We start from the raw sequence: 144,179 nt of genomic DNA, 5'->3' as shown, positions 1-144,179 counted from the left end.
CTGACTAGAACCAAGAAAATTTGATCATATTATCTCCAGTGCTAGCCTCCCTACACTGGCTTCCTGTTAAGGCCAAGGCCTGATTTCAAGGTTTTACTGCTAACCTACAAAGCATTACATGGGCTTGCTCCTACCTATCTTTCCGATTTGGTCCTGCCGTACATACCTACACGTACGCTACGGTCACAAGACGCAGGCCTCCTAATTGTCCCTAGAATTTCTAACTAAGCAAACAGCTGGAGGCAGGGCTTTCTCCTATAGATCTCCCATTTTTATGGAATGGTCTGCCCTACCCATGTGAGAGACGCAGACTCGGTATCAACTTTTAAGTCATTTACTGAAGACTCATCTCTTCAGTGGGTCATATGATTGAGTGTAGTCTGGCCCAGGAGTGTGAAGGTGAACGGAAAGGCCCTGGAGCAAGAACGCGCCCTTGCTGTCTCTGCCTGGCCGGTTCCCCTCTTTCCACTGGGATTCTCTGCCTCTAACCCTATTACAGGGGCTGAGTCACTGGCTTACTGGTGCTCTTTCATGCCGTCCTAGGAGGGGTGCGTCACTTGAGTGGGTTGAGTCACTGATGTGATCTTCCTGTCTGGGTTGGCGCCCCCCCTTGGGTTATGCAATGGCGAAGATCTTTGTGGGCTATACTCGGCCTTGTCTCAGGATGGTAAGTTGGTGGTTGAACATATCCCTCTAGTGGTGCGGGGGCTGTGCTTTGGCAAAGTGGGTGGGGTTATATCCTTCCTGTTTGGCCCTGTCCGGGGGTATCATCGGATGGGGACACAGTGTCTCCTGACCCCTCCTGTCTCAGCCTCACTCTACATATTGAGTTGTCTATTACGGTCAACAACTACACTGAACAAAAATATAAACGTTACATTTTACTGAGCCACAGTTCATAGAAGGAAATAAGCAAATCTAAATCAATTCATTAGGCCCTAATCTATGGATTTCACATGACTGGAAATACAGATATGTATTTGTTGGTCACAGATACCTTTTTTAAAAAGATAGGGGTGTGGATCAGAAAACCAGTCAGTATCTGGTGTGACCAGCACTTGCCTCATGCAGCAAGACACATCTTCCCATAGAGTTGATCAGGCTGTTGATTGTGACCTGTGGAATGTTATCCCACTCCTCTTCAATGTCTGTGCGAAGTTGCTTGATATTGGCGAAAACCGGAACACGCTGTTATACACGTTGATCTAAAGCATCCCAAACATGCTCAGTGGGTGACATGTCTGGTGAGTATGCAGGCCATGGAAGAAATGGGACATTTTCAGCTTCCAGGAATTGTGTACAGATCCTTGCGACATGGGACCTTACATTATATGCTAAAACATGAGGTGATGGCGGCGGATGAATGGCACAACAATGGGCCTCAAGATCTAATCACGGTATCTCTGTGCATTCAAATTGTCATCGATAAAATGCAATGGTGTTTGTTGTCAGTTTCTTATGTCAGCCCGTAACATAACCCCACTGCCACCATGGAGCACTCTATTCACAACGTTGACGTCAGCAAACAGCTCGCCCACACAACGTCTGCCATCTGCCCCTTACAGTTGAAACCGGGATTCATCCATGAAGAGCACACTTTTCCAGCATGCCAGTGGCAAACAAAGGTGAGCATTTGCCCATAGAAGTTGGTTACAATGCCAAACTGCAGTCCGGTCAAGACCCTGGTGAGGACGAAAGAGCACAAAGATGAGCTTCCCTGAAACGGTTTCTGACAGATTGTGCAGAAAGTATTCGATTGTACAAACCAACAGTTTCAGCAGCTGTCCGGGTGGCTGGTCTCAGACCATCCCACAYGTGAATAAGCCAGATGTGGAGGTGGCGTAGTTACACGTGGTCTGCGGTTATGAGACCCGGTTGGACGTACTACCAAATTCTCTAAAACAACGTTGGAGGTGGCTTATGGTAGAAACATTTTCATTCAATTATCTGGCAACAGCTGTTGTGGACATTCCTGCAGTCAGCATGCCAATTGCATGCTCCCTCAAAATTTGAGACATCTGTGGCATTGTGTTGTGTGACGAAACACATTTTGGAGCTGCCTTTTAATGTCCCTAGCACAAGGTTTACCTGTGTAATGATCATGCTGTTTAATCAGCTTCTTGATATGCCACACCTGTCAGGTGGATGGATTATCTTGGCAAAGGAGAAATGCTCACTAACAGGGATGTAAACAAATTTGTGCACAACATTTGAGAGAAATTAGCTTTTTGTGAGTATGGAACATTTCTGCGATCTTTTATTTCAGGTAATGAAACATGGGACCAACACTTTACATGTTGCATTTATACTTTTGTTCAGTATACTTTCCATGCTGAGTAACGAAGATGTGGATAAAATGTTTGTCCTGTTGTCCACTATGCGGTGCTAAACATGCTGACACACGGTCTGGTAGAGTACTTCAAGCGATGGTATTCTGGTCATGGCCATCCACCCTGGCTGGGTGAAAACTGGCATGGGAGGCCCACATATGAGTAACGGGGGTGGGGAGAAAATTACCTGGTTTCATGGATTATATCGAGTGCTATTTGCATGTTTATGTAAAATAAAACTATTGCTTAAAAGCCCACAATTCCGTTCTGCACAATGCACTCTACATTACTCTGAAGTAGCAAAACTCATATGATAATTACATATTTGTTTATAAGTGTAGATTAAGGTAGGACTAGATTCATAGGAGATTGGCATAGATCTGGTAACTGTCTGTCTGTCTGTAGTGTGTTTCTGTTCGACAGGTGCCGATGAGGACTGAGGACAGTGCCAAAGTCATGCTGAATGTGATGTCAACCCTCACAGAGAAGCACAATGGCAGCCTTCTGGACTGGGAAGGGAATGGTATCCCATGGTGATGATGTTCCAGGCCAACGGTTCAGTCTCTGGGACCAATAGACTTCTGAGATCAGGGTTCTATGAAAGACTCTCTTAGTACAACAGTACTGAATACTGTTTTGTCTTCTTAAAAGGGAAATCTGGGATTCGAAAAACAACAAAGCGGCACCCCGCTACTTGTTTTGGTAAATAGCTGAAGGATGGGGCTGGAGAAATGAAACCACTCTCAAATTCAGGCTCAAATCTCAAATCTCTTGACAAGGTCACTAGTTGTTGTACTCTCTACCGCACCTACTGACTCTAACTCCGAATGCTCGACTATGAAAAGCCAACTGACATTTACTCCTGAGGTGCTGACCTGTTGCAACCTCTACAACCACTGTGATTATTATTATTATTTGACCCTGCTGGTCATCTATGAACATTTGAACATCTTGGCCATGTACTGTTATAATCTCAACCTGGCACAGCCAGAAGAGGACTGGCCACCCCTCAGAGCCTGGTTCCTCTCTAGGTTTCTTCCTAGGTTCCTGCCTTTCTAGGGAGTTTCTTAGCCACCGTGCTTCTACATCTGCATTGCTTGCTGTTTGGGGTTTTAGGCTGGGTTTCTGTATAGCACTTTGTGACATCGGCTGATGTAAAAAGGGCTTTATAAATACATTTGATTCATTGACTTAGGTCGCTATAGTATTTTTACAAGGGGGTAAATAATTTTTATTCGCTCACCTGCCTCACTTTTCCAAAAATGAAATCCATTAAACTTTAAATAGAATGTGGATGGCATAATGGAAACAATCTGCATAATATTTTCACTGTAGGATGTCATCAAATGTTTCATTCTGATTAAATTGCTGGTAATTTCTTAACTTAATAATCTGGCAGCAACTCTCATGGATAATTTATCATCATCTAATAACAGCTTATCATTATTATGGACACAAAACAAAATGTGTCAACAGCATATATTGTATTATCTGGTCACACAATAACTTATGCCTTTACTTTGTCCGACTTCCCCAAAAGACAGCTCTAGTTATGACTATATAAGAAAGGTTAAACCAATGGGCAAAATGAGCCATCCTAAAGTTGAACATAATGGAAATAGATGTGTGTTTTCATGCAGCTGTCCCTGTGATGGGCCTCATGCTATCACAGCAGATTAGTGGCAGAATGGAATGGAAAACAGAGTAAAATACGGAAGGATGAGTGAAAGACAGATGATGGGAACATAAAAAGGATAATGCAGATGGATTCTTATTATAGCTTGTGTAAATTAATCTGGTGTAGATATGTATAGATTGCATTTAGATTACTGTTACAGTGCTGTCTGGGTTGTTAATTGGATTCTTTCTTTATTTCTTTATTTCTTTCTTTTAAATTTTTGGTTTATGTGTGTATTGTTTTGTTTTACTGCATTGTTGGAGCTAGAAATACAAGCATTTCTCTGCACTTGCAATAACTTCTGCAAATCTGTGTACGTGACCACTTTTAACTTTTTGTATTATGTGTGTATTGTTTTGRATTGCTAGGTATTACTGCATTGTTGGAGCTAGAAACACAAGCATTTTACTGCACCTGTGATAACACCTACAAATCTGTGTACGTGGCCAAAAAACTTTGATTTGGATCACAGGTTTCCGATTTTACACCCCTCTATCTCCCCACTCTTACTGAAGGCCAACCTGATCTCCGGGGGCCAGGCGGATGTGCGTGCTGGGGGTCATGACAGGGGAGAAAGCGCTAGTGTTAGAGCAAACAGGAAGTGTGGACTGGTAAAACTGCTGACTAAAGCTTAAAGGCAGATCAAATCCAAGGGGTAGGGGCTGATGGCTTATAAGCACTAACGTTTTAAGGGCTTTGCAATATTGCACTCAATAGCAAACATTAAGAAACCACAACATTAAATCAGTTTCTTCCACATCACCACTATAGTCATAACCAAGTTGTCATAACCTAGTAATTACAGTGTAATTACAGTGTCTGTAGGGTGAGATCAAGTAATGTGTAAGATTACCCTTCCTTGGTGACACAGAACATTTTAGAAATGCTGAATGTTACACTAAAGGGACATTTGTTGCCAATATGGAAATGTTGTTCCTTGTGTTGGTACAAGTTTAGGCATAGCGCTTTTTGGTGTGTGTACCAATTGTAGTGCAGTCACTCACTGTCCATACAGAAAGGTGCGACAGTCTTCTTGTTTGACGATGAATAAAGCTATGGGACATCTACTAGGCAGTTGGAGACAACAGAATCGTGTGCATAAGTGAAGTGCGTTTCAATGTCCAGCTGTTAACCCTTAATCACCTTATCGGATTGCAGAGATCATGCATTCACATAGGGTTTAGTATAAATGGTATAGGATTAGAAGAAGGGTTAACTGTCCATCACATGTTGAAATTAACAAAGACAAAAAGGGCAGTTGCATTTATCGGGGCAGGTCACTCCTCAACTGTCTGTAAAACAAGCGCGAGAAGGGTAGCCAATGCAATTTACGCGGCTCATCAAAAGCGCAAAAAAGGTGGGACATTCGAGGGGAGTTCTGCTGTACCACTTGCATGGGAGTTTGAACTTGAAAGCCTTATCTTGTCTCTACTGTGTTGGTGCTCCTCATTATTGTTCTTCCGCTTACATTTCGGACTATAATAAAGGTAAGACCTTAATATTTTMGGGGGTTTGATCAGTATCTGTAACCAGGTTTCCCTCCAACCTTTTTATGCGAGTAAAGTACCCCTATGGGCACAGACATCAGTTCAATGTCTAGTTTTGATTTGCGTGGTTGAGTTGTCAACTAACGTGAATTCAAGGTGAAATCAACAAAAAATGTCACGATGTCATTGAATTTTGTTTAAAGCTGRAATATGTAACTTTTTGGGTGACTCGATCAAATTCACACAGACATGTTTGTTATAGAGCTATCATTCTCATTGAAAGCAAGTCTAAGAAGCAGTAGATATGTTCTATGTGTTTTATTTCTATGCTTCCCGTTCTTAAGTTTCATTTTTACGTCTTTTAATTTCGTTTTTATACGTCAGCTTCAAACAGCTGAATCTTTAAAAAAAAAAACATTATATTAACATTTTTTAACCAATCGGGAGGACACATATTTTTGTTTATGGAAAATAGATTTCACAGAGGTTTAGATGGTACAATGACTCTCTACACCCCACATACTCAGTGGACTGATGACCAGATCCGGACCCAGATCAGGGTCAAGATGGACAGCAGGTCCTGAAWWWWWTTWAAATATATAATATATATATACAAAGACKWGGGAGGTTTGCCATTGCCTCGCAAAGAAGGGCACCTTCTGGTAAATTGGTAAAAAATGTAAAAGCWTACATTGAATATCCCWTTGAGCATGGCGAAGTTATTAATTACATTTTGGATGGTGTATCAGTACACAGAGTCGCTACAGAGATACAGGCGTCCTCCCTAACTCAGTTGCCTGAAAGGAAGGAAACCGATCAGCGATTTCACCATGAGGCGAATGGTGACTTTAAAACAGTACAGAGTTTAATAATAGATGCAATAGGAGAAAATTTAGGATGGATCAACAACATTGTAGTTACTCCACAATTCTAACCTAATTGAAAGTAGGAAGCCTGAAAAAAAAAAATATATATATATATTCCAAAACATGCATCCTGTTTGCAACAAGGCACTAAAGTAATACTGCAAAATTTTTGGCAAAACAAATAAACTTTTTCTCATGAATTCAATACAACACAATGATATTTTCAAGCATAGTGGTGGATGCAGCATGTATTTCTTGAAATTGATCATGACTGGGGAGTTGAAAATGGTTGTCTAGCAATGATTAACAACTAATTTGACAAAGCTTGAAGAACTTTGAAAAGAATATTGGACAAATATTGCACAAAGCCCTTAGTGACTCTAAAAGACTCACAGCTGTAATCACTGCCATAGGTGCTTCTACAAAGTATTGGCTCAGGGGTGTGAATACTTACAGTGGGGCAAAAAAGTATTTAGTCAGCCACCAATTGTGCAAGTTCTCCCACTTAAAAAGATGAGAGAGGCCTGTAATTTTCATCATAGGTACACTTCAACTATGACAGACAAAATGAGGGGGAAAAAATCCAGAAAATCACATTGTAGGATTTTTAATGAATTTATTTGCAAATTATGGTGGAAAATAAGTATTTGGTCAATAACAAAAGTTTATCTCAATACTTTGTTATATACCCTTTGTTGGCAATGACAGAGGTCAAACGTTTTCTGTAAGTCTTCACAAGGTTTTCACACACTGTTGCTGTATTTTGGCCCATTCCTCCATGCAGATCTCCTCTAGAGCAGTGATGTTTTGGGGCTGTTGCTGGCAACACGGACTTTCAACTCCCTCCAAAGATTTTCTATGGCGTTGAGATCTGGAGACTGGCTAGGCCCACTCCAGGACCTTGAAATGCTTCTTACGAAGCCACTCCTTCGTTGCCCGGCGGTGTGTTTTGGGATCATTGTCATGCTGAAAGACCCAGCCACGTTTCATCTTCAATGCCCTTGCGATGGAAGGAGGTTTTCACTCAAAATCTCACGATACATGGCCCATTCATTCTTTCCTTTACACGGATCAGTCGTCCTGGTCCTTTGCAGAAAAACAGCCCCAAAGCATGATGTTTCCACCCCCATGCTTCACAGAGGTATGGTGTTCTTTGGATGCAATCAGCATTCTTTGTCCTCCAAACACGACGAGTTGAGTTTTTCCAAAAAGTTCTATTTTGGTTTCATCTGACCATATGACATTCTCCCAATCTTCTTCTGGATAATCCAAATGCTCTCTAGCAAACTTCAGACGGGCCTGGACATGTACTGGCTTAAGCAGGGGACACGTCTGGCACTGCAGGATTTGAGTCCCTGGCGGCGTAGTGTGTTACTGATGGTAGGCTTTGTTACTTTGGTCCCAGCTCTCTGCAGGTCATTCACTAGGTCCCCCCGTGTGTTCTGGGATTTTTGCGTGAGCCCCAGATCGAGGGAGATATCAGTGGTCTTGTATGTCTTCCATTTCCTAAATAATTGCTCCCACAGTTGTTTTCTTCAAACCAAGCTGCTTACCTATTGCAGATTCAGTCTTCCCAGCCTGGTGCAGGACTACAATTTTGTTTCTGGTGTCCTTTGACAGCTCTTTGGTCTTGGCCATAGTGGAGTTTGGAGTGTGACTGTTTGAGGTTGTGGACAGGTGTCTTTTATACTGATAACAAGTTTCAAACAGGTGCCATTAATACAGGTAACGAGTGGAGGACAGAGGAGACTCTTAAATAAGAAGTTACAGGTCTGTGAGAGCCAGAAATCTTGCTTGTTTGTAGTGCCAAAATACTTATTTTCCACCATAATTTGAAAATAAATTCATTAAAAATCCTACAATGTGATTTTCTGGAATATTTTTTCTCATTTTGTCTGTCATAGTTGAAGTGTACCTATGATGAAAATTACAGGCCTCTCTCATCTTTTTAAGTGGGAGAACTTGCACAATTGGTGGCTGACTAAATACTTTTTTGCCCCACTGTATGTAAATGAAATATTTCTGTATTTCATTTTTAATACATTTGCAAACATTTCTAAGATCATGTTTTCACTTTGTCAATATGGGGTATTGAGAGTAGATGGGTGATAATTATTATTTCTTAATCCATTTTGAAATCACGCTGTAACACAACAAAATGTGGAATAAGTCAAGTGGTATGGATATTTTCTGAAGCACTGAAGGTGTAGGCTGTACCCGCACTGTATCGGCAAGTGTGAGCTGTTGGCTACAGCACACATGCCAAGCACATTCGCTATATAACGCAACATTTTTTTGTGAGAAAACCATCAGTAGAATTGAAAATGCGATGGAAACCCATTTAACTTGTATTTTGTATTTGGTACATGGGAATTTCACAGCAAAATAAGTAAATTTTATGTGCACGACGTCATCACGCACAGACTTTTATCTACAACAAATCAATTTGATGGAAACACATCTGGTGGGAAAATCCATATATTGTTTTTATGTGGATTTTAGAATATTTGCATTAAAATCTAGCGCCAATTGGATGGAAACCTAGCTTGTGATGTGCTCCTAAACTTAAGCGCACCATGCATGGGTTGTGTCTAGTGCCATACGATATCTCTGTGTTGGTTGACAGCTGCTGATTCACAGACAGTTGTACTCTCGTCTAGATACAAGGACTGTCACTCTACATTGTTTGTTTGATGTTTGTAAACAATTAAACCATTCATTTAGGAAGAATACAACAAATAAATTCCCCATGAGTTTTTTTCCTATCATAACCCCAAAATTAATGGGTAGGCCTAAATATCAACAATCAAAAATACCATTGAACAGATWCCCAGATCCCAGATATAAAGGTATTCTTTGCTATTCAGACCTCAAACTCCACAACCTAAACACAGTAGCCTACACTTTTCAATTGGCTTTCCATCTTTTGGTATTTGTTTCATTAATCCATTGTTGATACAGTTCCAAAATGTTTTGCATGTCTGCAATCAAGGTTTCAAGATATAGAAATGTACAAATACATAAAGTGTCACAGTATGATGCATTTTGGTATTGAAACAAATACCAAAACATATTTGTTTGTGGAATTTTCCTTTGACTAACTATGTGGTAACTGAGAAATTGGACTGTTTTTCTGTCCCACAGTCCTGTTGTTTAATCATTAGCTCATTGGTATTGGGTGGTTCTGAGCCAGCCTGGGACATTCCGAGTGGAAGAAACTGGACTGACAGTGCCCACCTCACCCCTCCCCAGACTTTCGTTGTTGTACACAAGCACTCTCGTTTCCCAGACAACGGATAGCTTTTTGGGGAGGGTTTCTCAATATCAGGAGGGCTTTCATGGAGGAGGAAGGGTGACAGCCTGTCTTCCAGCCTCCCACATGAATAAAATAACATTCAGAAAGTTACTTTCATCCAGGGAATCTGTGCTGTGTCTAAGGGAATAAATGTTGTATCCATGAAAACTGTATCTTACAGTTTTTTTTTTATTGCTTTGGTGCAATTTTCACAATTATGTGGTCAGTTTTCACAACTCTTAGTACAAAAGTCAAAACGGACTCTAAGCACATTTTCAATTGACTGAGTACATCACACATAGTCACTTTTTCACCAAACGTAATCATTGTTTCATCTAGAAATACGTTTCACATTGCAATAAATGTTCATAGAGTACTTGCTTTTCACAATGTAATGCTCACATTACTTTTGATATGATTGTCTTCTCATTTGTTAATACATTTCACTATTATTTAATCCAACTTCTCTTAATTGATAATCACTTAACCGTTTGGTAAACCTATACATTTTAAACTGGTTTGTTTACTATAGATATTTTGAGACCTGCACAATGAAAATGTATGTTCGTAAAGTATAAAGATATAAAGCATGATTTATACCGCAATGTTCTATTATGATGATGACTATTATGATTTTACTTTAGAGTAAAAACAAATCAAATCTGATGTTGACAGTAAGAGAAATGTACTGCATGTAACAAACGCATCCCTTATACAGTAAGTATGTATCCAAAATGAAGTTGCTGGGGTCTTTTGGCAGCTAGGTTTTCACACTGCTTTACTCATTGCATTGGCCAATTATTCCGTAAATTATTCCATTTACATAGCAGACACTTTAATCCAAAGCAGTCTAAGGCACTGCAGTGGCCGGGGGTCCTATTGGACGGCGCACAATTGGRSKAGCGTTATCCGGGTTAGGGAAGGGTTTGGCCGGTGGGGCTTTACTTGGCTCATCGCGATCTCTAGCGACTCCTTGTGGCGGGCCGGGTGCCTGCGGGCTGATCACGGTTGCCAGTTGAACAGTGTTTCCTCTGATGCGTTAGTGCGGCTGGCTTCCTGGTTAAGCTGGCGGGTGTTAAGGAGCGTGTTTAGGCGGGTCATATTTCGTAGGACACATGACTCCACCTTCACCTCTCCCGAGCCCGTTTGGGAGTTGCAGCGATGAGACAAGATCGAAAATTGGGAAGAAAAATAGGGTAAAAAAAAGACGAGGGAAGATTATAATTTGTTTATGAACATGGCCTTATTTCTATTACATCATATTAGTTTACTGTCATTCATATTCCATTCACCCAGTTCAATGTAACGTCGATAGGTTTAGGCTACTACATGATACTCTAATTTTCCCTGTACCCATTATGAGGTTGCTACAACCTAGCCTATGGATGAAAGTTTACAACGTAGGTTCATAGGTCAGGAGAAGTTTGAGTAATCAAGGTTGACAGACAGTCACACATTCGATAGCGCATTGCACACAATTTTCTGCATCTAGTTGATCTAGTGTGCAATCATTAGTCCAACAGTTGCAAACGAGTGTTTATCTCTGTTTTGTTCCGTTTGCTTCCGTTTAAGAAACATTTTTCAACAGAATCAGTGCAATGAATACACCCCCGATCACACACAAACAGTTCACTTTCCTAGCAGCCACATACAAACAGCTCATTGTACATATAATTCCTTCTCGCATCCATCTACGCACTCTCTTCCACTCACCTTTTCCATTCGTTTTGTGGACTTCAGTGCACAACACATCGGCTGTCTGTGAACAGGCAAAACATTTTTATCCAAGCCAAACCAAGCTAACACACAGCCTACATCGTTGCCACGTCATAGTCAACATAGCTACTAAAACTAACGCAAGCTAACACACAGCCTACATCGTTGCCACGTCATAGTCAACATAGCTACWAAAACTAACGCGTTAGAAAACCCACTACAATCATCAATCATGCAGTACAGCAGCAAGTAGTTTAGCAGTTACACCGGTGGGCCCTGGTGGCAGTAAATTAATTCAACCAAAAGCTTACCTTGATTTGGAAGAGTTCCAGTGTTGCATAGCAATAATCAGCTACCTAACCTTCCCCTTCCTCTCTGTTTGAGCCGGGTGTTTGAGTAGGCTAAACTAGGTAGCTGCATTTGATGCTAGCTAAGTAAGTGAAAATGAATGTGAAATAAATATATACTACGAAATATAGCTAACTCTCTCTCCTCTCTCTCTCTCTCTCTTGCTTCTCATTKATTTTGGAAGAAATTAATTTGTTCAAAACTGTTCAACTATTGTTTTTCTCTCTCTTTGAGTCAACTGTTCAGGGGTGTGTCCGCAGCCCTCTGCTGTAGTCCCTGTTCACCCACGACTGCATGGCTTTGCACAACACCAACTCCATCATCAAATTTGCTGATGACACTAGTTGTAGGCCTGATAACCACCAACAACGAGTTAGCCTATAGGAAGAAGGTAAGTGGGGTGGCAGGTAGCCCAGTGGTTAGAGCGTTGGGCCAGTAACCGAAAGGTTGCTGGATCGAATCCCGAGCTGACGGACAGCCTACCGGGGAACAGTTAGCCCACTGTTCCCTGGTAGGCCGTCATTGTAAATAAGAATTTGTTCTTAACTGACTTGCCAAGTTAAATAAWGGTAAAAGAGAAAATGAACTGGCATTGTGATAACAATATCAACAAAACAATAGAGTTGATTGTTGACTTCAAGAAGCAGAGGAGAAAACATGCCCTGATCCACATCAACAGGACTGCAGTAAAGAGTCAGCAGTTTTAAGTTCCTCGATGTACACATCACTGAGGACTTGAGCTGGAGCAGCAACACCATCGCTCTTGTCAAGAGTGCGCAAAAGCATCTCTACTTCCTAAGTCACCTGAAGATATTTGGCATGCCACCCCGGGTCCTCTCCAAATACTACCGCTGCACCATATGGAATGGAAAGCCACTGGAGTGGTTGGGTTTCCAAAAAAAGTGGGGAAAAAGAGCTTCTCATCTATGGTAGGCTAAGTGTATAATGTGATACGCCTCTGCCTGTAATATTTGATTTTGATGTATAAGGACGGGGTCAAGTTTACTGTTGAAGCTGCTTCACTCAACTCTGCCTCACGCCCCACCACTACACAGATTAGTTCGCTTCTTAGCGAGCTGTAAAGAGCGTAGTGTTATTAGCCTTTGCCTATTTAGCTGGCTTGAACCAGCTAATCTGCCACTGCCATGGTGGATATCAGAAATTGGCTTTGCCAAGGTACCCAAACAAAGCCAAAGGAGAATGATTCAACTAGCAGCAGCAGCATCAAACCACAGAGGCTGCCACCAAGCCCAGCATCGATGATGCTGCCGAGCTTCAGCTAGCTTTGCCTGCAGAGCCTACCCACCCTTCCATAAGTGCCGCCAGGATAATGGCTCCACAGCCCCCTACACCTCCGACTGTTCCTGACGATCTTGGAACAGAGGAGCCAGCTCTGGTTAGCCTAGAATCCTACCCTAGCTGCAGGTTTTCTGTCCATTTTTTTAAAAATTTAATAGCACCTGGTTCATAGGAAGAGAGTAGCTGGAATACTCGGTTACTGCAGATGCGGCATTTTGTTTCCCATGTTGAAAGTTCTGAGTTGGGTCCAATGCTAACGCAGACAAGGCCTTCACCCAAGCTGGGTATTCTAACTGTAAGAATTGTATTGATCGTACCAAAGGATTCGCTAGGCATGCATCAGGCAAAGAGCATTTGAAATGCACTGCACTGTGGAAAGAAAAACAAGTTTGAAGTCCTATGGGAACATCGGTGTCAACACTTGTTAATGATGGGTGCTGGCAAGAAATCACATGTGTTTGTCGGCGATTGTGGACATCACTGAATTCCTTGTTTCAAACCAGTAACCACCGAGGGGGACATTGTACACGATAGAGTCAAGAGGGGAGGGAGGCAGTGGATTTTTTCTGTCAATTATGAAATATACTCTCTGAAAAGTCAAGGAACTTTCCAAGGTGCTTAGCACCATACCCCACAAGGCCACATACATGTCACACGATATTGAAAATGAAATCATAGGGCTCATGAGTGGGGTGTCCACAGCTAAATGCGAGAACTTATTTTCTACTTTGACAAACGTGTTCAGTCAGCACAAAATAAGCATTCTACACCCGAYGAAAGCTCAGCTAATCCAACTGGCATTTGAGATGTTATTTTACAAGAAGATTTCAGGAAGAATGGATTACTCAGGAAGTTCCACAGAGCATCAAGGAGGCTGCAACTCTTCTGAAGAGGTAAGAAAAATCTAGCTGGTTGGTTTTTATCACTTATTGGTCAAAAGCACTCAATGGCYTCGGCATTTGAACTTTTATGTTTATTGTGGTATAGCGTAAAATAAGCATAATTCAATATAATTCCAATGCAAGAACCCAAATGATGCCCCTGGGTAAAGTTACATATCGGTATGTTTCATCATAGAAATAGATATTATGGTTTTCTTGGTAGGCTATTGGTATTTGTGGTTGTAAATGGAACTGTACGTATTGGAAAAATGTTTATGGTAGGCTGGCATTGCTTAATTGTTTACGAATTTGATTAATAACACACAAATTATTGTATTTTTCTTGTCTATATTGAATACATAATTTAAACATTTACAGTGTAGGTTGGAAAAAGTATGTGAACCCCTAAGCTAATGACTTTTCCAAAAGTTATTTGGAGTCAGGAGTCAGCTAACCTGGAGTCCAATCAATGAGACGAGAGTGGAGATGTTGGTTAAAGCTGCCCTGTCCTATAAAACACACTTACAAAATTTGAGTTTGCTATTCACAAGAAGCATTGCCTGATGTGAACAATGCCTCGGACAAAAGCAATCTCAGAAGACCTAAGATTAAGAATTGTTGACTTGCATAAAGCTGGAAAGGGTTACAAAAGTATCTCTAAAAGCCTTGATGTTCATCAGTCCACGGTAAGACAAATTGTCTATAAATGGAAAAAGTTCAGCACTGTTGCTACTCTACGTAGGACTGACCGTCCTGCAAAGATGACTGCAAGAGCACAGTGCAGAATGCTCAATGAGGTTAAAAAGACTCCTAGAGTGTCAGCTAAAGACTTACAGAAATCTCTGGAACATGCTAACATCTCTGTTGACGAGTCTAGATACGTGAAACACTTAACAAGAKTGGTGTTCATGGGAGGACACCACAGAAGAAGCCACTGCTGTCCAAAAAAAACATTGCTTCAAGTCTGAAGTTCGCAAAAGAGCACCTGGATGTTCCACAGCGCTTCTGGCAAAGTATTCTGTGGACAGATTAAACTAAAGTTCAGTTATTTGGAAGGAACACACAACGCTATGTGTGGAGAAAAAAAGGCACGGCACACCAAGATCAAAACCTCATCCCAACTGTAAAGTATGGTAGAGGGAGCTTCATGGTTTGGGGCTGCTTTGCTGCCTCAGGGCCTGGACAGCTTGCTATCATCGACGGAAAAATGAATTCCCAAGTTTATCCTGACCTTAAGCTGATTTAAAATGCTGTGTCATGACCTCGAGAGCGGTTCACAAAAGACATCCTAAGAATTTTGTTGAACTGAAACAGTTCTGTAAAGAGGAATGGTCCATAATTCCTCCTGGCTGTCGTGCAAGTCTGATCCGCAACTACAGAAAACGTTTGGTTGAGATTGTTGCCAAAGGAGGGTCAACCAGTTATTAAATCCAAGGGTTCACATACTTTTCCCACCCTACACTGGGAATGTCTACACGGTGTGTTCAATAAAGACATGAAAACGTATAATTGTTTGTGTGTTATTAGTTTAAGCAGACTGTGTTTGTCTATTGTTGTCACGTTCGTCGTATGAATCGGACCAAGGCGCAGCGTGGTATGCGTACATTCCAATTTATTAAAAGAATGAACACTGAACAAACTAACAAAACGAACCATGAAGCTAATATGAATAGTGCAGACAGGCAACTAAACATAGAACAAGATTCCACAAACACCAAAAGGGAAATGGCTACCTAAATATGATCTCCAATCAGAGACAACGATAAACAGCTGCCTCTGATTGGGAACCATATCAGGCCACCATAAACATACAAATACTTAGACCTACAAAACCCTAGACATACAAAAACCCTAGACAATACAAAACCCCTAGACAATACAAAAACTAGCGTATCCACCCCAGTATACATGCAGAAGAAATTGTTGTTACCTGCAGAAATCCAGGTAATTCCAAAGGGTTCACATACTTTTTCTTGCCACTGTATCTATCCCTACCACTTCTGTATCCTTGCACATTGTAAATATGGTAATGGCACTGACCCTGGACCTGACCCTGTATATAGCTTACTTACTTTCTCGTGTTCTTCTTATTTCTATTTCTCGTGTGTTTTTGTTCTACTTGACTTTTATTTATTTTAATTTTATAGTACTACTGATAATGATTACTGCATTGTTGGGAAAGAGCAAGCAAAAAAGGCATTTCACTGTACTAGTGCACGTGAGTAAAGACCTTGAACTTTTGTTGTTTTGCAGGTGAAATAGCCTATTGATTCCTAGATCGAATGATAACTGTGTGTGTTTGTGGCCATGCAGCCTTGGACGATGAATAACTTGCCTGAGACTGAGAAAGTCAATTGTCTCAAATCAAATCAAATCAAATTTTATTTGTCACATACACATGGTTAGCAGATGTTAATGCGAGTGTAGCAAAATGCTTGTGCTTCTAGTTCCGACAATGCAGTAATAACCAACAAGTAATCTAACCTAACAATTCCACAACTACTACCTTATACACACAAGTGTAAAGGGATAAAGAATATGTACATAAAGATATATGAATGAGTGATGGTACAGAACGGCATAGGCAAGATGCAGTAGATGGTATAGAGTACAGTATATACATATGAGATGAGTAATGTAGGGTATGTAAACATAAAGTGGCATAGTTTAAAGTGGCTAGTGGTACATGTATTACATAAAGATGGCAAGATGCAGTAGATGATATAGAGTACAGTATATACATATACATATGAGATGAGTAATGTAGGGTATGTAAACATTATATTAAGTGGCATTGTTTAAAGTGGCTAGTGGTACATTTTTACATAATTTCCATCAATTCCCATTATTAAAGTGGCTGGAGTTGAGTCAGTATGTTGGCAGCGGCCACTAAATGTTAGTGGTGGCTGTTTAACAGTCTGATGGCCTTGAGATAGAAGCTGTTTTTCAGTCTCTCGGTCCCTGCTTTGATGCAGCTGTACTGACCTCGCCTTCTGGATGATAGCGGGGTGAACAGGCAGTGGCTTGGGTGGTTGTTGTCCTTGATGATCTTTATGGCCTTCCTGTGACATCGGGTGGTGTAGGTGTCCTGGAGGGCAGGTAGTTTGCCCCCGGTGATGCGTTGTGCAGACCTCACTACCCTCTGGAGAGCCTTACGGTTGTGGGCGGAGCAGTTGCCGTACCAGGCGGTGATACAGCCCGACAGGATGCTCTCGATTGTGCATCTCGAAAAGTTTATCAGGGTTTTGGGTGACAAGCCAAATTTCTTCAGCCTCCTGAGGTTGAAGAGGCGCTGCTGCGCCTTCTTCACKACGCTGTCTGTGTGGGTGGACCAATTCAGTTTGTCCGTGATGTGTACACCGAGGAACTTAAAACTTTCCACCTCCTCCACTACTGTCCCGTCGATGTGGATAGGGGGGTGCTCCCTCTGCTGTTTCCTGAAGTCCACAATCATCTCCTTTGTTTTGTTGACGTTGAGTGTGAGGTTATTTTCCTGACACCACACTCCGAGGGCCCTCACCTCCTCCCTGTAGGCCATCTCGTTGTTGTTGGTAATCAAGCCTACCACTGTAGTGTCTCCCCTGAATAGGAAGCTAGCTTTTCAGAGAAGTGATATGTATGGTTGGCTTTATAGAGTGAAGAGTTGGTAACCAGTGTTTGACGTCAGTCAGTTAGTTACTCACTGGTTGTTGATTGGTTTGCTTAGCCTCTGTGTCCTGCGTGCATTGACGGCTGACGACATGCCAACCTTAGGATGGAGGAGTGTTTATGTTTACCACCTCCCCCCACTGTAGTGTTTGTCCTGGGCCTCTGGGCCCTACAAGGCTCCAATGAGTTAAACATATAGGAAAAGGTAATTCATTCAGAATCAGTGCTTTCAAAGGCCATACAAACACTGAAATTACAGAATATGTTTTCATGGGTATTGAATTGAAAACCCTAGACCTTTGCTCATCTGGTACAAAACTCCTAAGAGAACCAGTGGACTGGGACCCAGTGCACCAGTTTAACTATTAAGTACTCTGGTCAGAAGAGTAGTTTTTGCTGCCAGCGGCATTGATTATGTAACAAAGTATTCACCCATCCTGTTAAAAACATTGTTTTGAACCTGCCATCTCTGCGTGGCCTCTGTCTCTCAGTCCCAACCTTTCTCTGTTTTCTGACACATAGTTACTCTGCCCTCTTCTTTCCTCACTCACTCACTCACATCAGCTCTATTCTCCTCTCTCCCTCGATCTGGGCACAAACACACATACACAAAATAGGAATGTCTCAAGGAAAGTTGGCAGAAAAACCTCCATTGTCTGTAAGAGATACAAATATGCCTATCTATGGGGAAAGGGGAAGTGTTTATTGGTACAGATGTACTTGGTCTGTAATGGAGAGAGAACGTTGTGTTAGGGATGCTGCTTTTCCCATCTGAGAGGTTGCCAAATGGCAAGAATGAGGCATAGGGCATTGAATGTGTCTCATACTCACAAATGTCAGAATGTGTGTTTGTGTGTGTGTGCGTGCACTCACTTGTACGTTAAGCAATTCAAATTCTTTATCTTGGGATCATATTATGCAATACTGAGTTGAGTTGAATGTTGAGTGCTGCATGCGAAGCCATAGAAACCATGTAGACTACAGGAAGACTATGAATCATGCATTCCACTGAGGTTTCTGGGTGGGTTTAAAGTAAAATCATTTATTGGGTAAGGTGCCTTTCCATGGTCATAAATACAACCCATCGGACACTCAACACATTAACACACACCCTCCTTTATGTTAAATAAGTCCTTTCTGGTGTTTAGTCTTTACGTGTGGTCCTCTCTAATGTTTTCTGCTCAATTCATAGTAAATGTGGACACCAAGGAACTTGAAGCTCTCAACCTGCTCCACTACAGCCCCGTCGATGAGAATGGGAGCGTGCTCGGTCCTCTTTTTCCTGTAGTCCACAATCATCTCCTTTGTCTTGATCACGTTGAGGGAGAGGTTGTTGTCCTGGCACCACACGGCCAGGTCTCTGACCTCCTCCCTATAGGCTGTCTTGTTGTTGTCGGTGATCAGGCCTACCACTATTGTGTCATCGGCAAATTTAATGATGGTGTTGGAGTCATGCCTGGCCGTGCGGTCATGAGTGAACAGGGAGTACAGGAGGGGGCTGAGCACGCACCCGTGAGGGGCCCCTGTGTTGAGGATCAGCTTGGCGGATGTGTTGTTACCAACCCTTACCACCTGGGGGCGGCCCGTCAGGAAGTCCAGGATCCAGTTGCAGAGGGAGGAGTTTAGTCCCAGGGTCCTTAGCTTATTGATGAGTTTGAGGGCACTATGGTGTTTAACACTGAGCTGTAGTCAATGAATAGCATTCTCACATAGATGTTCCTTTTGTCCAGGTGGGAAAGGGCAGTGTGGAGTGCAATAGAGATTGCATCATCTGTGATTATTATTATTTGACCATGCTGGTCATTTATGAACATTTGAACATCTTGGCCATGTTCTGTTATAATCTCCACCCGGCACAGCCAGAAGAGGACTGGCCACCCCTCATAGCCTGGTTCCTCTCTAGGTTTCTTCCTAGGTTTTGGCCTTTCTAGGGAGTTTTTCCTAGCCACCGTGCTTCTACACCTGCATTGCTTGCTGTTTGGGGTTTTAGGCTGTGTTTCTGTACAGCACTTTGAGATATCAGCTGATGTAAGAAGGGCTATATAAATACATTTGATTTGATCTGTGGATATGTTGGGGCGGTGTGCAAATTGGAGTGGGTCTAGGGTTTCTGGGATGATGGTGTTGATGTGCCTTTCAAAGCACTTCATGGCTACAGACATGAGTGCTATGGGTCGGTAGTCATTTAGGCAGGTTACCTTAGTGTTCTTGGGCACAGGGAACATGTACTGCATCCCATGCACTGCTTATCTAAATCATGTCGCTAAATCTTAAAAATGAAATCTTACTCATTGACTTGACTGTCAATATTAGAGGCTGTTGTATTCGAACCTGTTGGTAGTTCTACTTACCTCACACATCTATTCAGATGGGGCTTTGGGTTACAATATGATCTCACAATCACAGGAAAAGATAGGGGAGGTTATATTGTACACATGAGGACAAATGTTGCCCTTTATATTCATTTTGACGCCTACATTTTTTAGGAGAAAWGCAAATATACATTTACATTTTACATTTAAGTCATTTAGCAGACGCTCTTATCCAGAGCGACTTACAAATTGGTGCATTCACCTTATGACATCCAGTGGAACAGCCACTTTACAATAGTGCATCTAAATCTTTTAAGGGGGGGGGGGGTCAGAAGGATTACTTTATCCATAATATAATCATGTTATCGATGCTCCAGCAAAAACAGGCATTTCGGGTTAATTTTACATACGCGTATTGTATTTGATAATCTAGCCATTTGAGTTCCTTTACAGTATGATGTTGATAGAGGGTAGGGTTGAAGGGCTGTGATGACAATACAATCACAGGAAACGAATGGCCAGTGTTTCCGCTTAGAACTGCTCTTGGATGTCTGTGTGGGTCTGGCTGGCACTTCCTGGTGAAAAGGCCATTCAGAGCTAGTGTTTCAGAGCTGCCCTCTCCATTTAGGGGTGTTGCAGAATTGAAGAGATTTGCCCCAGGGAACTGTCTGGTCTCCGTCCCTGTAAAAATGTGTGATGACCTCTGATAAAATATTAATCAGAGTAGGGACATCTTGTCTGGAGGACTCTCCACGCACTAACATAAATCTCATCATCTGTCTCCAAGCAGAGTAGCTGGTCCTGTCACTAGATGCTTGAAATATAGGGAGAACAAGGATCTTATCTCAAAATATTTTACCTTTATTTAACTAGGCAAGTCTGTTAAGAACAAATTCTTATTTTCAATGACGGCCTAGGAACAGTGGGGTAACTGCCTTGTTCAGGAGCAGAACGACAGATTTTTACCTTGTCAGCTCAGGGATTCGATTTTGCAACCTTACGGTTACTAATCCAACGCTCTTACCAGTAGGCTACCTTCCACCCCTATCTGCAAAAGTAGAATCCCTGGATTCTCTGGCTGAACTGATGTGTGGTTGGGGGGGAAATGAAATGGTCCTGATGGGCGATTTAAACTGGGATTGGTTATCTCCAAACTCTGAGGCCATAAGAGGACTGCGCAATATATTACATTTTACTCAAATTATAAATGCGGTTACAAGACTCAATCCCKAAAATATCTCTAAGTCAACACTTATTGATGTTAATCTAACAAAGAATCTGCATAAATACTCGGCCATTGGGATTTTCGCTAATGATTTAAGTGATCATTGTGCAGTTGCTTGCATTAGAGACACCAAAATCCCCAAAGTGCCATCTCGGTTCATTGTCAAACAAAGTTTTAGGCAGTTCTGTGAGCAGGCATTCCTGCATGAACTTTATGCATGCAAATGGGATAGGATCACACTTATTCCAGATATCGAAGAGGCATTCTCCTATTTTCATTCAATGTTTTCTACTATCTGTGATAAACACGCCCCTCTCAAAAAGTAACTGGTAAGAGTTAGAGACAAGCCCTGGTTTACAGGGGAATTATCTGATTGGATCCATAAACGAAATACACAATGGGCCAAAGCTAGAAAGGGTAATTCCCAGACTGAATGCCAGTTACAGTATTCAGGGCACTGAGAAATAAGTGCACCTTGTTAATACGGAAATACAAATCTAGCTTCTATTATGTATCTACAAACGCAAACCTCAATAACCCAACGAGATTATGGAAAACCATTAACTCCATGAATGCTAACACAAACTCCTCTGGTCTTCCGTAGAAATTGACCTCAAATTCAATGGATGTGACTGACAAGAATAAACTGCTTGACATGTTTAATGAGCATTTTGCTAAAGCTGAGCATTTATTTGATAATGAACTCCCTCCTAACATCTCAAATGAGGCTGTGAATGAAACTTCCACATGGCGGCCTACGGTTCATTTATTTAATTTTACAGAAATTGAACTCTCAGAAGTTGTAAAGAAATTCAACTCTATTGATATTAAGAAAGCAGCTGGCCTGGATGAATTAAACCCACATTTTCAAAACATTGGTGCAGAGATCATTGCTGCCCCTCTCACTCATATATAACATCTTTCATTGGCGAGTAATACCATTCCAAAAGTCTGGAAAGCACCCTATGTTACGTCTTTACATAAAGGTGGAGATCCGTCCCTGTTGGATAATTATCATCCCATATCTAAACGGTCTGCACTGGCAAAAGTTTTGGAAAAGCTGGTGAACTCACATGTCAAAGACTTTCTTTATAATAACTCAGTTTTATCTCAATTCCAGTCGGGTTTTAGAGCCAAGCATAGTACAATTACTGCTGTAAGTAAGGTTGTCGGTGATATTCTAGATGCTCAGGACAAGAAAAATTACTGTTTCACATTTTTATTGACTTATCAAAGGCCTTCGACACTGTTGACCATGCCCTGCTGTTGTATAGACTAAAAAAGGTTTGTTTAAGTGTTGATGCATTGGATTGGATTGGTTCCAAAATGACCGTTCTGACAGAACACAGTGTGCAGCTCAGGAGGGTATGAAATCTGAGTTTCGAAGGCTTACAACAGTAGTTCCCCAGGGCTCAATTTTAGGTCCGATCCTTTTAACACTGTATATGAATGATATAGGGAAGCCTGTTGACTCTGCAAATCTCCATCTGTATGCTGATGACACAAGTATTTATTCTAGCGTGTCTAATATTGAGAAGGCTTTTCAGGACTTACAGTTGGCCTTTGATGTTATTCAAAGGCAGCTTTTCCAATTGAAACTTGTGCTTAATGAAAGGAAAACAAAGTGTATGGTTTTCTCTTCCCTGAAAGTTAACAGATGGAGTCACTTTCAGATTTTAACTATAAAAGGCCAGCAAATTGATAGGTTCACCTCCTATAAGTATCTTGGGATTTGGTTAGATGAAGTCGAATTTTAAACAGCACATTGATACGTTGACCAAGAAACTGAAGTTGAAATTGGGTTTCTATTACAGGAATATAATCTTGCTTTTCAATGTTAGTCAGAAAAGATCTTGTTCAAAGCATTTCTTTTAATCAGTGCTGGATTATCGTGATATTGTCCATATGCAGGCCTCAGCAAGTACCTTGAAAACTCTGGACACAGTGTATCATGGTGCTTTAAGATTCATTACCAATGCTAGATCACTCACCCATCACTGTGATTTGTATGCTATAGTGTAATGGACCTCTCTCTCCACCAGGAGGCTAAAGCACTGGTACACTTTTATGTACAAAGCATTGATGGGACAAATCCCTTTGTATCACTGTTCTTTACTGACCAGATCAGTCACTCAATACAGTCTTCGTTCACAGTCGCTGCTGTCCTTGTCTGTTCCCAAGGCTAGAACTGAGATGGGAAAACATATTTTTCACATAATGCCCATTGATCCTGGAACATGCTTCAGAAGATTTTAAAATTAGGGGAGTTAGTGTCTTTGCCTGTTTTTAAGACTCTGATCAACAACACCGTTTGTGAAAACTGCAGTTGGTTCTATTCTTCAATTGTAACTTTAACTTGTGACACTTTGTCTTTTGTGTGTATTCTGTATTTTTCTGTAATGCTTTATGGACAAGCTGCTATTTCCATGTTTTGCCTTCTTGCCAGGTCACCCTCGCAAAATAGGTTTTTAACCTCAATGGGGTTTACCTTGTTTAAATAAAGGTTAAATAAAAAAATAAAAATACCACCTGGGGTATTCAGAAAGTCCAGGATCCAGTTGTAAGAGGGAGGTGTTTAGTCCCAGGGTCCTTATCTTAGTGATGAGCTTTGAGGGCACTATGGTGTTGAATGCTGAGCTGTAGTCAATGAACAGCATTCTCACATAGGTGTTCCTTTTGTCCAGGTGGGAAAGGGCAGTGTGGATTGCAATAGAGATTGCATCATCAAATTGGAGTGGGTCAAGGGTTTCTGGGATAATGGTGTTGATGTGAGCCATGACCAGCCTTTCAAAGCACTTCATGGCTATAGACGTGAGTGCTACGGGTCGGTAGTCATTTGGGCAGATTACCTTAGTGTTCTTGGGTACAGGGACTATGGGGGTCTGCTTGAAACATGTTGGTATTACAGACTCAGTCAGGGACAGGTTGAAAATGTCAGTGAAGACACTTGCCAGTTCTTCAGTGCATGCTCGGAGTACACGTCCTGGTAATCCGTCTTGTGAATGTTGACCTGTTTAAAGGTCTTACTCACTTCGGCTACGGAGAGCGTGATCACACAGTCGTCCGTTTGATGGTTCGTCGGAGGGCATGGCGGTATTTCTTATAAGCGTCCGGGTTAGAGTCCCGCTCCTTGAAAGTGGCAGCTGTACCCTTTAGCTCAGTGCCGATGTTGCCTGTAATCCATGGCTTCTGGTTGGGGTATGTACGTACAGTCACTGTGGGGACGACGTCATCGATGCACTTATTGATGAAGCCAGTGACTGATGTGGTGTACTCCTCAAGGCCATCGGGAAGAATCCCGGAACATATTCCAGTCTGCTTGTAAGCAGGAATCAGGAGGATAGAATTATGGTCAGATTTGCCAAATGTAGGGCGTGGGAGAGCTTTTTATGTGTCTCTGTGTGTGGAGTAAAGGTGGTCTAGAGTTTTTTTCCTCTGGTTGTACATTTAACATGCTGGTAGAAATGAGGTAAAACGGATTTAAGTTTCCCTGCATTAAAGTCCCCGGCCACAAGGAGTGCCGCCTCTGGATGAGAATTTTCTTGTTTGTTTATGGCCTTATACAGCTCATTGTGCCAGTTTTAGTGCTAGCATTGGTTTGTGGTGGTAAATAGACAGCTATGAAAAATATAGATGAAAACTCTCTTGGTAAATAGTGTGGTCTACAGCTCATCATAAGATACTCTACCTCAGGCGAGCAAAACCTTGAGACTTCCTTAATATTAGATTTTGTGCACCAGCTGTTGTTTACAAATATACACAAACCACCACCCCCTGATTTGATTTGACTTACCGGAAGCAGCTGTTCTATTTTGCAGATGCAGCGTAAACTCCGCCATCTGTATGTTATTCATGTCGTCGTTCAGGCACGACGAGGTGAAACATAAGATACTACAGTTTTTAATGTCCCGTTGGTAGGATATTCGTGATCATAGCTTGTCTATTTTGTTATCCAATGATTGTATGTTAGCTAATAGGACTGATGGTAGAGGCAGATTACTCACTCGCCGTCGGCTCCTTACAAGGCACCCCAACCTACGTCCCCGATATCTCTGTCTCTTTGTCATGCGAATCACAAGGATGTGGGCCTTGTCGGGTGTCTGAAGTAAATCCTTTGCGTCCGACTCGTTAAATAAAAAATCTTTGTCCAGTACGAGGTGAGTAATCGCTGTCCTGATATCTAGAAGCTCTTTTTGGTCATAAGAGACGGTGGCAGAAACATTATGTACAAAATTATGTACAAAATGTACAAATTAAGCAAAAAAACACACACAACAGCACAATTGGTTAGGAGTCCATAAAACAGCAGCGATCTCCTCCGGCACCATTCTGACATTCTCACAGGTTCAGGAATGGTTAAAAAATCATAACATTCTCTTAAAATTAACCTTATAAATAGAAATGTCGGGCGACTTGGAAAGCCATTGTAACGGCTTTCCTCCTCCTCATCCGAAGAGGAGGAGCAGGGATTGAACCAAAATGCAGCGTTGTGTGATGACATAATTTATTTAAACAAGACGAAAAAACGAACTATACTTGAATAATTAACAAAACAAATAAACGATGTAGACAGACCTGGACGATGAACTTACATGAAACACGAAGAACGCAATAACAGGAAAACTGACTACATAAAACGAACGAACAAACAAAACCGAAAACAGTCCCGTGTGGCGTAACATACAGACACTGACACAGGAGACAACCACCCACAAACAAACAGTGTGAAAACACCTACCTTAATATGGCTCTCAATCAGAGGAAATGAAAACCACCTGCCTCTAATTGAGAGCCATATCAGGTCACCCTTTAAACCAACATAGAAACAGAAAACATAGACTGCCCACCCAAACTCACGTCCTGACCAACTAACACATACAAAACTAACAGAAAACAGGTCAGGAACGTGACAGCCATAGTCAGTCAATAAATAATATCAAATCAAATCAAATTGTATTWGTCACATACACATGGTTAGCAGATGTTAATGCCAGTGAAGTGAAATGCTTGTGCTTCTAGTTCCGACAGGGCAGTAATATCTAACAAGTAATCTAGCAATTCCCCAACAACAACCTAATAAAACATCAAATCTAATGGGGTGAATGAGAATATGCACCTGTACTGACCTGAACAGGCAGTGGCTCGGGTGGTTGATGTCCTTGATGATCTTTTTGGCCTTCCTGTGACATCGAGTGGTGTAGGTGTCTTGGAGGGCAGGTAGTTTGCCCCCGGTGATGCGTTGTGCAGATCGCACCACCCTCTGGAGAGCCTTGCGGTTGAGGGCGGTGCAGTTGCCGTACCAGGTGGCGATACAGCCTGACAGGATGCTCTCGATTGTGCATCTCGAAAAGTTTATCAGGGTTTTGGGTGACAAGCCACATTTCTTCAGCCTCCTGAGGTTGCAGAGGTTCTGTTGTGCCTTCTTCACCACACTGTCTGTGTGAGTGGATCATTTCAGTTTGTCTGTGATGTGTACGCCGAGGAACTTAAAACGTTCTACCTTCTCCACTGCTGTCCCTTCGATGTGGATAGGGGGTGCTCCCTCTGCTGTTTCCTGAAGTCCACAATCATCTCCTTTGTTTTGTTGACGTTGAGTGAGAGTTGTTTTCCTGACACCACACTCCGAGTGCCCTCATCTCCTCCCTGTAGGCTGTCTCGTTGTTGTTGGTAATCAAGCATTATATAATAATACTCGTAGGAAAGGTTTTCATCTTTAGTTCACTATCTGTGGATATATATATGATTAGAAAGGTTCAAAATGTATGTAAAACATCACAGCACAATTGAAAAATATATGGCACATGGTAACCTAGTGAGGGTGGGTTATGGTGSTATGTGGGATGGGCTGAGAGTGGCTGAGGGGTGGGATTAAAGAGTTTATGTTTGGTAATTAATAATTTTTTTGTAATTGCTTTTTATAAAAGTACCATGTATGTAAAATGTGTATGCAAAATATGTATGTAAAATGTCTATGTAAAATGTATGTATATGTCGCAGAAAAGCTGTAAAAAAACAACAATGGGTTAATAATGAATAATATTTTTTTAAATACATTGGAACCCTAACCCTAGATTCGGATTACATGGCACTTACAGCATGAAACCCTAATCCTGTAACCCTAATCCCCCCAGCCTCAGACACGTCCACTTCCACTATGAATGCTAGAGAGGGGTCCGGGCGCATCCGTGAACAGCGCCTTCAACCTGTTAAAAGCTCCGTCCGCTTCTGCTGACCACTGCAAACGCACCGGACCCCCCTTCAGCAGTGAGGTAATGGGAGCTGCTACCTGGCCAAAACCCCGGATAAACCTCCGGTAGTAGTTGGCAAAACCCAAAAACCGCTGCACTTCTTTTACCGTGGTCGGAGTCGGCCAATTACGCACGGCTTTAATGCGTTCACCCTCCATCACCACCCCCGAGGTGGAAATGCGATAACCCAGAAAGGAGACGGCTCGTTTGGAGAACACACACTTCTCAGCCTTGACATATAGGTCATGCTCCAGCAGTCTACCAAGCACTTTGCGAACTAGAGACACATGCGCGGCYTGAGTGGCTGAGTAGATCAGAATGTCATCGATATTAACAACCACTCCCTGCCCGTGCAGGTCCCTGAGAATATCGTCTACAAAAGATTGGAAAACGGCGGGAGCATTCTTTAACCCATATGGCATGACGCAGTACTCATAATGGCCCGATGTGGTACTAAATGCGGTTTTCCACTCGTCTCCCTTCCGAATACGTACCAGACTGTACGCGCTCCTGAGATCCAGTTTTGTGAAGAACTGCGCTCCGTGAAATGATTCCATTGCTGTAGCAATGAGAGGTAGTGGGTAACTAAAACCCACTGTGACGGAATTTAGACCTCTATAATCAATACACGGACGCAAACCTCCCTCCTTTTTCTTCACAAAAAAGAAACTCGAGGAGACGGGTGAGATGGAGGACCGAATGTACCCCTGTCCCAGAGACTCAGTGACATATGTCTCCATAGCCACCGTTTCCTCTTGGGACAAAGGGTACACGTGACTCTTGGGAAGCGCAGCGTTTACCTGGAGATCTATCGCACAATCCCTACCCGGTCGATAAGGTGGTAATTTAGTCGCTTTCTTTTTACTAAAAGCGATTGCCATATCGGCATACTCGGGGGAATGCGAACCGTGGACACSTGGTCTGGACTCTCCACCGACGTGGCACCGATGGAAACTCCCAGACACCTTCCKGAACACTCCTCTGACCACCCGTGGAGAACCCCCTGTTTCCACGAAATAGTAGGATTGTGACTAGCCAGCCAGGGAATCCCCAGTACCACTGGAAACGCAGGCGAATCTATAATGTAAAAACMTATACGTTCCTTATGATCCCCCTGCGTCACCATGTCCAGTGGAACCGTGGCCTCCCGGACCAAACCTGACCCTAATGGCCGGCTATCTAGGGAGTGCACGGGAAAAGGAGAATCTATCGGCACAAGCGGAACACCTAGCTTGATGGCGAGTCCGCGATCCATAAAGTTCCCAGCCGCACCTGAATCGACTAGTGCCTTATGCTGGGAAGAGGGAAAAAACTTACGAAAAAAAATTATGACTAACAGGGGGTTCTGGGTGAGTCCGATGTCCGAGTGACCGAGAAATGTTCCGCCTGCCATCTCGACCCCCAGATGGACCCCCCCCAGCACCGATCGGCCGTGTGTCCTCTCCGACCACAGCTGGTGCAGGGGGAGCCTCCTCCTCCGGCACCCCTCGGCACGGCCCCTCCCAACTCCATGGGAATGGGTGCAGGGGTGCTGGGTGGTGGAACGCACAGGACCCTCTCCGAACGGCCGCGGGAAGCCAGCAGATTGTCCAGCCGGATGGACATATCAATAAGCTCATCCAGGGAGAGAGCTTCATCCCGGCACGCTAGCTCCCTGCGGACATCCTCCCGGAGACTACATCTGTAGTGATCTATAAGGGCCCTGTCGTTCCACCCAGACCCCGCGGCCAAGGTCCGAAACTCCAACGCGTAATCCTGGGCGCTCCTCTTCTCCTGCCTGAGATGAACCAGTCGCTCTCCCGCCGCTCGGCCCTCAGGTGGATGGTCGAACACGGCACGAAAACGTCGGGAAAATTCGGGGTAGTGCTCCTTCGCTGAATCTGGGCCATTCCAGACAGCGTTAGCCCACTCCAGAGCACGACCCGTTAGGCAGGAGATGAGGACACTCACCCTCTCCGCTCCCGAGGGAGTGTGTCTCACGGTTGCCAGGTACAATTCTAATTGTAACAAGAACCCCTGACATCCCGATGCCGCTCCATCATAATCCCTCGGGAGCGCAAGACGGAGAGCGCTGGAGCCGGAGGATGGTGAGAGAGGAGAGGAGGAATCCTGAGCTGGAGAGACTGCAYGTGGAGAGAGGAGACCACTCCTCTCCCATCGGTCCATTCTCTCCATCATTTGATCCATGGCGGAACCGATGCGATGGAGTACGGTAGTGTGATGTAGCACCCGCTCCTCCATAGATGGGAGTGGGTTTGCCGCTGCTCCTGCTGACTCCATTCTTGCTTTACTGGTGCGGGATTCTGTAATGCCCGAGGTGTAGTGGATGAACAGGAGTCAAACGCAGGAGACAGAGAGTTCAGAGTAGCGTTACAAATTTAATTCCCCACACGGGTGCAAACACGACGCTACTCAAAAAACAAATGCTTCACCACAAACAAAGTGAGAAACACGAAAATCACCAACGTACCCTGACACAACAAGAATGTACAGAGTGTACACACAACAATCCCGCACACCCAGCAGGCCGGGCTGCTGGGTAATAAAGCCCCACAAATCACCCTAACCACAAACAGGTGTACCTACTCAACAAAAAGGGAGGGGGAAGAAAAGTCAGTAGCAGCTAGTAGGCCGGTGACGACGACCGCCGAGCACCACCCGAACAGGAAGGGGAGCCACCTTCGGTGGGAGTCGTTACAAATCCTAACTCGGTAGTRTCTCTAGACAGACGGTTTGCCTCCCACAATGTTACCAATGTTTCCGAGACTACTAGATTAGTAATACAGTACACTTAGAGATGAAACTCTGACCCTGGTTTATAGTGTGATGGCATATTTCTGCTTTACCAAATGAGGAGAGTTACAAACTTCACACACGTCAGAGTTATACTTAAACTACATATTTTTTAACAAGAGCTTTGCAATAGCCTTTTTTGACTTTCAATGATGCGCTATCTCTAATGAACCATTGAAAAGTGACTACAGAAAATTACAAAGATCTTTTATAGTCAAGATACACCCCTCTCAACTTACACTGACGAACCACAGATCTTAGGAACAGTTCACAAAGGTTAAGATTTGTATGAAAGATATCTATAAAACATAGCAGACAGTTACTGCTGTGTCAACAGTTTTCATTGTAAAGACCAGTGTCTGGCCCTCCTACTCCAAACTAGAACAGTCTCTCCCTGGTACGGCATAGAACAGAACCATTAGCTCATGTTCTCTGGAATGCTCTTTAGGTTTTATCACCCAAAGACATCGTAAATCTTCTCTGTCAGTGCTATCTCATAGAGGCCCGTCCTCAGTGGAACACACACGCACAATAGTTGACAGAATATTCTATTCTGTCGAATAAAACAACCATTATAATGCAATACAAGCATTATAACATAATCTTACAATTTTCCACGACAATAGTACTTTTATCCCACTTTTTATCCTACTTTCATCATTGGACCTGTAAGAGGTGGGTTTGCCTGTCTCTATCATTAACCCAAGGTGCAAGAGCCTGGCTCCGTGTAGCTCCAGCTCAATTTAACCACTGATTATAACATTGATACAATTCTATCCCCGGGTAACATTTATAGTTTAGGAGGCCTTTAAAAAAAATGTCTTTAAAGCACTCTGAGTCTACTCAGACAGAGACTCAGGCAGACAAGGAACCCTTTTAACATCTCTTTATTCATTTACAGTGGATATGCTCTTCTCCAGGCTCACAGTTGATTTAATGGATGTACAGTATTTTTCTCAGTAACAGGGTTGTATGCTAGTTTATTATATGAACCAATCATTGCACACCATAACATCTGCCTCTGCACAGGATACCAACTGATGTATGTGTCAATGCTTTGTTAAAGAAGCAAAACAACTGACTAAGAATGTTAATATACGTAACTAACATATTTTTATATATTATSAAAATGATTTCAGTACCCTGTTTGCTTATATATCAGGGTTGCACAAGATGAACTCCGCTAACCTAACTAATAGTGTGTAATGTCAGAGTTAATTATTGTGCATACATCTACAGTGGATGAATAGTGAATGACTGGTGATTGGCGCTGTTGTGAATATAGGTTAGTCATCAACCTATGGGAATCCAGTTTAGTAGCCTGTGTGTCTCTCTTACCCTCAGTATGATCGTTTGTATTATTTTATTTCCACAGTTTGTGTCAACATGCAGTGAAGCCGCAGCCCAGTGTCGTTGTTCTACTCTGGGACTGAGGGTCAGAGAACAGCCTAAACCAACCTTCCATTATTGCTATGGATCCATTTTACAGGCTGCAGTGAACTCTGTGGTGACTATTGATGTTTTGTGTTGACTATTGACTATCAACATTTACTGTAACACAGAGCAAGTGAWGCTCATTGGCATGACATAATCATATACATTAGATCAATGATAAAGGGTCAGCAAAAGTTGGAAAATTACATATTCATAGCTTCCATTCTATCTGTGCCCAAAGAGAGACCCCTGGTGACCTGTAAATCCAGTGAAACCAGAAAATCACCATCACGGCGTTCTCTGAATAGTGTCACAGTGCCACTCTCCATCCATAGGAGGGCAGTGTTTAACAAGGATAGAGTTTCTGTTAACTGCGTTGACCTGTCTCTGAGTTTTGGTGAGAATGATTAACAGATACATTCCTTTTCTGGAACAATCAAGAAGCTGTTGAGTACATGATTACTACCGATAATGTGGACGTTGTTTAAGGCCGCCCTCCGCACCTCTGATTCAGAGGGTTTGGGTTAAATGCGCAAAACACATTTCAGGTTGAATCCATTCCGTTGTGCAACTGACTAGGTATCCCCCGTTCCCTTTCCGACTGTTTTTTTCTCCATCAACATACAAATATAATAACATAGCATGTTTACATACATCATGTTTAATCATGTACATCGCTTCACCCAATTCTTAATTATACAGTAGCCTAAATCACATTCAAAGGAGTATAWAGTCTTTTTTTGAATGTCTGTGCTCCAGCTGTAGTTGATGTTAGCTGTCTGTCTCTTTTCCTACTTGTCCTCTTTCCCCCATCCTGGTCCTGCGTCAGAGAGTATGGAGGTAATTATCAGGCCTCATCATCAGCGAGCTGTGTGTGGGCGCCACTCCAGCCCTGTCAGCAGAGCAAAGATCACACACATTATATGTATAAGAGGCGAGAGAGGAGAGGGCCGTTCTGTTTGTACATACAGTAGAACAAATACACATGACTCACATTAAAGAACACATTAACAGCAACAAATTAGACACGGACAGATGGTTGACAGAAGATAAACCTTATATACTGAGTGTACAAAACATTAGGTACACCTGCTCTTTCCGCAGTATAGACTGACTAGGTGAATCCAGGTGAAAGCTGTTAACCCTTATTCGTGTCACTTGTTAACTCCACTTCAATCAGTGTAYATGAAGGGGAGGAGACAAGTTAAAGAAGGATCTTTAAGCCTTGAGACAATTGAGACATGGATTGTGTATGTGTGCCATTCAGAGGGTGAATGGGCAAGACAAAAGATTGAAGTGCCTTTGAACGGGGTATGGTAGTAGGTGCCAGGCGCACAGGTTTGTGTGTGTCAAGAACTGCAAAATTGTTGGGTTTTTCACACTCAACAGCTTCCCATGTCTATAGTATGAAGAATGGTTCACCACCCAAAGGACATCCAGCCAACTTGACACAACTATGTGAAGCATTGGATCCAACTTTCCAATAGGCCAGCATCCCTGTGGAAAGGTTTCGACACCTTAGAGTCGAGTCCATGCCCTGAAGAATTGAGGCTGTTCTGAGGGCAAAAGGGGGAACAACTCATATTAGGAAAATGTTCCTAATGTTTTGTACACTCAGTGCGAATAACATATGGCTACATTTGCATTAATTGTATCCCTGAAGAGTATCCCAACCATGCATGGTATATTTGAGTAATGTGGAAGTGGTAACTCTGTTCAGTCAGGAATGACTCTATGTGCCTTTGTGACAAAAGAAACACTCTGTCACGTTCCTGACCTGTTTTCCTTTGTTTTGTATTTGTTTTAGTTGGTCAGGGCGTGAGTTGGGTGGGTTGGTCTAGGTTTGATTTTCTATGTTGGGATTTTGTMTTCGGCCTGGTATGATTCTCAATCAGAGACAGCTGTCAATCGTTGTCCCTGATTGAGAATCATACTTAGGCAGCCTGGGTTTCACCTGTGTTTTGTGGGTGTTTGTTCCTGTGTCAGTGTTTTGGCCACACAGGACTGTTTCAGGTTAGTCACGTTTGTTGGTTGTTGTATTTTGTAGTGTTTGTTGTTTTCCCATTAAAATATGAATACTTACCAATCCGCATCTTGGTCCGATCCATGCTCCTCCTCGTCTGAGGAGGAGAACGACTACGACAGCCGTTACACACACTGTATCTATAACTTGCTTGMACAGTTTCCTTCCTTACTGGTGCAGTCCACCAACATTATAAACATTGTCYTATGAGTCTGAATAAGTGCTCTAGATGGGTCAGAATGAGCAGGAAACGACAGCTCCAGGAAACGAGCAAAAACACCAATAGCCTCTTTGTGCAGTCTTCCTTATTTACAGTTGTTTACTGGCCACAACTACATTATCAGCAGTTATTTCTGAATCTTTCACAGGGCCATGTGCTGCAGAATTTTTTTTATATATCACAGCCTCTGTGCAGATGAACTAGCCAGACAGACACAGGATGAGTCTCTAAAGGGAGGGAGGTGGAATTAAATTTGATGCTTTTCTACAAATGCATGAAGGTTTCTTTGTCTCCACTGAATGGTTTGTGTTTTGATTAGATGGTCAGCTGAGGTAAAAGAAACTCTGAGCAATGATCTCATCGCTGGTTGTGTTTGCTGGAATGGAAACCAGGAGCATGTTTAGGCCACAGGAGGTTGGTGGCACCTTAATTGGGGAGGACAGGCACATGGTAATGGCTGGAGTGGAATTAGTGGAATGGTATCAAATACATCAAAACACATGGGTTGATGCCATTCCATTTGCTCCATTCCAGCCTTTATTATGAGCCGTCCTCCCCTCAGAAGCCTCCATTGGTTTAGGCATCTTTGACGCCATCTTTTCTCTCTGTCTACTTCTCTCTTCTTTCTCTCTTTCTTTCTCTCCCCTCAGTGTAACTGGCACTCTTCAGTGGCTTGAATGGGATCTTTAAATTGCTTCAGGGAGAGGCCCTTAGCTGGCATTTAATTACCTCAGGGCTCTGGAGCAGCTCCATGCTTCTCTTCTCAGGCCCAGCACCATTGAGGTCAGACTGGACAGGACCCAGGCCCAGCACCACTGACCAGGCCCCTCAGTGGTGGAACACTGACAAAAACTCCCTCAGAAAGATAGGTCCACACAGGAATACATCATTAGCATTTTACCCACAATTACATAAGAGGTGGATTGAGGTGACCATATGCTCAGAGAGTGAATACATGCGCCTACCCCTTCATCAAGGCCAGCGTAGATGAGATGCCATCTATTCCACCTCCTACCGCAGAGATGCATGGCTTGGGGATAGTGGTAATCGGGAGATCGCTCCTGAGCCGACGTGGTCCCACCCTACTCTAATGAGTTCAGGTCAGGAGAGCGGAGGAATTTGGGGATAGGAAATAGATTTGCCAGGGTTGTGGGGCAGGAGGATTCTGTACCCCAAGCATGAGTTGGAAGTGTAAAGGGCAACTAGGGTCATCGTGTGGAGATCCTCCAGGCTGCTACTAGCCACTGTCAGCCAGCTGCCCTAGAGCAACTGTCAAAATCGGGGACAAAGCCCCCTGCTGTATCTCAATGTAAAGCGACAGATTGTTACAAATGACCTTCAGTCAAYTGGTCCTCCATTATGAGTCAGCCCAAGGTACTGTATACATGTCGAGCAGTTGGCCTCAGGAGGATCAAGAGGGAAAATAAAGGAAAAGGGAGTGTTGATGTGCTGGGTTTGGAGAAGATCCATTCCTTCCTATCTACCAATCATACTGCTTTCCTTTTGCCAAAGTGTTTATCAAATTCAGTAAAACTAAATAGTTTTCAAGTCATTGACAATGCACATGTTTTAGATGCCTGCTGACAGGAAGTGATCTGCAGCTCCAGGCTTTTAGTGAGGTCTTTCTGTCGTAAAATATGGCCCTCCTGAAGAGCAAACTAAATTTTACACAGTAAACAAACATGTAAATACTGTCTCTGTTTCTTTAAATGTTTTGCAATTCCTGCATTCTACCCCCCTGTTATACAAAGTGTCATAGAGAGCCTTTGATTTTCTGTTCTTATAAGTGGATAAACATGTCTTTAGGCTGTACAGCTCAGGGACAGCTAATTCTCTCCATATGTGTGTTTATCTGTGTTTGTGTGCTGCTTTAGGAGATGGTAAACCCATTGGCTTATACTCCTAAATGATTACCATGAAAGACCAGTTTATTGGATCTGCTGATTATCAGTTTTAGTTCTTTCAATTACGTTGTTTATTTATGTATAGTACCATTCATACGTTTTGACACACCTCCTCATTCAAGGGTTTTTCTTTAGTTTTACTATTTCCTACATTGTAGAATGACAGTGAAGATATCAAAACTATGAAATAACATGTAAAATCATGTAGTAACCAAAAAAGTGTTAAACGAATCAAAATATATTATTCAAAGTAGCCACTTTGATGACAGCTTTGCACACTCTTGGCATTCTCTCAACCAGCTTCACCTGGAATGGTTTTCCAACATTCTTGAGGGAGTTCCCACATATGCTGAGCACTTGTTGGCTGTTTTTCCTTCACTCTACGATCCAACTCATCCCAAACCATCTCAATTGGGTTGAGGTTGGGTGATTGTGGAGGCCAGGTCATCTGATGCAGCACTCCATCACTCTCCTTCTTGGTCAAATAGCCCTTACATAGCCTGGAGGTGTGTTGTGTCATTGTCCTGTTGAAAAACAAATGATAGTCCCAATAGGCGCAAATCAGATGGGATGGCGTATCGCTGCAGAATACTGTGGTAGTCATGCTGGTTAAGTGTGCCTTGAATTCTAAAAAAATCACAGACAGTGTCACCACGCAAGCACCCCCCACTATCCACCTCCTCTTCTGCTTCATGGTGGGAACCACACATGCGGAGATCACCTACTCTGCGTCTCACAAAGACACGGCAGTTGGAACCAAAAATCTCAAATTTGGACTCATCAGACCAAAGGACATATTTCCACCAGTCTAGTGTCCATTGCTCGTGTTTCTTGGCCAATCAAGTCTCTTCTACTTATTGGTGTCCACTTTAGTAGTGGTTTCTTTGCAGCAATTTGACCATGAAGGCATGATTCACACAGTCTCCTCTGAATAGTTGATGTTGATATGTGTATGTTACTTGAATCAATCAAGTTATTTTTATATAGCCCTTCGTACATCAGCTAATATCTCGAAGTGCTGTACAGAAACCCAGCCTAAAACCCCAAACAGCAAGCAATGCAGGTGTAGAAGCACGGTGGCTAGGAAAAACCCCATAGAAAGGCCAAAACCTAGGAAGAAACCTAGAGAGGAACCAGGCTATGAGGGTGGCCAGTCCTCTTCTGCTGTGCCGGGTGGAGATTATAACAGAACATGGCCAAGATGTTCAAAATGTTCATAAATGACAAGCATGGTCAATAATAATCAGGAATAAATGTCAGTTGGCTTTTCATAGCCGATCATTAGAGTTGAAAACAGCAGGTCTGGGACAGGTAGGGGTTCCATACCGCAGGCAGAACAGTTGAAACTGGAGCAGCAGCAAGGCCAGGTGGACTGGGGATAGCAAGGAGTCATCATGCCCGGTAGTCCTGACGTATGGTCCTAGGGCTCAGGTCCTCCGAGAGAGAGAAAGAAAGAGAGAAGGAAGAATTAGAGAGAGCATACTTAAATTCACACAGGACACTGGATAAGACAGGAGAAGTACTCCGATTAACAACTGACCCTAGCCCCCGACACAAACTACTGCAGCATAAATACTGGAGGCTGAGACAGGAGGGGTCAGGAGACACTGTGGCCCCATCCGATGAACCCCCCGGACAGGGCCAAACAGGAAGGATATAACCCCACCCACTTTGCCAAAGCACAGCCCCCGCACCACTAGAGGGATATCTTCAACCACCAACTTACAATCCTGAGACAAGGCCGAGTATAGCCCACAAAGATCTCCACCACAGCACAAACCAAGGGGGGGCGCCAACCCAGACAGGAAGATCACGTCAGTAACTCAACCCACTCAAGTGACGCACCCCTCCTAGGGACGGCATGAAAAGAGCACCAGTAAGCCAGTGACTCAGCCCCTGTAATAGGGTTAGAGGTAGAGAATCCCAGTGGAGCACTGTGAATCCCTTGAATCCCTTGAACACTGTGAAGCATTTATTTGGGCTGCAATTTCTGAGGCTGGTAACTGTGACAATATTGCTTGTACGAACTCGAACCCAGGCGCAGAGAAACACAGCAGCAGAGGTAGGGGTAAATCCAGAACAAGGCAACAGCACAAGAGCACACTAACAAAACATGAGACCAAAGCAACGATACAGGCCAACTGAGAAACCTAAATAACCAGGCATTCAGGTGAACAGAGAAGGTAATTAAACACAAGTGAAACCAATAAGAAATAAATCAGGGTAACCTGGAAACTAGAAAACAAAGTAAGGGTGCCTTCCAGCGGTAACCAAAGGAAACAACACTCAAATAAAACAGAACCTGTGACAGTAACTCTAATGAACTTATCCTCTGCAGCAGAGGTATCTCTGGATCTTCCTTTCCTGTGGCGGTCCTCATGAGAGACAGTTTCATCATAGCGCTTGATGGTTTTTGCGACTGCACTTTAAGAAACTTTGAAAGTACTTGAAATGTTCCATATTGACTGACCTTCATGTCTTAAAGTAATGACGGACTGTCGTTTCTCTTTGTTTATTTGAGCTGTTCTTGCCATAATACGGACTTGGTCTCAAATAGGGCTATCTTCTGTATACCCCTCCTACCTTGTCACAACACAACTGATTGGCTCAAACGCATTAAGAAGGAAAGAAATTCCACAAATTAACTTTTAACAAGGCACTCCTCATGAAGCTGACTGAGAGAATGCCGGGAGTGTGCAGAGCTGTTATCAAGGCGTGGCTACTTTGAAAAATCTCAAATATATTTTGATTGTTTATCACTTTTTTGGTTACTACATGATTCCATATGTGTTATTTCATAGTTTTGATGTCTTCACTATTATTCTACAATGTAGAAAATAGTAAAATAAAGAAAAACCTTGGAATGAGTAGGTGTGTCCAAACTTTTGACTTGTACTATGTGTACAAACTGAGTTCATTTGTCCGTTAATCCTATTAGTGTGGTGATTAATAATTAAGAGAGATCCTACCTCAGCATAAAATATATGAAACACCCGTAATCTGTAACCACAGCAGCCATTTATCACAGGGTCTGTAGAGCCCTGCATGGTGTTCTGGCCGGTTTCAGTTAGGAGAGACTCCGTTATTCATTAGACATCCTGAATTATTCAGYGAGGAGAGAGTGAGAGAGTGATGAAGCCTATTCCTCCTCCTCCTCCTCCTCTTCTTTAATGTTGTTGTCCTCCTTTTCCTCCTGTCTTTCTCCTCCTCCTCTATCTGCACACCCAGTCCAGTTTAGACTCCTAGGGTCAGGACATTGCCATTGGCAGAGCAGACTCTCAGCATGGTTAATGCTCCGCAAGTCTATTCTCCTTTATATGATTACGGTACACTTATGTAACGTGTGCACTAGAGAATCACGCACAGCCAGAGCCAAACAGAAGCAGATGAGTCTCCAAGATTTTCCAGAAGGTCAAATGTTGGTTCCCACTGAGAATATGACAACGTGGGGGTAGAGTGTGCATTTTAATTCCTTCAGACACCTGTCCTCTCATGAGCGAGTATTCTCTGAGACTACATGCACATTCTCCTCCAGTCCTGGAATAAGGGCCCTAGGACTGCTTGGCCCACATAGGGAGCCCCATGCCTCAGGCAGGGTCCCTAACCCAACTGAGCCAACAAATCAGTGGGATATAGAGGGTATATAGAGAGAGGGACTTTGTGTGTGTGTGTTTTAAAATTATGAACAGATGGAGCAAACAGGTGCTCCAAACATAGTGCATGTAGCGAAGTATGCCTGTTTTCTCATGTGTATCACCGTGTTTCGGTGGGCGTTTGCGTGGACATTCTGTTATGCCAAATGGCCTTCATTTCAAAGGTCTCTGTATACAAATGGATGGCTTACATAATAACTCTGAGCTCTCTTTCTCAGAGCACTTCATGGATTTATCTTTCTGCTTGTTCTCCGCTGAGTTTTTATGTAACATATCTACAGACTTCTCTCCCAGCCATGCTAATTCCTTCTCCTCTCTCTGTTTCTCCAGGCAGGAAATGAAACAAGGAGAAACGAGGAGGGAAAATGAGAGGGAGAGAGAGACAGAAAATACACAAGTGGGATAGTAGGAGAGAGAGTGCCTTGCATGTTTATAAATACATTCAGATTCATGGCTTTTCTCTGACACGCCCAGCCAGATTAGAAAAAGGCATGTGGCCCTGTGGAATAGAAACTAGGGCATGTCTTTCACTCAGCGGCATGGGAGGCATGGCAGACCACTTAAACTGACACCCCAGAGAGAGAGAGAAGGGGGTGTGGGTGGGAGCCAGAGATGAGCAGAAAATGGTGATCAAAGAGTCCCTCTAGCCCTGGAACCTGGAGTGGGCTGCACCTCCCCAGGAACCAGAGACAGGACCCAGAGACAGGGCTGCACATAGGGTTCAGGGGTTCAGATAGCAGTAAGGGAGCCTGGAAGACCTGTCAACATGATGCCCAGACAGTCACAGTGTCTAGTTTTACAGTATTTTTTTTATAGTGAGTCTGTGGTTGCTCCCTTGTGGAGGACACAATGAACACATCATCGTGGTTTCACTCAAAAAGAGGGAGGAAGAGAGAGAGATAAAGATATTAGATATTTATGAATTAACATTTTCCTTTATGTTCCCCATCCATACTCCTGTCCTTTTACTTGAATCATTCATTCAGAAACCCATTCATTCAGTTACTCACCATGTTCAATATAAATACAATGTACTTTTATCATGTCATTCGGAACTAAAACATACCAAAGCATACGTCAAATTCACAAATCCTTATATTAAATGAATCCACATATTAAGACTGAACATACTTTCCTTGGCTTGGACTCAAAAAACTTAATATCATACTATATCTAATTTAAAAGAATTTGTAACATTTTAACACAAAATAAACCACACCTGGTTGGCTATTAAAACCAGATTAGCTCAGGCAGAATACTCCATGATCTCATTACATTGCCTGAATAATTGTCAGCACAGCACTGCATTATGTCCTCCTGTCCAATCCCTTGGACATAAAATAGGTTTGCTGGGATTGCACTGAGCTGGATTAAATGGGGGGTGATGTGAGTTGGAGGGGTCGTGGTGGTGATTGAAGGCGACAGAAGAATTCAGATAACTGGATAATGGGCTGGTGGGTTTCAATAGAGGGTGCAGGGAGTGTGGAGGGGTGGCAGGGCATTGTGGTGAATGGCAGACCTCTATTGATCTCTCTTTCCAGTCTTGGCCTATATCACACACGGAGAGGGCCATGCAGACTCACTTTCCAAATGCATGACATCACCCAGGGTTGCCAGGTTAACAACTGCCCAGGGCCTGTGAGAGGAGTCATTCATCGCTTTTGGGAGAGCGCAGTTTTTGAGGGGTCGGGGACTTTTGCCACTGTCATATACACTTAGGAGGAGGAGATGAGTAGGAGGAGATGCAGGCTCTGAGAAATCTCTTCCCTGGATGGAATAATTTCACACTCAAACTTTTCCTATGCTTTCACTGAGTGTGCTGTTAGCATCTTCGTTCAACTAGTGTTCTGTAATCAGTTTAATAAACTGATTGCAGGCTTAACTGAATGACAACAGAGACAGAATACAATATGGAATTTTATTGAATAGTTTGGGGTAGGCCTCGTCTCAGAGGAATGCTCCTCAGATGCTGGGCAGCTGGCATCGAACCCCCTCACTGGGAGGATGGAGATCCGATGACGGGCCTTCTGTTGGTGATGGTGGGAAGGTGGAAGYTCGTTGGAAGACTGTTGCTGCAAAATAGCAAGTGGGAGACACAAGGTTTGAGTTGACATACAGTTTCAGTCAAAGGTTTGGACACACGTACTCATTCAAGGATTTTTCTTTATTTTTTACTATTTTCTACATTGTAGAATGATAGTGAAGACATCAAACCTATGAAATAACATATATGGAATCATGTAGTAACAAAAAAAGTGTTAAACAGTGTATCTTCAATGCTCTTACTGAGGGAAGGAGGTTGTTGGCCAAGATCTCGCGATACATGGCCCCATCCATCCTCCCCTCAATACGGTGCAGTCGTCCTGTCCCCTTTGCAGAAAAGCATCCCCAAAGAATGATGTTTCCACCTCCATGCTTCACAGTTGGGATGGTGTTCTTGGGGTTATACTCATCCTTCTTCTTCCTCCAAACACGGCGAGTGGAGTTTAGACCAAAAAGCTCTATTTTTGTCTCATCAGACCACATGACCTTCTCCCATTCCTCCTCTGGATCATCCAGATGGTCATTGGCAAACTTCAGACGGGCCTGGACATGCGCTGGCTGACAGGAAGGACTTGCGTGCGCTGCAGGATTTTAATCCATGACGGCGTAGTGTGTTACTAATGGTTTTTTGAGACTGTGGTCCCAGCTCTCTTCAGGTCATTGACCAGGTCCTGCCGTGTAGTTCTGGGCTGATCCCTCACCTTCCTCATGATCATTGATGCCCCACGAGGTGAGATCTTGCATGGAGCCCCAGACCGAGGGTGATTGACCGTCATCTGAACTTCTTCCATTTCCTAATAATTGCGCCAACAGTTGTTGCTTCTCACACAAGCTGCTTGCCTATTGTCTGAGCCCATCCCAGCCTTGTGCAGGTCTACAATTTTATCGCTGATGTCCTTACACAGCTCTCTGGTCTTGGCCATTGTGGAGAGGTTGGAGTCTGTTTGATTGAGTGTGTGGACAGGTGTCTTTTATACAGGTAACGAGTTCAAACAGGTGCAGTTAATACAGGTAAGGAGTGGAGAACAGGAGGGCTTCTTAAAGAAAAACTAACAGGTCTGTGAGCTGGAATTCTTACTGGTTGGTAGGTGATCAAATACTTATGTCATGCAATAAAACGCAAATTAATTACTTAAAAATCATACAATGTGATTTTCTGGATTTTTGTTTTATATTCCGTCTCTCACAGTTGAAGTGTACATATGATAAAAATTACAGACCTCTACATGCTTTGTAAGTAGGAAAACCTGCAAAATCGGCAGTGTATCAAATACTTGTTCTCCCCACTGTATCTATCTGATGTGCACATGGCTGTACTGGAAACCAGGCTATTCGGTGTACAGTGCAGTATATCAAAAGGCACATGGAGCTAGTTTTCTTTGAAGTCTAGATTTGATTTGAAAATAAGTGCAAGCATCAAGGAAAAGAGAAGGCTGCTGTCATGGAAATTCTGCACAGGGACACTCAAAGTCAATCTTAAATGAATCATTCTTTACTATCAGCGTGCTGGAGAGGTTCCAACCAACTCAATGCACCAAGTTCACATGTCGATTAGGAGCTCCAACAGGGCAGTCCCGTTAGATCTCTTAAACTGACGACAATTTATATTTGCCTGATTTAGCTTATTCATCATGCATAATTAATTAATCATTAAGGTTTGTTTCATTCATTTGACCGACCAATACTGGGTCATGCATGACCAATACCTCACGAGGCTTCTTCTCTACGCTGAGACCTTGAAACTGAGATATTTTACGTTCTCAAAACAAGGGTCTGGGCGTATTGCCAAATTGCAGATACTGATAGTGAGGATTCGTTCAGTCAGTCACTTACATGAACACATAATTTGGTTATTAGAAAAGCACAAAAATAAAATGTTCCATCACACAGCCTTCACAACACTTTTCAGAGAATGGAGTGTTTGAAGAGAAATACTGTCAGCATCAGAGTAACATGATGTTCTCTTCACTGAAGCATCTGACTCTTGGGGCAATATCATCCTCAGATTGATAGAGATCTTTGTACAAAATAAGAATGTGGAATGTATGCACAAAATGTATGCACTCACTACTGTAATTCGCTCTGGATAAGAGTGTCTGCTAAATGACTAAAATGTAAAATGTCATCATGGTAGGTCTTAGCAACTGCTTTTGGTGGAGTTTAAAGTTATCATATGCCCCGGTCCATAGGAAGGATCACCCTAGTGGAGTTCTCCTCCAGATATCACATAGGCTTACTCTCGCTCCCTAGTAACGTCAACTCGGAGGACAGTGCAGCTTCATCAGTCTATAATTATTCCTGCATATGAGCAAATTATGGTGAGAAATAAACTGTCAAGAAAATGTGGGCAATAGAATACATCTACCGACCTTACCTTGTGGGTCCTGTTGTGGAGATGTGACCAGTTTAGGATATGGCATCAGTTTCTGGGACCTTAGTTTGAGCATAGACTACACATTCCCTGTCAACAACTTTATATACTGTGTGTATTTCCAAGTAGAGGTCTTCTTGGGTCCCGGACCCGAGGCCAATCAGACCCGAACCCAAATGGACCCGACGACCACCAGACCTCGAACCGACCCGTACCCTAAAGTCTAGACCAGACCTGATTGGACCTGAGTGACAAATTATGTTTATGAGCCAAGTTGCGCTTCTGGTTAACGAATAGGTCTTTATATGTTGGCTAAGTCAATAAATTCAGCTTATTAGCATAAAATAAATATGCTATAGGCTATTCCGAGCCGTGGTCGGGTCCATTCGGGTCTATCAGCTGTGGTTACATAGACCCAAGACCCGATAACAATCAAATAACAACAAACAGGACCCGACCTGGACCTGAGGGAAAATTGAATTTTGGACTGGTCCTGGACCAGCTGAAGTCTCGGGTCGGTTCTCGGGTATTGGGTGGATCCATGAAGACCTCTACTTCCAAGTGCAGTTTGCATGCCAAAGCCGATTTGGGTAAGCGCATGGGGTTTTAATGGAAGACGTTTATTTTCCAACTCACAAGACACAAGAGGCGCACACTGCTGAAAATCCCACGTGTCCTTCCCTCCTTTCTTTCACCAGCACATTGCTGCCATACCCAGAACCTCTTAGTTGAGTGAGTGTATCGGTCTGTGTTTGTGGTTACACCCACGGATAAACTATTGAGCACTCAACAGGAGTTGGTAGGCTACAAGGCGCAAAACTGTGGCGCCTTGTATGATATTGTTGTTTGTTTTCGCCATTTTTCCAAAAACCCCTTTAGTCACGGACCCAGGTCTGCTTATGGACGACTTTTTCATCCTCATTGGTTTGTCCACACCCCTTCGGAGATAAGGACGCYAGCAAGCCTTCAGCTTTGCTTGCAGGAGAGGGAGAAAGTGACAATCGAGAAATTGGAGGCCAAATGACAAGGGAGCGTCACAGCATCGCGTGAAGAAGTCTCTTTGAATTTATTTATATAATTTGCCTATTTCTGATGAAGGAACTCGCGGAATTAGTTTCCTTTTTATTGATTTGACATTTTCATTTGAAATTCGGATTCCACGATTTGGAGTGACTGACAAGGCTACCTACCCTGGCGGCAGACATGTATGTTGACTTTGTGTTTATCTTTTAGTTCAATCCTGTGTCCCAAGTATGGCATTTCGGTGTGCATTTAAGATGTGTGTATCTTTAATTCTATTTTCACACGATTTTTTGCATAGCCTTCTACATAGCCTGGCTACAAGAAGTCATGTGAAGCACKATTTTGAGACCATTTAAGCACACAACGGACTGTATATAAACTAGAGGCCTGGCTATTTACAGTCAACTGTTATTTTATAAGAAATGGTGGTCTATTTTGTGTTGGTGGAATCCTCCAGCAGATTGTCATGGGTGACGCAGCTGTGATAGACCCATGATGCGTGCAAGGGTATACGGAGAGGGTTTAGAGTTGCTCAGCGTTATGATGACAAAGAGAGCCTTGTCTGTTAACTGGGCTTTGTTTGATATTTGAAATGAATGCGAGATAAATGCCTGGTAAACACGGGTATTAACTCAAGCCGCGGGAAAATAATCCAGGCTTTTTTATGAAACAGGTTGACATACACATGTCAGTGCACAATTGTGTTTAATATGTTTGTCTATACACCAATACACAYAAATGTAAAATGCATCAGCTGTCAGTCTACAAGTGCATCGCTTCTGACGCTATACAGTGTAACATTTTGTTTCGCGAATTTTCTCTTTGCCTTTAATTCGTTGCTGCTGCTTGCAGATAGCCCTCTTATATAGTTAATCTCCTACAATCTAATCCTTCTGTCGACTTTTTTTTTAACATCCATGCAAGGGAATGTAACCTGTCTCTGTCAACGATGAAACCGCCTTACACTGGCCGCAAATTTCGACAATTTCAATAGCTATAAAAAGCATCTGGATAAAATGGGCAACCACATCCCAAGTTTGGAGTGAAGCCGTTTTATAGTATAGTAAAGGTTCTGCTTGTAAACATAGAAGTTTCCAGAACTAATATTCACTTGATAAATGGTCTCCTTCAATTCAGTGTTATAGTAGCCTAATGTAAAACCATCAGTCATGTGGAGGACATTGGACAATGATAACTAACCTTCCTGATCTAAATGGATGAAGTCATTGATGTGCTGCTGACTCACTCTTGAGAGGGTTTTAGGTCTAATTTAACAATTAAGGCCCATAGTCAAAAATGTTCTTCACCCATGTTATGATGATATTGTATAACAATGTGTTACACAATGGCCAGCCCAGGCCCACGCCACCTCTGGTAGTGGGAGTCCCAGTCGTAACAAAGTGTGGGAACGCTTCTCTGCAAACTCTGTCTTGTGGGAAGTACCCAGCCAGGGCCACACAATCTGCCCTTTGTGCAAGGGCTCGACCACCATCAGGGGGCCTAATTTAGGTGATGATTCGATCAACAAAAACAATTATGATGAAAAGGATATGCAGAAGGAAGTAGACTAGGAGGCTTTTTCTCTCAGTGGTCTGTACTCTCACACACAAGAGGCTGACTAGGCTGGTAGGGCAGTAAAAGAACCCTCAAGTGTTTTTTTTGTTTGTTGTGTGAACATGATAGCATGTAGTGGTTTTGCAGCGACAGTGGTCTGGGGAGGAATGAGAGTGGTGTTATGTTGGGATATGAGGAACGTGTCTGTGTCTCTGTCTTGTCTGTCTACACCATGTGCTCGTCAGTGTTGGTCTTGCACAGATATTGAAATGCACATAACATATATCTCTATGGCCTGTTGTAATTCACCCAGGTCATACATGTGCTTGTTGTTGTGGTAGTCTCACACCTATTGCCCTGTCCAGAGATCTCAGGATCCCTTCCCTGTCTGACCCTGCTTCCCTCTAAAGGTGTCTGCATGCTTTCCAAACAAGAGTTTGTGCATATATTATGACATTTTGTGACATTTCTGTTTGTTTTGCAAACACTACTATTGCCACTTTTTTTCTTTTTTTCTAGAGTAGGTCTTTTAAGGGAGTATGCGAGCACACTCGTACAAGACAAACAATATGTCCATCTATTTGTGAAAATAGCTATGCTTGTGGCCGGGGTAGAATAAAGACCAGCTATGCTGCTTCCCTTCAATCTGCGATGCCCACTAGGAACAGAGACCTGTTGATCATGCAACAAAACATTGCATGATTGTGTATATAGACTTCCTGTTTTGTTGGAGATTTGTATGTGGATAAATCAATCCAACTATTTCTTCAGCAATACTCCTATTATGGTATAGTATACACGTACCGTGTTTAATAGGGTCAAGTGGAAACCGTCTAACAGAGCATAGATGAATCTGAGGTTGTGTAGGAGGAAGAATGATGTTCCAATGTCATGCACCTGGTTTCTGTTTGCTGTATTAGTCAGTGATGAGGAACCAGCCAGACCACCTTAGGGTCCTTCAAATGACCATCCGCATACATAAAATAACATTCTTCTCCCAGCATGCCCTTTGCTCCTCGCCACCAGGACCTCTGCAGTTAATGACTTTCTGTGGGTGACTGTCAGGGCTCTACAGTGTGACAATTTTACTCGTATATGCGCCTAAATATGAAGGATTCTAGCTTTATTATCTCAAATATTTGTCATTGTGCTCCTAAATTTCTTTGTGTGCCAACATTTTTCAATTTAGGCGCCATGACCTTGTAAAAAAAGGTCAGCGTATAGCCCTGGCTGTGTTCCTGAAGTCGGACATGCAGCCAATTAAATGTCTTCGCTCTCTCTTGGTCATACACATACACACTTTTGTTTTACTATCCTTGTGGGGACCAAACAATTGATTCCCATTCAACATCCTATTTTTCCTTATTCTAACCTGTACGCTAACCCATCAGCCTAAAATAGCCCTTTTCCTTGTGGGGACCAGCAAAATATCCCTAATTGTCAGAATTGACCTTGTTTTACTATCCTTGTGAGGACTTCTGGTCCCCACAAGGATAGTAAAAACACACACACACTCAAACGCACTCAAGCTTGCCCACAGGATAATTGCTTGTGTGCACACAGTCATATCAACCACTTTAATTAAGGACACAATTAGTGTTTGTTGATGCGTTTGGCTCTTGTTGAGTGTTATGAGTTTGGTGGGTGTTGAGTCACTGTCAGTCATTACTTCACAATACTAATCTCTGTGTTATTATTTCATTGGCACAAACCCTTTAGTTCTGCGACATTGGGGGGAACATTGAATGCTCTGCTCAGAATGTCATGGAACCCACAGAAGCGACACAGACTGGGCTGGGCTACCCTGCACTATTTCAGAACACTGTGCGACAATAAGGCAGCCAATAGTATTATTCAGAACTCACAGAAAAAAGAGACCACAGTGTAGCTGTCAAGTTCCCTGAGCTTGTACAAACAGGAAGCTGCAGGAATTATAGTTATGTGGTAGCGATGCGGTGATGTCTATGAAGTATAACAGCTGTATAAAAGCCTGTGCAGCTAACCTGCACTCAGATACCCTAATTACTGTTCTGTGTGTAGGCGTAGTTGTTTACAGTGTTTCTCTTACTGGGCTTAATTGTTTAGATAATACAGTATGTTATATGAGCAATATCTAATTGTGGGGAGTAAAGAAATGAATGATAAATAATGAATTTACATGATCTATGCTGTGAGTGTAGTTCGAAATACTGTCTTCATTCCGGTAGTAAAACACAGTAAATAAAAAAAAATAGGAGACAGAGATCAACAATGTAATGAACATTTTTATTTTGAGATGTTTGAACTGTATGATAATGACATGATTGTGCAGAGAGGTTCAATGACAGGCTATGTCATATGGCTTAACTACAAGGTATCTACTGGATGAGTACCATTAGGTGTGTAGAGATGTTTTCTGTTTCTCTGCAGTGTATATTTTCTGTCTGATTCAGCAGTCTGTTTCATCTGTGTATTTCTCCAGTGTATCATTAATCTGTGTGGCAAGAGCATGCTATTATAGAGCAGCTGCACTAGGTGACTCACTCTGTCCGGGCACAGTTATGATGCAGGCACAAACCACAAGCAAATATACACTGAACAAAAATATAAATGTAAAGTGCTGGTCCCATGTTTAATGAGCTGAAATAAAAGATCCCAGAGATGTTCCATATGCACAAAATGCTTATTTTTCTCAAATTTTGTGCACAAATTTGTTTACATCCTTGTTAGTGAGCGTTCTATCCTTTGCCAAGATAATACATCCACCTGACAGGTGTGGCATATCAAGAAGCTGATTAAACAGTATTATCATTACATAGGTGCACCTTGTGCTGAGGACAATACAAGGCTACTCTAAAATGTGCAGTTGTCAAACAACACAATACCACAGATGTCTCAAGTTTTGAGGGAGTGTGAGGAATGTCCACCAGTGTTGTTGGAGAATTTATGTGTAATAAACCCCTTAAAGCTCATTCTGATTGGCTGGGCCTYGCTGCCAAGTGGGTAGGCCTATGCCCTCCCAGGCCCACCCACGTCTGCACCCCTGCCCAGTCATGTGAAATTCATTAGATTAGGGCCTAATTWATTTATTTCAATTGACTGATTTCCTTACATGAACTGTAACTCAGCAAAATATTTTAAATTGTTGCATTTATATTCGGTATATAAAAAAACAGATATACAAATACAGACCATCACATACAATGCTTTGTACACCCATGGTTATGCTGCACATACGAAGGCTAGATGTGTTCATGAAGTACAACAGAACAAGTGTAAGTTTAAACACAGATTAACTAGGTATTGACATCCAGAGTCCAGACAGCTTTAAGTATGCTATGTTTCTCTGATGCTAATGGGCAATTCCACAGTAACAGAATGAGACTGATTTTTCACTTTAAAATGTATGTGAAACAAATAACGATTGCAAAGTTAAACATACCATACAACTCTATGCTCAAGGACTACTTTTATCAATTTTCCAATATTTTTTGTTACGAAAACACATTTACTTGAAGAACAGTGCAGATGTAAAGTTTGGTAACAAAATTATGGTTTTCAGTGGAAATTGTTAAAGTAGTCCTTGTGCAGGGAGTTGTATAGTTTTTTGGCATACATTTTAATGTGAAAAATCTGAGTCTCAGCATCATTCTCTTAGCATAAAATTACCACTATGTAGGGCGGCAGGTAACCTAGTGGTTAGACCGTTGGGCCAGTAACCGAAAGGTCGCTAGTTCAAATCCCCAAGCCGACAAGGTGAAAAATCTGATGTGCCCTTAAGCAAGGCACTTAACGCTAATTGTTCCAGGGTTGATAATGGCTGACCCTGGCCTTGACCCCACTCTGAGGGTGTCTCAGGGGGAGTTGGGATATGCAAAGAACACATTTCCAATTCACACGTGTAAAATAAACACATCTTGACATCATGGGAAAATCAAAAGAAATCAGCCAAGACCTCATAAAAAAAATTGTAGACCTCCACAAGTAGGGAGCAATTTCCAAAGGATGAACCAAACGCCTGAAGGTACAACGTTCATCTGTACAAACAATAGTACGCAAGTATAAACACCATGGGACCACTCAGCCTCCATAACGCTCAGGAAGGAGATGCTTTCTGTCTCCTTGAGATGAACGTACTTTGATAAGAAAAGTGCAAATCAATCCCAGAACAGCAGCAAAGGACCTTGTGAAGATGCTGGAGGAAACGGGTACAAAAGTATCTATATCCACAGTAAAATGAGTCCTATATCGACAACCTGAAAGGCTGCTCAGCAAGGATGAAGCCACTGCTCCAAAACCGCCATATAAAAGCCAGACTACTGTTTTTCCAAAAAACATACTTTTTGGAGAAATGTCCTCTGGTCTGATGAAACAAAAAGAGAACTGTTTGACCATAATGACCATAGTTATGTTTGGAGGAAAAAGGGGGAAGCTTGCAAGCCGAGAACGCCATCCTAACCGTGAAGCACGGGGGTGGCAGCATCATGTTGTGGGGGTGCTTTGCTGCAGGAGGTCTGGTGCACTTCACAAAATAGATGGCATCATGAGGGAGGAAATGATGTGGATATAATGAAGCAACATCTCAAGACATCAGTCAGGAAGTTAAAGCTTGGTCGCAAATGGGTCTTCCAAATGGACAAAGACCCCAAGCATACTTCCAAAGTTGTGGCAAAATGGTTTAAGAACAACAAAGTCAAGGTATTGGAGTGGCCATCACAAAGCCCTGAGCTCAATCCTATAGAAAATATGTGGGCAGAACTGAAAAAGCATGTGTGAGCAAGGAGGCCTACAAACCTGACTCAGTTACACCAGCTCTGTCAGGAGGAATGGGCCAAAATTCATCCAACTTATTGTGGGAAGCTTGTGGAAGGCTACCTGAAACGTTTGACCCAAGTTAAACAATTTAAAGGCAATGCTACCAAATACGAATTGAGTGTATGTAAACTTCTGATCCACTGGGAATGTGATGAAAGAAATAAAAGCTGAAATAAATCATTCTCTCTACTATTATTCTGACATCTCACATTATTAAAATAAAGTGGTGATCCTAACTGACCTAAGACAGGGAATTGTTACTCTGATTAAATGTCAGGAATTGTGAAAAACTGAGTTTAAATATGTTTGGCTCTGGTGTATGTTAACTTCCGACTTTAACTGTAGATACAAATCGAGCTCCGTACTGCATCGCCATGCACCTCCCTTATTTTGTAACAATGCGGAGGGCTGTGTGGGGGTGTTACATCCTGTAGAAAACACAAACTCACTACCTTGACTACCGCTCTGCACTGCTCCGCGAATCGCAAGAAGTATGAATGCCCTGAATTCTGTTGAGTTCATATCATCATAAATGCTGCATGGTCAATGCAGAAGTCGGATTGACCATGTGCCCAGATGCACAATGCACTTCTCTCTCCAGAATGCGCTCTCTCCCTTCCAATTTGCACATTCATTGTTTCATAACTTCATTGTGTGAATTGTTTACGTTTTGATTGTTAGTGTATATCACTTCCCCATTACATATATCACCCGTAGTACATTTACTGTTAATTACTATAATTTCTAATCTACAGTATTTGTTACTTTGGTTATGGTAATTTCTGTTTATTCATTCAGTATTATTATTCCAGTTTTCCAGTTATCATTGCACTTTGCAAACAATGCTATACTTGTGAGAATCAAGTTTTGTTAATCCAGTCATTGTCTTTTGTTTGGAGCGCTCCTGCCAATGTTGAGTAAGGATGTGTACGCATAGAAGTAGGCCTATAGGCTACCAGGCCTGCGTGCAAATGTAGGCATGTAAATATGCCCATTTGGGGACCTGATAGTATTTCTGATTGGCTTAACGCACCACCACTAATGACCTGTTGAGTTTTCTTCACCTCAAACAGCAAGCAAACAGTCTGTTTTTACATCCATTGAGAATTACAATAGTTCCTCAATGTGTTTGAGAAATCTTTCCAGCTCTCTCCCTTTCGATAACTACTCAGTGTGAAAGGGAAAAATGTTATGCTCTGATCCAGTGGAAACGTCATAAAATAGGCCTACCTGATTACTTCTTATCAGTGCTCGACTTSGACTGAAATAGGTTCCGGTACTCATTTTGGGTGCTGGTACTGTTTCTTTATATTTAGGATCTCCACAATACTTTTGAACTCATATTCTATAAGAGGAACAGGAGCTCAAGCAGTAGAACATTTGAGGTGCTGGTACTCAGCTCCGGTGAGCTTCTGCCCAAATCAAGCACTGCTTCTAATTCCTTGAGCCAAAAACATACAGCAGCGTGTGCCCCGAGCTCACTGGCTTAGGTACTCTGAGGGCCCAGAATATTTTATACAATGTTGCAAGTTCGCTAGCTCAATCAAGCTTTGGGCCAGACCCAATGTTTAATGTTCGTTGCAGACAGGCCATGTGTAGCCAATTTGATTTATCAGATATTTGTTTTTATCATGATATTTTCTACCTGCAGGCTGCAATGTTTTATTTTTTGGCTTTATGTAGGCTATTTTTACATTGTTGGCAATGGCAATGGCAATAGAAGTTACTTTTTAGGTTTGTTTCATTTAGATTTGGATTAACCACATGACAATGACTTTGAGATATGAAAATGTCTATATAAAAACCATAACTGGCACACAGATCGGTAGAAATGGTAAGATAATTTGGCATTCCACATGAGGAAGGTTGCCGACTCCTCGTGTAGCCTATTACCGGCAACTTCAGGAGAATAATGGCAGAATATGCGAAAGCCAGCAGGAGCGAGATGAGAATAGTTGCTAATAGCTATGCGAGAAGACTGTAACTACCAATTGAATATCACGAAATTGGAGGGAGAGAGTGGTAAAAAATGTAATWAAAAAAATGAATAAATCATTTTTTGGGGTCAAAAACAGATGACTTTCGGTCGACCTAGTGTGTGATAGAGATATATAATATTAGTACCAGTCAAGTTTGGACACACCTACTCATTCAAGGGGTTTTCTTAATGTTTTACTATTTTCTACATTGTTGTATAATAGTGAAGACATCAAAACTATGATATAACAAATGTTATTTGTTAAACAAATTTGAGGTTCTTCAAAGTAGGTTCTTCAAAGTAGCCCTTCTTTGTTGAACTCCTTCAAGACTGTTGGAAAAGCATTCCAGGTGAAGCTGGTTGATAGAATGCCAAGAGTGTGCAAAGCTGTCATCAAGGCAAAGGGTGGCTCCTTTGAAGAATCAAAAAATATATATTTGGTTTTGTTTTAGTTTTTTTGGTTACTACATGATTCCATATGTTTTCTTTCATAGTTTTGATGTCTTCACTATTATTCCACAATGTAGAAACCAGTAAAATAAAGAAAAACCTTTGAACGAGTAACTGTATCCAAATGTTCGACTGGTACTGTACATACATACACTACCGTTCAAACGTTTGAGATCACTTAGAAATGTCCTTGTTTTTGAAAGAAAAGCACTTTTTTCTGTCCATTTAAAATAACATCAAATTAGTCAGAATTTTTTTATTTCACCTTTATTTAACCAGGTAGGCCAGTTGAGAACACGTTCTCATTTACAATTGCGACCTGGCCAAGATAAAGCAAAGCAGTTCGACACATACAACAACACATAGTTACACATGGAGTAAAACAAACATACAGTCAATAATACAGTGAAAAATAAGTCTATATACAATATGAGCAAGTGAGGTGAGATAAGGGAGGTGAAGGCAAACAAAATATATATATAAATAAATAAAAATATAAAAAGGCCATGGTGGCGAAGTAAATACAATATAGCAAGTTAAAAAAAAAGTAGAGATAGTAGAGATAGAAAAATAGAGATAGAAATAATGGGGTGCAAAGGAGCAAAATAAATAAATAAATACAGTAGGTAAAGAGGTAGTAGATACAGTGTAGACATTGTTAATATTGTAAATTACTATTGCAGCTGGAATCCGCTTATTTTTAATGTACGCCTATGTAGATATTCCAGAGGCCCATTATCAGCAACCATCACTCCCGTGTTCCAATGGCACGTTGTTAGCTAATCCAAGTTTATCATTTAAAAGGCAATTATGTTAGCACAGCTGAAAACTGTTGTCCTGGTTTTAAAAAAGCAATAAAACTGGCCTTTAGAATAGTTGAGTATCTGGAACATAAGCATTTGTGGCTTCGATTGAAAGGCTCAAAATGGCCAGAAACAAAGAACGTTCTTCTGAGACTCATCAGTCTATTCTTGTTCTGAGAAATGAAGGCTATTCCATGTGAGAAATTGCCAAGAAACTGAAGATCTGGTACAACGCTGTGTAATACTCCCTTCACGTGACAGCGCAAACTGGCTCTAACTGGTTCTAACCAGAATGGAAAGAGTGGGAGGCCCCGGTGCACAACTGAGCAAGAGGACAAGTACATTAGTGTCTAGTTTGAGTAAGACACCTCACAAGTCCTCAACTGGCAGCTTCATTAAATAGTACCCGCAAAACACCAGTCTCAACGTCAACAGTGAAGAGTCAACTCCGGGATGCTGGCCTTCTAGGCAGAGTTCCTCTGTCCAGTGTCTGTGTTCTTTTGCCCATCTTAATCTTTTTTTTCTATTTGCCAGTCTGAGATATGGCTTTTTCTTTGCAACTCTGCCTAGAAGGCCAGCATCCTGGAGTCGCCTCTTCACTTTTGACGTTGAGACTGGTCTTTTGCGGGTACTATTTAATGAAGCTGCCTTTGTTCCACAGGGATGCTGGCCCATGTTGACTCCAATGCTACAACAAAGTTGTCCTTTGTGGTGGCCCATTCTTGATGCACACGGGAACCCAGTAGCTTTGCAGTTCTTAACACAAACCGGTGCGCCTAGSACCTACTACCATACCCCATTTAAAGACACTTAAATAGTTTGTCTTGCCCATTCACCCTCTGAATGGCACAAATACATAATCCATGTCTCAATTTTCTCAAGGCTTAAACATCCTTCTTTAATTTGTCTCCCCTTCATCTACACCGTTTGAAGTGGATTTAACAGGTGACATCAATAAGAGATCATAGCTTTTACCTGYTTTCACATGGTCAGTGGCTCATGGAAAGAGCAGGTGTTCATAATGTTTTGTACACTCAGTGTTTATTTTATTATTCTATAAAACAGAAACCTGCCTGCATGTCTTGGCAGGTTCTCTCTGTCGCAGGCAGCATCAGGCAAGTTTGGGTAATCAGCTCAGCTAGTTTGACTGTTGAGTGAAGAGGAAGGTGTCCAAGTCACCCTCACTGACTGAAATCACATTTTATTGGTCACATGCAGATGTTATTGCGGGTGTAGTAAAATGCTTGTGCTACTACTGCACTGTTGGAGCTAGGATCTAACAATACACACACACATCTAAAAGTAAAATAATGGAATTATGAAATATATAAATATTAGGATGAGTAATGTTGGAGTGGCATTAACTAAAATGCAGTAGATTAGAATACCGTTTATACATATGAAATGAGTAAAGCAGTATGTAAACATTATAAAGTGACTACTGTTCCATTATTATTATTTATTTTTTATTTTTAATAAATTTTATCCCATTTTTTTCTCCCCAATTTTCGTGGTATCCAATCGCTAGTAATTACTATCTTGTCTCATCGCTACAACTCCCGTACGGGCTCGGGAGAGACGAAGGTCGAAAGCCATGCGTCCTCCGAAGCACAACCCAACCAAGCCGCACTGCTTCTTAACACAGCGCGCCTCCAACCCGGAAGCCAGCCGCACCAATGTGTCGGAGGAAACACCGGTTACTGGCCCCCTTGGTTAGCGCGCACTGTGCCCGGCCCGCCACAGGAGTCGCTGGGAGACAAGGATATCCCTACCGGCCAAACCCTCCCTAACCCGGACGACGCTATGCCAATTGTGCGTCGCCCCACGGACCTCCCGGTCGCGGCCGGCTGCGACAGAGCCTGGGCGCGAACCCAGAGACTCTGGTGGCGCAGCTAGCACTGCGATGCAGTGCCCTAGACCACTGCGCCACCCGGGAGGCCCACTGTTCCATTATTAAAGTGATCAGTCAATGTAGAGCGTGAAGGCACACAGTAGTCTGTAATTTTACCAGCCTAAGTGCAGACTTCGACCACAATATTGAGTAGTTAATTACTTTGTTTAAAAAAATGAAAAACTAGATGTTTTGACTTTTTTTTATACAAGAAAAGTAATCTGTTTTCCTCAGCCGCTAGCTTAATTCTTGCTGTGTACTCTGTACATTCTGTAGTTCATCTTGGGGTGTGTTTGGCAGCAGTGGACTAGGTCAAAACCCCTTGACCACGCCCATCCTGTAATGTTCTTATAGATTTAAGGTCAGTGTTTCAGGTCACATGTCAGGGTCAACAAAATGAGAGGTAGACAGCATTCCACATTGTTGACTATCATAACATAAGGGCATTTCCATCAAAAAGGACTGCTAAGCACCAAGGTGAAGTTCATAGGAGCATATCAAATTGGTTGTCAAATGAAAGCTAAGAGTCTATATTTTGGGGAAATGAAGGCATAAATACATTATTCAACCATTTTCCATCTAAAAAATGTGGCATAAGTAAAGGCTTAGATTTCTGGATAAACAAATGGAAAAGGGCTCTTTTGAAAACATCTACTAGAAAAAGTCTTAAAAGGTTTCAGAAACACAATCATGTTGACGTCAAGACCCCTGCCAACTAATGTCCATTATCAAAAACACACATTTTCTAACTTCTCTCCCTCATGAGGAGTAAGGATAATGACCATTCACTGAAGTAACAAGTAATGGTAGACCTAGTAATCAGTTATAGTGATTTTACTGATATAGTCACAAACCACAGTTGGGTCACCCGCTACTGTCTTCTGTTTTCTTTGTCTTTCTGTTGTCTGGTGGTCAAACAGTCTGAGTCTGGACAAACCCCTCCCTTTCTCTCTACACTTAATGTCACCTCTCCCAGCTCTTACACCTACCTGTGAGCCCCCCCTCCTTCCATTTACTGTATGTGTAACCTTTATTTAACTAGGCAAGTTCATTAAGAACAAATTCATATTGACGGCCTACCGGGGAACAGTGGGATAACTGTCAGCTCGGGGATTTGATCCAGCAACCTTTCGGTTACTGGCCCAACGCTCTAACCACTATGCTACCTGCCGCCCCTGTAACCAGCATCTACTGAGCACCTGACGTCCATAGACATTGAAAAGTGCAACCTTGCCTTGATGTTAACATCCACAGACGGACCAGACTGGACAAATCTGAATAGTACAGTAAAGTATTATGTACTATACTGAACTCTACTGGACTCTGCTCTTCTGTGCTCGCTGTGCTGTATTTTACTGCACTGTACTCTACTGTGCTGCGCTGTCCAAACTTGTAAAACATGAGGAGAATGACATTCATATCCATAATTATGCATTTCTGTGTAGTACAGATCAGGGACCCATGATGTAATTCTGTTACCGTAATTCTGTTATCAGGTGTAAATCCACTTCACTTTCTCGAGTTCAAAAACTCAAGGTGTCAAGTCATAGCTGACACCACCATTATTTTTGCAGAAATTGTTGAATCTTTATTCAAAGCAGATATTTAAGAGTTTTTGGAGAATGTGGACACAAAAAAACTGAGGGAGATTTTACTGTATTCTCGTCACCAAAGTTTGCATTTGCACAGTTCTTCCACTAAATTCGTTTTTGTAAATGTTTCTGTGGAAAAAAACTGATTCTGTTACCATGGAATTTGTCAAATTCTGCTGCCATATTTTATATTACTTATTAGATTCTTCTTGTGTTAACCTTTACTGACGTGATGAGCGGTGATGTCCAGGTTTATATGCATAGGTTGAAGCCAATTAAAGGCATAGCCAAGTAATTTTATGATAAAAAATTACAACAGAAAGGGTTGTATGGGTAAAGTGTCTCTGTCTGGGAATCATAAATAGGCAGAGTTTTCCATTTGATTTCTAATTGAGTAGTAAAGAGTTCAAGAAAAGAACGTGAACAGTTGTAGAGTTAGAGAATGGTGTGTTGATACAATTTGATTTGATTAATTAAAGTATATTTGTCACATGCCCCGATTTAGTGAAATGCGTACTTACAAGCCCTAACCAACAATGCAGTCAAAAAATATAAACAAATAAGAAATAAAAGTAACATAATTAAAAGAGCAGCAGTAAAATAACAATGGTGAGGCTATATACAGGGGGTACTGGTACAGAGTCAATGTGCAGGGTTTTGTGTGTCCAGGCTGCACATAGGGTAGCAGGACTGTAGTGCTACAGCATCGAGTGACACATAAGCCTCTTAGTGGCCCGCTCGAGATTAAACAAGTCTGGGGTTCAGGGAGGTCCAAGTCCCTCACTGTGCAACGGTCAGCTGCGCTGCTCTACCACGGTCACTGGACGATGGAAATTGTCACAGGGTTAAACTTGACATTCTACAGTCTCACTGGTCCCATACAGTCCCATCCCCCTTTCATGAGCATGTCTATAGCTCTGTTAAGGTGTCCTCATGCATCCCAGCCTAAAACAGTTCGGAAGAGTTTGTGCATATATTATGATGACATTTTTGACGTTTTGGACTTTGAGTTTTTATTTGGGCTGTTCAGGCACATTTTTTCTGGAGGCAAGCCGAAATTCAGAGCCGAAGTCTACGCCCTTTCGTCGGTGATTGGTCAACAGTAGGGGTTCTTCAATAAAGTCTTCAACAAGAGACGGCTCGTTATCATGCAAAAATTGCATGATAACTTGAAATAATATGAGAAATACTGCACAAAACATCTTAGTTAGATGTAAAATTGTGCGACTAAGATCTCCTCGGCAAAAACGTCAATGAATGACAAATTTCTAAATTATCTTAGATTAATTATAACTATTTTGAGGAAGTGTATACTGGCTATGGCGTCTCAAAATGGACAAACAGTACTATTGCCTCTTTTCTCGTTTTTCAAGCTAATGTCTTTTAAGGGAGTATGCGAGCACACTCGTTCGGTTTGGCTAGCCGAGTTCGGCTAGACACCAGCCGAACGGAAGTATGCTGARGCCTTAAGGCCAGCCATTTCAAGTATCAGCCCAATTATCACATTTTTATTTGTCACGTGCTGATTACAGCAGGTGTAGACCTTACCGTGAAATGCTTACTTACGAGCCCTTAACCAACAATGCAGAGTTTTTTGTTGTTGTTTTTTTTAAGTAAGAAAAAATTGCTAAATAAACTAAAGGAAAAATAGTAACACAATTAAAAAAAAAAAAAACAATAACGAGGCTATATGCAAAAGGTACTGGTACCGAGTCAATTAGAAAAGGGGAAGACCTGTGGCTTGTTCTGTCAGTTGGTCTGCGCCAGATTTTATTTTGCTAAAGTAACTAACAGTACCTGGAGTTGAGTGAGCTAATACGAATAAGACACTGTTATGTCATTGGATTTGAGTGGATTTTGTTGTCAACTATGAAATGCTTTTGAAGTAGTTGATCCCAACTTAGCTCAGCAGTAACAAGGGGGAAAAGACCTTAGAACATGAAATTAATACAATTACGAAGCACGGTAAGCTTTTGCCACTCAACATATTTTTAAAGGGTCAGTAAATTAGAGCAGTATTCCTGCTCCCTCTCACCCTTATCAGTCTGGGAGCAGGCTTGGGGAAAAGTATGTTCTGTTGGCAGATCGTTTATTCAGGGACTTTAATGGCCTCGTTAAGAGGGATCAGTCGAATGGCTGGATCCTACATTTCAAAGTGAGAGACCATATTGTATCTTCAACGTAATATTAAATATATTTGTATTTAGATCCATACCATAAATGCATTGGATGATACTTTTCAAGCCAAGGTTGGAGAAATGGAATTTACAACTCTTCAGCTAGCAGCCCTACCAACCTGCATCCTGCTAGTTTATTGCTGAAGATAAGCTGGGTTGGGCTTGGTCAGGGTGCCAGACCTTGGATGACCAAGGTCCTAACTCTGTAGCCATTGCACTTTTTGTCAGAAGTTGACCTCAGTGTCCTGACTAAATTCTAATCTTGGCCCTTCACAATATAATGGCTAGTGAATCATCCCCAAGGTAAATTTAGCCCAGTCACTCCCAACCTCTCCACAGTGATAGCTGTGTGACGAGTTCTCAGGGCCAAAATGGCTGCTATTCCTCAATGCCGGCTACACACATTTCTGCTGGATAGGGAGAGTAACATATACTATATTAATTATGCATTGTCCATTCACATCATATCAGCATAATGTCTGGGCAAAACAAATGAACTGAAACAGCGTTCTCTAGCCTCGTTCACCAGACAATTCCTGCCGAAATAGCCTGGAGACAAGGTTAGCCACACTCTCTAGGTGTGTGTGTGTGTTCAGGTCTACTACACATGAAGTGTTACGGCCCAGCTACACCACCCACGTGAAATCCATGTCCGTGAGACTTGCTGAAATGGAGTTGATAGAGTCCTACTGTAGGAAATGTTACCTGCTACATGGGCGCGTGTGTAAAGCGTAGATGTTGCGCGGCTGCTGTAGCAGTAACGTAAAACTAGGTTTGGAGTCTATTTTTCTCAGATCCACTCATTCATTCAAAATGCCTGAAATAATTGGTATAAATCCTTTTTTGACACTTAATCAATAAAATAGCAGTAGGCCTACCTGTATGAAACAAATATATAAAAGGAACTGTAGTCTTCCTGGTTCATAATTCAAMGTAGGTTATTATATCTATAGTATCAATGCTTGTTAAACTTTTAGCTGATGAAAGGACAGGCAGTTGCAGATGATAGTTTAGCTTGTATTAAAGTTTTTGAGGATTCTAGAGAGTAAAACCCTCCCCCTACCCTCCTTGGAAGATATTCAGATTTGACAGGACAAAGTTGGCAAAATGGATGACAACCGTTTGATCTTTGAACTAAAAAGCTCACTATGCTGTATGACCCTAGCAACCTCCAATACAAGTACGGTTTGACCAAAGAAAAAGCATGGAATGCTGTATCATCCGTCCTCAGAGACGGCTCTGTGAATGGCACCGGAGGAGATGGCTGCCGTTTTACAGGCTCCTAACCAATTGTGCTGTTGTGTGGGTTTTTTCCYCGTTGTTTGTAACTTTTTTGTAAATAATGTTTCTGCCACGGGCACAACTTTGGTTTTAGAAGTGGGGGGGTTACTTATATATATGTTCCTTTATTTTCCCCCTAACCCTACCATCCCTCCTCTAATTGGAGTAAACTAATGGACAACAACACTTGGCTTTTACTTCCACATACTATATACATTTTACGGACACAGTATATTTGCCATATATTTTTCAACTCTTCTGAGAGGTTTCAGAAAAATTCCGAACCTTTCTATTTTCATAGATTCTACATATTATAAATAATAAATGTTGCTAAGAGTATTATTATAATATTGATCCATTGTCTGTGACTTTTTTAAATCACCCAGCAGTGCTATTTGTAGAGGGGGATAGAACTTGGCAGGGGGTCTGGGGGTTCTCCCATTTTTGGGGGCATCTAAAGCACATTTCCTGCATTTGTATACAATCTAATATGACCCATGGCCCTTCTACCCGTCTCTATTTAGAACAACAAAAAGTAAGCAAAATACCTACAGTCATCAAGCTAGGTAAGAGAGTATTGCATTTGTTTAAGTGATTTCTAAGACTGAACTAGATCCATGATAATGTAATAATCAATATTGTGTTGCACCTTTAACCAATAGCCTAACAAATGAACAGCTCTTAGAGAAAAAGTACAACGACTTAACCTTTGTCTTTAAGACATTCTCTATATCAAATTTCAGCCAGACCACCCAGCTAACCCGAGCCACCTACACGCCCGACCTCGTCCAGTCTAGTCAATAACTTAACTATCTCACCATCACAACTTCCTTCCCATCTTTTTTTTGTTATGCCTCAAAGGAAAGGTTTGGAACACAAGTTGAATGTACACCCTCCATATAATTCATATCATAGGCCTAATAGTACTGTATAGCTCTTTTTACTTGCACACATGGCCGTGCCACTAGGGGTCCACGGCTCTGTGGCGCCCCAACCCAACACACCCCACTCAGATTTAGGATCTTAGTGAAACATTCATTATTGGTTTCAGGCGTGTTAGGCCAAGGCCAGAGTGACAACAGTACGGCAGACCCCCAGAGCCAGGACTGAGCTGTCCAGCAGCTAGGAATAGCCTAAATAGGTATCTCCCCTGACGTGGGCATGTTTTCAATACAGACTCCTTTTGTCATGCATTATTCCATATAAGGCATCCAGACCTTATGAAGTTGCACTGTATACCCCTAATCTTAAAACAAATCTAGTGATACTGAACATAACTTGACATTTCTTCCATACATTGTTGGAGGATAATCATCCTTCCAATTAATGACAATGCATTTATTAGCCACTATAAATGTCAGGTTACACAGTTTCTTCTGATAAGTCTCCAGTATCAACATTTCCAAGCAAACTAAAACAGGGAGAAGGGAGAACCTTTAGACATGCTGAGATAAAATAACATACTCTTTGCCAGAATTCAGCCAGCCTTCACAAGACCACAACATATGCAAATATGTCCCCTTCTGTGTTTTACACCTGCAGCAGAGGAATTACATTTCTGAGTGCATGATATTCAGTTTCACTGGCATATAGTACATTCTATGGATGGTCTTAAACTGCAGTAATTTATGTCTGAGATTATATGAACATGACTGGGCATTCTAACATATATTTATCCATTCATTATCAATAGCATCTCGCAGGACTTCCTCATGTTTGTTATACATGTTTCTGGAAAAGCCTCTATCAACCCTTGATACAGTTTGGAAWTCAACTTTGGAGGTTTATCAGACTGCCTTAAAATAGCATCTGGCTTATCCAGTGTTTGCTGGACAGAGAGAATAAAATGTATCTGAAAAGATTCCCCTCATCTCTGTCAGACTGGTTTTCCCTGGCCTGCCGGACCCTGCTGAGACCCTTGTCACCATCTGATCCTCCTAAAATGAGGCATGACAAAGAATTACTTTGGTGAATATTTATACATTTTATTACCAAACAAGACTGGTCTGTAGCAGTATAGCAGCAGTATACAAGGGGTACCGGTACAGAGTCAATGTGCGGGGGTAACGGTTAGTCGAGGAATTTAAGGTAGTATGTACATGTAGGTAGAGTTAAGGTGACTATACATAGATAATAACAGAGAGTAGAAGTGGTGTAAAAGAGGGGGGCGGGGCAATGCAAATAGTCTAGGTCGCCATTTGATTAGATGTTCAGGAGTCTTATGGCTTGGGGGTAGAAGCTGTTTTAGAAGCCTCTTGGTACCGTTTGTCGTGCGGTAGCAGAGAGACCAGTCTATGACTAGGGTGGCTGGAGTCTTTGACAATTTTTAGGGCCTTCCTCTGACATGCCCTGGTATAGAGGTCCTGGATGGCAGGAAGCTTGGCCCCAGTGATGTACTGGGCCGTACGCACTACCCTCTGTAGTGCTTTGCGGTCGGAAGCTGAGCAGTTGCCATACCAGGCAGTGATGCAACCAGTCAGGATGTTCTTGATGGTGCAGCTGAACCTTTTGAGGATCTGAGGACCCGTGCCAAATCTTTTCAGTCTCCTGAAAAGATTTGTTTTGTTGTGCCCTCTTCACGACTGTCTTTGTGTGTTTGGACCATGATAGTTTGTTGGTGATGTGGACACCAAGGAACTTGACGCTCTCAACCTGCTCCACTACAACCCTGTCAATGAGAATGGGGGTGTGCTCAGTACTCCTTTTCCTGTAGTCCACAATCATCTCCTTTGTCTTGATCACGTTGAGGGAGAGGTTGTTGTACTGGCACCACATGGCCAGGTCTCTGATCTCCTCCCTATAGGCTGTCCCGTTGTTGTTGGTGATCAGACCTACAACTGTTGTCATCGGCAAACTTAATGATGGTGTTGGAGTCGTTACTGGCCGTGCAGTCATGAGTGAACAGGGAGTACAGGAGGGGACTGAGCACGCACGCCAGCCCTCCAAGATCCCCACCACAGTCCCCCCCCCCTCAGAATTTGTTTTAAAATAATAATAATAATAATAATAATCCATTCCCTACCACCAATACCCCCCCCCCATGCACCAACAACCGACAAAAGAAAAAGACAAACAATACAACAATGCAAAAAAAAAAGACATCAAGGACAACAAAAATCATAACAGCAAGGCCAACTGGATATGTTTGAGTGCATGTATGGCACTATTTACCTATGTGTGCACGTGTGCATTTGGATGTGAGTGTGTGTGTATATGCATGTGTACAAACACCTGCACGGCATCTGCTGTAAAAACACTGCCCCTCAGTGTCATTCAAACTTACTTTTTGTTTTGTTTTGAATTACATTCATATCTATACTTTTATCTTTGACAGTTATTCTATCTGTCGCCCAGCCACTCCACTCCCACTTGTCTCCAATTCCGCTTCCCTCAGCCCCTCCCACCTATCTCTGCTGGCCACCCTCTTCGGATTTCTACGCACCATATATCTTTCAACTATGCTGTGATGTTTAATATAGATTGACATTGTATCTAATAGAATCCACAGATTGCGAGTTGAAGATATACTAATACTCTTTAGTAAAAATGTTTATTATTTGACTGACCTGGTCTCTCCAGATCTCCCAACAGTACTATTTCTAGGGTCAATTTTAGATCAATGTTCTGCATTTTCAGCCATTCCTGAATCTGAGACCAGAAACAAGCTACCTGAGGGCAATACCAAAATAAATGGTCTATTCATTCTGTATCCTCACAACAAAATCTGCAGAGCTTCAATGGTTGAATGCCCCAAATCTTCAACATTTTGTTGGTGGCAAGAATTCTATATAATAATTTTAGCTGTAAAGCACGAAGTGTTGAATCTTGTCGTTTTATATATCAACTCATACACCCTGTACCATGGAATCGGTACATCAAAAATCTCTTCAACTATTTTGCAATCTGTATGGCTCAGCTGTCAACATCCTGGTCCTCAAATTAAACTGGTATATTTTCCTATTTATGCTATTTTTATTCCTTTGCCAGGTTCGATCCTTTATATTCGTCAGACAGACCAGTTCCCTACCTTCTCCTGCTGCCACCTGCCGTCTCCATTTTTGGGGTAATGCTGTAATCAATTGGTTGTACTCTTGGATTGAGCAGACCTTCCCATACAATTCTGATAACTCCATGAAAGACAACTCTACCATTCCGATTTACAATTTCACTTAAAAACTAAATAAATACAGGTAATTTATCAACCAGCACATTTGAGTTCAGCCATAATATTTTTTGTAATATTTGTTTTCTTTTCAGGGGGATGAAATTGAAATTGTAGCCAGCTCTGCAATGCTTGTTTGAAAAAGAGACTTTGAAAAACGTATAATTTTCCAATTAATCGAAAAGGAGACATAGCAATCTGCACAATGGCAAAAAGGCAATTTTTAAACAATGGATGAGCTTTTCTTAGTAATCTACTTGAGAATCATTTAGCGTTCTAGTTTAACTTTTGAATAAGTGAAGCTTTTCGGGAGAGGTTTAGTGCTTTTATATTTAATAAGCTCAACCCACCCAATTTATTCATTATATAGATAGGCACGCTTTTATTTTGTCTGTTTTAGTGTCCCATGAACAAGGTTAATTAATTGACTGCAGATGGTTGTAGAATTGTATTTTTGATGTAATGAGAAATATGGTTGTCATAGGCTATCCATATTGGACCCAAACTCAATAGATTCCTTGCAGAAGAGACCGAGGGCTAATTCTTCTTCCACGCGTGTATCTGTTTACGTCTCTGGGGTAGCAGGTAATACTGCGCTGACATCCTGGTCACGGTTTGCGCACACGTAATCCCAGTATAGCTCCTCTGTTATACCTGTAGGTTTCTCTGTGAATATGAAATTCCCTGGCACCTGCTCAAACAGCAGATTAAATAAGTAAAGCTCATTTTGATTTAAGAATCAGGGGAGGGGGTGTGGAAAACAAGCATGCCTGCTGTGTTTGAGACAAATAGAAGCCTAGTGGCATGTTAAGAATGGAAAGAACGTGTCCTCTGCATCGTGGGGTGGTTTTGGGGAGTAAAGTGATTGGTGTTGAGTGAAGCTATGGAGGGGTGGGGGTCTCCACCTTAGATTGAGCTGCGCTAAGGTGGTCATTTGAATTTAAAAGGACCCATGAGCACCAATGTGAAGTTGTATGGTTTGTTAAACTTTGAAAATAATGTTTTTGTTTGGCATACATTTTAAGAGAAATAAAGTTTCAGCGCAATTCCAGAATTTCCCAGGTGGAAATGCAAGGAAGTACTGATATATTTTGTTTTTCTCACCCCCTACTCTTTGAACTGTGTATGTGAGTTTGGTGTAATGATTAATGGTAGACTAAACAAATACAGCTAGTTGGGTAAATCCCCTGGGACATGCACCGATATCCAGGATCCAGTTGTCAGGCCTGTGTGCGTCTGATAACCCTGTGTCAGTGTGTTGCCAGGCATCTTATCTCTGTATGACCCAGATGACTTACATTGTCCTGGGATAGTTATAGTACCTTCGGAAAGTATTCAGACCCCTTGACTTTTTCCACATTACGAATTCAACCACCCCCTGGGACATTAAAACGCTGGCGGATTTCCTGGAAACTGAGGAGTACATTCACATTGAAGATGTCTTTCAAAGTATAAATACCCTTCTTAGACCAAGGATCTGATATAAATGTTTTTTTACCCACTAAGAATCATTTATTACGCCATATTGGAGAGTATGAATGCTATTTAAGATTAGCTCTCATGCCTTTCTGCATCTTTCCACACATTTACTGAGTATGCTATAATGCAGGTTTGGGTATGCGACCCGCGACCTGATTTCAATGCCACGCGGCGGAATCATGCTCAGATCACAAAGAATTTGCGATAGTAAAGTTTTGAAAAACGTATTTTATTATTCAAATTAAAAGCCCAATGAATACTCGCCTTTGTGTAATYATTTAACTCCCACCGCTTGTGGGACATTTATTTTGAAGGCACGTATAAATAACAACATGTACGAGGACAGACAGTGACTGACAGGCTGAAACACACGTCAGTTAGAAATAGTAGCTAGCTAGAAATTGTGCAAAGATTTGTTTTTCAAAGAAAAGGAAAGTAGACAAMGAATATAGGGTGTTCCAGTAAGAGTGGACATCAAAATATTTCTTTATTCAGGTATCAGGGAAAACTGTGTGCGAAGAGCGCATCGCTGTCTTGAAAGACTACAACTTGTCCCGACACTTCCAGACGAAGCATGCAGAGAACTATAGGAATATGTCTTCTGAGCAGAGGGCAAGTGCATCGAAAMAGTTGCTTTCTCAGTTGAAAAAAGCAGCAAGGACTTCTCACAAAACTACAATCAGCAAATGACGGAATTGCGAGAGCTAGCTGCGTACTGTCCCACAAAATTGCTAAACATAGCAAGCCATTTGCTGAGGGCGAATTCATTAACTTCTTATGGCTGCAATCCCGTTACCGGGATGATATGACAACAGCCAGTGAAAGTGCAGGGCGCCAAATTAAAATAATTAAAATTCCTCAGACATACATGTGTCTTATATCATTTTAAAGGTAATCTTGTTGTTAATCCCACCAAAGTCTCCGATTTCAAATATGCTTTTCAGCGAAAGCACTACAAACGATTATGTTAGGTCACCACCAAACCACAATATGCACAGCCATTTTTCCAGCGAAATATAGCAGTCACATAAGCAGAAATAGAGATAAAATTAATCACTAACCTTTGATCTTCATCAGATGACACTCATAGGACTTCATGTTACACAATACATGCATATTTTGTTTGATAAAGTTCATATTTATAACAAAAAATCGGAGTTTACATTGGCGCGTTACATTCACTAGTTCCAAAAACATCAAGTGATTTTGCATAGCCACATCGTTTCAACAGAAATACTCATCATAAATGAAGATGATAATACAAGTTATACACATGGAATTATAGATATACCTCTCCTTAATGCAACCGCTGTGTCAGATTTCAAAAAAAGTCGTTCATCCTTGGGAGTAATTTCCAAATGCCTGAAGGTACCACGTTCATCTGTACCAATAATAGTACGCTAGTATAAACACCATGGGACCACGCAGCCGTCATACCACTCAGGAAGGAGACGTGTTCTGTCTCCTAGAGATGAACGTACTTTGGTGCGAAAAGTGCAAATCAATCCCAGAACAACAGCAAAGGACCTTGTGAAGATGCTGGAGGAAATGGGTACAAAAGTATCTATATCCACAGTAAACGAGTCCTATATTGACAACCTGAAAGGCCGCTCAGCAAGGAAGAAGCCACTGCTCCAAAACCGCCATAAAAAAGCCAGACTACCTTTTGGAGAAATGTACTCTGGTCTGATGAAACAAAAATAGAACTGTTTGGCCATAATGACCATCATTATGTTTGGATGAAAAAGGGAGAGGCTTGCAAGCCGAAGAACACCATCCCAACCGTGATGCACGGGGGTGGCAGCGTCATGTTGTGGGGGTGCTTTGCTTAAGGAGGGACTGGTGCACTTCACAAAATAGATGCCATTATGAGGCAGGAAAATTATGTGGATATATTGAAGCAACATCTCAAGACATCAGTCAGGAAGTTAAAGCTTGGTCACACATGGGTCTTCTAAATGGACAATGACCCCAAGCATACTTCCAAAGTTGTGCCAAAATGGTTTAAGAACAACAAAGTCAAGGTATTGGAGTGGCCATCACAAAGCCCTGACCTCAATCCTATAGAAAATGTGTGGGCAGAACTGAAAAAGCGTGTGTGAGCAAGGAGGCATAAAGAACCTGACTCAGTTACACCAGCTCTGTCAGGAGGAATGGGCCAAAATTCATCCAACTTATTGTGGGAAGCTTGTGGAAGGCTACCTGAAACGTTTGACCCAAGTTAAACAATTTAAAGGCAATGCTACCAAATAATGATTGAGTGTATGTAAACTTCTGACCCACTGGGAATGTGATGAAAGAAATTAAAGTTGAAATAAATTATCCTCTCTATTGTTATTCGGACGTTTCACATTCTTAAAATAAAGTGGTGATCCTAACTGTCCTAAAACAGGACATTTTTACTAGGATTAAATGTCAGGAATTGTGAAAAACTGAGTTCAAATGTATTTGGCTAAGGTGTATGTAAACTTCCGACTTCAACTGTACATAGGTTGACCCAGACATTGTCAGTGATGAAATATAACAAGTCAAGGCACAAATCATCTCTTACTGACTCTCACCTCTCAGCAATCCTACGCATAGCGACACCAGAAACTATACGTGACTTCACTGCTCTAGGCAATGCCCATCAGAGACTTCACTACTCACGCTGATTGAGTCATTTAAATGTAATGTTGAGCTCTCTATTTCTTGTGTTTTTGTGCATACCCACTAACAAGAGTTCTGTCCGTGGTGCTGAATGCACAGTGTACTTTTCCCTCTGTGTAGTTTGTTGCATTTTTAATAATGAAAATACCTACCAAAAGGAGAACATGGATATGGTTTATTTCTGTGCATGTTAAAATAGTAAAATATGTAGCATATCTGGATGTGATTTACAGTATATATATCTGTCAGCACAGTCATACACATGATGTATAACCCCTTTCTACTTCCGGCGCCGACAGAGATGGCCGCCTCGCTTCGCGTTCCTAGGAAACTATGCAGTATTTTATTTTTTTATGTGTTATTTCTTACATTTGGTCCCCTGGTAATCTTAGGTTTCATACATACAGTCGGAGGAACTACTGAATATAAGAGCAACGTCAACTCACCATCGTTACAACCAGGAATATGACTCTCCCGAAGCGGATCCTGTGTTTTGCCTTCCACCCAGTACAATGGATATGATCCCAGCGGCGACCCTAAACAACGACGCCGTAAAAGGGGCAAACGAAGCGGTCTTCTTCAGGCTTCGGAGACGGGCACATCGCGCTCCACTCCCTAGCATACTACTCACCAATGTTCCAGTCTCTTGACAACAAGGTTGATGAAATCCGAGCAAGGGTAATATTCAGAGAGACATCAGACTGTAACGTTCTTTGCTTCACGGAAACATGGCTCACTCGAGAGACGCTAACGGAGTCGGTGCAGCCAGTGGTTTCTTTCACGCATCGCGCCGACAGAAACAAAATCTTTCTGGTAAAGAGAGGGCGGGGGTGTATCCTTATGATTAACGAGACGTGGTGTGATCATAACAACATACAGGAACTCAAGTCATTCTGTTCACCTGATTTAGAATTCCTCACAATCAAATGTCGACCGCATTATCTACCAAGGGAATTCTCTTCGATTATAATCACAGCCGTATATATTCCCCCCAAGCAGACACATTGATGGCCCTGAACGAACTTTATCTGACTCTTTGTAAACTGGAAACCACACACCCTGAAGCTGCATTCATCGTAGCTGGGGATTTTAACAAGGCTAATCTGAAAAACAAAACTCCCTAAATTCTATCAGATATCGATTGTGCTACCAGGGCTGGTAAAACTTTGGATCATTGTATTACTAACTTCCGCAACGCATATAAGGCCCTCCCCGCCCTCCTTTTGGAAAACCTGACCACGACTCCATTTGTTGCTTCCAGCCTACAAACAGAAACTAAAACAGCAAGCTCCCTTGCTCAGGTCTGTTCAACGCTGGTCCGACCAATCTGATTCCACGCTTCAAGACTGCTTCGATCACGTGGATTGGGATATTTCCGCATTGCGTCCAACACACAACATTGATGAATACGCTGATTCGGTGAGCGAGTTCATTAGAAAGTGCATTGACGATGTCGTACCACAAGCAACGATTAAAACATTCCCAACAGAAACCGTGGATTGATGGCAGCATTCGCGTGAAACTGAAAGCGCGACCCACTGCTTTTAACCAGGCAAGGTGACCGGAAACATGACGAATACAAACAGTGTAGCTATTCCCCTCCGCAAGGCAATCAAACAAGCTAGTGCCAGTATAGAGACAAAGTATGAGCAGTCGCAATTCAACAGCTCAGACACAAGAGTATGTGGCAGGGTCTACAGTCAATCACGGATTACAACAAAGAAAACCGCCCCGTTGCGGACCAGGATGTCTTGCTCCCAGACAACCTAACAACTTATTTGCTCGCTTTGAGGACAAAACAGTGCCACTGACACGGCCCGCTACCAAAACCTGCGGCTCTCCTTCACTGCGCCGAGGTGAGTAAAACATTTAAACGTGTTAACCCTCGCAAGGCTGAGGCCCAGACGGCATTCCAGCCGCGTCCTCAGAGCATGCGTAGACCAGCTGGCTGGTGTGTTTAAGGACTAATTCAATCAATCCTTATCCCAGTCTGCTGTTCCCACATGCTTCAAGAGGGCCACCATTGTTCCTGTTCCCAAGAAAGCTAAGGTAACTGAGCTAAACGACTACCGCCCCGTAGCACTCACTTCGTCATCATGAAGTGCTTTGAGAGGACTAGTCAAGGACCATATCACCTCACCCTACTGACCCCTAGACCCACTCCAATTTGCTTACCGACCCAATAGGTCCACAGAACGACGCAATCGCAACCAACATGCACACTGCCCTAACCCTCTGGACAAGAGGAATTACCTATGTGAGAATGCGTGTCATCGGACTGCAGCTCAGCATTTAACACCATAGTACCCTCCAAAATCGTCATCAAGCTCGGACCCTGGGTCTCGACCCCGCCTGTGCAACTGGGTCCTGGACTTCCTGACGGCCTCCCCAGGTGGTGAGGCGTAGGTAACCAATCTCCACCCCGCTGATCCTCAACACTGGGGCCCCACAAGGGTGTGTTCTGAGCCCTCCTGTACTCCCTGTTCACCCACGACTGCGTGGCCATGCACGCCTCCAACTCAATCATCAAGTTTTGCGGACGACACTACAGTGGTAGGCTTGATTACCAACAACGACGAGACGGCTACAGGGAGGAGGTGAGGGCCCTCGGAGTGTGTGTCAGGAAAATAACCTCACACTCAACGTCAACAAAACAAAGGAGATGATTGTGGACTTCAGGAAACAGCAGAGGGAGACACCCCCCTATCCACATCGACGGGACAGTAGTGGAGAAGGTGGAAAGTTTTAAGTCCTCGGTGTACACATCACGGACAAACTGAATTGGTCCACCCACACAGACAGCGTTGTGAAGAAGCGCAGCAGCGCCTCTTCAAACTCTAGGAGGCTGAAGAAATTCGGCTTGTCACTAAAAGCACTCACAAACTTCTACAGATGCACAATCGAGAGCATCCTGTCGGGTATCACCGCCTGGTACGGCAACTGCTCCGCCCACAACCGTAAGGCTCTCCAGAGGGTAGTGAGGTCTGCACAACGCATCACCGGGGGCAAACTACCTGCCCTCCAGGACACCTACACCACCCGATGTCACAGGAAGGCCAAAAAGATCATCAAGGACAACAACCACCGAGCCACTGCCTGTTCACCCGCTATATCCAGAGCGAGGTCAGTACAGGTGCATCAAAGCAGGGACCGAGGGACTGAAAAACAGTTCTATCTCAAGGCCATCAGACGTTAAACAGCCACCACTAACATTTAGTGGCCGCTGCCCACATACTGACTCAACTCCAGCCACTTTAATAATGGGAATTGATGGAAATTATGTAAAAATGTATCACTAGCCACTATTAAACAATGCCAACTTTAATATAATGCTTTACATACCCTACATTACTCATCTCATATGTATATACTGTACTCTATACCATCTACTGCATCTTGCCTATGCCGTTCACTCATTCATATGTCTTTATGTACATATTCTTTCCCTTTACACTTGTGTGTATAAGGTAGTAGTTGTGGAATTGTTAGATTACTTGTTGTTTATTACTGCATTGTCGGAACTAGAAGCACAAGCATTTCGCTACACTCGCATTAATATCTGCTAACCATGTGTATGTGACAAATAAAATTTGATTTGATAAAATTTGATTTGTAATATGATTCTGGCCCACGATGGCAAATATATTTTATAGTGTTGCCCTCCATGGAAAATATTTTCCCAGGCCTGCTATAGTTTGTCCAAACACCAATGCAATTTTTTTAGTAGTCATTCCAGTAAATAATTAATATTGTAATCTATTTGGTGACACCTTTGACTTTTCTATAACACGCCAAGTAACAGAAGCCTCTGGGCAGTGGTGTAATGTACTTAAGTAAAAATACTTTCGTTTTTTTGGAGTATCTGTACTTTACTATTTATATTTTTGACTACTTTTACTTCACTACATTCCTAAAGAATATATTCTACTTTTTATTCCGTACATTTCCCTTGACAGCCAAAAGTACTCMTTACATTTTGAATGCTTAGCAGGACAGGAAAATGGTCAAATTCATGCACTTATCAAGAGAACAAGTGGTCATCCCTACTGCCTCTGGCTGACTCAGTAAACAAATGCATCTTTTGTAAATAATGTCTAAGTGTTTGAGTGTGCCCCTGGCCATCCATACATTTTAAAAACAAGAAAATGGTGCAGTCTACTTTGCCCCTTTACCCCTATCTACATGTACAGTACCAGTCAAAAGTTTGGACACACCTACTCATTCAAGGGTTTTTCTTTCTTTTTACTATTTTCTATATTGTAGAATAATAGTGAAGACATCAAAAACTATGAAAGAACACATATGGAATCATGTAGTAACCAAAACAGTGTAAAACAAATCTTAACGCTACAGCATACAATAACATTCCAGAAGATTCTGTGCATCCAACTTTGTGGCAACAGTTTGGGGAAGGCCCTTTCCTGTTTCAGCATGACAATGCCCCCGTGCACAAAGCGAGGTCCATACAGAAGTGGTTTGTCGAGATCGATGTGGAAGAACTTGACTGGCCTGCACAGAGCCCTGACCTTAACGCCATTGAACACCTTTGGGATAAATTGGAACGCCGACTGCGAGCCAGGCCTAATCTCCCAACATCAGTGCCCAACCTCACTAATACTRTTGTGGCTGAATGGCAGCAAGTCCCCGTAGCAATGTTCCAACATCTAGTGGAAAGCCTGCCCAGAAGAGTGGAGGCTGTTAAATAAAATTGTATTTGTCACATACACGTGTTTAGCAGATGTTATTGCAGGTATAGCAAAATGCTTGTTTCTAGCTTCAACAGTGCAGTAATATCTAACAATACACACAATCTAAAGGAATGGAATTAAGAATATATAAATATTTGGATGAGCAATGTAAGAGCGGCTGTTATAGCAGCAAAAGGTGGACCAACTTCATATCAATGCCCATGATTTTGGAATGAGATGTTTGACGAGCAGGTGTCCACATACTTTTGATCATGTAGTGTATGTCCTGGTGTATGTGTTTCTGTGCACTGAATAGAAGTGCTCTAAAGGAGATGTAGAATTATGTGTCTTTCGTACGTTGGATGCTGATCCCCTGATCTCTTGTTACACTCTGTTTCATTGTGTAGACCGATGTTTATTTGGTGTATGTTGATTCCTGGTCAGCCAGGCTGAGACTCGGTGTGGGGTTTCCCCTTGATGCTAATGAGCTGATCTGATGTGGTTAACAGACCTTGATTTGATTCACCTCGACTGCCTCGCTTACTCCATTTACTGGATCTGACCAACTACTAATCGCCAACGAAGCTACTCAGCCAATCACTGTCATCAAGTATCAATGTTAGCTAGTTCTCCTGCACATTCTAGCGTGCAGAATGGGATTCTGCTGAGGTTGATCCTGTCAGGACCTGTTAGAAACCCTTGGTGACAGTCATGGTTGTGACATGGGAGGTGAACATGTTTATTGACAGTGTCTTTGTTTGTTTACTTCATTCTTTGTGGTGTGTTATATGAAAACTAGCTTTGTGTGCATATTTGTGCACATATTTTTCTATTCTGAACTAAACAAGTCTCCCCGTGTGTGTAATGAAGTGGTACATTTGGATCTAAGTGGAACACATGAAAGTCATTCGAGTTTAATCTCAGTGAAATCTGAATGCGCAGCGAGAGAAGCTTGGGCTGAAAATAATAGCTGGATTAACATGTCGATTTAAGGCTTTCCTCTCCCTGTAAATGTGCAGCGCATACGGAAGGAGGTGTGTGTGTGTGTGTGTGTGTGTGTGTGTGTGTGTGTGTGTGTGTGTGTGTGTGTGTGTGTGTTGCAACTGTTTGACTAATATCCTGCGTGCGCGTGATGTTGAAGACATTAAAAACAAGTCTGCCTCCAGGAGAAAGGCAGTGGCCTGGGTTATGGGGGAAAGCCCAATGAGAAACAGTGTTGCGTAAACCAGTTTTACAAGCTATTTGCATATACCCATCTATTCTCACTCCACTTCATCAGACTCTGTGCTCTACTGATTTATTAGTCACTAGTTTTCAGCATGTTGTTGCAACTGTTTGACTAATATCCTACTGTTTTTCTGATGGCATACTGCTGACAGTGATGGCTGTCCCTTTAGGTTATTATTGACATAACTTTCATTCCTCAGCGTAAAGTGCAGCCGTATACCTAATCAGGTTAAGTACTTGAACTAGAGCAGTGTCACCTTGAGCGTGATCATAAGCTTGCAGCTAGGTTCTCAAGTCCCTTTTACCAGTCCTGTCCTCTGTTAAACATTTTCAAGGTGCACTGTTAAGAATGAGACGTGGGGTCATCACACAAGTTTGACCTGATCACAAGGTTCACGGAGTCACTCATCTCTGTAATTTTAGAGGCTTGAGCTGACAAAAAGCAACAAAAAAAAAGATGTTTTTGTCTTGCGGAGTGAGACTATGCAGACAAGAGCCTCAGAATCTATGATGACGATATAGAGTAAGAACAGTGTTTCTGAGGGGGTTGTGAGCGTTCATTTCCCGTTTGGTGCATCATGCTCTGGGGTGTCTGGGTATTTATTGTAAACTGTTTACAACATTGATAGACAGTCTGGCACGCTAAGACGGATAGGGATTTGTCATAGATGAATAACTCAAGGCTGATAAGGATCATCTCTCATTGTGTTGTGTTATTTCAGACTTCAGTTGTGATTATGAGGGGAAAAAATTAAGGGCAGAGTTGAGACGTTAACATTTTCTTTTCTTAGGGTCTCTTGAGTTTCCACAGTTTATTACTCAAAGCTATTTTGGGGTCCTATTCATGATATGTAATGGCAGTAGTAGGGAACACAAATGTTATAATTACATACAGTACCAGCCAAACGTTTGGARACACCGACTCATTCAAGGGATTTTATTTATTTTAACTATTTTCTACATTGTAGAATAATAGTGAAGACAAACTATGAAATAACAAATATGGAGTCATGTAGTAACCAAACAAGTGTTAAACAAATCAAAATATATTTTATATTTGAGATTCTTCAAAGATGCCACCCTTTGCCTTGATGAGAGCTTTGCATACTCTTGGCATTCTATCAACCAGCTTCATGAGGAATGCTTTTCCAGCAGTCTTGAAGGAGTTCCCACATATGCTGATCACTTGTTGGCTGCTTTTCTTTCACTCTGCGGTCCAACTCATCCCAAACCATCTCAATTGGGTTGAGGTTGGGGGATTGTGGAGACCAGGTCATCTGATGCAGCAACCCATCTCTCTCCTTCTTGGTTAAATAGCTGGAGTCTGGAGGTGTGTTTGGGGTCATTGTCCTGTTGAGAAAGAAATGATAGTCCCCTTAAGTGCAAATAAGATGGGATGGCGTATCACTGCAGAATGCTGTAGTAGCCATGCTGGTTAAGTGTGCCTTGAATTCTAAATAAATCAGACAGTGTCACCAGCAAAGCACCATCACACGTCCCCCCCTCCATGCTTCACGGTGTGAACCACACATGCAGAGATCATTCTTTMACCTACTCTACGTCTCATAAAGACACAGCGGTTGGAACCAAAAATCTCACATTTGGACTCATCAGACCAAAGGACAGATTTCCACCGGTCTAAAGTCCAATACTCATGTTTCTTGGCCCAATCAAGTCTCTTCTTATTATTCTTATTGTCCTTTAGTAGTGGTTTCTTTGCAGCAATTTGACCATGAAGGCCTGATTCATGCAGTCTCCTCTGAACAGTTGATGTTGGGATGTGTCTGTTACTTGAAGTCTGAAGCATATATTTGGGCTGCAATTTCTGAGGCTGGTAACTGTGATGAACTTATCCACTGGAGCAGAGGTAACTCTGGGTCTTCCTTTCCTGTGGCGATCCTCATGAGTGCCAGTTTCATCATAGTGCTTGATGGTTTTTGCGACTGCACTTGAAGACACTTTCAGTTCTTGAAATTTTCCATATTGACTGACCTTCATGTCTTAAAGTAATGATGGACATAATATGGACTTGGTCTTTTACCAAATAAGGCTATTTTCTGTATACCACCCCTACCTCGTCACAATGAAACTGATTGGCTCAAACGCATTAAGAAGGATAGAAATTCCACAAATTAACTTTTAACAATGCAAACCTGTGAATTGAAATGCATTCCAGGTGACTACCTCATGAAGCTGGTTGAGAGAATGCCAAGAGTGTGCAAAGCTGTCAAGGCAAAGCGTTGCTACTTTGAAGAATCTCAAATATAAAATATATTTTGATTTGTTACTACATGATTCCACATGTGCTATTTGATAGTTTAGATGTATTCACTATTATTCTACAATGTATAAATTAAGAAAATCCTTTGAATGAGTAGGTGTGTCAAATTTTGACTGGTACTGTACATGCAATTTATGAGTTGGAAACAATGTGCTGGTTTTGCTGGAAGAGGGAGAGGCAGGAAGAGTGTGATGTCAGTCAGGGAAGAGTAGAGGAAGCCAGAGAAGTAGGAGGAGAGGGCTGCTGGCAGGGAGGTTGACCGCCTTCCCATTTCCTGGCGGCGCCTCTGCTCTGCACTCTCTCTCTCTCTCTCCTCTGAGTTTGAGAGAGGGGCCAGAGATTAAACTTCAGACGAGTAGACACTGCTGGATCTCCGTCCGTGGATCTATCTATGTCTATCTCTTTAAGGTGGTTCTCATTAAACCCAAGGAACCTTCTCCTGGTCTGGGTGGTCAACACTGAGAGGAAGCCACATATCGATAAAAAGATGTACAGTGGATTTGGAGGTACCTTTTCCCCTTTAATCTGATTTAAAGTGGGGCTTGTGGACTTGACGATTTATACAAATATTATAGTTTTATTTTGTTCTCGGCTACGATGGAATTTTYAAGTACAGGATGTTAGTTTTGTCTATGGTGTTGTTACTCTTGTTTTGGAATTGTGGTGAGTCAAACGTCAGTCACTCGCTGCTTGTATTGGGATTTGTAGTATTTCACACCGTGTGAAGCATCTTGTAATATGTTACTTATCATTGAACCTCCACCAGTGTGTGTTCCCATTGATTGTGAATGTTTAGTTTTCATTTTGTGGGTGTGTTTTATCAGCCTATGTGATTTCTTACACCCTCAATATATGTTCCCTCACTATCTCTCTCTGTTTGAGGCTAAATTCCTTTGCTTTGGCTTCACATTGTCCAGTTTGTCAGGGCTGAAGTTGGATCTGCCGTACACTGCCCTGAAAACAGGGGGTAGAAAACCTTCCTCCATTTCCTTCTCGTGGAGTCCATTATGAAACTGAAAGCCCTGGAGTTGGAGAATGATAATGTTCCTCCTCCTCATAGCTCTGGCCACATTGTCTCAGTCTAAGTCCCTGGTGTTGGTCTTAATAGGCCTATGGTTTGTGGATGATGGGGATGACTGCAGTTTGTGTTAACATCCAGGTGGTCTCCCACTACATGTCCAAATGAATGTGGTTTAATTCGGTCTGTGGGGAGGGAAAAAAATGCCGGCCCCACAGATCCATTTTTGGTGGTGTTGAGGTAGACCAGCTGTTCCCAGGGGTGGGGTGTGGACACGGACACCTTAGTGTTCAGTGCTGTGGCTGTCAGTGACATAGTAATAATCCCTAGGGGACATCCATAAGTGTGTGTTGCGTGGTTTCCCCTCACTTTAGGTGTGGTCACACTCTAGTCAGGGCCTGTTGCTGTGGAGATTTGAAGAACATTATTTCACAGTTTTTCAAACCAGTCCCTCATGGCCAGTGTTGTAAACATACCCATGGACTTTGAGACAATGAATAGTGACTAGGGGGCTTGACTGAGTCAGTACTGAGATGAGTCGTAAACAGTTGGGTTTTAATTACAAATCTCTTAATTTAGTGGAAGTGTTAGACAAGAGTCAAGCAGACGTGGAGGGATGGAGAAGGGAGTGGCGGGAAGGGATGTAGTGGGTCTTTGTTTAGGCGCTGGCAGAGAGAATGGAAGGGAAGGAAGGGGACACGTGTGCACAGTTGAAGTTGGATGTTTACATACACTTAGGTTGGAGTCAATAAAACTCGTTTTTCATCCACTCCACAAATGTCTTGTTAACAAACTATAGTTTTGGCAAGTCGGTTAGGACATCTACTTTGTGCAACTCTTAAAGGAGTTCCCACATATGCTGAGCACTTGTTGGCTGCTTTTCCTTCACTCTGCGGGCTAGCTCATCCCAAACGATCTCAATTGGGTTGAGGTCTGGGGATTGTGGAGGCCAGGTCATCTGATGCAGCACTCCATCACTCTCCTTATTGGTCAAATAGCCCTTACACAGCCTTGAGGTGTGTTTTGGGTCATTGTTCTTTTGAAAAGCAAATGATAGTCCCACTAAGCGCAAATTACATTTTATTGGTCACATACACATGTTTAGCAGATGTTAATGTGAGTGTAGCGAAATGCTTGTACTTCTAGTTCTGACAGTGCAGTAATATCCAACTAGTAATCTAACAATTCCAAAACAACTCCCTAATACACACAAATCTAAAGGGATGGAATAAGAATATGTACATATAAATAGTGGATGAGCGATGACCGAGCGGCATAGGCAAGATGCAATAGATGGTATAAAATACAGTATATCCATATGAGATAAGTAATGTAAGATATGTGAACATGATTAAAGTGGCATTATTTAAAGTGACTAGTGATCCATTTATTAAGATGGCCAATGATTTGAATCTGTATGTAGGCAGTAGCTACTCTGTGTTAGTGATGGCTTTTTAACAGTCTTATGTCCTTGAGATGGAAGCTGTTTTTCAGTCTCTCGTTCTCAGCTTGATGCACCTGTACTGACCTCGCCTTCTGGATGGTTGTGGGGTGTACAGGCAGTGGCTTGGGTAGTTGTTGTCCTTGATGATCTTTTTGGCCTTCTTTTGACATCGGGTGGTGTAGGTGTCCTGGAGTGCAGGTAGTTTGCCCCCGGTGATACGTTGGGCAGAACGCACCACCCTCTGGAGAGCCTTGCGTTTAAGGGCGGTGCAGTTGCTGTACCAGGCTGTGATACAGCCCGACAGGATGCTCTCAATTGTGCTTCTGTAAAAGTTTGAGGGTTTTAGGTGACAAGCCACATTTTGTCAGCCTCCTGAGGTTGAAGAGGCGCTGTTGCAAGGAACTTAAAACTTTCCAACTTCTCCACTGCTGTCCCGTTGATGTGTATAGGGGGGTGCTCCCTCTGCTGTTTCCTGAAGTCCACGATCATCTCCTTTTGTTTTGTTGACGTTGAGTGGTTGTTTTCCTGACCCCACACTCCGAGTGCCCTCACCTCGTCCCTGTAGCCTGTCTCGTCGTTGTTGGTAATCAAGCCCACTACTGTTGTGTCCTCTGCAAACTTGATGATTGAGTTTGAGGCGTGCATGGCCACGCAGTCATGGGTGAACACGGAGTACAGGAAGGGGCTGAGCATGCACCCTTGTGGGGCCCCAGTGTTGAGGATCAGTGAAGTGGAGATGTTGTTTCCTACCCTCACCACCTGGGGGCGGCCCGTCAAAGTCCAGGACCCAGTTGCACAGGGCGGGGTTGAGACCCAGGGCCTTAAGCTTAATGATGAATTTGGAGGGTACTGTGGTGTTGAATACTGAGCTGTAGTCAATGAACAGCATTCTTACATAGGTATTCTTCTTGTCCAGATGGGATAGGGCAGTGTGATGACGATTGCATCGTCTGTGGACCTGTTTGGGCAGTATGCAAACTGAAGTTGGTCTAGGGTGGCTGGTAAGTTGGAGGTGATATGATCCTTGACTAGTCTCTCAAAGCACCTCATGATAACAGAAGTGAATGCTAAGGGGCGATAGTCATTTAGTTAAATTATCTTTGCCTTCTTGGGTACCGGAACAATGGTGGCCATCTTGAAGCATGTGGGCACAGCAGACTGGGACAGGGAGTGATTGAATATGTCTGTAAACACCAGTCAGCTGGTCTGCGCATGCTCTGAGGATGCGGCTAGGGATACCGTCTGGGCCAGCAGCCTTGCGAGGGTTAACACGTTTAAATGTCTTACTCACATCGGCAATGGAGAAGGAGAGAGGGGGGGGGGGGGCACAGTCCTTGGTAGCGGGACGCGTCAGTGTCACTGTATTATCCTCAAAGTGGGCAAAGAAGGTGTTTAGTTTGTCTGGAAGCAAGACGTCAGTAACGTGGCTGGTTTTCTTTTTGTAGTCCGTAATTGCCTGTACACCCTGCCACATACGTCTTGTGTCTGAGCCGTTGAATTGCGACTCCACTTTGTCCCTATACTGACATTTTGCTTGTTTTATTGCCTTGCGGAGGGAATAACTACACTGTTTTAATTCAGCCATATTCCCCGTCATCTTTCCATGGTTAAATGGTTCTCACTTTCAGTTTTGCGCGAATGCCGCCGTCTATCCGAGGTTTCTGGTTAGGGTAGGTTTTAATAGTCACAGTGGGTACAACATCTCCAATGCACTTCCTTATAAACTCACTCACCGAACCAGCGTATCAATCGATGTTATTCTCTGAGGCTGCCCAGAACATATCCCAATCCGCGTGATCAAAACAATCTTGAAGCGTGGATTCCAATTGGTCAGACCAGCGTTGAATGGTTCTTATCACGGGTACATCATGTTTGAGTTTCTGCCTATAGGATGGTAGGAGCAAAATGGAGTCGTGGTCGGATTTGTCGAAGGAATGAAGGGGGGGGGGGGGGGCCTTGTATGCATCTCGGAAGATAGAGTAGCAGTGTATTGCCCGCGCTACAAACAATGTGCTGATTGAATTTAGATTAATATTGCTGCAGAATGTTGTGGTAGGCATGCTGGTTAAATGTGCCTTGAATTCTAAATAAAGCACTGACTGTGTCGCCAGAAAAGCACCCCCACACCATCACACCTCCACCATGCTTCACGGTGGGAACCACACATGCAGAGATCATCCGTACTCTACATCTCACAAAGACACTGTGGTTGGATTTTGCACTCATCAGACCAAAGGACAAATTTCCACCGGTCTAATGTCCAATGATCATGTTTCTTGGCCCAAGCAAGTCTCTTCTTCTTATTGGTGTCCTTTAGTAGTGGTTTCTTTGCAGCAATTTGACCATGAAGGCCTGATTCAGGCAGTCTCCTCTGAACAGTTGATTTTGGGATGTGTCTGTTACTTGAAGTCTGAAGCATATATTTGGGCTGCAATTTCTGAGGCTGGTAACTGTAATGAACTTATCTTCTGGAGCAGAGGTAACTCTGGGTCTTCCTTTCCTGTGGCGATCCTCATGAGTGCCAGTTTCATCATAGCGCTTGATGGTTTTTGCGACTGCACTTGAAGACACTTTCAGTTCTTAAATTTTCCATATTGACTGACCTTCATGTCTTAAAGTAATGATGGACTGTCATTTSTCTTTGCTTATTTCAGCTGTTCTTGCCATAATATGGACTTGGTCTTTTACCTAATAGGGCTGTCTTCCAGGTGACTACATCATGAAGCTGGTTGAGACAATGCCTAGAGTGTGCAAAGCTGTCAAGGAAAAGGGTGGCTACTTTCACACTTTTTTGGTTACAACATGTTTCAATATGTGGTATTTCAGTGTTGATGTCTTCACTGTTATTCAACAATGTAGAAAATGGTAAAAATAAAGAAAAACCCTGGAATGAGTAGGTGTGTCCTAACTTTTGACTGGTACTGTAGTTCCAGTCTATTTCCTATAATCCAGAGGTTTAATGGTTATGATAAGGTCAGTAAATTGTGTTTAAACTGCACGTGGAGTTAGTGGATGACCAGAACTGTCTACTGGCTGTGTTTTGAGGTGCTAAGTGCCGCTCTACTCTTGTGCTTGTTGCTCCGCTGTCTGTCCCCAGTGTTGTTTTTAGAGCCGACTAGCCCTTTCCCTGTCCATCAGCTCAGTGTTGAATTAGGGAACTGGCATGCCCTTCCACCCAGTCACCCTACCCCCACTGCTGTTGCTGTTCAGTTCTGCGACACAGGCGGCTTCCCCCTCTGATCAGTGTACAGGTCCTGTGTTCATCAGGGCCTGTGTGCCCCTTGGTTAGGAGACAGTAGACCCTGCTTATCTCCACCATGTTTGGAATGTCAGAGTGGAGTTGGAGACGGGCTGGTTGGTGAGGGGTGCAGCCTGTATCCGAAGCCTAGCTTCAGCTCCATTGGCAATGTCATTAGGGCTTTTGTTACCCCAGATACCCTCTCTGTGGCTGATCACAAAACAGCCAGTGAGTTTTTTTTTCTCTCACTCACACTCATTCACAGACACAACACAAGACAGACACCATGTTAACAAACACCCTGTTTATAAACACCCATGCATGAGACTTTCCTTTGACCTGCTGGTGTGATATGCACATTGAGATGTTGAGAACAATGCTGAGCATGCTCAGAGTGTGTGTGGAAGATGCAGTGATGTCAGGGTGTGGTGGGGGATAGTTGAGTGGCTGGCCCCTGTGTGCTTTGTTTTCTAGAACTGTCCTGGAACGAGACCAGCCAGGCAGCAGAACAATGAGCGTGATCGTGTCTATGGGCTTCGGACCCTGTCCAGCCATAACCACACTCATCGTGGAAACCAATGGAAGCCTTTAGTTATGTGGCGTACAGCTCACATGGTTTTATGTTTATGCCACTCTCAATAGATTTCCGCATCGTGTGACCTCACTGTATTTATTCCCAGGCTGACCAATCTCTTCTGGGACAGGTAGGAACCAGGCATTACAGACTGGAGGTATTGTTAGGATGGCTGACTGGGTCCTCACTGCGCTGATCTGTGTGTGGGTGGGGGGTGTAGCAGGGTAACCATCCGAGGCTGAACACTAGAGTAAAGGAAGGAGAATGTGTCGCTTACCTGTTTCCTGTTTACTGCATGATGCCCATGATGAGAAGGATCCTCTTGAAGGTCTGTGTCTGTGTATGTGGAATGCTTGTGCGGTTAGTGTCGTGTAAATATGTTTTGACACAGTATATGATTTGTGTATATGAAATAGTAGTTATTACTATAAAATGTACTGAATATGGCACAGAAACTCAAGTAGTGCTTCATCAATTTGGTTAGTCCGAACTAGTGGTCTCGAAATTTCGTCAGCCAGTGATTGTCAAGCAAAATAGTTGTCGGTCTCACCGTAGTTGCATGATGAGAGACTAATGATGATTTGAAAAAAGTTGCTTGAAAGACATGAGCTCTGCTTTGTTTTTTTGCGCAGGCTGTACATACTACATCAGTCTCTCATTCACAATTTGACAAGCTCTTGATAATGCCTTGAATTTCACAGCGGCATCCCCTTTGTGGCCGTAATGCACCCTAAAAAAAATCCATGCCTTTTGCGGCCCTGAGTGCTGAGTTGTGTCCTTCTCCCTGAGTGAAGACCGACACATCGGGGACACAACTGGGCACCTCCTTATCCAATTCCGAGGTGCATATTGAAGATGTTGGAAGAACTGTCCACATTTACTTTTCGTCAGCCAACAAGATGAGTACGCCGAACAAACAGCAAAAGCACTAGCCTATGTCAATCTACTATCCCCCATAGTACAAAGGTGCCAGGAAATAAATATTCCAAACATAGTCTGTATAAGTTGTGGGATGCGATAGATCCCAAATTAATACAACCACTAGCATCAAATCAAAACCCCATTTTTATGCAATAGGCCGTCATTGTAAATAAGAATTTGTTCTTAACTGACTTGCTTACTTAAATAAAGGTTAAAAAAAATATGCAACGTGGCTGACACAACAGATCAGAACGTTTTAGCTTAAAATGTTGATAAACTATTAGGCAATTTCTTCACATTATAAGCGAAGCAATGTGCACATGGTACTAGGCTATAAGCGTGAATGTTCCATTAGCAGAAAACACCATTATCAAAAGTGACCACAAATGCAATTATGCATGTAATGATTTTAATATCTTCCCCAAACTTGAAACTCACATACTGCTTATATATGCCAGTTAGGCTCTACATCCCTTGTAAAGCGGATTAATGTGKTTAATTATATTAAGTTATTTGGCCACTTTAGTTGTGATACAAACCTCATTAAAACATATAGCCCTATGGGCTAGGCTACATGAGGTGTGTGACTAGGATTCGAACACGTCGCAAAATAAAGGCATTGTTTCTTATGCTGGGCATCATAATATAAGTCATAATATATAATTCACAGGTGATAGGCTAATATTGTCACCKATCAGACTATTCTTGATTTAATATTGTCTTTCCATATACTAAATAATGTGTGTGACATTTTGATTTAGAATCAACCATTATCATGCACCTGTATCGACATAGGGGCAACGGGGAAAAAATAAATAATCTATGCACTTAAATAGCGAATGGCGGATGCTTTTCCCCATGGTTTATTTCCATGCCAGACAGGTAGGCTATACCCCTGTGTAAATATAAGCAATGCGCTTAATATTAGGAAAGTTGAGAAATAAATATCATAGGTCTAGCCTGTAGAAAGCTGATGGGATCCTCCTCTTTTTATTAGCGGACATCACTCTTTTTTTTCTCGTCCATTTGCATAGCCTACAGAAATGTTGTGCGACATGAACTCATGGGCTCTCATAGTGTTTGATTCGATTTTAGAATACATTTGCATTGATGTCAGAGTGATTAGAGGGACAATAGAGTGCTGAGTACCAGGCAGTTAGTTTGGTAGGCTATTAATGACCAGCATCAGAGCTTGGAGAAGCCGTGACTAAATTACCGTGACTAAACGGTCATGTGGAATTTGACTGCCTTCATGACTCGTGACAGCCGGTGTCGGGGTAATACGGTCACCGCAACAGCCCTAGTCCGAACCAAGTCTCTTTCACAAGTTTGAACATCAAAGTACAGCACAGTAGAGTAGATTACAGTAGAGTAGATTACAGTAAAGTTTAGTACAGTACAATGCAGAACATTATAGTGTACCCCACTCTAATGTACTCTACTGAACTATACTCTACTTTGCTCTACTGTACTGTTCTGTCCAAACTTGTGAACCCAACTGTGCTTTATCACTACTATGATTTCCCATTGTAGCCAATTCAATTGCAGAAATTCTGTTATTGATTATGTAAAGCAATTTTYAGTTTGAATCACTTAATAATTAATAAACAAAATTGATATCAGTAAGAACACTAACTAATTGCTAGGTCTGCCTTTACTTCTGTGAACTTTCGTTATTCTCACTTGTCATGAGGGAGAGAAATTAGGAAATATCTTAAATTTACAGAAGGCAGAGAGATGTCTCCCAAAATAAATGTGTTGCTATTAGTTGGCAGGGGTCTTTACTTCCACATTATTTTGTTTTGATGCATTTCAAATACCTTAAGAGTTTTTTTGGTAGAAATCAAGTCTTTCCTTATTCCACATTTTTTAGAATTGTTGAAAATGTACTGTATATGTGCCTTTATTTCTCAAAAATATAGACTCTTAGATTTCWTTTGACACCCAATTTGACATGCTCCTATGAACTTCACATGTTGGTGCTCATGGGTCCTTTTAGATGGAAATGACCAGCTGTGACTGCTGAATCCTGACTACCATTCCTGCAAGTCCAAAATGAATCTTGGCTTCCTTCCTTAGGGCCGGGATGCATCTCTGTATCTAAGGAACTGATATCAGTGCTGCTGACCAAACACGACAACACTGATAAAACTTAAGGGTCTGGCCAAAACCACACTGCTCAGTAGAACTGTAGCTGCCACAGACTAAAACTACACTTTAGAATTCCATTTAATGTGTGGGTAACACCCGGCCTGATCCTGTGTCTTGAAGCTAAAATATCTGTGCCTGAGGCCTGCCAATAGTTGGCTCACCCGAGGCTGCCTAACCTCACAGGGCCTGTCTCTCTGTGTTGGGCTCTTGTCCTGGCTGAGTCCCTGGTGATTGGTGTGTGTTTAATCTAGTCTCAATCCCTCCCTTTTTTTCTTCTTCTATCAAAGAGGACCTTGTTTTGGGCCCTGTGTGATGGAGATGTCACTAATGCTGCGACAAAGTCCCTAGTGTCAGGGCCTGGAACGCCACTGCTGAATACTCACAATGAACTCAGAGAGACACTCACACACTGGAAGTTTATCTAGGAAAGCCCAATATTCTCACGTATGTTTATTTTTCTCTGTCATCCCCCGCACTACTATCCCCCTTGATACAGGTGCAGATCACATGGTCAATACTTTGTGCTGTGCCCAGGCAGCTCTAGAGGGAGAGCGTGGGTGGTAGAGAACAGAGAGATGGTGGGCAGGCAGCTCTAGAGGAAGAGCGTGGGTGGTAGAGAACAGAGAGATGGTGGGCAAGCAGCTCTAGAGGAAGAGTGTGGGTGGTAGAGAACAGAGATAGTGGGCAGGCAGCTCTAGAGGAAGAGCGTGGGTGGTAGAGAACAGAGAGATGGTGGGCAGGCAGCTCTAGAGGAAGAGTGTGGGTGGTAGCTCTAGAGGAAGAGTGTGGGTGGTAGAGAACAGAGATAGTGGGCAGGCTGCAGTAATGTGTTTTCATTCTGCACTGTGTCAATGTTATCCCTGGATCTTCACTGGCCTTTGTTTCCAGTGTGGAAGCAGTGACACACAGTACCCTCATTGCTTCACCACAGGAAGAGGGAGGGAATATGAAGGTGCACAGAGCAGAAGGGACAGGGGGAGAGGTAGGGCAGTGGGAGGGCAGGCCTACAATACAGAAACACTTCAACTGCCTTTGACATTTAACATTTTAGTTGCTTAATGCATTATGGCAGATGCATTAAGGCAAATTATGGCATGTTGAACGTTAGATAATCAAATMAATGTTGACATGTAAGATCATTTGAATCTGCACATTTGCTACAAACCAAAACTAGCTGGTACTTCTTTAATCCAAAAACAATGCACTTCTGTGTCTTATGCTAGAGTGGCTTTTGGACATCACTGTTTATGCAATAGAGAGATGCACAGAGCAACATCTCTGCAAGGCATTAGATTAGATTTTTCTTACATAATCTCTTCAAYAGCTCTTAGGGGTAGATTGATAATAAAATGCTTTGATGTGAAGAACTGGTATTTTGGCCCAGGAGGGTGCAGCCCCTGCAGCTTATTAGGTAACATGTTTAGGAAAAAAAGCCAGTTTGATTCACAAGGCTCAAGGTGCACCGAACCAAGAGTGCATGGACCTAACAAGATTTCAGGAACTTGTATTTGAGAAAAAAACATTGCATAAGAGTTCTTGTGAAAGAACAATGCCAGTAGAAACAGGGTTCAATTATACAAATTCTGCTCTGCTCATTTTGTTGTGGTGTTTTCCTGCAGTTCCCAGACAGAGTAGCCAAACTGTCCCCCTTTTGTGTGTCGTTGTGCAACCTCTAAAGCCTTCCCCTTCCTTTGCCTCTGCAGGGAGTCCCTCCAGAGCTGTCTCCACCATGTCCCTTTCCGTGCGCCCATCGCGCCGAGTCATCTCCAGATCCGTCACTAGGAGCCAGTCCTTTGCCGGGGTCAACTCCTACGATAAGCCCTACAGGTGAGGACACTCCCTCTGATAAGGTCAAGTGTACATTACTGTTATAGACCTTACTGGTGAGTACACTTCTGCGTTGACATTCTACACATTCAACAATGCAGCTCTAGGCTACTGTTCTCGACATTGGTAGATTTGTGATACACACTCATCTATTTGACACACACACACACACACACACACACACACACACACACACACACACACACACACACACACACACATACACATACACACACCATAGACTGTGTGTCTACTTTCGAGCCCCACCTGACAGGACGTCCTGTAAAGCCCACACTTCCTGAGGCGGCGGTACTGGAGGCCTCTCCTTTCATGACGAGGGAAAAATATTTATTGTTCATTGTAATTTTCCTGCCTTCAAAGCTGAGTTTTTAATAGGAGCATATGGTCTACATACACGTATGTGTGTGTGGGGGGGGGGGGGGGCTTTGGTATATCAACAAAGTGATCATCAAAGTATTCCCTATTGTCGGGTAGAATGGAGGAAAATGAAGGTCTCGAGTTATTTATTAATGAAGGTCCATCTGCCAGAAAACAGGACAGAATGGAGTCAGAATATTAAAGGAAGAACAGAGAGAGGAGAATGGAGTCAGAATATTAAAGGAAGAACAGAGAGAGGAGAATGGAGTCAGAATATTAAAGGAAGAACAGAGAGAGGAGAATGGAGTCAGAATATTAAAGGAAGAACAGAGAGAGGAGAATGGAGTGTGTATGCTTGAGTAACAGCAGCATGAGTTTGTACTAGAGGGAGAGAGACGGAGTAGAGAGAGAGAGTGCATCAGGAGATACCGAGGAAGAGAGGAAATCCATCTTACATTTGGCACATTGCAGAAAAAAATACAAATATTCCTTCTGCAGCCTACATATAAGAAATGCATTAATATATAGCAGTTACTAGAGTTATATGTCTGGAGGAAAGGTGCGTTGACTGATCAGGCAGTATCTTGCTGAAGAGAATATTAGCAGCCTAGACAGACACATCTCTCTTTCATAGCCCATTGACTGGCCTGTCACCTGTGAAAGAGGAGTCTTGCCTCAAATCGATTACTTGTTGCATTTTATAAAGTGATATTGATTATTTTATTCATCAACTCAGAATGTTATCATCACCCCTGACTGTGCACATCCATGCTTCACTGCTCTGGTAGGGTGGGTTGGAGATGGGACACTCCAAACATGTCTTTGGCCTGTTCTGTATGAATGAGACATATCTCCATAGCATTTTAAAAGCATGTTAAAATCCCTCTTCCATCAACTCACCAACAGTCACAGTGATTGAAGCGCTACAGTTTCAGCAGCGCAGTTAGTAAAAGGCTTTGTGTGTTGTGTTTTAGGAACCTGTCGGTGTTCAGCACCCCGAGGGTCACCAGGAAGCCCTCCAGAGCCAGTAGGATGTTCACCCTCTCTGCCAAATCCCCACCGCCCAAGGTGCCCCAGCCAGAGAGGCTGGATGAGGTCTACGAGGCTCTGAAGAGAGGCCTGCAGTGAGTACACATACGCTTTTGCACAAAACATTATTGTCATGCATGCCTGCTCAGACGGACAGGAAATTGACCTGCCATGTGTCTGTCTCAGGTCTTACCTGCAGGTGCACCAGATAGAGCTGGACAGCCTGAGCCGACAAATGAGGGAATCCAAGAGGAACTCTCGTCTGGTAGGTACCACCATGTCTTGAATCTGCCATAAAATGACTGTACGCTCACTTGACCTTTGTAATGGCTTTTATTGGACTGTGTAGTCATGTGATTTTCTTGTTCTTTTTCAGGGGTTTCTCTATGAGCTGGATAAGGTGAGTTTGACCCTGTCTTCTATATTATCCAAAAGTTTAGGTCTTATAAAATAATCAGACAGCAATCCATTGGTCCCAGATTACATTATATCTATTATTTGAGCATCATTTTGAAAGATGAGTCCTTGTGTTTCTTCCAACAGCAAGTGAAGGTGGTTGAGAGGTTTATGCGACGGCTTGAGTTCCATCTCAGCAAGGTAAGCTGTGTGTGTGTGTGTGTGTGTGTGTGTGTGTGTGTGTGTGTGTGTGTGTGTGTGTGTGTGTGTGTGTGAGAACAGAAAATGATTGTGTGATTGATTGGTAACTTGAACAAGCGTAAAGTTTATTTATCTTGGATGTGTCGGATAGAAATAGATGTGGGAAGGCGTGTTAATAAAAATTATGTAAGCTACGTACATTATGTAGGTTTTCATTTTATTCCGACTGAGTACCCACACACTACAGCAGGCCTCAGACAGAAAGGGCCTCTAACAATGATTGTGTGGGTGTTACTGGCAGGTTTCAGTCTAGGGGTAAGGTCCAGCAGCTCTTGGCTTATTCACTGTGCTTATGAATTAGTGACCATTGAGAGTGCTGCCCTTTTAGCTTTTAAAACAAACCCTGTGTTTGTACACACACACACACACACACACACACACACACACACACACGGTATGCCTGGACATGGTTCACTAGCATGGGGCGGCCTCATGCTAGTCTCACATTCTTGGTTTATTTTCTGAGAGTTTTAACCCTATCCTGGGAGAGCAGTATACTGACCAGGCTGTTAACTTGACACAGCTGCAGCAGCACAGGAACACATCCTCCTCCTCGTTTTCCTCCTCCTTGTCTTCCTCCTCCTACCTTATTGATGTATGATTAGTTTTTGTTTTACAAGCAGGGGGAGCCTCACCTCCTAGGGGTCAAATGTCATGGCCCATCACCTAGGTAAGGAGAACAGAGGGTTTATTTTGAATTCGAAAGTTAACTTAACCACCTGTTGACCTTCCCTTTCCTGGTGACAGTTAGGCTGATTTCCCCTCCAGAAGGAAACAGCAGTGATGGGTTATTATTCTGAAGGTTCCTTGAGCGGTCTGTCTCAGGGCTGGGGGGGGGGGGGGGGTGGAGTGCAGATGTGCTAGATATTAAAATGTTTCTGGTAAAATAACGGTGATGACTGCTTTTAATCGACAGATTAGACTACAACAGATGTGTCATAGTTGAGATGTTCCTGAACAGAGCCTCCCTTGTGGGGCACGTAGTTCCTCTGGGAGAAAGAGAGAGCGGGAGGGAGAGTCTTGAGCTGGAGCAGTTAGTGAGCGATGCAGATGAAGGCTGCCCGGCTGAGTCTGCCTCAGCCTCACAGTAAAAGTCAGTAACCACCTCCAGATGGATAGAGGGGGCTGATTGGGATGACAGAGGAATCAATCTGGCTCTCCCTCACTCCAGCTCTGCCTGGCTCGGCCTCTCCCTGTACATAAAAATTTAAAGAGCTGCTTTTTTTTTCTTTTTTTTCTCCTTTCCTTTTTTTACCCCCTTTCCCCCCCCCCCCCCCCCCCCACCCCGTGGAGCAATGGCATCTCTGTGGCCAGCCCGATGTGTGTGTATGTTTACATTTATGTGCTCATGTGTTATACTATATGAGTGTGTGTTTGAAAGTGCAATATGTGAGCCTACATATGTAAAGTTCTGTGCCAGAGTACAGTCATTTATTGTTTGTAATTCTTCAGTCTGCTCTGCTCAGTGCTTCTGCTCAGTCTCCCAGTCAGCTCCACAGGGGAACACTTAGGCTTTAATCATCACATCTCAATGGAGAAGCATTGGCCATGCTGGACGTCTGCAGACTTGTCCTGTTAAATATGGTGATTTTCCGCTAGTCTGACCTTTGGTCCTGTTTGACCTCTACACACACACAGTGACCCCTGACCTATGCCTATTGCCTACTTAGTGTAGTTTTATTCCAGGTTAATCTCTCTCTCCCAACGCTGATGGGTTATGCAGGCTGTTCAGAACCGTGTTTCACTAGCTAGTAGTCTAGCAGGTGGCTTTGTTTTTGGCTGCTGTGAGTGAAGTTAGAGGAGAGACACACCATTACTCACTCCAAAAATCTGTTATTTAATCTTAAACACACATCAGCTAGTGTTTCATCGTAAACACACATTATGTAACAAAGAGGATAGTCTTCAAAGCGACATGTTGAGACAGTATGAGTGTGTCATCAGGAATGTTGTTACAGAGTGCTGTTGTGTGGAGTCGTGGCTAAGTGGACCAGACCAGTCAGGTGGAGCTAGCGCTCTGATCATCAGGAAATGGAGGGAATGTGACAGAAGTGTGTAGAAGGTGAAGAATGAGGGAGTGGCGAGAGGGGGGGTGGTGCTCTCAATGCTATCAGAATGAAAGGATTGTGATGCACCCTCTCACATACTCATAAAACACATGTCCCGTGGAGTCAGCTTTAGCGAATGGAGCTCTCATGGTGTTTGTCTGTTTACTAATTCATTCAGGCTGGCGTGTGAGCAGCAGCTCAGCGTATGTATCCACACAGACACAGTGTGGGCCTGACATTCTGGGTCACTCACTGATGAATCAGGGTTGCTGAATGTGGGGAGACAGAGGGGGAGATAGTGGGGTATCATTTAGTGAATGAGGTTCCGTGCTGGAAGCGATGTGCACTGATTCAGAAAATCGGGGGAAAGTCATAACACACAATAACACACTTATCCCGTCACCTGAAAACAATTTGTGATGTTCTGGACAAGGTGAATTCAAGTTTAATCTGTAAGTCTGCTACAATGTTATTTGATGGGACATGCTGACAGTGTTGTTTTTGTGTGTGTCAGAGGTTGTACGTTTTGTATTTTTTGAGGTTGTACGTTATCTGTCGTAGATTGTCAGCTTTTGTGTCACTGGGAGTTAGTATGAATTTTATTGAACCTTTATTTGAACAGGGAAGACCTAGGTCTCTTTTACAAATGCTCCCTGTATATACAACATCATTGTTTTAATCTTTTATGTTTTAATATACATTAAAGCACAAAGAAAACATCACAAATCACCCAGAAACACTGTTACATTTCTCCACAAATAAATCCCCAACCAGTACTTTAAATTMCCCAAACTGCACCAGAACATTGAAATTAAATGTTAATTTATGGTGCACTAAAACTAAATGCAGATTTACCTAGCTCAGTGGATACCCTAGGAACTCAAGAGTTAACCAATCCTGTGAATGGGTTAGGCAACTCAGGCATCTATACTCTTCAACCAATCGCTACCCGCCCGCCCGACTAGCATCACTACTCTGGACGGTTCTGACTTAGAATATGTGGACAACTATAAATACCTAGGTGTCTGGTTAGACTGTAAACTCTCCTTCCAGACTCACATTAAGCATCTTCAATCCAAAATGTAATCTAGAATCGGCTTCCTATTTCACAACAAAGCTTCCTTCACTCATGCTGCCAAACATACTCTCGTAAAACTGACTATCCTACCGATCCTTGACTTCAGCGATGTCATTTACAAAATAGCCTCCAACACTCTACTCAGCAAACTGGATGTAGTCTATCACAGTGCCATCCGTTTTGTCACCAAAGCCCCATATACTACCCACCACTGCGACCTGTATGCTCTCTTTGGCTGGTCCTCGCTACATATTTTCGTTGCCAAAACCACTGGCTCCAGGTCATCTAAGTCTTTGCATCCCCAAAGCCAACATCTCCTTTGGCCGTCTTTCCTTCCAGTTCTCTGCTGCCAATGACTGGAACGAATTGCAAAAATTACTGAAGTTGGAGACATATCTCTCTCACTAACTTTAAGCGTCAGCTGTCAGAGCAGCTTACCGATCGCTGCAGCTGTACACAGACCATCTGTAAATAGCCCATCCAACCAACTACCWACCTCATCCCCATATTTGTTTTTGTTTTTCTGCTCTTTTGCACATCAAAATTTCTACTTGCACATCCTCATCTGCACATATATCACTCCAGTGTAAATTGCTAAATTGTAATTACTTTGCCATTATGGCCTATTTATTGCCTTACCTCCTTACTTCAATTGCACACACTGTATACATTTTTCTATTGTGTTATTGACTGTACCTTTGTTTATACCATGTGTAACTGTGTTGTTTTAGTCGCACTGCTTTGCTTTATCTTGGCCAGGTCGCAGTTGTAAATGAGAACTTGTTCTCAACTGGCCTACCTGGTGAAATAAAAAAACAGCAAGTTAGATAAGACAGAAATTTATGAAGTAGGGCCTTGTAAACAAAAACGGAGTAATGTAGAGATCTACAGGTCTTTAGTGAAGTCTAGGCAACCCTTTGATACAGGATGCAGTGACGATTACCAAAACTGTCACCTGTAACAAAATGAAGGGCACTATGGCATCCAAAGGTTTAAGAGTCGTAGCAGCTGCACTTTTATAAATAATATCACCATAATAAAGAACAGATAAAAAGGTGGACTGAATAATCTGTTTCCTACTGTTTAGAGAATGGCACAATCTGTTTCTGTAGAAAAAGACAACTTTAAATCTTGAAGCTTGATAACCAGTTCATCTAAACTCAGAAACGTCCTCTCACTGTCAACTGTTTATTTTCATCAAACTTAACATGTGTAAATATTTGTATGAACAAGATTCAACAACTGAGACATAAACTGAACAAGTTCCACAGACATGTGACTAACAGAAATGGAATAATGTGTCCCTGAACAAAGGGGTGGAGTAAAAATCAAAAGTAACAGTCAGTATCTGGTGTGGCCACCAGCTGCATTAAGTACTACAGTGCATCTCCTCCTCYTGGACTGCACAAGATTTGCCAGTTCTTGCTGTGAGATGTTACCCCACTCTTCCACCAAGGCACCTGCAAGACCCTCACCCTCCGATCCAACAGGTCCCAGACGTTCTCAATGGGATTGAGATTCGGTCTCTTCGCTGGCAATGGCAGAGCACTGACATTCCTGTCTTGCAGGAAATCACACACAGAACGAGCAGTATGGTTGGTGGCATTGTCATCCTGGGGGGTCATGTCAGGATGAGCCTGCAGGAAGGGTGCCACATGAGGGAGGAGGATGTCTTCCTGTAACGCACAGCATTGAGATTGCCTGAAATGACAACAAGCTCAGTCCGATAATGATGTGACACACCGGCCCAGACCATGACGGACCCTCCACCTCCAAATCGGTCCCGCTCCAGAGTACAGGTCTCGGTGTAAGGCTCATTCCTTCGACGATAAACGCAAATCCGACCATCACCCCTGGTGAGACAAAACCACGACTCGTCTGTGAAGAGCACTTTTGCCAGTCCTGTCTGGTCCAGCGGCGGTAGGTTTGTGCCCATAGGCGACGTTGTTGCCGGTGATGTCTGTTGAGGACCTGCCTTACAACAGGTCTACAAGCCCTCAGTCCAGCCTCTCTCAGCCTATTGCGTACAGTCTGAGCACTGATGGAAGGATTGTGTGTTCCTGGTGTAACTCGGGCAGTTGTTGTTGCCATCCTGTACCTGTCCCGCAGGTGTGATGTTCGGATGTACCAATCCTGTGCAGGTGTTGTTACACTTGGTCTGCCACTGCGAGGATGATCAGCTGCCCGTCCTGTCTCCCTGTAGCGCTGTCTTAGGCATCTCACAGTACGGACATTGCAATTTATTGCCCTGGCCACATCTGCAGTACTCATGTCTCCTTGCAGCATGCCTAAGGCACGTTCACGCAAATGAGCAGGGACCCTGGGCGTCTTTCTTTTGGTGTTTTTCAGAGTCGGTAGAAAGGCCTCTTTTTAGTGTATTAAGTTTTCAAAGCTGTGACCTTAATTGCCTTCTGTCTGTAAGCTGTTAGTGTCTTAATGACCGTTCCACAGGTGCATTAATTGTTTATGGTTCATTGAACAAGCATGGGAAACAGTGTTTAAATCCTTTACAATGAAGATCTGTGAAGTTATTTGGATTTTTACAAATTATCTTTGAAAGACAGGGTCCTGAAAAAGGGACGTTTCTTTTTATGCTGAGTTTATATGTTTTTTTAAACATCAAATCCATATCAATCCAAATGCCTAAGTATTTATATGCGGGAACACATTGATTGGAGATCCATTGAATGAGTGAACATGTAAACTCATGCATTGACAAGATTATTAACAACTAAAGTGTAATAGTGCCTAAACTGGGCCTAACCCCTGATTTGGTTTACATTCAAAATACATTCCTCAGATAAAAAAGAACAAAGTTGTACATTTACCAAGGATTCAAGAATCTTAGCTAGACAAGGAAGCCTTGAAATGGGTTGATAATGATTAAGATCACTATTAGCCCCGGAGTGGCAGTACAAGACTTGATTTCCATACTTTTGGAATATTTCCTGATAACAATGAAAAAAAAAAAAGGGTTATTGAGCCAACAATGATGGTCGCTACACACTTATGACCGGAATGCAATTGGTCGGCCCTTGTGGATTTCTTGTTGTCTACTGCTAGCAAAGCATCCAGGACTTATTTTTCTGTAAATAGCCTAAAAGAAAAGCTTTGACTAATTTCTCTGATCATTCGGCAAGTTTCCCCTATCAGCATCCAGCTCAATATCATTGTGAATAGGCTTAGAAGTTATTTCAAAGAGAGAGCCCGCTGAAATAAAATGGTGATTAAATACATCAATGATGGCGTTTTTTTCCATAATGAGGGCAGTGTCTGAATTAATTTGTTGTYGCAGAAAGGAGGATTTCACATTTTTCCAGAATTTAGCAGGGTCCCTATTACAATCCGAAAGAGCAGTTACATAATAATCAGATTTATCCTTTCTGATTTGTCTTACACAATGATTCCTCAGTTGCTTAAAAGCTTGCCAGTCCAGGACTACGCCTGTATTCCTGGCCTTGATCCAAGCATCATCTCTTTTACGAATGATTCCGGAGTGTTCCAGAAATTCCATCTGCCTTTAACCCTTCATTTTTTGAAGAGAGCATGATTACCAACAAAGAATTGAAGACATCTGCAAAAAGGCTCAAAGATATATCAGGTTCAGGGATAGCTGAAGTACAGTCAAGATCACTAAAATAAAGATCATGTAAAAAAGCCTGTTGACTGAAGGTTTTTAAGTTCCTCTTTGTGATGACACGAGGCTGAGATTTTTGTATTCTCACATTTCTAACAAAAACAACTGGGGAATTGTCACAAATGTCTTGGGCGACGACACCAGTAGAAACATAATTTCTCTTGTGTATTCGTTAAAATAAGGGTTGAGGTAGTGGAGGACTGATGGATCTTTAGGGTTGGGCCGTGTAGGCTTAGTCACCAGCTGGGTTAGGTTTAGATCATTACACATCTTTTAGATTGTCTGAAGCCTGCATTTCCCAATCATAATTTAGGTCACCCAGGATAGTAACTTCTGATTTAGTAAAAGAAGACAAGAAACTAGTTAACTCCTCGAGTGCACAAAGGTTAGCCGAGGGAGGACGGTACACCCCTATAACGGTTATGGATCACTTTTTCCCTAGACAAGGCTTGAAGATAATAGCTCTAATTTTTGGGCAAGGGAAATTAGATTTCAGTAAAGAGACAGAGAAATATGTTTTTAAAAGAATGGCCYCTCCACCACCTCTACCCTGTATGTCAGCTCTGAACACATTATAACCCTCAATTTTAATATCAGAGTCCAGAATGTCCCCAGAGATCCAAGTTTCAGTCAATACCAGAATGTCCGGATTAGTCTGCTAGGCGCAGATCTTGATGTAATCCAGTTTAGGAAGTAAGCTCCTAATGTTCAGGTTAGAGGTCGACCAATTAATCGGAATGGCCGATTTAATTAGGGCAGATTTCAAGTTTTCATAACAATTGGAAATCGGTATTTTTGGACACCGATTTGGCCGATTTAATTTTTTTATTATAATTTTTTTTTTTTCACCTTTATTAATCTTTATTTAACTAGGCAAGTCAGTTAAGAACACATTCTTATTTTCAATGACGGCCTAGGAACGGTGGGGTAACTGCCTCGTTCAGGGGCAGAACGACAGATTTTTAACTTGTCAGCTCGGGGGATTCAATCTTGCAACCTTACAGTTAACTAGTCCAACGCTCTAACCACCTGATTACATTGCAATCCACGAGGAGCCTGCCTGTTACGCGAATGCAGTAGTAAGTTGCTAGCTAGCATTAAACTTATCTTATAAAAAAACAATCAATCATAATCACTAGTTAACTACACATGGTTGATGATATTACTAGTTTATCTAGCGTGTGCTGTGTTGCATATAATCGATGCGGTGCGTATCGTTGCTCCAATGTGTACCTAAACATCAATGACTTTCTTAAAATCAATACACAGAAGTATATATTTTTAAACCTGCATATTTAGCTAAAGGAAATCCAGGTTAGCAGGCAATATTAACCAGGTGAAATTGTGTCACTTCTCTTGCGTTCATTGCATGCAGAGTCAGTGTATATGCAACAGTTTGGGTCGCCTAATTTGCCAGAATTTTACGTAATTATGACATAACATTGAAGGTTGTGCAATGTAACAGGAATATTTTGACTTATGGATGCCACCCGTTAGATCAAATATGGAACGGTTCCGTATTTCACTGAAAGAGTCTTGTTTTCGAGATGATAGTTTCCGGATTCGACCATATTAATGACCTAAGGCTCGTATTTCTGTGTGTTATTATGTTATAACTAAGTCTATGATTTGATAGAGCAGTCTGACTGAGCGATGGTATGCACCAGCAGGCTCGTAAGCATTCATTCAAACAGCACTTTCCTGCGTTTTGCCAGAAGCTCTTCGCTGTGCTTCAAGCCTATCAACTCCCGAGATTAGGCTGGTGTAACCCTGTCTCTTATACACATCTAGATGTGTATAAGAGACAGCCCTTGCTCTGCATGGGTAAAGCTGCTTGTTGTGTTCCTGGTTCGAGCCCAGGTAGGAGCGAGGAGAGGGATGAAAGCTATACTGTTACACTGGCAATACTAAAGTGCCTATAAGAACATCCAATAGTCAAAGGTTAATGAAATACAAATGGTATAGAGAGAAATAGTCCTATAATTCCTATAATAACTACAACCTAAAACTTCTTACCTGGGAATATTGAAGACTCATGTTAAAAGGAACCACCAGCTTTCATATGTTCTCATGTTCTGAGCAAGGAACTTAAACGTTAGCTTTCTTACATGGCACATATTGCACTTTTACTTTCTTCTCCAACACTTTGTTTTTGCATTATTTAAACCAAATTGAACATGTTTCATTATTTATTTGAGCCTAAATTGATTTTATTGATGTATTATATCAAGTTAAAATAAGTGTTCATTCAGTATTGTTGTAATTGTCATTATTACAAATAAATTAAATAAAAATCGGCCGATTTAATCGGTATCGGCTTTTTTTGGTCCGCCAATAATCGGTATCGGTATCGGCGTTGAAAAATCATAATCGGTCGACCTTTAGTTCAGGTGCATCACCTCAAGTCCTTTTTACAATTTTTAAAGTCACATGGAGTCTCCAATTCAAACGAGCTATGTTCAATAGGTGGTTGCAGGCCCTGTCTGATAGTTAATATTGATATAGTTGGTATGGCTATAAGATTGTATAGAACTGCACCATTTGGTCTATCCCTATTAGTAATAGAGGAAAGAGTAGAAATTGCWGTTACTTTTCCAAGGTTAGCACCATACGGCCTGAGGCCGCAGCCAATGTCAATATGGGCAACTCTGAGTAACCAATGATACAATGTTATAAACTGACTTACATGGGCTTTGGTTGCTATCGTGCAACAGCCCAAGCCCTCTACGTGATTTGAAAACCGAGGGGGTATTCAAGGTTATGGCTCCTCATAAAGAGTCGTTGCTTCTTTATTCTCCAAGGGGGGTGTGGCGGCGGGTARGATGGGAAGGGGGGGTGAAATGGGAGGGGAGAGGTGATTTCAATAGGGAGGGCTCTCTGCAGGGCAGCCCTGGCCAGGCAGTCAGAGATTGGCAACACGGTGACCAGGCAGTGGCACGACGACCAGGCTGAGGAGTAGAAAAGGGAAAGGTTTTCGAGTGGGACCAATCCAGGATATGCTGCACTGTCTGGATGTCCAGCTCAGACAGACATGTACACTGCCGGTCAAAAGTTTTAGAACACCTACTCATTCAAGGGTTTTTCTTTCATTTGTACTATTTTCTACATTGTAGAATAATAGTGAAGACATCAAAACTATGAAATAACACATGGAATCATGTAGTKACCAAAAATGTGTTAAACAAATCAAAATATATTTTATATTTGAGATTCTTCAAATAGCCACCTTTTGCCTTGATGACAGTTTTGCACACTCTTGGCATTCTCTCAATCAGCTTCGCCTGGAATGCTTTTCCAACGGTGTTGAAGAAGTTCTGGCTTTACAGAGTCCAATGGCGGCGAGCTTTACACTATTCCAGTCGACGCTGCTCGTCCATGGAAARGCATATCATGAAGCTCCCGATGAACAGTTCTTGTGCTGACGTTGCTTCCAGAGGCAGTTTGGAACTCGGTAGTGAGTGTTGCAACCGAGGACAGACCATTTTTTACGCGCTACACGCTTCAGCATTCGCCGGTCCCATTCTGTGAGCTTGCGTGGCCTACCACTTCGCAGCTGAGCCGTTGTTGCTCCTAGACATTTCCACTTCGCAATAAGAGCACTTGCAGTTGACCGGGGCAGCTCTAGCAGGGCAGACATTTGACAAACTGACTTGTTGGATAGGTGGCATCCTATGACGGTGCCACGTTGAAAGTCACTGAGCTCTTCAGTGAGGCCATTCTACTGCCAATTTTTGTCTATGGAGATTGCATGGCCTTGTGCTCGATTTTATACACCTGACAGCAACAGGTGTGGCTGAAATTGCCGAATCCACTAAATTGAAGGGGTGTCCACATACTTTCACGGCCCCTCTGCATTGCAGGGGCGMTCCTCCTGCAGGCAGAGGAGGGTCGTTAGTGATTGGAGCCACCTGGGCTCAGGGTATTTAAACTGCTTCACTAATCACTTTTCTATCTCTCTCTGCTCCTCCAGGTATGATCCTGTTTTGTTTGTTCCTTTGTAGTTTTACATAGTTTTCACTCAGTCATATTCACACACACAGATTCACGCATCCATGCACTTTACATACACCTTACATTATGATACTTCCACACCTCATTCCTTTTTCTTTGTTTAAAGTTAAAAGTTTTGGTTTAGAATAAAGAACCTTTTTAATTGGCCTATACCTGTTGTTCGTGTCCCCTAATTTTTGTCACAGGCTATGAGCCGGCCTGTGACAGTATATATAGTGTATATGTGGGAAAATGAGGTGCAGGGAGGAGGTTGTAGACCAATAAGAAAGCCAACAACAGGAAGCAGAGGTTATTACTTGTGTGGCCAGTGGAATGTCACCATCCGGAGTGCCACTGTATTGCAGTCGCTTCTTAATTTTCCAGACACTTTTTTTACAGAGGTCGTTAAAGTGTCAAAAACCAAAGGAAGGATTATGGTGCAATTACATGCTTTATGGTTCCATGATAATGGAACTCTAATATGTCACCACTAAATGGATTACAATTATTGAAAAAGATTCATGAAGAGTTTTAGGGTGTGTTTTAATGTTTGGTGAATAAAACATTAAAAAATATATATAATAAAGATATACAATTGTATAACCACTGTAAAGGTCAAATGAAAGTAACCATCCATGTGTTTTGTCCTCCTCAGATTGACGAGCTGTATGAGGCCTACTGTATGCAGCACCGGCTGAGGGATGGGGCCAATAAGATGGTGAAGGCCTACACAGTCTCCCAGGGCAGCCGCGAGGCCAGAGAGAGCCTGTCTGAGGCCAACAAAGGCTACAAAGAGTACACAGAGGTGAGGGAGGAGAGAGGAGAGTTGATCAGTGAGGGAAAGAAGGGAGGGAGTACCAGGATAAGATGTACAGGAAGCCGAGGACAGAGTCATTGTCCTGAGACAGAGTTCAAAGACGGTAGGGTAACCGGACTAAGAACAGGTGCTCTCGTTCTCCCAGAGCTTTGCTCTATGATATTAGTACAATGATTGTAGTGTTGACTGCCTAATGTTTCTGCTTTGAAGGCTTTTCCATAACATTCTCTCTCTCCTGCTCTTTGCAGAACATGTGCATGCTGGAGAGCGAGCTGGAAAACCAGCTGGGGGAGTTCCATGTTAAGATGAAGGGTACGTTCATGTCAGTGTATCCATCCTTTTCGTCTGTTGTGACTCCAGACCCCAGTGTATCTTCGCTTCCTGTTGGTCTATTCCAATCAAACGGTTGCATTGTAAGAGTGTTTGTTTGCTTGTATGTGGTCATGAAACATTTTTTGTTTGTTGCAGGTCTAGCAGGGTTTGCACGGCTTTGTGCTGGGGACACGTATGAGGTGAATTTATTTCTTTCTCCTTTTATCGCTCTCTCTCCCTCTTTTCCCTCCACTCTTGCTGTCCTTGCAGGAGTAGTTTCTGCATGGCTGCCACAGCGTCACCATTCTAAGCGTTAGTGCTGGTGGAGGGAGTGTATATGCTCCAGTAACATGGCCTCTCAGAGCTGGGCTATCTGCAGACTGCAGGAGGAGGGTAATTGGAAAAGGAAAGGCGTTAATGTGTCAGCACTGCCTCCGTCTGTTTAACATGCATAGATTTAGTGATGATTGACAGCATAATCAATGTGAGTCAGTGGCACACTCCATTCCGTCGAAGGGAGAAGGCACCTATAAACAGAACCTCCAGAGCTTAACTCCGCATTCAGCACAAACACAAATGACTCAGCGAAGGCTTAAGAATGAGCAAATGTGTGAAGACCAAGATAAATGTGACAGTGACTGGCTCATTGTGTGTTTCTGTTATTCCATATTGAACCTAAACCTGACCCCTGACCTTTCAGATCTTTATGAAATATGGGCGGCAGCGCTGGAAGCTGAGGGGAAGGATGGAGATCAATGGCAAGCAGGTGTGGGACAGCGAGGACATGGTCTTTCTGCCTCTCATCACAGAGTTCCTATCAATAAAGGTATGAAGCAGCAAATTCTGGCCTAAAACTAGTATACAGATGAACACACACAGACCGTCACTCACATTCACTTTGTCACATCTGTGTGTGACGCGAAGGCTCAGAGGTAATGGATATAACAGCTCAGTGAGAGGAGAGCAGCTGGATATCTACTTGTTTTTCTCCCTCACTGATTTCATTACTTCCCCCAATCATGTCATGGGATCGGAAAGTCAGGAGACACAGAATGAATGATGATGGTTTTGGAGAGCAGGCATCGGGATGGGGTTTGGAGAGCAGGCATCGGGATGGGGTTTGGAGAGCAGGCATCGGGATGGGGTTTGAGAGAGGCCATCGGGATGGGTTTGGAGAGCAGGCATCGCGCGATGGGGTATGGCAGGCATCGGTATGGCAGGCATCAGGATGGGGTTTTGGAGAGCAGGCATGAGAGCAGGATGGATGGGGTTTGAGAAGCAGGCATCGGGATGGGCGTTTGGAGAGCAGGCATCGGATGGGTTTGGAGAGCAGGCATCGGGATGGGGTTTGGAGAGCAGGCATCGGGATGGGGTTTGGAGAGCAGGCATCGGGATGGGGTTTGGAGAGCAAGCATCGGGATGGGGTATGGCAGGCATCGGTATGGCAGGCATCAGGATGGGGTTTGGAGAGCAGGCATCGGGATGGGGTTTGGAGAGATTTAGATCATACCAGAATCACTAATTGTGATGTGTCTTACTATGGTTTCCTAGGTGACAGAGCTGAAGAGCCTGGCCAATCATGTGGTGGTGGGGAACGTGTCATGTGAGACCAAAGACCTCTTTGCTGCTCTACCCCGGACGGTGGCCGTGGACATCAATGACCTGGGGACCATCAAACTGAGCCTGGAGGTCACCTGGAAGTGAGTGGCTATCACATCAGTGTGGTGACCTGCTTTAAGTGGATACCACCACTAGTGCACGAACATATATTTGTGTATGGGTCTAGTATTAAGTTTCTGTCCCCTTTTTATCTCTGTCAGCCCTTTCGACAAGGATGACCAAGCCTCGGCCGCCAGCACTGTCAACAAACCCCCCACGGTGAACAAACGCTTCTCCACCTACAACCAGAGTCCTCCTGATACCCCCTCCTTACGGGAACAGGCCTTCTATGTGAGTACCCTGGCTCTAACCCTGTGCTCTAAACAGTGTCCTCTTTCTTAATATGGTCCATAATCCATGGAGTAATGAGCTGTAATTTAGGAATGGGTGATAGCCCTCTCAACCCATTTCATTTCCATCCATGGCACCAGAAGTCTCCTTCTGTCATCTCATCCAGTCTACCTCAAAGGCACTCTTTGATTAATGATTTTTCCATCTGAGACAGTAACTGTCACATGATTCAAAACGCAGCATCATATGATGCAAAAGGCATCATACCGACTGTATTTCTGTATTTTGAAAGTTATATATCTTAAGCTTGATTGCTGACAGGCAAAACATTTTGGGACTATATCAATAATGGACTAATGAAACAAATACCAAAATAGTTATTGGGTGAAGTTTTCCTTTAAGGGGGTGTCTCAGCTATAGTTAACTATGTTCATAAAGGCGCACAAAGCTTGCTACAGTTCTACCAGCTGTACTGAGCCMTATCTTTTTCCTCCCTGGTGACTCACTGATAGCCTGCCGCAAGGTTAATCTGCTGCCAAGTATCCAGGACATGTTCTGTAATGCAACATGTTGTCTGTCAGTGGTGGTTGTTGTGCTGTTAAGATGCAGCACTAGAACCTCAGGAGGTTTTCTGTACACGTTCGCTGGTTCACAAAGCTAGCAGGATGTATTGGTCTGTTTTGTCAATGGGCCAGCTAAATACTCCAGCACCTATTTGTCTTAATTCAATAACTTGATTGAGTTAGGGTGAAGAGAACGACTGTGTAGTCTAGCTGTGATGTGTAATTGCATTGGTCCACTAGTGGACCTTTCTCACGGCCCTCTCCTGCTTTACCTGGTGGTGTAAAGACGGCTCCAAGGAGCCTGTCAAGGAGCATGATGTCCCCCAAACACCGCTGGTCCCTGCTGGATGTGTTCCGTGACACTCTGGCTGAGAGACTGTCTCAGAGCTGCTCCTGCAGTGATGTCTCCTCAGTCCACCTGGGCTCTGCTAACATGCAGACTGACGTAAGTGCTGCTAGCCACTACAGACATCCCACTAAATCCCTCAGTAGTTACTAGTTAAAGGTGTGGTATTTGTGGTAGAGCATGGTAGTAGAACCTCCGTAGAGGAACTCACAGTAGGTCTTTGTAGATTGTGTTGTGCTGTCAATTGTTGTTTAGAACCTCTGTACGGTTGGCCACTATAGAATCTCTGTGTTTATGGTTAGATGTTATGTTCCTTGTTGGGTTTTAAAATAGTCTTTAGTAGTATTCTCAATGACCGAGAGCGCTGGGAAACAGATGCAGCCTCCAGCTCTTAATATGAAGCGTGTATTTGTTCTTATTGTTCCATTGAGATGGGGCCTGGATGCCCAGCGAAGGCAGAGGCCTGATAAATGAGATGTTAATTAAAGGGAGCAGGGAGTTTGTTTGCTTTCTGGGCCAGAGGCCAGGCAGCTATGCTCTGGTTTATAATGTTTGGCATGGGTTTACAGGGGCCCTCAGCCCTCTGTCTGTATTTCTGACTCTCAGTTATACTGAATGTCTGCTGGACTAGTCCCATCTTCAAAATTTGATGGTAGTGTCTCCATTTGACTTTGTCACCCTTGTGCTCTTCCTCGCTCCCTCTATCTCGCTTTCTCGCTCTCTTTTTTCTCTCTCTCTTCCTCTCACTGTAGAACATGCTGAGGAGGCAGGAGGAGATGGAGAATGGCACAGCCTGGTCTAACTCTTCGGAGTCGTCAGATGACTCGTCCAGCCCCCAGCTGTCCCTGGGGCTGCGTCACGCCAACAAGAATCTGGTCCAGCTAGAGGTTCAGGCCGCCGCGCCCTCCATTGAGATCTCCTTTGCTCCCAGAGACTCTGCCACCTCCACCCCTACCCGCTCAGCCAAACCAGAGGATGTGCAGAAGGAGGAGCCAGACACTGGAGCAGCAGGGAAAGAGGAGGATTCTGGGAAACAGGCTGTGCCTAACGGCCAAACACGTTATTCACGCTCCCTCAGCCATATCAGTGAGAACAGTGCCGATGGCGTACTGATGGACAGGTCAACTTGCGAATCAGTGGAGCCCTCTGAGGCCACCTCCCTGCAGTCTGGGATCTCTATAAACGATATTGAGATGGAGATGCCTGCCAGGGCGGAGTCAGCCTCTGTCCCAGCTGAGACTGTGGTGYTCGGGGAACCATCTGAGCCACTCGCCCCAGCTACTGTCACCGGGGAGGAGAGCAGGCCGGAGAGCAGGTATTCTGCAGGGTCTATAGAGTCAGACACGGGGTTAGAGGTTGTTTCAGGGGCTGTTTCAGAGGTAGATCCAGAACTCCAGAGCTCTGCACCCACTAGGACTGATGCCGTGTCTCAGCAAGGTGCCTCTCTGGATCTCAGGGCAGACTCACAAGCACAGACCCAGAGCACAGAGGAAATATCATACACTGCCCACAGAGCGGTGGTGGTGGAGGCCGAGAAGCCTGGGCCTGTAGTAGTGGCCAGCCCCACAGAGGGTGAGAAGCAGCAGGCTGTGGACAGTGAAGTTGAGGAAGCCCTGAGTGCAGTCATCGCTTCTCTGGATGACTACAGGGGACAGTTTCCTGAGTTACAGGTCCTGGAGCAGGAGCTCAGACTACTGGAGGAGACATTAACGGTAAGTTATAGCTGTGTCTGTGTCTGTGTTGTCTGTCTGTGTAGTGTGTGTGTGTGTCTGTAGTGTGTACATATATGGCTCTGTCTCGTGTGTTTTATGTTGTACCTGACAATGGAAATTACCACTTTATAAGAGTGAGGGGGACGTTGGTGGGGGCTGAGTAGATTTCAGAGTTCCAGAATCCCACAGTTCCCTGTGGGATTGGGATCAGGGTGCGGAACTTCCTGCCCTTTAGCTCAGTCTAAATGTTTCCATCTCACAATGCTGCAGCGGGAGATGTGTGTACTGTCGCTGGGCGGTCGTCAGCTTCTTACACGTACACACACCCACCTTCTTCCCAACTGAGACACAGATAAGCATCAGAGCTCACTGAGCCAAACCCTCTGACAAGGCGATAGGAAACACAGATACATTTGAGTTTCTCTATTATTCTTCATTTCATCACGGCATCATTTTAAGAGCACACTGTTTTGCTCCCAGATACTTTCCTCAGATGATCATTTTCCAAATTGTATTCTTACAATCACAACTTATGGCAGTGATATGGATTGCTGAAAAATGTATGCTGTTGTTACTGTGTGTGTGCTGTATGTTTGAGTATGTGTGTGCATGTCTGTCTGTCTCTCTATAACATGTGTACGTGTGTGTTCTGAAGGGCCGTACATGCAGTTGTTTGTCCAGTGTCCAGAGTCTGGCGGTGGAGACGGCTCTCGGCAGCTTTGACTTCCTCAATACCTCAGACCTGGAGGATGAAGAGGAGGAGGAGGATGGGGAGAAAGGGAGTGTGACAGACAGGTCAGGGTCCATATGGCCTCCCTCTCTATGTTCCTTCACAGTCAGTTTTAAAGATGAGAAGTTTTGCTGGTGGAGGAGCTAGTTGGATTTCTGTGTGGTTACTTACTGCCATCTAGTGGTGAGCCACTGTAACACACATTTAAATATGCTGGATGTTAGTAAGGATAAGAAAAGTTCATTGGTATTCTGAATGATAATGCCCTCATCTGGTCTAAAGGTGGCATGATATGTAGAGCCATGGCTCTACGGGGTACCACTCTAGGGTAACAACTTGCACTGACTTGCCTAGTTAAATAAAGGTTAAAAAAATCCCCGGCAGGCCACCAGAGGAGAGTGCAGGGGAGGATGAGTGCTGTGAGGAGAGATGCTGGGAGTCCCACTCCTCTGGACCTGTGAGCACAGGCTGCCAGGCTCTAGATCATACACTACTGGTCCATCTGAAAAACTGCAGTGCACAACTTCTGGTGAGGAACATGACATACTCATATGAGTAACAAATCACCCCATGGTCCCTTTATGTATGAGACTAAACCAAATGAGTTTAAGAATTCAAATCTCAAACATAGGTTCTACTTGGATCTTGCGTTTGTGTTGAGCTGTCAACATGATTGATAAGCAGAGCAACAGCTCCCAGTTGTAATGTAATAAAACAATTTCATATTGACATCTGTGGTCTTACCAAATGTCCTGATTTTGGCTATGTGATGCCTATGACTCCTAATGGCTGATGCTGTGCAGAGGCTGGGGACTTTTGGGCCTCTGCGCTGTGGGGAGATGTATGCTCTGGACCGCCTGCTCAGGGAGGCCCGCGTCCTCGAGCTCATCAGACGTGTTGCCAAGGAGACCCCTGGAGGAGCCACTCAGCCAGATGAGGGTGAGTTCATTATTGCTGTAAGGAGGACAACAAAACAGCATATTAGCTTAAGCCTTAGTCAATGACAGAGCTAAGGCAATAATGACAAAGGTTAACTACTGTAATTGTAAATGATTCAATTACTACCATCTAACTTGTTTTCTTTTCCGTCTGCCTGCCTTCTACTGCCTCTCTGTCCTGGAGTAGTGGTTCCCCAGTTAGAACAGTGCCAAGGGGCAACATTGCTATGGCAGCAGTGTACGGATGATGGCAGTGTGTACAGCACCTCCACAGACGCTTTCCTCACAACACTGGCCACTGCTTACACCAACAGACTGCCCGAGAGAGGAGTTAGCCTGGCAGACACAGGTGTGATACGGTTGTTGTGTCTCTGTGTGTGTCTATCATGCATTATATGATTTATAATATGATCCTTTGTAGCTCAGTTGGTAGAGCATGGCGATTGTAATACCAGGGTAGTGGGTTCGATTCCCGGGCCCACCATACATAAAATGTATGTAAGTCACTTTGAATAAAAGTGTCTGCTAAATGGCATATATAATATTTAAACATAGTGATACATGGTCTAAAACACTCTGCCTAAGGAGTTTGGATCAGCAATGCTCCTGGCTTTGGTTCCAGTGGCCTATATGATGTCACATATACACACATTAGTCTGAGGGAAGCTGTGATGTGCCATCTTGTCACGTCTGACCCATCTCTCTGTGCTGTGTCTAGTGTTCTTGCGTCTGGTGGAGAGGATGCTGGAGAGGAGGCTGCCCACGCGTGGGGGCGGGGTGGCCAGAGACATGCTGACCCTCTTCCAGTTCTGGAGCTACCTAGAGGCCGAGGGAGTGAGCGAGTTGGACACACACATCATTGAATTAGCGGAGGAGGGTTAGTGTCTGGGAGATTGACTATTGCGTGGAGTTAGTTTGAATGAATAAGTTAATGTGTCTTACTAGGTTACAGACAGCCACTTGGCTCTATGCTCAGTCATGATGAATGTGTGAATGTACATGATTTAAAAGGCTGATTGCTCTCGTTGTTGTTTCACCACACCCACTATAACATACTCACCTCATTCTATTCTCTTATTTTTATCGCCATTCCATCCTCCCTCATTCGCTCTCTTTTTTACTACCTTCTTCCTTCCACAACACACTGTCTACCCTGTTTCTTTTTCTTCTTCCCTGTCCACCCTCCACCACCTCCACACATTTCCCCCCCTCAGTGTGGCTGGTTCAGAGCCTGCAGTCAGGGGACCAGGAGGTACTGGTGAAGGCCCTGAAGAGGCCTCCAGAGAGCAGCCTGAAGAGGGAGGGGCTGCATGCTGTCAGCCTACTGCTCAGGGACCCGCGTGGGAAGGTGTCTGCCTCTGCCAGCTCCCTGCTCCGGAGCCTCGCCGACCAGCCACGCCATCGAGAGAGGGTGAGACCGAGATGCATTCATTTCAGGCCCTACTCACACTGTAGCACTTTTGAAATGCACTTCTTAAAAAGTGTTAACTTGTTGCTAGGATCACCCGTGTGGATTTATGTTTGTTTGGGTAAATTATAGTGTATTTTGGTATTTTACCCCAGGCCCTAGTAAGCTGTCTGGAGCTTCTGGAGAATGAGAGTGTGGAGACGCGAGTGTGTGGCTGTAAAGCACTTGCATGTCTGAAGGTCAGTCTCACCACTTATTAGTCACATCTCTTCAACAATCTCTATACTCCATCTGTTTTTTACCTCTACCTACCCTAGTGTCTGGAGTCAGACTGTTGAGTCCACTCTGTTTTTATGTTCTGCAGGCCAAAGAGAGCATCGACCAGCTGGTCTATCTCTGTCGATCAGACAAGGAGGATGTGAGGGACGCTGCCAAACAAGCGCTGCTGGTGCTTGGTGAGTAGAAAGATAAAAACGACATGTTTGATAAGGGACTGAGTGAGATTATACAGTTGAAGTTGGAAGTTTACATACACTTAGGTTGGAGTCATTAAAACTCGTTTTTCAACCACTCCACAAATTTCTTGCTAACAAACTATAGTTTTGGCAAGTCGTTAGGACATATACTTTGTGCATGACACAAGTCATTTTTCCAACAATTGTTTACAGACAGATTATTTAACTTATAATTCACTGTATCACAATTATAGTGGGTCAGAAGTTTACATACACTAAGTTGACTGCCTTTTAAACAGCTTGGAAAATTCCAGAAAATTATGTCATGGCTTTAGGAGCTTCTGATAGGCTAATTGACATCATTTGAGTCAATTGGATGTATTTCAAGGCCTACATTCAAACTCAGTGTCTCTTTGCTTGACATCATGGGAAAATCCAAAGAAATCAGCCAAGACCTCAGGATAAAGATTGTAGACCTCCACAAGTCTGGTTCATCCTTGGGAGCAATTTCCAAACGCCTGAAGGTACCACGTTCATTTGTATAAACACCATGGGACCATGCAGCCGTCATACCGCTCAGGAAGGAGACGCCTTCTGTCTCCTAGAGATGAACGTACTTTGGTGCAAAAGTGCAAATCAATCCCAGAACAACAAGGACCTTGTGAAGATGCTGGAGGAAACGGGTACAAAGTATCTACATCGACAGTAAAACAAGTCCTATATCGACATAACCTGAAAGGCCGCTCAGCAAGGAAGAAGCTACTGCTCCAAAACCGCCATAAAAAAGCAAGACTACGGTTTGCAACTACACATGGGGACAAAGATTGTACCTTTTGGAGAAATGTCCTCTGGTCTGATGAAACAAAAATTGAACTGTTTGGCCATAATGACCTTCATTATGTTTGGAGGAAAAAGGGGGAGTCTTGCAACCCGAAGAACACCATCCCAACCGTGAAGCACAGGGGTGGCAGCATCATGTTGTGGGGGTGCTTTGCTGCAGGAGGGACTGGTGCACTTCACAAAATAGATGGCATCATGAGGTGGGGAAATTATGTGGATATATTGAAGCAATATCTCAAGACATCAGTCAGGAAGTTAAAGCTTGGTTGCAAATGGGTCTTCCAAATGGACAATGACCCCAAGCATACTTCCAAAGTTGTGGCAAAATGGTTTAAGAACAACAAAGTCAAGGTATTGGAGTGGCCATCACAAAGCCCTGACCTCAATCCTATAGAATTATTTMGGCAGAACTGAAAAAGCATGTGTGAGCTAGGAGGCCTACAAACCTGACTCAGTTACACCAGCTCTGTCAGGAGGAATGGGCCAAAATTCACCCAACTTATTGTGGGAAGCTTGTGGAAGGCTACCCGAAACGTTTGACCTATGTTAAACAATTTAAAGGCAATGCTACCAAATACTAATTGAGTGTATGTAAACTTCTGACCCACTGGGAATGTGATGAAAGAAATAAAAGCTGAAATAAATAATTATCTCTATTATTCTGACATTTCACATTCTTAAAATAAAGTGGTGATCCTAACTTGACCTAGGGAATTGTTACTCTGATTAAATGTCAGGAATTGTGAAAAACTGAGTTTAAATGTATTTGGCTAAGGTGTATGTAAACTTCCGACTTCAACTGTGTATGTACTGTGCCTTCGGGAAAGTATTCAGACCCCCTTGACTTTTTCCACATTTTGTTACGTTACAGCCTTATTCTAAAATGTTTTTGTTTTTTAATTCCCCTCATCAATCTATATACACACAATACACATGTAATAAATTAAAAACTCAAATCACATTTTACATAAGTATTCAGAACCTTTAGTCAGTACTTTGTTGAAGCACCTTTGGCAGCGATTACAGCCTTGAGTCTTCTAGGGTATGACGCTACATGCTTTGCACGCCTATATTTGGGGAATTTCTCCCATTCTCTTCTGAAGATCCTTTCAAGCACTGTACAGCTATTTTCAGGTCTCCAGAGATTTTAGATCGGGTTGAAGTCTGGGCTCTGGCTGGGCCACTCAAGGACATTCAGAGACCTGTCCGGAAGCCACTCTTGCATTGTCTTGGCTGTGTGCTTAAGGCCGTTGTCCTGTTGGAAAGTGAACCTTTGCTCCAGTCTGAGGTCCTGAGCTCTCTGGAGCAGGTTTTCATCATATCTTTCCCTCGATCCTGACTAGTCTCCCAATCCCTGCCACTGAAAAACATCCCCACAGCATGATGCTGCCACCGTCATGCCTCACCGTAGGGATGGTGCCAGGTTTCCTCCAGACGTGACACTTGGCATTCAGGCCAAAGAGTTCAAACTTGGTTTCATCAGACCAGAGAAACCTGTTTCTCATGGTCTAAGAGTCCTTTAGGTGCGTTTTGGCAAACTCCAAGCGGGCTGTCATGTGCCTTTTACTAAGGAGTGACTTCCGTCTGGCCACTCTATCATAAAGGCTTGATTGGTGGAGTGCTGCAGAAATGATTGTCCTTCTGGAAGGTTCTCCCATCTCTACACAGGAACTCTGGAGCTCTGTCAGAGTGACCATTGGGTTCTTGGTCACCTCCCTGACCAAGGCCCTAATCCCCCGATTGCTCAGTTTGGCCGGGTGGCCAGCTTTAGGAAGTCTTGGTGGTTCCAAACTTCTTCCATTTAAGAATGATGGAGGCCACTGTGTTCTTGGGGACCTTCAAAGCTGTAGACACTTTTTGGTACCCTTCCCCAGATCTGTGCCTCGACACAATCCAGTTTCGGAGCTTCACGGACAATTCCTTTGACCTCATGGCTTGGTTTTTGCTCTGACATGCACTGTCAACAGGTGTGTGCCTTTCCAAATCATGTCCAATCAATTGAATTTACCACAGGTGGACTCCAATCAAGTTGTAGAAACATCTCAAGGATGATCAATGGAAACAGGACGCACCTGAGCTCAATTTCGAGTCTCATAGCAAAGGGTCTAAATACTTATGCAAATAAGGTATTTCTGTTTTTTATTTGCAGTAAATTTGCAAAAATGTCTAAACCTGTTATTACTTTGTCGTTATGCGGTATTGTGTTTAGATTGATGAATAAGGTTGTAACGTAACAAAATGTGGAAAAAGTCGAGGGGTCTGAATGCTTTCCGAATGCACTGTATGTATGTATGTATATAGGCTATATATACAGAAGTATGTGGACATCCCTTCAAATTAGTGGATTCAGCTATTTCAGCCACACCCGTTGCTGGCGGGTATATTAAATCGATCACATGGCCATGCAATCTCCATAGACAAACATTGGCAGTAGAATGGCCTCACTGAAGAGCTCAGTGACTTTCAACGTGGCACTGTCAAAGGATGCCACCTTCCCAAGTCATTTCGTCAAATTTCTGCCCAACTAAAGCTGCTCCGGTCAATTGTTAGTTCTGTTATTGTGAAGTGGAAATGTCTAGGAGCAACAACGGCTCAGCTGCGAAATGGTAAGCCACACAAGCTCACAGAATGGGATCATTGAGTGCTGAAGTGCGTAGCTCATACAAATCGTCTTTCCTCAGTTGCAATACTCACTACCAAGTTCCAAACTGCCTCTAGAAGCAACGTCAGCACAATAACTGTTCGTCGGGAGCTTCATGATATGGGTTTCCATGGACTAGCAGCCGCACACAAGCCTAAAATCACCATGTGCAATGCCAAGCATCTGCTGGAGTGGTGTAAAGCTCGCCGCCATTGGACTCTGAAGCAGTGGAAACGCGTTTTCTAGAGTGAGTCACGCTTCACCATTTGGCAGTCCGACAAACGAATCTGGGTTTGGCAGATGCCAGGAGAACACTTCCTGCCCTAATTCATAGTGCCAACTGTAAAGTTTGGTGGAGGAGGAATAATGATCTGGGGGTGTTTTTTATGGTTCGGGCTAGGCCCCTTAGTTCCAGTGAAGGGAAATCTTAACGCTACAGCATACAATGACTTTCTAGGCGATTCCGTGCTTCCAACTTTGTAGCAACAGTTTAGGGAAGGACCTTTCCTATTTCAGCATGACAATGCCCCCGTACACGAAGTGAACTTGACTGGCCTGCACAGAGCCCTGACCTCAACCCTATCGAACACCTTTGGGATTAATTGGAACGCCGACTGCGAGCCAAGCCTAATCTCCCAACATCAGTGCCCGACCTTACTCATGTTCTTGTGTCTGAATGGAAGCAAGTCCCCGCAGCAATGTTCCAACATCTAGTGGAAAGCCTTCCCAGAACTGTGGAGGCTGTTATAGCAGCAAAGGGGGGACCATCTCCATATTAATGTCTATGATTTTGGAATGAGATGTTCGACGAGCAGGTGTCCAGGTGTGTGTGTTATTTTATTTAATTTATAATTTTTTACCCCTTTTTCTCCCCAATTTCATGGTATCCAATTGGTAGTTAGTCTTGTCTCATCGCTGCAACTCCCATACAGACTCGGGAGCGGCAAAGGTCGAGAGCCGTGCGTCTTCCGAAACACAACCCAACCAAGCCGCACTGCTCCTTGCCACAATGCCCACTTAACACAGAAGCCAGCCGCACCAATGTGTCAGAGGAAACACCGTACACCTGGCGACCGTGTCAGCGTGCACTGCGCTCGGCCCGCCACAGGAGTCCCTAGAGCGCAATGGGACAAGGACATCCCTGCCGGCCTAACCCGGAAGACACTGGGTCAATTGTGCGCCGCCCCATGGTTCTCCCGGTCGCTGCCGGCTGCGACAGTGCCTGGTCTCGAACCCAGAATCTCTAGTGGCACAGKTATTATATATTTATACACACACACACACACACACACACAGTATATTCTGGTCTCTGACATTACTCATACTTTCCGGATTATGTATGTATTGTTTTAAAATGTTTTATTGCTAGGTATTGCTGCASTGTTGGAGCTAGAAACACCAGCATTTCACTGCACCTGCAAATCTGTGTATGCGACCAATAAACGTTGATTTGATCAAGGGGTACAAGGGCACAGAGGGTGGGTTTTCTGTGGGAGGGATCTAGTGAATGAGGGAATAATGGATAAGATGTTTGTGGGGAAAGAGACGTGTGATTTGACGTTCTCTGTGTTCCCGTCCAGGCGAGGAGGGGAAGTTGGCCCACAGACACGTTGAGATATCACTGCAGGAGGGAGTGCCACGCCTCTTCTCCCCTGGCAGCATGGCCAGCACCGCCTTCTAATGCCACTAGAACGGGATACTGATACCGTCATGCCCATGTCAACACACTGTTACAGCCATTATGCCATACACACATTAAAATATACACTGTCAAACAGGGTGGAATATACCCAGATGCAAAGAGGATGCTGACTTTTGCACATACACTCACTAACACTGGGATGACATCTACAGCTTGACACGAAGTCAGTGAACTAAACTCTCATATTACCAACCTGTGTGTAAATAAGTGATAACTACTCATGAAAACTGTGGAATTGTAGAAGCGATGAAGAGTGGTAGAAGTATTTTACTGCCTTACAGTATGTTTTGGTCTGGTGGTGTTGCCTTCTGAGTCATGTAATTATAGCTGGGATGATGAATGGATGGAAGGACACTGCAATCATTGTGTCAGATCATGGCATGGATAGAACAAAGTGGAAAAGTGACATGATTACTTTTCTGGGGAAATGCACTTATTATTTGCTTAATTTGTGATGAAGCAGGTTGGCGTTGGTCTGTGTGGAGAATGACTTTGAGTGTTTGGTAGGAGTACTGAAGTAAGTCATGGGGATGGAAGGGATTGGGTTGTTCCTCAGGAGATGATGGTGGTGAAACAGTTCCAAATTCTAGGACCACAGTCTGATGAGGAGCTTGTTGCCATGCCGGTCGGGAAAGGAAGTCTGAAGAAAATTATTACAGTGCCATCATTCCATACTATCATTATATGCTTTGTGGAAATATATATTCCCACTGGAAGTGTATATGTTATATAATTGTAGTGTAATTCGGTTGGCATTGTTGAGACAATTGGAGTAAATTCATAGTTGGTTTGAGTGCTGATGCCTCAAGTCACCATGCACTTCCTGAGACTCATGCCACTGGGGATATAACTGAAGATTATTTCTGCTGTATTGGTGGTGGAGTTATTTTCTTTCTTTTTTTATTGAAAACTTAAAACTGTGCTGGACTGGACTTTTGCCTTTGGAGCAGACAACTTCTCACTTAAATAGACAACCACACTGCTAGGACTGGCCACCTGCTGGCCATTATAGTGTGGAATCAGGGTGTGATGAGAACCTGCATTCACTGTATATTATTTACTTAGCAGATTCATCAGTTTTATTATATAGGACTTCAAAATAACAATATACACTGAAGGAGCTTTTTAAGTTGTCTAAGTGCCTCAAGTTAGTGGAGAGATGAAACTAAGAATGAAGAGATACAGTGCTAATAGAAACACTGCAGCAAAGTATATTTTCCATATGACTCAAATTGTGCAGCATTAAAATAAATGATTTTCTTTCCATAAAAGTATAGTCTGGCAGATATCTTGCCTGGCAATAAATGTAAACGAATTATTAATAAAAATGTGTTCAAAAATAAAGTTTCCTTTTGCTGTAAGAGAAGGGTGTGATAATGTATCATTTCCCTATGTTAATTACGTTTGGCCATTGTAAAATAAACAGACACATAGCTAATGATACTGTACCCCATGGCCTTTGGCACAGCAATGAGAGGCAGACAAATTGTTCAAACTGATTACAGGTTTTCCTTTTGGTACAACTACAATAGAGGCAGACATATTCAGATAGGGTTTATTATAGGCCTATTAAATAAAATTAGAAATACGGTTAGATTTATGATAAATAACCTAAAATTATCTATTCATGACGGTGTACGGTATTTCAAAAGTAGCGCCCCACATGGCCAATCCCCATAATTCAATGTCTACACTGGTTTACACCCACCCTTTCGCCACCGCCCCCCTTCACTCTGCACAGGCGCACAAACTTCACAAGGCCGCCATTTTGTGCGGAGCCTTTTCTGAAAAAGCGGGAGAGGATTAAAACCCCAGGAGGAGAAGGGCGTAATTCTCAGCCATCTCGGTCAGATTGAAGAACATACTCTGGGCTTTCTGTCAAATTCAGCGAGGAAATAAACGACGAAGAGCAGGTAAAGTAAGAGTACTTTCCAGAAAAGGGGGGAGCTTTGCAGGAGCTTTAATCGGCCTCTAGGTGTCACGATGGGGCTCCCGGTCCAGGCGGCAGACGGGGGTGTTTGTCTCCCTCTATCGTTATTGAAGATTTAGCAAAAAACATTTATAACCCAGAAGTTCAACGAAATTTTGCAATAACGACTCTTTTTGGAGCTATGTTAGTTTGCATTTCGGCAAGGATCGATCATTAAAGACTTCAACGTGTTGGTTTAGTTTTAAGGCCAGGCGTCCATTTTCTTTTTCTTCGTCTTTGTTTCCTGCCGTTTTACGGAGTCGAGATGGAAACTCGCGGCTGTGTATCAACTCAGCGCGCGCCAGATTGCAGCACAGAACAACGAATTTTCTAAATCGCACATGCATAATCTTGCTACAGTAACTATCATAGCTAACTACATACAGTTCACTAACTAGCCGTTCAACGCATAACTTGTTAGGTAGACCGCTAAGTTAGCTATGTAATGTCACTTTCCACGCCATTAACTAGTATTGTTAACGAACTAATAAAGCCATAAATTATCGAAACAGTAACAAAACGAAATGTTTTCGCCCACAATGGCCTTCGCAAAAGCTAACGTTAGCAAACCCCTACCATTGACCTAGCTAACTTAGATAATTAGCTAACTGTTYGTTTATGTTATAGTTTAGCTAGCCAATTATCATATTTTAAAAGCTGGCAATTAAAACAAGGTTAAGTCACGATGCAAAGACGATTCACAATTTTAGAAGGCGCTAGGTAACGTTTCAGTAGCTAGCTAACAACATAAACGTTAGGTAGCCAAATTGGCTTCTAGCGCATACCGAATTCAAACAAGTAACATGCATAACTAGCAAATGACCACGATAGCCATTTTCACTAGCGTTTCCAGTAAAACGACGTCCCCCTTCGCCCTACATTTAATGAGCACGTAGTCTAGATTTTTGTTTGACGAAATGTCTTCTCCAAGCTTACTGCAGTTCATTTTCAATCCAGTGTCCGTTGTCTGATTCAAAGCCTACCTTGAGCTACAACGACACTAGCTGGATAGAATTGATCAAAACAGGGTAGAGCTCCCTCTACAACCCAACTGGTAGCGGTACATAAACATGACTAGCTGATGTTAGCTAGCTATATGACTTCATGTCCACTATCAAAATTGCGGCCCGCAATTGCACCCTTCGCAGAATGGCCCAACTAGCTACGAATGTGTCTGTGCGTTCAATTCATGCAGTAGGTTTATGTAGAAATGTCAACTTGTTTGTCTTCCCCACAGGTTCAGTGTCAGGTAACAGTCAGGGGAGTTGAGTCAGAAATTGAGGAAGCCAAGCAGATCTAGAAAGATGAAGTATTCCTTTCTGGTGCAGGTAACAATTTAGGAAGCTGAGGAAGTTGCATCAACTTTGTCTGAGATCTTGAGTGAGCTGAACAGTATGCCATTTTCTGTCTGTTAAGCCTACCTAGGTTGATCATATGTCCAGGTACTGAAAAGGGATTTAAATTCTCTGCAAATTGCAAAAACAGTTTCAYCATTTATGAATAAATGGTTATGAGTTCACATTACATTGCTAGATTGTGTGCTGATTGGTTTTGGGTTGGCTCTCTCAGGTATTACCGATGGACGGCGGACCAACCGACGTTGTGGTTGAGGCCAAGGACAGCATCACCTATGAGGGGGAGGAGGTGGTGGCAGACCTGCTCCAGCAAGCAGCAGAGGGGGTAATGGACCAGCAGCCCGTGGGAGAGGGGGGCCTGGATCCCCAGGAGCTGGTGGATGGAGTCAATGTGGAGATGATGGTAATGGATTCCCTGGACCCGGCCCTGCTGCAGATGAAGACTGAGGTGATGGACGCCCCTGTGGTCACAGCCCACGAGGCCACAGTCACCACAGTGGATGAGACCCAGATCATCACTCTGCAGGTTGTCAATTTGGAGGAGCAGCAGCTTGGAGGCCTTGGGGAGCTACAGCTGGTCCAGGTGCCTGTCTCGGCTGTGCCTGTAACGCAGGCCACTGTAGAGGAGCTACAGGGCACCTTCGTGGACGCCACGGCCATGCCCAAAGATGGAAACCCTATGATCTGCCACACCCTGCCCCTGCCAGAGGGCTTCCAGGTAAGAACTGCACTTCAAGACTAGATATTACATCATTCAGGGCTAATGGAAGCATCTTTTCCCAGGGGTGTATAGCAGCGTTTTGTGCTACTGGTACATATCTAGATGTACTAGTTCTAGAGAAACTTAAAACTCTACTCCTTCAGGTGGTGAAGGTGGGTGCGAATGGTGAGGTGGAGACAGTGGAGCAGGATGAGCTCCAGCACCAGGAGGAGCAGCAGGTCCAGCCTGAGGAGGAGGAAGAGGGGCTGCACTGCGAGCCCCAGCCTGAAGACCCACAGTGGACCACAGACCCAGACTACCAACCCCCGGCCAAGAAGACTGCCAAGAAAGCAAAGAAGAGCAAGCTGCGCTACAACACTGAGGGGGACAAAGACAACATGGARGTGTCTGTCTATGACTTTGAGGAGGAGCAGCAGGAGGGGATGCTCTCTGAGGTCAATGCAGAGAAAGTGGTGGGCAACATGAAGCCCCCCAAACCCACCAAGATCAAGAAGAAGGGTGAGATTACTAGCACCACTGCTTGCTGTGTCCTTTGTTTATAGTGAATGTTGTAACTCAAGTTGTGGTGCTGTTTGCCTCTGCAAGTGCTGACTCTAGGCATTTGTATGCTCCAGGTGTGAAGAAAACATTCCAGTGTGAGCTGTGTAGCTACACCTGTCCCCGCCGCTCCAACCTGGACCGACACATGAAGAGCCACACGGACGAGAGGCCCCACAAGTGCCATCTGTGTGGAAGGGCCTTCAGGACCGTTACCCTGCTGAGGAACCACCTCAACACACACACAGGTATGGTGTCATCAGTCACATTAAAAGACAGTCCTATATTGTTAGTCCTGTCCATGTTGGATACCGTTATCGTTATAACTGTCTCTGTCTACAGGTACCAGACCACACAAGTGTCAAGATTGTGACATGGCCTTTGTGACCAGCGGAGAGCTGGTCCGACATCGTCGCTACAAGCACACTCATGAGAAACCCTTCAAGTGCTCCATGTGTGACTATGCCAGTGTGGAGGTGAGCAAGCTAAAGCGGCACATCCGTTCCCACACTGGGGAGCGTCCGTTCCAGTGCAGCCTGTGCAGCTACGCCAGCAGAGACACCTACAAGCTGAAGAGACACATGAGGACACACTCAGGTGAGGCACAGCCACAAGGATACTGTGTAAACACAATTAGTGATTGACCTGATTGTTGTGAACTTGTCCACTCTTGTTTTTGTTTTCCAGGAGAGAAGCCGTATGAATGCTACATCTGCCACGCCCGTTTCACCCAGAGTGGAACCATGAAGATGCACATCCTGCAGAAGCACACAGAGAACGTGGCCAAGTTCCACTGCCCCCACTGTGACACAGTCATCGCCCGCAAGAGTGACCTGGGTTAGATACCTAGACGTTGACTTGGCCTGATCATCCCAATATGATGACAGCATGATTTGGACATCTCCACTGTAAACTTCATCGTGCTTGAACTTGCCTAATGTGTATACAGATGACATCTCTCTCAATAAGCTGGTTTTAACACCCCCTCTCTCCTCCAGGCGTCCATCTGCGTAAGCAGCACTCGTTCATTGAGCAGGGACGGAAATGCCGTTACTGTGATGCGGTGTTCCACGAGCGCTATGCTCTCATCCAGCACCAGAAGTCCCACAAGAATGAGAAACGCTTCAAGTGTGACCAGTGTGACTACTGCTGCAGACAAGTAAGAGAGCATGCTGTCTGTAACCTGTTGTCGCTAACCTGGGATGATTGATGGATCTAGATGGGAGTATATGCATAGCGTGTGTGATGCTGGGTAGCTATGGTGATGGAGTTAGCTCCTTTGTCAGTAAATATCCAATCAAGGTCAATGTCAGGAAGGCAAGAGTTTATGGAAACTGGTTCAATGCTGATTGTTTTGAGATGGCGCTGGTAAAATTCCCAGCAGTTTCTCTGTCCTTATGTGTGTTTCTTGCTGTCTTTACATTGACTAGGAGCGTCACATGCTGATGCACAGGCGCACACACACAGGAGAGAAGCCGTACGCCTGTAGCCAGTGTGAAAAGACCTTCCGCCAGAAGCAGCTCCTGGACATGCACTTCCGGCGCTACCACGACCCCAACTTTGTGCCTACTGCCTTTGTGTGCACCAAGTGTGGCAAGACCTTCACCCGCAGGGTATGGACACTTACTCAAACACAAATGAACTGAGTGGAAGAATACACCCATGTTTTGGACATAGCCCTTCATTTAATTTGTTTAAACGTTTTGTGTTCTTCTCCTTAGAACACCATGGCCAGACATGCAGAGAACTGTAACGGGGATCCTACTGAAGGAGAGAACGGAACCCCACCCAAGAGAGGACGGGGTGGGAGGAAGAGGAAGATGCGCTCAAGGAAGGACGATGATGACGATAGTGGTGAGGCCTGTTTTACAGAAACGTATCTATTTGTAGTGTCCTATTGACTTTGCTATAATAAGCTGTTTCGGTCCAAACCTCTACTTGCTATTGCTCGTTGAATGTAATGAGATCAGTGTTACTCTTTTTAACTGTTCCCTTCTCCAGAGGACAATGCTGATCCTGAGCTGGATGACATTGATGAAGAGGATGAGGATGCCGAAGAGGCACTGCTGGAGGAGGAGGAGGAGGAGGAGATGGAGTTGGAGCAGGCTCCACCCACCAAGCCTATCCCCGCCCCTGTGGAGCCGCCCGTCAAGAGGAAACGTGGTAGACCCCCCAAGAATGCACCCAAACCTGCCTCACCTGCCAAAGCTAGCAAGGCTGCCCCTAAGGGCAAAGCTGCTGCAGGTGAGTTACACCCCACTGGTCCTGTGTCATGGAATGTCTGAATAAATGCCCATTTAATGCTGCGTTATAATGCCTGGTGTTACCTCTGTCTCCTCAGCAGCAGCCATCATCCAGGTGGAGGATGAGAATACAGGTGTCATAGAGAACATCATAGTGAAGAATGAGCCAGAGGCTGAGCAGGCTGCCATAGAGGTGGTGGTGGAGCAGTCGGAGGAGGCAGGAGCAGGGGTGGAGACAGTGGAGCTGCCTGTAGCAGAGGCTGCCCCCAACGGAGATCTCACCCCTGAGATGATCCTCAGCATGATGGACCGGTGATCTAGCCCAGCTCAAAGACATCCCCTTGTCTCAACCTTTCCCTTCAAGTCCACCCTCTTCATACAATCTGCCATATTACAAACCACTCCGCTTTACACTTTATTTTTATCATTTGTTTTTAACAAATCTGTCTCTTTTCACTTAAACCCACATCCTTCCATGCATTCACTGTAACAGTTAAAGTTCCAGCTGCTTTGGTCTGTAGATTTGGTGAAATAATGGCTCCATTCTCTACTGTAATCTATTGGTAGCTGAGGGTTGACACATGGTGGACATTGGGACTTACTGCATTGGTCAGTTGCGCCCCCCCCCACACACACAATCTAATGACTATTTTCGTAACCTGTTTGTGACCTTGACATGGCGACAGTGAGTGCCAAGTGAGCCTTGTAATCTAGAACCTTATATCTGCTGTAGACTAAAATTAACTTTAGCTCGGCATGTTGATAGGAATGGCTTTCTTTAAAACAAAAAAATGTTTTATTTACTGCATATTCCATATGACTTATTATTGTACTTGTCACAGATTCTGAAGTTTGTAGAGGCTTCGATCAACATCAGGCCAGYGACAATGAAATCCATCCACAAAGTTTAAGACTGCGGTTGTTATGATTGTACAAAAGGTAGTCCGGGCTCGTTTTGCTTGTAAATACTTTTTATTTTAGTTTTATTACCAGCATTTGAATCTTTTTCTAGTGATTTTAAAGCCCTTCATTGCTGGAGGAAAGGAAGTCAACCGTAGCTGTTTGGAACACAGGCTGTATATGGCTTTCTTATCTCTAATGTGGGAGGCTTTGCCTACTTTGAGAATCATGTTGGCTATATGACCTTCTCTGTTTTGAGCTTTTTATCCTGAATATTTGTAGCGCATTTATGGGAGGTACATTACTCACTCTTATCCCACTGTTCATCCCAAACCACAGTCACTAATGCTCTAATTTTAGAAAGATGACCTTGTTTTGCATTTCAAGATGAGGTAAAGAGATTAAGTGATGTCAAATGCATTCATATTCTTAAAAGCTTTAGTCAAGATCTGTGAAATTGTTGAGCAGGGGTATTCAACTCTTACACTACGATGTCCAGAGCCTGCTGGTTTTCTGTTCTACCTGATAATGAATTGCTCACATCTGGTGTCCCAGGTTTAAATCAGTCCCTGATTAGAGTGGAACAACAAATCAGTGAAACTTGCTCCGGGGTTCAGAGTTGAATTTGACGGAGGTGTCCAATTGAACTAGCTTCAGGTCTTAACTGTACATGAAATATGATTATTGAGGCTTTGGTAATCTTGTGAAGCAGAATGTTTCTCCCAGTTCACTGTTAATTTCTCAGACCATTTTGTCATAACTGCATAGTTTTATTGTGGGATGTGTACAGGAGAGGGCCTTGAGAAATTCTGATAATGACATTCAAAAGGGGAGGAGAGAACTGAGGGAAGGATATTTTGTATAAAGTTTGTTACTTGTTTAAGATGACTATTTACTTTCACAGAACATTTTTAATGCTGATTGATACAACCTGACTTTTCCTCCTATATGTAATTGCGTTTAAATTGCTTTTTGTCAAGCGCTTAAATTCTGGGTTGATCATTTTTGTACCTGGCTGTYCTGTGTGAATTTAGCAATGATCTGAAAACCAACATAAATACATGTATTATGGCTGGGTTGGGCTGAGAGGGCATGTATGAGGAATGTACAGCTAATAAAAATATATTGGCCTACAGTGTTTTTGTTAAAATGTTTATCTTGACATTACTATGTTATAGCAGATCATGTGTGGATTTTTATCAAAGGTGATACTGAAAGGCTTGTCATATCTTGTCTCAGGGCTTGAAGCTTGCTGCTGTTTCACTTGTGTGAATGTGATTGACAGGTTTGCAAACCCTGCTACATGGCATTGGCTGAGGTTTGTTTATCTTTGGGCATTTGTTTATGTTGTTGACCACAGAGGCTACTATATGAGCTGTGTGTATTTTAGTGTTCAGAAGAGCAGCAGCTGGTTATCTGGAACCTGGTGTGTTAGCCTATATTATGGCTGGAACAAAGTGCTTCAGAAGGTTCTCCGGGCAGAGGGTTGTTCACCCCTAGTTAAGCAGGTTTCTGATTTCTGTCATAAATCTTGTTCTGGGGCCCCTCTGGTGTGTGTTTAGTCCCCCTCATGTACTCCCTGTTCAAACACGACTCCAACACCATTACGTTTCCTGACGAGACAACTGTGGTAGGCCTGATCACCGACAATGATGAGACAGCAGCCTATAGGGAGACCTGTCAGTGTGGTACCAGGACAACAACCTCTCAATGTGAGCAAGACGAGAGCTGATTMTGGACTACAGGAAAAGGTGGGCCGAACAGGCCCCCATTGACGGGGCTGTAGTGGAGCGGGTCGAGAGTTTCCAGTTCCTTGGTGTCCACATCAACAAACTATCATGGTCCAAACACACCAAGACAAGACAGTCTTGAAGAGGGCATGACAACGCGTTTCCCTCTCAGGAGACAAAAGATTTGGCATGTGTCCCCAGATCCTCAAAGTTCTACAACTGCACCATCGAGAGCATCCTGACCGGTTGCATCACCACCTGGTATGGCAACTGCTCGGCATCTGACCGTAAGGCGCTGCAGAGGGTAGTGCGTACGGCCCAGTACATCACTGGGGCCGAGCTTCCTACCATCCAGGACCTATATACTAGGCGGACAGAGGAAGGCCCAAAGAATTATAAAAGACTCCAGTCAACCAAGTCAGACTGTTCTCTCTGCTACCGCAGGGCAAGTGGTACCGGAGTGCCACGTCTAGCACCAAAATGCTCCTTAACAGCTTCTACCCCCAAGCCTTAAGACTGCTGAACAATGAATCAAATGGCCGCACAGTCTATTTACATTGACTCGCCCCCCCCCCCTTTGTTTTTACACTGCTGCTACTCGCTGTTTATTATCTATGCATAGTCACTTTACCCCTACCTACATGTACAAAATAACTTAACTAACCTGTACCCCCGCACATTGACTCGGTACCGGTACCCCCTGTATATAGCCCCGTAATTTTTTTGTTACTTTATATTTTACTATTTTTACTCTAGTAAATGTTTTCTTAACTCTCTTGAACTGAATTGTTGGTTAAGAGCTTCTATGTAAGCATTTCACGGTAAGATCTACACCTGTTGTATACGGAGCATCAAATTTGATTTGATTTTCAGAGTGGTCACTATCTGGCACAGCCAAAAAGTAATCAAATCTGATTTTAAACCTAACCATAACCACACTCTTAACTTTAAATTAAGACCAAAAAGCAACAACAAAATCCATGAATTTGTACATTATAGCCCATTTTGACTTTGCAGCTGGCCTATCTAAGCGGGAAATTGCTCAGTTCTCCCTCCAGGACAAGACTCATGACAAATGTCAACCTGCCGAAATGTACAGTGACTTAAAGTATTCAAACCCCTTTACTTTTTCCACATTTTGTTATTACAAAGTAGGATAAAAATGGATTGAATTATTTTTTCAGCGATCTACACAAAATACTCTAATGTCAAGATGGAAGAATGTTTATACATTTTTATGGAAAATACAACTAATATGTCTTGATTAGATAATTATTCAACTCCCTGACTCAATACATGTTAGAATCACCTTTGGCAGTGATCTCTGAGTGCTTTTAACACCTGAAATGTACAACACTTGCCCATTATATATTTTTTTAACTCTTCAAGCTCTGTCAAGTTAGTTGTTGATCATTGTATGACAGCTATTTTCAAGTCTTGCTGTAGATTTTTAAGCCGATTTAAGTCAAAACTGTAACTAGGCCACTCAGGAACATTAAATGGGCTAATATAAATACTATGCATGCCAGTCTCTCTTGGCTAAGAGTTAAGGAGAGACTGACTGCGTCACTTCTTCTTTTCATAAGAAACATTGTGTTGAAAATCCCAAATTGTTTGCAAAGTCAACTTACACACAACTCTGACACACACACTTACCCCACCAGACATGCCACCAGGGGTCTTTTCATAGTCCCCAAATCCAGAACAAATTCAAGAAAGCGTATACAGTATTATATAGAGCCATTATTGCATGGAACCTACGTTCCATCTCATATTTCTCAAAAGAACAGCAAACCTGGTTTAATAAACAGATAAAACAACACCTCTCCCTTATTTGACCTAGATAATTTGTGTGTATGTATTGCTATGTAGGCTACGTGTGCCTTTTTTCAATTGATTTAGTTCTGTCCTTGAGATGTTCTTGTCTATTAATGTTCTGTATCAGGTCATGTTTCATGTTTTGTGTGTACCCCAGGAAGAGTAGCTGCTGCTGCAACAGCTAATGGGGATCCTAATAAAATACCAACTGTTGTCTTGGTAAGCAACTCCAGTGTATATTTGGCCTGATGTTTTAGGTAATTGTCCTGGTGAAAGGTGAATTTGTCTCCCAGTGTCTGTTGGAAAGCAGACTGGACCAAGTTTTCCTCTTGGATTTTGCCTGTGCTTAGCTCTATTCCATTTATTTTTATCCTAAAAAACTCCCTAGTCTTTGCCGCTGACAAGTATACCCATAACATGATGCAGCCACCACCATGCTTGAACATTTGAAGAGTGGTACTCAGTCATGTGTTGTGTTGGATTCGCCCCAAACACTTTGTATTCAGGACAAAACGTAAATTTCTTTGCCACATTTTTTGTAGTATTACTTAAGTGCCTTGTTGCAAACAGGATTTAATACATTTTAAATTCAGGCTGTAACAAGACAAAACGTGTAAAAAGTAAAGGGGTGTGAATACTGTATCTGTTTGCAATGTGGCGTAAGTTACCAGGTTCCACCTGCAAGTGGAGCTCTTGAGCTGATTCTAGCTCAAGTTGACAGCTGGCAGTCTGAGCTGCTCTCTCTCTTTCTCTCTCTCAGTTCAATTGCAATTGAAGGGGCTTTATTGGCATGGGAAACATGTTTAAACAATACAAAATCAACAGTAAACATTACACTCAAAGTTCCAAGAGAATAAAGACATTTCAAATGTCATATTATGTCTATATACAGTGTTGTAATGATGTGTAAGTAATTAAAGTACAAAAGGGTAAAATAAATAAACATAAATATAGGTTGTATTTACAATGGTGTTTGTTCTTCACTGGTTGCCCTTTTCTTGTGGCAACAGGTCACAAATCTTGCTGCTGTGATTGCCCACTGTGGTATTTCACCCAATAGATATGGGAGTTTATCAAAATTTGATTTATTTTTCGAATGATTTGTGAGCCTGTGTAATCTCAGGGAAATATGTGTCTCTAATATGGTCATACATTTGGGAGGTTAGGAAGTGCAGCGCAGTTTCCACCTCATTTTGTGGGAAGTGTGCACATAGCCTGTTTTCTCTTGAGAGKCAGGTCTGCCTTCGGCGGCCTTTCTCAATAGCAGGGCTATGCTCACCGAGTCTGTACATAGTCAAAGATTTCCTTTATTTGGGGTTAGTCACCGTGCTCCGGTATTCTGCCACGGTGGACTCTCGGTTTCGGGCCAAATAGAATTCTAGTTTGATCTGTTTTTTTGTTGTAAATTCTTTCCAATGTGTCAAGTAATTCTCTTTTTGTTTTCTCATGATATGGTTGGGTCTAATTGTGTTGCTGTCCTGGGACTCTGTGGGGTGTGTTTGTGAACAGAGCCCCAGGACCAGCTTGCTTATGGGGCTCTTCTCCAGGTTCATTTCTCTGTAGGTGATGGCTTTGTTATGGAAGGTTTGTCAATCGCTTCCTTTTAGGTGGTTGTAGAATTTAACGGCTCTTTTCTGGATTTTGACAATTAGCGGATATCGGCCTAATTCTTCTCTGCATGCATTATTTGGTGTTTTACGTTGTACACAGAGGATATTTTTGCAGAATTCTGCATGCAGATTCTCAATTTGGTGTTTGTCCCATTTTGTGGATTCTTGGTTTGTGACCTCACAACCATAAAGGGTAATGGGTTATTTTACTGATTCAAGTATATCTAGCCAGATCCTAATTGGTATGTCAAATTTTATTTTCCTTTTGATAGTATAGAATGCCCTTCTTGCCTTATTTCTCAGATCGTTCACAGCTTTGTTGAAGTTACCTTTGGCGCTGATGTTTAGGCCGAGGTATGTATAGTTTTTTTGTGTGCTCTAGGGCAACGGTATCTAGATGGAATTTGTATTTGTGGTCCTGGCAACTGGACATGTTTTGGAACGTCATTATCTTTGTCTTACTGAGATTTACTGTCAGGTTCCAGGTCTGACAGAATCTGTGCAGAAGATCTAGGTGCTGCTGTAGGTCCTCCTTGGTTGGGGACAGAAGCACCAGATCATCAGCAAAGAGTAGACAATTGACATCGGATTCTAGTAGGATCAAGAATAAATATATATATATGTTGAAGAGGGTGGGTCTCTCTCTCTCTCACACACACACAGACACACACAGTGGTGGAAAAAGTATCCAATTGTCATACTTGAGTAAAAGTAAAGATACCTTAATAGAAAATGACTCAAGTAGAAAGGAATGTCACCCAGTAAAGTACTACTTAAGTAAAAGTCTAAAAGTATTTGGCTTTAAATATAGGTAAGTATCAAAAGTAAGTGTAATTGCTAAAATATACTTAAGTATCAAAGGCTCCCGAGTGGCGCAGCGGTCTAAGGCACTGCATCTCAGTGCAAGAGGTGTCACTACAGTCCCTGGTTTGAATCCAGGCTGTATCACATCCAGGCGTGACTGGGAGTCTCATAGGGCAGCGCACAATTGGCCCAGCGTCGTACGGGTTTGGCCGGAGTAGGCCGTCATTGTAAATAAGAATTTGTTCTTAACTGACTTGCCTAGTTAAATAAAGGTTAAATAAAAAAGTAAAAGTATAAATCATTTAAAATTCCTTATATTAAGCAAACCAGTTTTTTTGTTGTTGCTGCAGATAGCCTGGGGCTCAGACATAATATACAAACGAAGCATGTGTTTAGTGTGTCCACCAGATCAGAGGCAGTAGGGATGACCAGGGATGTTCTCTTGATAAGTGTGTGAATTAAACAATTTTCCTGTCCTGCTAAGCATTCAAACTGTAACGAGTACTTTCGGGTACCAGGGAAAATGGATGGAATAAAAAGTACATACTTTTCTTTAGGACTGTAGTGAAGTAAAAGTAAAAAAAATATATAAATAGTAAAGTACAGATACTCCAAAAAACTACTTAATTAGTACTTTCAAGTATTTTTACTTAAGTACTTCACACCACTGCACACACACAGGTTTGTTTTTGTTTACATTTTTCCACCAGGTGATGACTCTATGGAGAGCTTATGTTGTCCACTGCAAGCAATCTGTCAGGGTAAGTCACATATCCCCAATATTTTGTTAGTGCTTGTGTGTTTACTCATGTCTTAAATACTGTTTCTCTAAGTTCATCTGTAAACCAACTACTGTATATACATACAGCCTTACTTGAGCCTGGTTATGATCAGTCAGGACTAACTTCAGTAGGGCCTACAGCACTAGCCTGATAGCTTACAGAAGAAGGAGGAAATTATTTAAACAGAGACTTTTGGTACACTACAGGTACCTATCTCCCTCTAGAATAAATACCCAGCCAGTGCAACCAGAGTCCTAGCACACACAGCAAACACATGGAAAACCTTGGGCTCATGCCAAGTGTTAACTTACAGAGCAGAGGAAGGAAGCATAGCACGCTAGACAGAGGGAGGGTGGGAGATGGAGGAAACCAGGGAGAGATAAATGGAGAGGGTCAATGCATTTTAGAGAGGATGGAACCTGTATTTATACATTTTAATAATTGTTTTCCAGTGTAGTAACACAAGTTATGCTGGCCTCAGTTTGTGTTGTTTGTACACTCACAAAGCAGAAATGTCTCACCAGACAAAAGGGAAGTAACACACCTGTATGTTGGCAGATACAATGTCATCTAATGTGACTGACAGTGAGTATGACCTCACGCTTACATCAGCTATGTACTTAATTATAAACACAGTGGCCATGGTTGGGTGGGGGGTCTACTAAGCTATATGGAATTGTTTTAAGAAGGTCATACCAAGGATCATTTAGCTATTTGATTTTTAATTGTAAGACCCCTTGAAGTATCAAAAAAGTATACAATAATTGTTTGATGAAAACATATTTTTGGCCTTACTGCCAGCCCATACAAATGCGTTMAATAACAGATTCACTACATGGAACCACTCAAGATGTCGTTTGGGTTATCAGACATTAGTCATGGTCTGCAGATATGACAGTAAAGAATTTCAGTTATGCAAAAAAATATATATATTCACTCTTTGAACGTTACCTACAGGTAGCCATGTATGGAACGTAAAGTTTTTCGTAAATGTAAATGCTAGCTAACCTTAGCTAKCTTAACTTATTTGAAATAATAATAATTGAAATATCAAGTTATGGAGGTTCTAGTAGTTATGGAATTCCAGCGCTTCTGATGTTAAATTGCTAGAAAATCCCCACTTTATATCCCCACTTTACCATTATATGGTTCCTTTCAAAACGTCCACTCCTTTTGACACCCCCACTTTTCCTGAGAGATGCACTCCACTGAGAGATGACATACTGTATCTGTTTTTTTTGCATTGGATGCGTCTCAATCCACCGCATCTGCCTGTGACACACTTCCGCATTTTTTTATTATGCTAATTATATTTCCACAGGGCACTGACATCGACCTTAGGGGGTTAACCTGTTTGAGTCGGTATGCCTTTCCTGTGTTTGTATCAGTGCTTCACTGTTGACCACAGTCTGGTCTCTCCCTGCAGGCAGAAAGCTCCTTCAGCTACTGTATCTAGAGATTTATGTCGTCAGCATTGAGAGCCTCAATCAGGTAAAACAAATGAACTTCTTCTATGTCTGAAGTTACATATATTTTGTAGTATGTGGTTCCTTACTTGAATGATTTGAATGCTGTGTTTCTCAGTACTTCATTGACATATTTGAAAGCAGCCATGCAGTCGGATACGTTTTTCTCTTTATTTTGATTAAATCCACCTCATATGTACAATACAGTATGTAAAGGGAGGGAGCAGTGTTAGTGTGTTACTGGCTGAGCACATCCTTACCACCATGGTTACCTTTGCATGGGTGTTAAAATATTTATGTCCATTTGAAAATGAACAACCCTGATTGGCCATAGGCTAGCTCTGATCACTGCTGATCATGTAAATTATTAGGGTGGTGAATCAGAGAAACTGGGAACACAAAGCAAATTACCCAACTCAATGTTGTTACATGTGAACAGTCAAACATTCCTAATGTCCTGCAATCCATCACCACCCTTTAACTATCAGTATTGGACCTACCACATAAGGAGATGGTAACTATTATACCAATGGGAGATGAGGGAAAACTTCAGATTTCCATCCACTCATCTGAAGAATTCCCTCTCTCTGCACACCTCTGGTCCCAGTCCGTATGCACAGGACGCAATCAGGGCTCTGAGACTGTGGTGCTTCCTCTTCTGTAGCACTTCAGAGGTTAACACTGTCCGTCCTGGGATGGGAAACATTAGTCACCACCACTGGTTCAGCTCCTCAGGGGGGAGAGAGCATGTGCAGACACTGTCATTCTCTCTCTGGCTGTCGCTTAGTGATACCATGATGACAGTGAGAGTGTAGAACCCCTGGTGAGAATGTGTGATGTGTCGTGGTTTGGTCACACTCACAGTGACAAGGAAGTGAAGGATCATCTGGAAATATTACTTGACCCTGACACTTGAAAAGGCTGCAGGGCCACCGACATGATTTAAAAACAGAAGTGGAGGCTCTGAAATGTTATGAAGCATAGGACTGTGTAGGACAGCAACAGATTTGTGTAAATCTTACTCACCACAACTTTCTACAGGTATTTAGTCACACCAAATGGACAAGCAGAGACAGAGTTCAGAGTTCCTGTGTCCATGTGGCCACTAACGACTATACTATTTTGCCAATCTTTCAGTCCGAATGTGTCTCTGTATGTCTGCATGGTGTCTGTAGTGACAGATAGATTCCTGCGTATGTACTGTTGACCATTCAGGTGGTGATTGAAACGGACAGAGAGACCTACTCTCTCAGTCTGACYTCTGTTGAGGACATCAAAGCTATGGTCAGTAATGTGACAGCTTCTATGAAGAAGATCATCCCTGATTCATCTCCAGGGTGAGTGTCATGGTAATGTAGTTGAACATTCCTCCCTCAAGCCCTGTGAGGGTTGTTTGTGATGTACTTATAGCAGAAACCCCTGAGGTCGACCCATTAACCAACTGATTAGGGATCCTTAGTGATCCTCTTCTATCCAAGGAATGGTGGTTTTCTAACTCACTTCTGAATCATATTCCAATCCAATACCAATAATGAAATAGATAACTCATGTAAATATCTGTAATATCTGAGGGTTTAAAACGTTTCACATCTACATGTGTATGTGTTTCTATCTCCTGCTCTCAGAAAGATCCTGAAAAAGATCCCTCCAGATCTGCAGGAGCGGATGTGGAACCTGGCAACCCGGGTGGAGGAGCACCTGACTGGAACACTGGGACCATGTTGTCAGTAGAATCAATCACACCACTGCACCAGTGTCACGTCATTTGTGTGTATCATACTATGTGGACATGGATTTGTACAGTATCTGATCTCTCTGTCATTCCTTGGTTCTCTACACTATAGGAGGCTTCTCAGAGACAAATGCTGCTCTATGTGACTTCAATGAGTTCCCCTGCAGGGAGGTCCAATAGGTCCGTAGGCTACCATCCACCTATGAATACACCACATTAAATGTTTCTGATAAATACATTTGTTCTATAAATATCAACTGATGTCATCATGCATCAATAATATTAGTAAATATATTAATTATGTATATTCTTTCAGGATGTTGACATTTACTATGCCCAGAATTGTTTGGAATCTCTTCTTCAACCAATGGTTCACCAAGATCTCCAACAAAGACCTCAAACTGGTAAACCTTTCAGCCACATCCTGATTTGTTTTTCCAAGTCCTGTTAGAGAGCACACTATCTCATGTTATTACACAGCTTGATGCTTCTCTCCCTGAGTTATCTTGCTCTGAGTCTTGCACTCTCTGGTCCTGTCATGGATGTCACATTCATACGTTTTGGCAGTGTGAGCTGAGGATGGGATCTTGTGGATGACCAAACTGTCCGACCTGGTCAACGCTGCAGGGTCTAGCAGGCCTTATCAACCTGGAGGCAGGGTGCCATACTGACTTCATAATCTAGCTGCTGTTGTGTTACTGGTACTGCAGTGCTTTTAGACAATCACCTGGCTATGATGGAGGTCAGGGAAATTACCTTCACGATGAGAGAGAATTTGTGTGTAACGGATGTAATGATATTCTTTTGGGTCGTTCCACCAATTCGGTGCCTTTTGATTTCACCAAATTTGTACATTCTGTCATAAAGAGCACATGTTCAATATCATAAAAAACACGTTTTCCCATCTCAAGAAGTTAAATAATAAAATGACTATCGTAAGTGTCAAGTAAAGTAACGGTTGACCGTAACAGGGTTGACCGTAACATGGTTGACGATATGAAAGGGTTGACAATGTGACAGGGGTAATGGAAGCTTGTTGTTTGTAACAGGGAGTGGCAATTGAACGCAAGCTTAACAGGACTGATGTGTTATTCTCGACCAGCTCAGTTTTCCACCACAAAACACCAGAAAATTGCCAAAAAGAGTAGAACCAGCTCACCTGCTCTATGATTCGACTGTTATTTGTACAATGTTTCTTTTCAAAAAAAATATTTTAAAAGCAATAGGTTCACCATATTAAAACAAGAGTTCAGTTCATGTAAAAGGGTTGATCTGAAAATGAGGGACAGATTGTACCCCCGCACATTCACTCGGTACCGGTGCCCCCTGTATATAGTCTCGTTATTGTTATGTACTGTAATTCTACTGTGTTACTTTTTATTTTTACTTTATTTTATTTGGTAAATATTTTCTCAACTCTAATTCTTGAACGGCACTGTTGGTTAAGGGCTTGTAAGTAAGCATGTGCAGCGCATGTGATTTGATTAATCACTAATCAATGTTTTTGGTTGTCAAAGCAACAAAATAACTAGGGCTTTACAATGATGGTGAAAACTTGGATACACTCTACGATGAAGTGGGTTGAAATCTTCTTAGAAGTGACACAGGGTTGACTGAGGGACATGTCAAAATGCAGAATTTTGGCACTTTAGCAAGCCTTTATTTATATCAAAAATCTGAACAGGCTTTTGAAATTGGTGCACAATTTCTACTTAAAATATCAAAGGAATGCAAAAGGCACTCATTTTGTGGAACGACCTTTCTATAGGCTAACGGAATTTCCTAGAAATTAATAAATAGACCATAGAAAATAGACCGACCATATGACCGTAGAAAATTCTGACACCGAAGATTCTCATGGAGATTAGATGGAGATTCTCATGCAGATTAGATGGAGATTCTCATGGAGATTAGATGAAGATTCTCATGGAGATTCTCATGGAGATTAGATGGAGATTCTCATGGAGATTAGATGGAGATTAGATTAGATTAAGATTCTCATGGAGATTAGATTAAGATTCTCATGGAGATTAGATGGAGATTAGATTAGATTAAGATTCTCATGGAGATTAGATGAAGATTCTCATGGAGATTAGATGGAGATTCTCATGGAGATTAGATGGAGATTCTCATGGAGATTAGATGGAGATTAGATGAAGATTCTCATGGAGATTAGATGGAGATTCTCATGGAGATTAGATGAAGATTCTCATGGAGATTCGATGGAAATTCTCATGGAAATTAGATGGAGATTCTCATGGAGATTAGATTTGCTGCCAGTTTATGAAGATGGGATGGCTAATGATTCAAAACATAGTAGAGGAATGATTCTTCCCCCTCTGTATCTCTCCCCAGAGCTCCGAAGTCCAGGAGCAGGTTCTCTTCATGATCAACAGATCCTCAACCCTGGAGGAGGTGTGTCTGGAAGGAGGTGGGCTCAATCTGTGAGTAGCCTACTCCACGTGATCCTCCTCACCTTTCTTAAACATCCCTCCCTCCCTAAATCATTCTACCTGGTGTCTGAGGCACTGAGGAAATGYGAAATCTTTGGATGACATTTGATTTATGTGATTGGTTCACTTTATTTTTCATTTTAGTTCAACATTAATAATTCATTTCTGTTCCTCTGTCTCTCTGTCTCTCTCCTAGCCCTTCCTCTTGTTGGAATTTTGCATTGAAGACGGCCTGTGGCCTGCGAGATTACACCGGCTCCGCCATCCACACCATCAACCTTTCAGCCAATTATATAGAGAACAAAGGTGAGCCTTTTCCTATCATAAATAACTTTTGGGGTTTGTTAATGTCCATTGCTGAGGTTCCCAATTCCAACTTGCCTGGACTGGCTCGTGACTACTCATCTGCTCATGTGTGTTACCTGTGTTGTCTGTCGTCGGGTGTGAAAGCTCTCAGTCAGGAACTGGAGAACCCAATGGTCTCACCCAGCTGTCTGTCTCCAGGATTGTTGTCTCTCCCAAACTCTTCTGTCTGCATCACCCTTTTTGTTCATTTTCCATAAAGAAACTATGTCTTTGTGTTGATACTTATCTTGTGATAGTTTTCATGTAGAGTATTGCATTTCTCTTTCTCATTCCTCTTTCTTGCCCCCTCCATCTCTCCAGGGTTGGCTAATCTGACTCAGGGGTTCTCTCAGAACAAGGACTTCGCCAGCTCTCTGTGTCACCTGGATTTGTCAGGGAATACAGGCAGTCTGGCTACAGAGGAGGCTGTGGTGAGGGTGGGGGCAACACAGGCAGTCTGGCTACAGAAGAGGCTGTGGTGAGGGTGGGGGCAACACTTGTTTTCAGTTCACGGTTTAGAATTCTTTGCTCCATACACTATCACACTTGAATAAAGATCTATACTGTAGGTGCTGTTAGTTACAGCTAAATGCATTTTGTGTATAATGTACAGGGTGGATACTATGGAACATTAACTGACTTGGTTATATTCAGTAATGGGTTGTCTATGAAATATTATTTGCTGTAAAGTTAAAGGGAGTTTGTTTTACCAATGCAGTCCCACGTGTCAGGATATGCATGCAATTTGATACTGATATGACTTAATGATGCAGGAGGAATCTCAATCAGAGTAATATAATTACTCCATAGTACAGTATTGAATTGAGTTGTTCAGTAGATGGTTTTGGCTCTAGAGGGCCATAGCACTAAATAGCTTCATATCTCTTCCTGTCAGAACCTGTTTAAGTTCCTCTCAGGGACAAATGCTGTGTCTAACCTGGACTTGGGTGTTTAAGTTCCTCTCAGGGACAAATGCTGTGTCTAACCTGGACTTGAGTGTTTAAGTTCCTCTCAGGGACAAATGCTGTGTGCAACCTGGACTTGAGTGTTTAAGTTCCTCTCAGGGACAAATGCCTGTGTCTAACCTGGACTTGAGTGTTAAGTTCCTCTCAGGACAAATGCTATGTCTAACCTGGACTTGAGTGAAATGACTGCCCTCTGGATGCTGTAAGTGACCTTTAACGTTTTACTTCTGGTCATGACAATAAACATAATCATTCTGTAATCTTTGTTCATTTGAAAATGAATAGCCTGATATGCATGTTTGTGCCAATGTGAAATAAAGCACTTACATCCCCAACTTCTTCTCCCCCTAGCTGTTTGTATCTCTGTCAGCAGTCTTCTGCTCCAACCTGGCTCACCTCAACCTGTCCAGGGACCCCTTCTCACACAGGTGAGAACCCTGCTTTCCATTATATATCTTGACCGGTGTTGTCAGACCCATCCGCTAACCTCACTCTGTCCCCATGAAGTTGAGGGAGGTGACAAGGACTGTAATGGAGTTGTTCAATAAGAGCTCTGAGCTGTGGGACTGGCAGGAACCAGACTACACCCAGAGTGGCTCTAAGGTGAAGACTGATGGAATGCCATACCAGGAAATGTCTACGTGTATACATGTCAAACAGAATGGAAGCCTACTTATAGCACTGGATGATAGTGTATAATACTGTATGTGTTTGCATTTTGATTTACACATGTATACTGCTGTTTGATACACATATTTCTCTCTTTTATGCAGATTGTTGTTGCAGGGTCGGCCAGAAGTAAGTACTCATCTGTGGTGGCTGGAGCTAGACCTGAGCAGCTGTGAGTAGACACGCACGTACACGCAGCACATACAAGCACACACACACACACACACCACACACCACACACACACACACACACACACACACACACACACACACACACACACACACACACACACACACACACACCACACACACACACACACACACACACACACACACACACACACACACACACACACACACACACACACACACACCACACACACACACACACAGTATGTGTTTGCATCTTCGGCATTTGACTGGGGACATTGCCCTGTGCCATCTTTAGGATGGGACGTTAAACAGGTGTCCTGACTCTCTGTGGTCACTAAAGATCCCATAGAATTTATCATAAGAGTAGGGGTGTTAACCCCGGTGTCCTGGCTAAATTCCCAATCTGGCCCTCATTCCATCATGGCCACCTAATCATCCCCAGCTTCCTATTGGCTCATTCATCCCCCCGCCTCTCCCCTGTAACTATTCCCCAGGTTGTTGCTGTAAATGAGAATGTGTTCTCAGTCAACTTACCTGGTAAAAGAAGTGTAAAATCAAAAATTCGAATTAATAGACATACACACACATCTCACTTTTTTTTAAATCAGTGAGCTGAGCCAGGTTTTGGCTGGTTGATAATCATATGTATGATAATGTATGCACTCACTACTTACTGTAAGTCGCTCTGGATAAGAGCGTCTGCTAAATGGCTCAAATGTAATGTGTAGTATGTGTCTAGCTGAGGTCTGCTGGAGCCCAGGTGATTCAGGAGCACATCTTTGAAGCCAAGGCCATCAGCATTCTGGACCTCTCTGACAATGGTACGATACCAAACCCACCCCTTATATCTATCTATCTATCGAGAGAGAGAGAGAGAGAGAGAGAGGTGTGGGTTAGATGGAGAGAGCACAGACAGGGGTGGTGTCTGTGGGCTAGGTGGTGCCAACCAGCAGGTGATAAATCACGCACCATTCAGATCACTTAACAGAGAGGGAGACACCAATTATTCTCAGTGTGTTCCTTGTGTTCCTGCTCTCTAGCACAATGAGGAGAGCTCAAGAATCAGCCCAACCTCACCATGGATGAGGGGAGGTGGTTAGATTGGCTGTTCTGGGAACTGTCCAGGGAGTCTCCATAGGGGGCCATTGGGCACATKATTAAGAGAAAGAAAACTCCATTTTAATAGAGTATTTTCCATATATTTCTATCTAGGAATGTCAGAGGGCAACCTAATACTGAGGAAATGTATATTCAGGGGATAAGAAAACAGTTGTTTTTCGATGAATAACCCTTTTTCCGCATTATTATAACTTACCATTATTTTTGGATCTACCAATAGAAAATGAAAAATATGTTTTCTCTTCTCCTACTTACTGAGCAGCAAGGCCAGACACGTCAGTGTCAGTCAGAATAGATACAGCACTGCTGGGACACTGATACTCCAGCATCCAGCACCTGCCTGTCTGCCAACCCACTTCCTCGTCCCTCACTTCTGGGGATCGTACAATTGACGTCACACTGACTGGAACCAAGACGATGGCTCCCTACTTTCTTCTACACCAGCCAGTGGCTCATATATAGAGACCATTTGTTTTCATGGGTAATGCAACTGTCAAAAAGCTCCAGGGAATCCTAATTTGTGTATTTATGACAAAATAGGCTCAACATGAATTGAGCTGACTTGAAAAGATAGCTTTCTCAAATCATACAGAAAGACAGAAAGTCCACTCTTCCACAGAGAGAGTAACTAATTTACATCTATCTATCCTCAGGTTTTGAGAGTGACATGGTAACCATGGTGCTGTCCATCAGTCGCAGGCACTCCATCCGCGATCCGGCTTTGGGACTCAACTTTGTCAAGTCCAGGTGAATAGATTGTTCTGTCACGCCCACTGTGTTTTCTATCCATCTATCTACTGTATATCCATCAACTGTCCCCTTCTCTCTCTGCCCGCTCTCTCTCCACAGAGCTCTAATAACAAACGTCCTACAGCGTATCGTCCAGCTCATGCAGGAGGAGGAATGTGTGAGTGTTCGATCTTGTCCTTTGAGTGACAAACTCACTTATTTACATTCTTTCATATGTCATATCTCAAACACTTAACTTTCCTGTGTACCATGTATAATTATAATCATTTGGGGGGTGCTTATATTTGTCCTGTTCCACACGTGTGTAATGGAAATGTTGTTGTTGTTGCATATCCCAACTCCTCCTGAGACACCCTCAGGGAGTGGGATTACGGCCAGTATCTGTCGCCATTGTACAGCGCCCCTGGAGCAATTAGGGTTAAGTGTCTTGATCAAGGGCACGGCGACAGATACATTATTTTACCTTGTCGGCTCCGGTATTCGAACCAGCAACCTTTCTGTTACTGACCAAACATCAAGGCTACCTGCCGCCCCATCTACCTATTATAAACCTGTTCTAACAACCTGTCGTAAACAACCATTGACTTAAACATCAGCTTAACTCTGCAAAGGCCTCACTTACATCACATTCATCTCATCTCATCACATTCATCTGACAACAACAGTATATCCTAGTCTCCTTTACCCTCTCCTCAGTAAATATCCCTGCTCCTCTTATATTTTGACCCTGGCTCTACCACTGCCCCGGCCTCTTCTCCAGTGGTGTCCCATTCCCTGTAATAGTTGGAGGCTGTGTGGAGGCACAGTCCTCAGGGACGTCCCCCTGAGTGAAAGCAAGACTTTTAATTACCCAGAATCCTTCTCCAGCGAGACGCGGCCTGCCTCAGTAATTACACACTGAGCAGCTTAAACTCTTACAGTATACAAGGCTCATTAAAACAGGCAGCCATTTTCTCTCAGAGTATCAAAGAGCCCTCTTATATCTGAGATGGAGATGTCAGGGTGAAGTTCATGTAAACCAACTGAAGTTCTTTCAGGCCTAGGCTCTGGGCTCTTATTGGATGGAGCTCTGGCTCAGATCAAATCAGATCTTATTAGTCACATGCGCCGAATACAGTGAAATGCTTACTTACGAGCTCCTAACCCACAATGCAGATAAGAATAAGAGATAAAAGTAACAAGTAATTAAAGAGCAGCAGTGAAATAACAACAGCGAGACTATATGCAGGGGGGTACCGATACAGAGTCAATGTGCAGGGGCACCGGTTAGTTGAGGTAGTATGTACAGTACATGTAGGTATAGTTATTAAAGTGACTATGCATAGATGACAACAGAGAGAACCAGTGGTGTAAAGAGGGGGGGTGGGGGTGTGGGGGGGGGGCAACTGCAAATAGCCTGGGCATGTCACGGCCGTTGTAAGGAGGAGACCAAGGTGCAGCGTGGTATACGTACATTCTTCTTTATTTAAGAATGAACACTGAACAAACGAACAAAATAACAAAACGAAGTGTGAAGCTAATATTAGTAGTGCATACAGGCAACTAAACATAGAACAAGAACCCACAAACAAAGGGAAAATGGCTACCTAAATATGATCCCCAATCAGAGACAACGATAAACAGCTGCCTCTGATTGGGAACCATATCAGGCCACCATAGACATACAAATCACCTAGACCAACAAAACCCTAGACATACAAAAAACCCTAGACATACAAAAAACCCTAGACAATACAAAAACTAACGTACCCACCCTAGTCACACCCTGGCCTAACCAAAATATAAAGAAAACAGATATCTCCGGTCAGGGCGTGACAGGGCAGCCATTTGACTAGATGTTCAGGAGTCTTATGGTTTGGGGGTAGAAGCTGTTTAGAAGCCTCTTGGACCTAGACTTGGCACTCCGGTATCGCTTGCCGTGCGGTAGGAAAGAGAACAGTCTATGTCTAGGGTAGCTGGAGTCTTTGACAATTTCTAGGGCCTTTTTTTGACACTGTCTGGTATAGAGGTCCTGGATAGCAGGAAGCTTGGCCCCAGTGATTTACTGGGCCGTACGGTCGGAGGCCGAGCAGTTGCCATACCAGGCAGTGATGCAACCAGTCAGGATGCTCTCGATGGTCCAGCTGTAGAATATTTTGAGGATCTGAGGCATGGGTCCTTTCAGATGGCATGGGTCCTTTCAGTCTCCTGAGGGGGAATAGGTTTTGTCGTACCCTCTTCACAACTGTCTTGGTGTGCTTGGACCATGATAGTTTGTTGGTGATGTGGACACCAAGGAACTTGAAGCTCTCAACCTGCTCCACTGCAGCTCCGTCGATGAGATCAGTGGTGTGCGTCTGCATATGTGCGTGCCCACAGCCCCGGGAGTCTCTGTCAGTGTGTGATTCCAAGCTGAAGACAAGTACCACCATCCTCATCAACAGCCTGAGCTGCAATGCCACCAGCGGCCACAATGACATCAGTGGCAACTGTATCAAAGACACTGGAGCCAAATTTCTGGCCAAGGCCTTACTCATCAACACTAAGCTTAGGTAACCGAGTCATAACCCAACCAAACCTACACCTAACAAACCTATCTCATCATATTTGTATTTTATTTTTTATTTAATCTTTATTTAACTAGGCAAGTCAGTTAAGAACAAATTCTTAGTTATAATGATGGCAGAACGACAGATTTTGACCTTGTTAGCTCAGGGATTCAATCTAGTAACCTTTCGGTTACTGGCCCAACGCTCTAACCACTATCATAGCCATAACACTACGCAACTCACAAACTAAGCAACAATAACCTGACCTGCCATAGCCCTATCCATGTCTCTACAMGACCCTGGTCTGGGACAGAAACAATGTGACAGCCAATGGGTTTCTGGATGTGGCAAATGTTCTAGAGAAGTGAATCATGGACAGGGAAGGTCTCAGTCCATCAAACAGAACAATATCTCCTAAAACATAATATTACCCTTCCTTTCCTGGCTTTCATGTTTGTTTAGTCATGAACTTCACTGTCGTAGCAGTCCTGAGGAGACAGAAGTTTAGATTGGGCTTCCATGAGATGCCTGACTAAAAACTAACATTCAAAACTCCATCTCTCACCCTGGTAATAAACATCTTTGGCTGTTGTGTGTCCAGATCCAGKACTGTCTTCTCAGGAACAACCAGACACAGTCAGGAGGCCCAGATACTAAACCTGCAACAGGGCCTGAAAACTGTATGCTCTCTGAACATGTGGGTCAGGCTCAGTCATAGTAGGCAACAGAAATACAGTTGAGGTCGGAAGTTTACATACACTAAGGTTAGAGTCATTAAAACTCGTTTTTCAACCACTCCACAAATTTCTTGTTAACAAACTATAGTTTTGACAAGTCGGTTAGGACATCTACTTTGTGCATGACACAAGTCGTTTTTCCAACAATTGTTTACAGACAGATTATTTCACTGTATCACAATTCCAGTGGGTCAGAAGTTTACATACACTAAGTTGACTGTGCCTTTAAACAGATTGGAAAATTCCAGGAAATAATATCATGGCTTTAGAAGCTTCTGATAGGCTAATTGACATCATTTGAGTCAATTGAAGGTGCACCTGTGGATGTATTTCAAGGCCTACCTTCAAACTCAGTGCCTCTTTGCTTGACATCATGGGAAAATCAAAAGAAATCAGTCAAGACCTCAGAAAAAATTGTAGACCTCCACAAGTCTGGTTCATCCTTGGAAGCAATTTCCAAGAAGGTACCACGTTCATCTGTACAAACAATAGTACGCAAGTAGAAACACCATGGGACCACACAGCTGCTCAGGAAGGAGATGCGTTCTGTCTCCTAGAGATGAACGCACTTTGGTGCGAAAAGCGC

The 144,179-nt window shown here is 43.0% G+C and overlaps 3 protein-coding genes, 1 long non-coding RNA gene and 1 pseudogene across 10 annotated transcripts in view; 4 read left to right on the top strand and 1 right to left on the bottom strand.

Moving 5' to 3' along the window:
* Positions 1-32,192: 32,192 nt before the first annotated feature.
* LOC111952451 (uncharacterized) lies at positions 32,193-34,958 on the bottom strand. Its single transcript, XR_002875737.2, has 3 exons — positions 34,769-34,958; positions 34,533-34,659; positions 32,193-32,452 (listed from the first exon to the last, which is right to left on the bottom strand). It is a non-coding gene; the product is annotated as an uncharacterized lncRNA (long non-coding RNA).
* Positions 34,959-44,528: 9,570 nt separating this feature from the next.
* ripor1 (RHO family interacting cell polarization regulator 1) lies at positions 44,529-117,551 on the top strand. Of its 4 annotated transcripts, none has more exons than XM_023971121.2 (23): positions 44,529-44,979; positions 88,853-88,976; positions 90,329-90,478; positions 90,570-90,648; positions 90,760-90,783; positions 90,927-90,980; positions 102,449-102,598; positions 102,859-102,922; positions 103,079-103,122; positions 103,623-103,748; positions 104,474-104,622; positions 104,743-104,872; positions 105,722-105,880; positions 106,534-107,493; positions 108,149-108,288; positions 108,608-108,752; positions 109,027-109,162; positions 109,349-109,510; positions 109,880-110,038; positions 110,376-110,572; positions 110,725-110,808; positions 110,934-111,024; positions 116,086-117,551. In XM_023971121.2, exons 2-23 carry the CDS (start codon positions 88,879-88,881, stop codon positions 116,184-116,186), a joined length of 3,402 nt encoding a protein of 1,133 aa, XP_023826889.1. In that variant the 5' UTR covers positions 44,529-44,979; positions 88,853-88,878; the 3' UTR covers positions 116,187-117,551. The 4 variants fall into 4 exon arrangements, with proteins under 4 accessions (XP_023826889.1, XP_023826887.1, XP_023826890.1 ...); XM_023971119.2 differs by lacking the exon at positions 44,529-44,979 and adding an exon at positions 78,132-78,309; XM_023971120.2 differs by lacking the exon at positions 44,529-44,979 and adding an exon at positions 84,309-84,405.
* A 386-nt stretch (positions 117,552-117,937) lies between these two features.
* LOC111952450 (CCCTC-binding factor (zinc finger protein)) lies at positions 117,938-125,067 on the top strand. 3 transcript variants are annotated; one of them, XM_023971124.2, is made up of 12 exons: positions 118,189-118,535; positions 119,414-119,504; positions 119,746-120,249; positions 120,396-120,750; positions 120,867-121,037; positions 121,132-121,386; positions 121,477-121,626; positions 121,788-121,948; positions 122,220-122,402; positions 122,511-122,643; positions 122,791-123,033; positions 123,131-125,067. In XM_023971124.2, exons 2-12 carry the CDS (start codon positions 119,481-119,483, stop codon positions 123,346-123,348), a joined length of 2,397 nt encoding a protein of 798 aa, XP_023826892.1. In that variant the 5' UTR covers positions 118,189-118,535; positions 119,414-119,480; the 3' UTR covers positions 123,349-125,067. The 3 variants fall into 3 exon arrangements, with proteins under 3 accessions (XP_023826894.1, XP_023826893.1, XP_023826892.1); XM_023971126.2 differs by lacking the exons at positions 118,189-118,535; positions 119,414-119,504 and adding an exon at positions 117,938-118,120; XM_023971125.2 differs by having other exon boundaries at positions 118,188-119,504; positions 123,134-125,067.
* Positions 125,068-132,936: 7,869 nt separating this feature from the next.
* The window catches only part of LOC111952733 (serine/arginine repetitive matrix protein 1-like), a 37,058-nt pseudogene continuing 25,815 nt past the window's right edge, over positions 132,937-144,179 (top strand).
* Positions 138,708-144,179, top strand: part of LOC111953056 (uncharacterized) — a 21,052-nt gene continuing 15,580 nt past the window's right edge. For both annotated transcript variants that reach the window (XM_023972145.3, XM_023972144.3), the window contains exons 1-4: positions 138,708-139,280; positions 139,841-140,059; positions 140,232-140,325; positions 140,428-140,485. In XM_023972145.3, the coding sequence (XP_023827913.1) occupies positions 140,056-140,059; positions 140,232-140,325; positions 140,428-140,485 (156 nt within the window). In that variant the 5' untranslated portion in view covers positions 138,708-139,280; positions 139,841-140,055. The remainder of the gene's footprint in view (positions 139,281-139,840; positions 140,060-140,231; positions 140,326-140,427; positions 140,486-144,179) is intronic.

The sequence above is a fragment of the Salvelinus sp. IW2-2015 genome, linkage group LG26, assembly GCF_002910315.2.
Source record: "Salvelinus sp. IW2-2015 linkage group LG26, ASM291031v2, whole genome shotgun sequence".
In the NCBI taxonomy this organism is placed as follows: Eukaryota; Metazoa; Chordata; class Actinopteri; order Salmoniformes; family Salmonidae; genus Salvelinus; species Salvelinus sp. IW2-2015.
Note: the sequence above shows the minus strand (reverse complement) of the source record. Positions and strands in the feature narration are given on the sequence as shown.